Source organism: Castor canadensis, chromosome X (assembly GCF_047511655.1).
Source record: "Castor canadensis chromosome X, mCasCan1.hap1v2, whole genome shotgun sequence".
Taxonomy (NCBI): Eukaryota; Metazoa; Chordata; class Mammalia; order Rodentia; family Castoridae; genus Castor; species Castor canadensis.
Genome location: NC_133405.1, coordinates 5,194,727 through 5,338,905, shown reverse-complemented (window position 1 = coordinate 5,338,905; position 144,179 = coordinate 5,194,727). Strand labels below are relative to the sequence as shown.

The 144,179-nt window shown below is 40.5% G+C and overlaps 2 protein-coding genes, 1 long non-coding RNA gene, 1 other non-coding gene and 1 pseudogene across 6 annotated transcripts; 3 read left to right on the top strand and 2 right to left on the bottom strand.

Annotated features, from left to right (window-relative positions):
* The first annotated feature begins 777 nt into the window (after window positions 1-777).
* LOC109702880 (heat shock transcription factor, X-linked member 3-like) lies at window positions 778-2,583 on the top strand. Its single transcript, XM_074063467.1, has 2 exons — window positions 778-1,471; window positions 1,987-2,583. The coding sequence occupies exons 1-2, from the start codon at window positions 1,004-1,006 to the stop codon at window positions 2,581-2,583; spliced, it is 1,065 nt and encodes a 354-aa protein (XP_073919568.1). The 5' UTR covers window positions 778-1,003.
* A 22,256-nt stretch (window positions 2,584-24,839) lies between these two features.
* On the top strand, window positions 24,840-31,152 carry LOC109675619 (melanoma-associated antigen 10-like). Of its 2 annotated transcripts, none has more exons than XM_074064406.1 (3): window positions 24,840-24,910; window positions 29,088-29,190; window positions 29,633-31,152. In XM_074064406.1, the coding sequence occupies exon 3, from the start codon at window positions 29,696-29,698 to the stop codon at window positions 30,653-30,655; it is 960 nt and encodes a 319-aa protein (XP_073920507.1). In that variant the 5' UTR covers window positions 24,840-24,910; window positions 29,088-29,190; window positions 29,633-29,695; the 3' UTR covers window positions 30,656-31,152. The 2 variants fall into 2 exon arrangements, with proteins under 2 accessions (XP_073920507.1, XP_073920508.1); XM_074064407.1 differs by lacking the exon at window positions 24,840-24,910 and adding an exon at window positions 25,080-25,202.
* Window positions 31,153-45,104: 13,952 nt separating this feature from the next.
* On the top strand, window positions 45,105-102,525 carry LOC141419632 (uncharacterized). 2 transcript variants are annotated; one of them, XR_012444256.1, is made up of 5 exons: window positions 45,105-45,598; window positions 52,689-52,735; window positions 54,660-55,441; window positions 76,425-76,496; window positions 101,234-102,525. It is a non-coding gene; the product is annotated as an uncharacterized lncRNA (long non-coding RNA). The 2 variants fall into 2 exon arrangements; XR_012444257.1 differs by lacking the exon at window positions 76,425-76,496.
* LOC141419784 (GTPase NRas pseudogene) lies at window positions 95,497-96,242 on the bottom strand (annotated as a pseudogene).
* A 5,457-nt stretch (window positions 102,526-107,982) lies between the features above and the next one.
* Window positions 107,983-108,150, bottom strand: LOC141419970 (U1 spliceosomal RNA). Its single transcript, XR_012444696.1, has one exon. It is a non-coding gene; the product is annotated as a U1 spliceosomal RNA (small nuclear RNA).
* Window positions 108,151-144,179: the final 36,029 nt, after the last annotated feature.

Here is a 144,179-nt window from a genome sequence, read left to right as displayed (position 1 = left end):
GGAACTTTCCTTAGGACAGAGTGTGTGAATATCTCGCCTGAAAAATGAACATGAGAATGACATGTATGGGGAAGAAATGGCAACTAATGGCAGTTCTATTGGAAAATGAATAGGAATGAGATTTGACAGCAGGCAGAGGTCAACATGGACATCCACAGCACAATCAAGGATGTGACCATTCTATCATGCAACAGGGCTCAGAGTAACACTACCACTGAGGAACAGTGCCTTACTTGGGCAAAGTCCTACCCTAGGGACAACCTGACCAAGCAGCACGAAAATACATTCCTTATTTGGACCCATCTAAGCAGACCCAAGCTAAAAGCGAAAGTGGATGAAGTTGGCTGGTGGAGTGACTCTTGTGGTAGAGCATCTGCCTAGCAAGAATAGTTGGAAGATTTCAAAGTTGTACAGAGAATGGGGGGAGAAGGAAAAAAGCAGGACTATCAACCAAGGGCAGGTCTCCCTGCTTTGGTGGTACAGTCAACCAGCAGCCCATCTGACCCAGGCAGTCTTGGAAATACCCAAGCTCAGACTCACTAGGAGGTCCTATGAGCAAAGAAGAGATAGCAGTTAAAAGCTTCCCCCATATTTGGGAGTGGGAGTGGCTATGGCATCTTGCTTTCTTAACTCATGCAGGACTGGGACCACATGCCCTGATGTGCTTATCAACAGACAGGAATTTTTTCTGGGACTTAAGAGTCCCATTTCTGTACCCTTTAAGAAAAAAAGAAGAGCTGGTGCCTTGTCACTTGTCTCCCCACCCCCTCTAAACACACTTGGTCAGGCCTCCTCCTCCAAAATGACTGACAGCCACCTTTGTGAGATCACATGACACATAAAGAGGACGATGACTTCAGCAGATGGTTGCCCCACTACTGAGACTCTAGAACTTTGTGGACAGTATTTCTTGGGCATCACCACTGGGACCAAAGGCATTTTTGACTCACTAAGACACTGACTAGCAGTCTTGGGTACAAGCTCCTCATGGTAGTGTAGGACCATGGATACTCAGACTACTGAAGCTGTTGGTGAACTGCCAGCAAGTGAGGTCCCATCTAATTCTTCTGTCAATCTGAATATGGATTCAACAGAGGTGTTGGATGAATGTGGTGACCAAATCATGAGGGAAGATACAGCCTTCCAAGAGAACTCAGAACCAGAAGACCAAAACCAAGGTGTGGCCAATGAGGAAGGCAAGAGCAATCTTCTCAGACTCTCCTTCCCCAGAAAGCTCTGGATGATAGTGGAGAACAAATCATTCAAATCTGTGTGCTGGAATGATGATGGAGACACCGTGATCATCGATGTGGACCTTTTCCAGAAGGAGATTCTTAACAAGAGAGGGGCAGAGAGGATTTTTGAAACAGACAGCTTGAAGACGTTCATTCATCAGCTGAATCTCCATGGGTTCAGGAAGATACGCCCAAACAGCTCTGCCATTAAGTCTCAGGAGAACAGGAGAATGATGGTAAAGTAGACAGTATTTCCGCTTCTATTTTCTCTGTGACAAGAACATCTTCATAGTTCTTCTACCCTGGCCCCAATTTGCAGGAAGTTTAGTTTCCAAGGATAAGCCTTTTAGCTGGAGATATTTACTTAAAGATGAAAGTATAGACCCTGAAAGTATAGGCTTTGATACAATATTAAAGCCCCCTTAGGGATGATCTGTAGGCAAGAATAAAGACACTGAGAAGCCAATTAATGTCATATATATATATGTCATATATATATGACATTAATTTATATATGTGTATCTATATCTATATCTATATCTATATCTATATCTATACCTTTAGCTATCTTAACTTGTGGTCAGTTTTAATTTGGTTTAGTAAGGCCATGCCACAAGATATATGACCCTTGCCAGCAACTTAAAGACTCATTTTTTTCCACCACAAAATAATACTGTTATGATTTTGGGGGGGGTGTTGAAGCAATGCACATTTTGTTCCAGAATAGCTAAGATATTTCATTTTGTTTTAGATTTATTGCAATGCCAATTTTCAGAGAGATAATCCAGGGCTCCTTGAGAATATCTGGAGAAAAGGGGACCTCAGAACCCCTGTTCGGCAAGTGACCTGTATACCAACTACAGATATGAACTCTGCTGAGCACACAACCTGTGCGCCAATTCCAAAGAGAAAGAAGCTGCAATCTATGAGATGCTCTCCAGAGTTCCATCATAAAACCGAGGAAAAAAACAATGAGGAACCCCAGAGGGAAGTCCCCAACAACCCAGGACCCAGAGGCAGTGTCCCTGTATATCTCCTGGAAAACTGGTGCCCTCTGGATTCAAAAGTCCCAGATGGGGAGGTCACCTCTGCAGATGTCATGTTTGTGCCTCCAGTTACTGTTGGAATGGAAGGCACAGGGGAAGTGTCCAGCAGTTCCTCAGTGTTCCCCAATTATGGTTCTGTCACGTATTTGTACAACATTTGCTATTGCATCCTGCTGGTTGCTCTCTCAGCCATATCCCAAAATGAGTTCCTTAACTATGAGGAAGACGATGAGCAGCTGGAGGGAAGCTCAGAATCCACGTGTACACAATGTGATCAGTTTAAGGACAATCTAAATCCATGAACTCACAGGCCACTAAAGACCAATAAAAATCAACAATCTCTAAAGTGCACCTGATTTCAGTCTTAATAAAAGTGGCAAATAAACAATCGAAATGGAGTTTGGAGTTGTGTTCTAGGTAACTTTCCGAAATATTCTGCTATCATTGGCTTACTCTCCCTTTGGTTCCCTTGCCCTCTGTCATTTGTAGCAGCAGCATTTTCATAGTCAGCAAAGGATTCTGATAGGCAATGTGGATGGTAGGCCCAGGAAGTTCTGTTCTCCTGGCACTTGTCTAATGGTCAGTAGACTGAAGACCCCAGATCAGGACCTGGTGGGGGTCACTTCACATTAATCAATCAGGTTTCTTGAAACAGGAGATTTCTTTCTCACAGGTGCACACCAATCAAGGTTGCCAGGAAATCTCTGATTAACCACCCCACATTCAGCAGAAAGTGATGGACAACTAGCATACACTGTATCACAAGAAACAGGCCAATCCCGTCACCACCTGGAACAGGGAAGGTGAGGGTGCAATGATCTTTAGAGATAACATCCACTAGAAACCTTGCTAAAATGACAAAAGATTGCTACAAAATAAACACTACCAGCTCTTCTCACAAGTCTTCCTCCTCTATCAGAACAGTATTCAGGATCCCTTGGTTATGAAGTAGCTGCATGACTCACATGCTTCATGAACTAGGGGCACTTTTACCACAGGGTGAGACAAATGTGAAAGGACAGACAGATGCTTGTTTCTAATCCTGGATGCATGAGGCCATTAGTGACTGCTAACTTTCCCCGCAACATTCAGTGTCTGCTTCCAGTCTGGCCACATGTCCCATAGAGGTTGTTCATCCATTCCATGAGTTTTGACTAGAACAAAGACAGGGGAAGTGCATAAGGGAGCCCCCGACACTAACCAGTTATCATCAACACACTTATTTGTATAGTGGAGAAGGTAGCAGGACCAAAGTCAGCGGCGATACCTTTTCAACAAAGGTAAAAGTATTTAACACATTATCAAGGAGTCTCTAGAGACATGGGAAGGAAAGTCCAGGCTTCCATCCCCTTCATGTGTCTGTAAATAGCACCTAATGAGTAGTGCTCTGCAAGGCAGTGGCAATTCAGAGTGAACCTGATTTTTACAGGTCTGTGCCATGACGGTGAATAGACAGTGCCATGATTTAGTAGGTTTGTTACCTGTGTACCCCCGCAGAACCCACCCCAGTTATGTCTGTGCCCCAGAGGGATCAGGTGCGCTGGGATGTCCACCTCAAATATATCCCTCCCCATTTCATAGGTAAGGGCTCCAGTAACCACCTGGGATTTGAAATCACAGTCAGGTACTTCTGCTCCAGGTTGCTTAGAATAACTTGATTTTTCAGCTCCTCAACTTTGCCAGGAACTAAGTTCTCGGGGCACTGCAGTTTCCCAGATGTCAAGGAGCTCTGTGCACAAAGAGAGAAACACACAGATGGTAAGTGGGCCAAGTTCTTAGGCCAAGCACCCATGATTTAAGAGAAAAAAAATGACACCACCCCACACATGGTCACAGGGCAATATGTGAGGGGCCCAGATCCCATTAGCTGTAATATAATCATCAGTAAACCACATGGCACATGGTGTCATGGGCAACAGAGCTGGGCAACTCACAGTCTGAGTAAAAGTGAGTTCTCAGTCTAAGGGCAGGGTGGGGCCAGCAAGCTTGGAGCAGCACATTCTCTTTCCACTAGCAGACAAGTCTTCAGTACCCACACTTGGGAGAGGGGGTGAAAGGCTGGAAGGGGCAAGCAAGAGCTGGCTCAGACCGGGACTGCAGGAGTTCTAAGCGCCACAGGGAAACCCTACCCAGACGTGCCATCTGCAGTAGGCCTAGTACACAGGCTCTGCCTCAATGGGTTCTGGGTCTGTTCCATCTAACTACCTTCCTACTCAGGAGCACTGGGACAAGTCTGGCCAGTATCCCTATCAGTCCTTGGCCTCCCTGTGTCCCAGTGAGGCCTCCAGCACCAGTATGAATGGATCCCATGCTGAAGGAGGGGTTGACATGGATCATGGAGTGAGGCGGATGCAGGGCCTGCCCAAGGTCAGGACTCTTATCACTCCTTATGTCACCTAGAAGGGCTGCAAGTCACTGATTGGTGCTACTAGGCATTAACACAAGGGCCTTATCAGGGCCTCTGGGGCCCCTTTTAAAAGGGCACAAGCGGGTTGGTGGAGTGGTTCAAGTGTTAGAGTGCCTGCCTAACAAGCTCCAAGCCCTGAGTTAAATCTCAGTACCACCAAAAAATAAAAAAGCCAACGAAGGCGCAAGCTTGTCCACACATCTGCATGCAATTACGTAACCCCACACATGCACAAAGCATAAACATACTCAGCCAATCAGGCTCCTGGATACGAATCACGCACTTACATAATGACGCAGACACGTCCGCACTGCCGCTAGGAGACGCTGTGGGCCCAAGTGGGCCCTGAGGCACGGGGACCAATCAGGCCAGGCCAGGGGTGTGGAGTCTGGCGGCCTGTGGAGTGGAGTGGAGGAGAAGGGGAAAAAGAACCTGGGGAAAAGAGGAAGGGACGGGATGAGGGCGGCCAGCAGGAGTCCTGGGGTGCGGTGTAGGAGGAGGGAGCGCCTAGAAGAGAGCTGGGTGGGGCTATGAGAAAGAAGGATGCGGGGCGGGGCTGTGATAGCCAAAGCACAGTGGGTTAGGGCTACAGGAGTGAGGTGGGGTTGTAAGTGCACAGGTATAGGCAGGGAGAGGGCTACTAAAGGAGTAGCGTAGATTGTGAAAATGCGTTTTATTTATTTTATTGTTGTGCTGGGTGGGGGTACATTGGGGTATTTGCAAAAGTTCTTACAATGTATCAAATATATGATACTTAAATTCACCCCCTCAGCTGCTGTCTTTCAGTCCCCCTTCCCCATTCTCAGAACAGTCTCAACAGGTATCATTTTTGCATTTATTTACATATGTAGACATTATTTGCACACACACATCCCCACCATCCTGGCAGAACCTATTCAGCCCTCTTGTTCTCTGATTTGGTAGAAGATAAAAGATAAAAAAAACATGATGTTTTTGCTAGTTTGAGATAAAGATAGCTATATAGGGAGATTCCTTGTGTTTCCATGCACTTATATATTATAACCCAAATTGGGTCTTCTCTACCAGACCTCTTCATTACTCCCTAGTCCCCTTCCCATAGTGGTCTCTGCCAGTTTAAGATTACTGTATTCACTTCTATACAGTGAGAACATTAACCACATTCAAGTTTTTGGTTTCCTTCCCTTGTCCTATCCCTCCCGTGGGTGGCCTCCCGTTAGTGTGACCTGTGTCCTGTAATATTGCCTCATTTGTTTTAGGTCTATTATCTGCATATGAGGGAGAACATGGGACTTTTGGCCTTCTGAGCCTGACTGATGTCGCTTAAGGTGATGTTTTCCAGTTCCATCCATTTACTTGCGAATGAGAAAATTTCATTCTTTGTGGCTGAATAAAATTCCATTGTGTATAAGTACAACATTTTCTTAATCCATTCATTGGTAGCAGGCATCTTGACTGTATCCATAACTTAGCTAATATGAATAGTGCTGCAATAAACATGGGTGTGCAGGTGCCTTTGTAGTAACCTGAGTCACATTCCTTCAGGTATATCCCTAGGAGTGGATTTGCTGGATCATATGGCAGATCTATGTTTAGTTTTTTAAGAAGTCTCCATATTGTTTTCCATAGTGATTGTACTAGCTTATATTTCCAACAGCAGTGTATGAGGGTTCCTTCTTCCTCACATCCTCATCAATATTTGATGTTGGTGGTGTTTTTGATGGTAGTTATTCTAACAGGAGTGAGGTAAAATATTAGTGGGGTTTTGATTTGCATTTCCTTTATGGCCAGGGATGGTGAGCATTTTTCATGTGTTTTTTGGCCATTTGGACTTCTTCCTTTGAAAAAGTTCTGTTTAGTTCAGTTTCCCATTTCTTTATTTGGTCATTGATTTTTTTGGGAGTTTAGTCTTTTGAGTTCCCTGTATATGCTGGTTATCAGTCCCTTGTCTGATATATAGCTAGCAAAGATTTTCTCCCATTGTGTGGATGGTCTCTTCAATTTAGAGATCATATTTTTTGTTGTGCAGAAGCTTTTTAATTTCATGTAGTCCCATTAATCAATTATTTCTCTTGGTTGCTGAGCCACTTAAGTTCTACTGAGAAAGTCCTTGCCTATGCCTATTGCTTCCAGTGTATTCCCTGCTCTCCCTGTACTAACTTCAAGGTTTTAGGTCTGATATTAAGATCCTTAATCCACTTTGAGTTGATACTTGTACAGGGTGACAAGCACGGATCTAGTTTCAGTTTTCTGCAGGCAGATAACCACTTTTCCCAGCAACATTTATTGAAGAGGCTGTCTTTTCTCCATCATATGTTTTTGGGACCTTTGTCAAAAGTTAGGTGAACACAGTTGTGTGGATTCATATCTGGGTCCTCTATTCTGTTCCACTGGTCTTCATGTCTGTTTTTGTGCCAGTACCATGCTGTTTTTATTGCCATGGCTCTGTAGTATAGTTTGAAATTGGGTATCGTGATACCTCCAGCATTGCTCTTTTTGCTCAGTATTGTCTTGGCTATCCACGGTCTTTTGTGTTTCCAAATGAACTTTAGGGTAGATTTTTCAATCTTTTTGATAAATGTCATTGGGATTTGGATGGGAATTGTGTTCAACAAGTAGATTGCTTTTGGTAGTATAGCAATTTTTACTATGTTGTTTCTGCCAATCCATGATCATGGGAGATCTTTCCACCTTCTGTAGTTTCTTCGATCTCTTTCTTCAATGGTGTATAGTTCTCCTTGTAAAGGTCATTTACATACTTTGTTAAGTTTATATTTGATTTTTTGAGGCTATTGTAAATGGAATTGTCTTCCTATATTCTTTCACAATCTGCTCATTTTTGGTGTATAGAAAGGTTACTGATCTAAGTTGATTTTGTATCCTGATATGAATCTGATTGTGGTGTCTAGGAGTTTTTGGGTGGAGTTTTTTGTCTTTAAGGTATAAGATCATGTCATCTGTGAATAGGGATAGTTTTACTACTTCTTTACCTATTTGTATTCCTTTTAATTCTTCTTCTTGCCTATTGCTCTGGCTAGGAATTCCAGGACTATGTTGAAAATGAGTAGAGAGAGTGGGCACCCTTGTCTCATTTCTGACTTTAGGGGAAATGGTTTCAGTTTTTCCCCATTAAGTATGATGTAGTCTACAGGTTTGTCACATATAGCCTCTATAACATTGAGGTATATTCCTTCTATTCTTAGTTCTCTCAGAGCTTTTATCATGAAATAGTGTTGAATTTTATCAAAGGCTTTTTCTGCATCTCTTGAGATGATCAAGTGTTTTTTGTCTTTGCTTCTGTTAATGTGCTGTATTACATTTAATGATTTGTGTATGTTGAAACATCCCTGGATTTCTGGGATTAAGCTGACTTGGTCATAATGTATGATCTTTTGTATGTTGTTGGATACAGTTTGCCATTATTTTATTGAGTATTTTTGTATCAATGTTCATTAAGGAGATTGGACTGTAGTTCTCCTTTTTGGATGTGTCCTTGTTAGGTTTTGGGATAAGTGTAAAACTGGCTTCATAAACTGAGTTAGGCAGTGTTCCTTCCCTTTCTATTTTGTGGAAAAGTTTAAGGAGTGTTGGTATTAGTTCTTTAAAGTTCTGGTAGAATTCAGCAGAGAATCTGTCAGGTCCTGGACTTTTCCTTTTTGGGAGACTTTTTATTGCTGCTTCAATTTCATTGCATGTTATAGATATGTTCAGGTGATTAATGTATTCTTGGTTCACTTTTGGATGTTCATAAGTGTCTAGAAATTGTCCATTTATTCTAGAATTTCCAATTTATTGGAATATAGGTTCTCAAAGTAGTCCATGATGATTCCCTGGATTTCCTTGGTGTTGTTGTCTTGACTTTTTCATTTCTGATTTTACTAATTTGGGTCTTTTCCCTTCTCATTTGCCAGATGATTGTCAATCTAGTTTACTTCTTCAAAGAAACAGCTTTTTCTTTTGCTGATTTTTTTGTATTTTTTTTTGGTCTCTATTTCATTGATTTCTGCCCTTTTTGAAAATTATTTCTCTCCTTCTGCTTGTTTTGGGTATGACTTGCTTTTATTTTTCTAGGAGTTTGAGAAGTAGCATTAGGTCATGTATTTGAGCTCTTTCTGTCCTTTTAATATATGCACTCATGGCTATAAACTTTCCTCTTAGCACTGCCTTTGCTTTGTTCCATAGATTCTGATAGGTTGTGTTTTCATTATCATTAAATTCCAGGAACTTTTCAATTTCCTCCCTTATTTCTTCTATGATTTTGAGCAATTTGTTGTTCAACCTTCTGTTTGCTTATTTTCTGCTGTTGCATTTGTTGTTGAGTTCTAGTTTTATTGCATTGTGATCAGATAGATAGTACACAGGGGATTATTTCAACTTTCTTATATTTGTTGAGATTTGCTTTGTGCCCTAAGTTACAGTCTATTTTGGAGAAAGTTCCATGGATTGCTGAGAAGAATGTATATTGTGCTGTTGCAGGGTGAAATAGTCTGTAGACATCAGTTAGGTCCATTTGATCTATGGTGTCAGTTAGTTCTAGGATTTCTTTGTTAATTTTTTGTCTGGATGATGCATCTATTGGTGATAGAGGGGTATTAAAGTTTCCCACTACCACTATTTTGGAGTCTACATGTGGTTTTAGGTCCTTTAGTGTATGCTTAATGAAGTTGGCTGCACTGAACTTGGGTGTATATAGGTTGATAATTGTTATTTGCTTTTGATGTATTGCCCCTTTTATTAGTATGAGATGACCTTCTTTGTCTTGTTTGATTAATGTAAGTTTGAACTCAACTTTTCTGACATAAGTATTGCTATTCCTGCCTGTTTTCTGGGGCCGTTAGCTTGGTAAATCTTCTAGCTTTTCACCTTAAGCCAATGTTTATTTATGTCAATAAGGTGGGTCTCTTGTAAACAACAGATTTCAGGTCTTCCTTTTTAATTCAGTTGGCCAAATGATGTCTTTTGATAGAGGTGAGTCCATTGACATTCAGTGTTAATATTGATAGGAATGTGGTGACTCCTGCCATTTAGTTGTTTTTGTTGTTTAAGGATTTGAGTGTGTGCAGCTGAATTGATGCTACTCTGATTACATGTCCTTTCTTCTGTGATTTAATACTTCCCATCCTCTCATGGTTTTGTTTGCTTTCATCTTTTATGTGTAGAATTCCTTGCAGAATCTTCTGTAGTGGTTGCTTGGTGGTCATATATTGTTTTAGTTTCTGTTTATCATGGAAGACTTTTATTCCTCCATCAATTTTGAATGATAGGTTTTTTGGGTAGAGTATCCTAGGGCTGAAATTATTTTCTTGAAGTGCTCAAGATGCCTCATTCCATGCCCTTCTTGCTTTTGAGGTTTCTGTTGAGAAATCTGCTGTTATTTTGATGGGTTTACCTTTATACATTATTTGTTTTTTCTCTCTTACAGGCTTCAATATTCTTTCTCTGTTCTCTGTGCTGGATGTTTTTAACAATAACATGCCATGGAGAGTTCCTGTTTTGGTAAAGTCTGTTTGGTGTCCTGGAGGTTTCCTGTAACTGAATGGGCAGCTCTTTGTTGAGATTTGGGAAAATTTCTGCTATTATTTTGTTGAATATATTGCATATCCCTTTAGCTTGCACCTCTTCTCCTTCTTCAATGCCCATGATTCTCAGGTTTGGTCTTTTGATGGAGTTGCTGAGTTCTTGCACATTCCTTTCACAGCTCTTGATTGTTTGACTAGGAGTCTATTTTTTCTTTAGTATCTATGTTATCTTCGAGACCTGAGATTCTGTCTTCCACTTGTTCTAGTCTGCTGGAGTGGCCTTCCACTGTATTTTTTTTAAAGGGCCCCCAAAGGACCCATTGTCTGGGGTCTCCTTCCTTTGAAAGCTGAAAGCTTTCACTGTATTTTTTATTTGACTAAAGGGACTTTTTATTTCCAGAATTTCTGTTTGATTCTTTTTACTAAGGTTTTTCATATCTTTGTTCAACTCCTCTTTCACATCTTGTGTTGTCTTCTGTATTTCATATATCTCTTTTTTTATAGTCTTTTTTGTTTCACTTTGGTGTTTGTTGAGGACTTCAGCAACTCTCTGAGTTGTGCCTGTGTCTTCTCAAGTTTTTTATTTGTGGTGTCTTGATATTTCTTGAGTGCATCTTGTACTTTCTGGTTAACCATGTCTTGTAACTTCTCCATGAGCTTCTCAGTGATCTCATCCATGATTTCCTTTTTGAGAGATTTTTTTGTGGATGTCATTGAGCTCATTAGTGACATTTATCCTTGTTTTGTTTGAGTCAGGAATCAGATATTCATTTTCTTCATTTCCCACTAAATCTGCCATTGAACTGTTTTTTTGAGGAGGATGCAGTGGGTTTTGGAGCAAGGTGGGTCACAGGAAAGAGCAGAGCTGTCACCATGGAAAAGTAATAGGGGACAATATGCTGTGTAGGAGCAAGCTAGACTTGTGAGAAAGACGTGGGGTGGAGCTGGTGCAGTGCCAGAGTAGGGAGAGGGGTAGAATTATAGGCAGATGAAGAGAGCAGGCAGCACTAGCAGAATTGTTGGTTAGGAGTCAGGAAAGAGCTGGAAGCACTGGTGATCCAACTGGGGCCAGCAGGTCGGACCATTGTGAAAGCTAGGGGAAGAGCGAGTGCTATGCCAGGGAGGGGGCTGGGAGAGGAAACTGGCAGAGAAGTTGAGCAGAACTGGAGCAGGGCTCTTAGGGCTTGGGCACTGCATCCTTAGGCAATAGGCAAAATGGCAAATGCAGGTTCCTCAGTGACCTAACCTGATCCTGAAATGTAACCCAAGGGTACCCCACAGGATATGAAAGCTATAAGAAAGGCAGGAACACTTACCTGGGGTCCAAGGATCCCTGGACTGGGTTTTGAGCTGCAAGACTGAATCCCCCAGTCAGCCTGGCCCACCTCTCTCTTATGGTCACTGTCCCTAATTGCCAGTGGTGTCGGGAGGGACTGTCTTGTTAAGGTCTGTTTTGCAAAGGAGAGGAAAACCCCTACTCTCATGTCTTTCTGCCCCTAAGACCTAAGTTGAAAAAATACAGCCCAAATTTCCCACCAACCTGTTTTTCCTGTCTTCCACTCCACAGCCAAGGACTAAACTCTCCCCCAGAGCCACTGGGATTTGCTCTTCTGTTGTCTTACTGAGTCTCATGCATTCTTTGAAAATCCAAATTCTGGGTCCCTGCCTCTAAAATAGGTGTAAGAAAATAGGCCTCTCCTCCTGTATTCCCAGGACTACTTGTCTAGGTCTTGTCCCATTTGATTCCTGTGTTGTTCCCTGAGCCTCCTGACTTTCCTGAAAGTCTTTCCTCCCTTCAGCACGTCTCCACACATCAGTCACTTTCTGGATGGCAAATCTGCCTCCATCAATCCCTTGTGAATACTTGCCATGTCTCCTCCTCCTCCTCTTGTGGAAGTGGGGTTTGAACTCAGGCTAGGCAGATATTGTATGCCTCCCATGACAGCTCCAGCCCAAGTCTTCTTATGTTTAGGTTCCAACATCTCAGAAGTCAATCCCAGCCCTCTCCAACCTTTTAGACTAACATGCATCACTGTCATGCTGTGCTATGATTTTCTACCTTCACAGTCTCATCCCCAAGTGCTAGGTACTTTTGTCTCTGAGCTCTGGTAGCAATGTGGACCTTGCACCCATGTTCCCTGCATTAGGCTCTTGTAACCTGGAACTGTAGTTAGGTAATTGTTCTCTCAGAGTCTGTGTCCATATGTCTCTGAGTTGCTTGAAAGAAAGGCCTACTTTCACTCATTTCTAGAAGCTAGGTTCCCAGGACAAAGTAACTGCATAGTAAATGCTGGAAGGGCAAAGGACTACTCTCTCTTTTTTTCTAGTGAGATGCACATACTCTGTCTCTGGAGAAGCTCAAGGAAACAGGAGAGCTGGAAGTGAGGTAAGGGGAAGAGAGGACCTGCTTCTTGGAAGGGAGGCCTCAGGGCTGTGGTGGGACATTAATGATTACCAGATCACCACCTCTGATTCCCACTGATGCCTGAGTTCCTTCTGGGATCCTTCACCCTCAGATGTTTGCCAGATCAATACCCCAGTACCCCCTCAGAGTTTCATGAGCAAGGGACCCCTTAGTGTGGGCTTCTGTTGTTCCCTACTGTGCCCTATTGTTAGAACAACTAGAACTTGCCTAAGCAGCCAGATTCTCACAGTACATGGCTTCTAATGGGGAATTCTATGGTGGCAGTACATAAGGACTCCCTTTCCAGACTCTCTGAGCTCCTCTCTTTCATGAGTATGCTGAGAAGCAGAATGTACAGTGCAACACAGTCTCCCTGAAGGTGAGAGGAAACAGCAGAGACCAGACCTGTCATCTGATATGAAGGTCAAACTCAAGGTAGCAGCTTCAAGGTCAGGTTTCCTCTGCAGGGGTGGATAGGCCTTGGAAGAATCATCTTACCAGAGTGCAGGTAGGATTGGGATGGTATTTGGTTACCACTGTGAGAAGGACCAGAATGCTTCTCTATTAATTTTCATTGCAAATAACCATTAAGCACCAATCCTGGTAATGATCTGGTTTCTGACCTCCAGATCATTTTCTGTTCCCCTGCTGCTTCCCTGTCTGCTGTCATTGACCTTGTCCTGGCAGGGACTAACTCCTGCTGTCTTTGGTCATCTCTGGGATGATCAACTTTCACCTCCTTGGACCCATCTCCCTCTTACCTTCAAATGTACAGCCAGTGCATAAGCACTCTGGAGGCTCCAGGAGTTGGGCAGCCCACTATGGACATGATGGTCTCCTCAGGTCCCTTTCTCTGATCCCCCTCAGCCCTTTTGCCTCAGCAGCACTCCACTAGCACAACATCTCATAACTCCTGAGGTTCGGAGTGAGTCTCTTCCATAAAATATGTGTTCTTCTCCAGAGCATCATTGCAGCACAGATTTAGGAAACACTTAACTTTTCAAGTACTACTCTTTGCACCAGGACCTTGCCTCCTTTCCCAAGACCACAGCACCTCCTCAAGATTCCTCCTGTTCTCTCACTAGAGAACAGCCTTACAGCTCATTGCCCATCCCAATAGCATTCAGAGCCTTGAGTTTGTGTTTCATACCCTCTTCTGTCTTCTACAGTGGCTGGCTGGCTTCCCTAGCTGGAGCTGTCCTTCACAGCTCGTTTCCCCTGCACTTCTCTGTGGTCAGCGTACTGCAGGCTCTCTACTTAGTTTGAATCCTCTCCTAAGTGAGCCAACTCTGTAGACTCAGGACGATTTCTATGTGACTCTTCTCTGAGGCTATTGCCTTCTTCTCTTCCCTTGCCTTTCTATGCACCTTCAAGCATGCCACCACCTTACTGCACTTGCTTCTCTGACTCAGAAGCCCAGGGTGAGGGCACTATTCTCTGAGGAGGGTTTGTAGTTGCTCCTGTTCAGTTGTCTGGAGTCTTCCTGTCTTGGACTATTTGACTCAGGTTCATGGCTTCTTTTCACATATTTTTGGTACATCCTTTTCTATTCTGTATCATTCCTTATTGTTTTTGTGGGGTGATAAGAACACTCCAACCTCTGGGTACTTATCCCATGCTGGTTATTTGGGTTTCAGATACGTCATCCCCCTGCTTACCACGGGCTTCTTTCCCTTTGTTTTTGCAGGACTGTTTTTATTATTTTTGGATGGTGCTGGGGTTTGAACTCATGACCTCATGCTTGCTAGGCAGGTACTCTACCACTTGAGCCATGCCTCCAGCCCGCAGGCTGGAATTGTAAGTGCTTGGAATTGTAAGTAACCTGAAGATCATTGAGTATTCCACTGCCTCTCACTTTGGAGGTCATGACCATCATTTCTGATGAGCATTCCTTCAGGGGGAAGCTTTGAGATGTCCAGTGCTGTCTCCTTTAGAGGCACCCTTCTTTGTGCTCTTACATTTGTTCCTTTACCCATTATCTTTTGTTATTTTTGCCCAGATTCACAGAGGGCCACATGACCTCACAGCCCATACCTACTGGAGAAGCTCTGGGCAGCCAAGCCACTGTGTGATGACAGTGAGACTGGATTTCTCCCACCAAGTTTTTATGGTGGTACTGGGGTTGGTATTCAGTGCTTCCACTTGAGCCTTCCCAAGCCCTTTCCATTTTACATATTTTTTGAGTAGGGTCTCATCTTTTTGCCCAGGTGGCCCTGGACCATGCTCCTCCTGTTTATTCCTCCTGCATATCTGGGATGACAGGCACATATCACCATGCCCAACATATTAGCTCAGTTGTGCTCTCCCCAACTTTTTGCCTGGACTGGCCTCAAACTGTGGTGCTTCCAAGTACTTGGTATTACAGATGTGAGACATCCTGCCAGGCCAATCAGCCATTACTTATTTCTTACCCCCCCCCCTCAATCCTATGTGGGCATCTTTCTCAGACTCCCATTTTACTTCTCTTGTATGGGCAGCTTGGGTTTGACTTTGTCCTTCATACAGCCCAGGTCAAGTGGTACCACGTTTTATTACTGTTTTTGTCTTTGTGACACTCTAAATGGATGGGAATAAACCACTCCTTAGCAACCCTGCAGACACGGAAGAGCTACATGGACTCCTTTGGGTAGGTGTGGTGTCTGGGACATGGAAGAACAGAGTTGAACTTTAAGCATTTCTGTGACCTTCTGGCACACAATTGTTATGTTAGCTTTTGATTTGGGGGCTAAAGGCATTGATATCCATGTTTCCATGGCTCTGAACTCTTCAGTCAGCCTGCATTTTCTTCTTTCTTATCTTCTTGTGATAGTTCAGTCTTTATGCAAATATTCCACAATGCATGTGCTAGAGGGAGGCTTTAAATATCTTGCCACAGCTTGGTGACCCTCCGATCCAGCTTTTTTGTTTACTGACTCAAAAGCTTAGGAGGGCACTAGAAGATTACCAGGCCTGAATTGTCACAGTGTTCTATCTGCAGAAGACTTATTCAGCCACTTGTATACATGCATGCTCACTGTGGCAACATTAGAAAATACAAAAAAGCATATGAGAATCAGGAACAAGGGACTGTCATGAGACCATTTCATATTTTTTATGTGGCTATTTTGAGATGTGCTCATCTATTCATTGGGAGTATTAGTCCCCTTAAGTCTTTTCCTTGAATTATTCTCTATGTTCTCACAGGAATAGTTATTGGTTAGGTTATTGTATTGTTTCTGACCACTGGCCTAGCAGTATAAGTTAAGAATAACAAATTAATCAATTTAATACAAAATCAGATATTTACATGAAGAAGAATACCTTTGTTGGTATTATCTACATACCTGATCACATTATATATGAAGGGGATTAGCATTCCTGTATGGTATACAAATGGGTTAGAAAAAGAAATTTTGGTAGTAAAAATAAGGGGAGAAGATAAGGAAGAAGGGAGATATGGAAAAGAGGATTAGGGTGTAGTGTGTGAGGGCTTCATGTATACAAGACCCTAGTGTGAAGAAATATAGTTCAATTATTGTGGAGAATGGTGTTATTCTCAAACATTCCAGAAGGATAGAAAGGTTGAGAGCAATACAAGGAGTTAGAATAAGCCATTATTTGAATGGCTTATAAACAAGAGATAGGAAAACTGAGGGTAAAAAAGAGAACAAAACATTTTTTAAAAAAGAAAAGAAGTACAAAAGTAAGGAGGAAAAGTGGCAATATAAGAAAGATGCCAAATTACCACTTAAATTTTTTAAATACAGTATTTCCCCTTTGTTGAGAAGAGTGGATGTCTTCTATGCTCTATCAAAAGACTGATGCTCCCCTCCAATCTCTGTTCCTCAGGTTTTTGTCTGCAGATCTCCTGTTGTATTTACTCATGTGGTCCCTAGGGCCCTGAATTGCCCAGGTGTAACTTTCAGGGAGCGGGGGGGGGGGGGGGGGGGGGGTTGGGGGGTGGGGGGTGGGGGGTGGGGGTGGGGGGGTGGGGTCCTGGAATATCAGCTGTTGGAGTGAAGTGGGGCAGTTACAAGTGTGTGAGGTAGCCATTGTGGGCTGGTTGTCGGTTCTCTGTGCCAGTGGTTTTGGAGTCCATACTTTTTCCTCTTTAGGGAGTTCAATGGCTCCTTTTTTTTGTCCACAACCAGCTCTTTTTCCCTCTCCTTTCCACATATGCCTCCAGTTTAAAGTTTAATTTGGAGAATGAGGAGTGAATAGCTTCTGTCACTTGTGTATATGTGTATACTGGTTGGTTGGGTGGTAGGTTAAGGGCTCTAGCAAACTGGCCAGCTCACCTTGGCAACCTCCTTGACTTGAGGTAGGGACAAAGATGCTGAGGTCTAGCCAGCTAGCCTGTTCCCCACATCACCTTTGGATAGAGATGCTGTGCTGAGTGGATTCAACCTTTCCCCCCTTGGCCAGAGGTTTTCCTCAGAGGAGTAAGATTCAGACTGGATAGCCACCAGATTTCTGGGGGGTCAGAGGGATTGGCTCCTGGAGGTGAGATGGTCTATGAAGTAGCCTGCTGGCTTCCCACCCCTCCTTTGGATAAAGAGGCTGGGCTGAGTGACTTCTGCCCCCACTAGATCAGTTTTGGATCGTTCAATCAGTCTGCTTAGCTAAAAATTTTCTCAGTGGGCCAGATTCATCCACAAGACTTCTTGGGAGTTGGATAGATTAGTTCCCCAAAAATGAGCTGGACTCTGGTAGGACCGAAAGGGGCTAGTTTATCTGATTGGTTTGTAGACTCATCTATCAGAGGGCTACGCAGGCTGGAAGTTGGCTACTGTCCTCTAGTTCAGCAAAAGCTCTTGGCCCTCTGTGTTTTGCATGTAGAGTGATCCTTGTGAGTGTTAATCAACTCAGTTCTGGGCAGGAGAAAAAAAAATAATCAACAAATTCAAGCAGAGAGACTTAGTTAGAAGTCTAGATATAGTTTGTCCTTTCACTGTCACGCCTTTTCTAGCATACTAACTTGTCCATATATGATTACAACAATGAGTCTGAGGATTTCTTTCAGATTCATGGAGACTAGGGAAGTAGTTCCTGCCAGCAATTCACTATCTTGCCTGTATTGTATTTGTTTTTTTGATAATAGCATTTTAACACAGATGAGATGAAAGCTCATTGTAGTTTTGATTTGCATCTTCCTGATGGCTAATGATATTGAGCAAAAAGTTTTGTTCATATGTTTTTGGCCACTTATATTTCTTCTCTTGAAAAGTATCTATATGCATAACATATCTATGCTACAGTCTGGTGACAGAATTACCCACTCTCTAGAAAACCTCAGATTTTGCTTTGAAATCTTTTTCAATGGTCCACCATACATATGATGTATGTATGTAGGTCCACCTACATCATAGAAAATAATCTGATTTACTCAAAGTCACCTGATTATAACTGTTATCACATTTACAAAATATGTTTTTAGAATACATCTACAAAATACATCTTTAGCAACACTTACACTAGTGTATTGACCTCAAAACACAGTGCCATAGCCTAACCATCACATATGCTTCTCTCTATACAGGGATTATTATCATTATTATTTTATTATTGTTATTATCTTATCATTCTTTTGAGCTTAGAAATTGAGATTTCATCCACGCATTATCATTTAGATCCTTTGTTGTGTGATTGTTGCCCTTTTGAGGAGTCATATTCCTTTTCATATTTCTTGTGCCTCTATTTTGAGATTTGCTCATCTGTCATCACTTGTCCGGGGGTTTTAGTCACCTAAAGTTTTTCCCTTGAATTATTCTCTGTGTTCTCACTAGATTGGTCAGTGGCAGGGTTGATGTGCAGTTCCTGACACTGGCCTGAGGGTATAACCCAGTGATAATAAATTCACCAAGTCAGTATCAAACCAGATATTTACATGAAGTAAAATACCATTGCCAACATTATCAAGGTATTTTAATTTTTTGAGACTATTGTAAATGGGATTGTTTTTCTGATTTCTTTCTCAGTCTGTTCATTGTTGGAATATAGAAAAGCTACTGATTTTTATATATGGATTTTATGTCCTGCTACTTTGCTGAATGTGTACATGATGTCTAAGAGTTTTTTGGTGGAGTTTTTAGGGTCTTTAGGTATAAGATCATTGCAACATTATCTATACAACCAATCACATTATATATGAAGGAGACTAGCATTCTTGTATGGTACAATAGAGGGTTAGAAAAATAAAACTTGTTTGTGTAGGAGTTAAAACTTAGGTAGCAAAAATAAGGGGGGTGAGGGAGGAAATTAGGAAGAAGGAAAGTGGGGAAAGGGGATGAAGTGTGAGAGCTGTAGGTAGACAAAACAGTGTGTAGGGACGTAGATCAATTATTGCGAGAATAGTGCTATTGTCAGGGATTTCAACATGATACGCTGACAGTAATAAAAGAAGGAGGTAGAATAAATTACTAGTAGAATAGTTTATAAACAAGACATAGGAAAAGTTAAAAAATGAAAAGGTAAGGCGAAAAATAGAAATATGAAAGCGATAAACAATTTCAAAATTTAAAAAATCTTTAAAAAGTATTTCTTCCCTGATGAGAAGAATGCATGTCTGCTGGGCTCTGTCAGTACTCTGGATGAACCCCCACAATCTCTGATCCTCAGGTTTTTGTCTGCAGTTCTGTTGTATTTACTCTCATACGCCAGGTGTAACCTGGATTGGGGGAGGCTGTAGATTAGGGCAGCTGATGGGGTGAGGTAGGACATTTTCAGGTGTGTGGCAGGAGTAAGGGGTGGGTGGTGGGTCTCTGAGCTCAGCTAGTGGATCAGAAAGAACATTATCACTTTAAAAGCCTATAGTTTTCCTGGTTCAAGGAGTCTACTGGTTGCACTGGATTGTCCACTACTAGCTTTTCCCCTTTCCACTTAGGTCTCCATTTAATGTTTCACTTGAAGACTGAGGGGTGAATAGCTCCTGTCACTTGTGTATATGCATACCTGTCTTGGTTGGGCTGTAGGTTAAGGATTCTAGCTAGATGGCCAGCCCTTCAAGTAGGGCTCTCTTCAGTGACCTACTTGTCTTGGGATAGAGAACTGAATGTTGAGCCCTCACTAGCTAGCCTACTGGCTTTCTGCCCTTCTTTTGAATAGAGACCCTGGGCTGAGAAGCTTTATCCTGTCCCCACCGGTCCTGGCTTAGTTGTAGGAGCCTTTAAACAGCCCACTTAGCCAGAAGATTTCCCTGAGATCAATGTATTTGCATGCACTGGGCTTGGCTGAGTGGTAGCCTTCATCTCTAACAATGGTTATTGTAAATTTCACAGCTTCACCTCCTGCCCTGCTGGTAAAAGGCCAGGTCTGGGAGCCTTTATCAGCCCCATTAGCCAAATCTTCTACAGGGTCAGATATCTTTCTGTAAGCCTGGCTTGGCTGAGCAGCTTCTCTCCTCCTCTACTTGTCTGGGACCAGGTCTGGGAAACTTTAATCACTCTGCTTAGCTGGAAGCTTTCTCAGCATCAGATTTGTTTGCACCCACAAGCTGAGCTGACCTGTGTGGTGGCCCTCAGGACTGAAGCTGGTTTGTCCAACTGGCTGGATCCATGTCAGCCTTCTGCTCTGGGGAAGGGAGAGGGGAAACAGACAATGGTCAGCTTCTGTCTGGTAGCCCAGGCAAAGCTTGCCAAACTGCTTTTAGCCTCAGTGCAGTTTTTTGTTCACAGGAAGCCCTCACAAGTGGCTCTTGTAGGAAGGAATTCAAGTCCAACAGGAAAAAGCAAAGAAAACCTGGGCCAGGAGTGGTGCAGGATGTAGCAGGTCAAGATCCATGCCCTCACACCCATGGCACCTTTAGAGGTTCAGTTAGAGATTGATATGTCTAGCTACTATTTGTTCTGGTGGCAGAATTACTTATGCTCCAGGAAACCTCAGTTTTTGCTCTTAAGTCTTTTACCTGATTATATGAAGCCCACCCACTTCATGGAAGCTAATTTGCTTTACTTAAAGTCACCTGACTATAAGTTTGATCACTTCTACAAAATACATTTTTGACAACACCCAGTGTATTGATGTCAAAATGGAGTGTTATAGCCTAACCAATTTGACACATAAAATTAACCATCATACATACCTTTCTCCATTTAAAAATGTAACTCAAAATGAATCACAGGCCTAAATGTCACTATTAAATTCTTTCAGTACAAAAGAGAAGAAATATTTTGCTGCATTGAGTTACATCTTAGTCATCTTTATTGCCCTAAAAGATGTCTTAAAATTGTGGTTGAAATAAACACTTATTTTCTCACAGTTCTGGAGTCCAGACATTCCCACTCAAGGTCTGGCAGGATTGGTTTCTGGTGACAGCTTTATTCTGCCTTTTGGGTGGCTACTTCTTGCTATATCTTTTCATGACCTTTCTTCAGTGTGTGTACACAGAGGGGAGTGGGGAAGGAGAGAGAGTGGGGAGGGACAGAGATTGATCTCTTGTGTCCCATTTTATTATAAAGATTCTAAGTGTATCAGCTCAAGGCCCCAGTCTTGTGACCTCATTTAACCTTAACTACTTCTATAGAGGATCTATATCCAAATACCAAACAAATACAGGCTGTAACATATGCATTTGTGAAATAAATATGAAGCCCATACATTCCAACACTAACCCTCCAAATTCACATGCAAAATACATTCATTCCCTCACAACAACCCCAATAGCCTTTACTCATTGTAGTATCAACTCTAAAGTCTAAACCTGAAATCTTATTAAAATACCATCTAAATGAGGTATGTGCATAACTGGCATTATGATTTATCATGAGGCAAAATTCCTCTTCAAATGGGAATCTGTGAAATCAGATAAGTTATGTGCTTCCAAAATACAAAAAAAAACGGGCAAACATTGGATAGACACTCTCATTTCAAACAGGAGAAATTAGAAGGAAGAAAGTGGTACCGAATCCAAAGAAAATCTTTGGATCTTTATCCTCAAAAGTAATCCTCTTTGGTTCCATATTCTGCCCTCCAGGTCCACATGCATGGCAGTGTCACACCTGTGTGTGTATATGGGGGGGGGTTCCATGGCCATAGGGCCTTACACATACACATTTGTGTCTTACCAATCCACGCGCCTCTCATTTCAATCAACTTGTCATTCAAGAATAACCATCCATATATGTGGATATATATAAACATATGTAGGTATGTATGTGCATGTATAATCTACATTTATATTTGGTAGAAACGTAAAATAAAATATTGAGTGTACATGAGAGTTACAAAAAGAAGATCATGCTGGGTGCTGGTGACTCATAATTGTAATGCTAAATACTTGGGAGACTGAGATAGGGAGGATTACAGTTTGAGGTCAGCCCAGACAAGTCTGTGAGATGTCATCTCCAAAATAACAAGACCAAAATGCACTTGAGGTGTGGCTCAAGCAGTAGACTGCATGCCTTCCAAGTGTGAAGCCCTGAGTTCAAACCCCAGTCCCAACAAAACACAAACAGAAAATCACCACATTGGAGTATGAAATGTTTGATAACTTCAAAACAGCAAGACTTGGTGAAATCCTCAGCTGCTCAAGACCTTTTGTGTAAAAATAAATCAAAAGTTCACATGAGGCTGGGGAAGAAACCCTGTGGGAAGGTGTGGTCCTACTCAAACTGACCACTACAATCATGGGCAGTGCATCCCTGCCCTGTAATCATTCCTGGACACAATTGTGAGCCTAACCTCGCCTCTCACCCCCTTGTACTTCAGGACACTCTGAGAGTCTGAAGGCAGCAGACTGAGGTCTATCGAGGAGTGGTGTACAGGCACTACCAGGGGCAGTGTAGAGCATCCTGAATGAGGAATGAAGGGGAACTTTCTATTCAGGAAAGGAGCCCCACAGAGTCCAACTCCATCCTTGTGGTCAGCCCTGGACATCGTGGTCACCCATGATCACCCTGACCACTCCCCTCACCCCTCTGCCACCTCAGAGGACTGACTGTGAGTCTGAGGAGAGTGGCCTGAGGTCCGTACAGGACAGGGGTCCAGGCTCCGCCAGGAACCAAAGCCGGGACCCTAAGAGGGAGGGTGGAGGGTCTTGGGAGAATTCCCTTCCGCCCCTCCTGTCAGCCCTGGGAGACCCCGGGCACCACACCGGATGTGACGTTGCCGGCTTCTAGAAACCTCAGAGGCTGAGGTTGCGCCGCGCTTCAGGTCCGTCCCTCAGAGGCTCAGCTTGTGAAGTGTTGAGGTGAGAGCTAAGGGCGGGCAGAGGAACATCTCACCCAGAGTTAGGGTCCCCAGATAATCTAGCTGCACCCCGGTTGTCAATCTGGCATGCGGGGCGGGGTGGGGAGGGAGGAGTAGAGGAACCTCTAGTCACGGGAGCTCGCTCGCCCCTCCCCCACCCCTCCTCCTGCCCCAGGGAATCCTGGGATTCACAGCTTTGGTGTGAGGAGGAGCGGGTCCGGGCTCTGGGAGGGAAGGAGGGGAGGACTGAAGATGTACGAAGGAAACCCCACCCCCAAATAGAGAGTCCCCAGGTAATCCATCCCTGTCGCGCTTGTCACCCATGTCCCGCATGGGGGTGTCTAGTCACTGGAGCTCGCTCGCCCCTCCCCCACCCCTCCTCCTGCCCCAGGGAATCCTGGGATTCACAGCTTTGGTGTGAGGAGGAGCGGGTCCGGGCTCTGGGAGGGAAGGAGGGGAGGACTGAAGATGTACGAAGGAAACCCCACCCCCGAATAGAGAGTCCCCAGGTAATCCATCCCTGTCCCTCTTGTCACCCTTGCCCCGCATGGGGGTGTCTAGTCACGGGAGCTCGCTCGCCCCTCCCCCACCCCACCTCCTGCCCCAGGGAATCCTGGGAGTCACAGCTTTGGTGTGAGGAGGAGCGGGTCCGGGCTCTGGGAGGGAAGGAGGGGAGGACTGAAGATGTACGAAGGAAACCCCACCCCCGAATAGAGAGTCCCCAGGTAATCCATCCCTGTCCCGCTTGTCACCCATGTCCCGCATGGGGGTGTCTAGTCACGGGAGCTACCTCGCCCCTCCCCCACCCCTCCTCCTGCCCCAGGGAATCCTGGGAGTCACAGCTTTGGTCTGAGGAGGGGGGAGAGAGACCTGTGTTCTGGGAGGGAATGAGGGAAGAGCTGAGGGTGGACAGCAGAGAAACAAAACATCCCTCCCAGAGTTAGGGTCCCCAAATACTCTAGCTGTGCTCTTGTCTCCCTGGCACACGGGGGCGAGGGGAAGCTGGGAGAGCGGTGGTGGGGAGGGGAGGGAGGAGTTGAGGAACCTCTAGTCACGGGAGCTCACTCGCCCCTCCCCCACCACACCGGATGTGACGTTGCCGGCTTCTAGAAACCTCAGAGGCTGAGGTTGCGCCGCGCTTCAGGTCCGTCCCTCAGAGGCTCAGCTTGTGAAGTGTTGAGGTGAGAGCTAAGGGCGGGCAGAGGAACATCTCACCCAGAGTTAGGGTCCCCAGATAATCTAGCTGCACCCCGGTTGTCAATCTGGCATGCGGGGGCGGGGTGGGGAGGGAGGAGTAGAGGAACCTCTAGTCACGGGAGCTCGCTCGCCCCTCCCCCACCCCTCCTCTCGCCCCAGGGAATCCTGGGATTCACAGCTTTGGTGTGAGGAGGAGCGGGTCCGGGCTCTGGGAGGGAAGGAGGGGAGGACTGAAGATGTACGAAGGAAACCCCACCCCCAAATACAGAGTCCCCAGGTAATCCATCCCTGTCCCTCTTGTCACCCAGGTCCCGCATGGGGGTGTCCAGTCACGGGAGCTCGCTCGCCCCTCCCCCACCCCTCCTCTCGCCCCAGGGAATCCTGGGAGTCACAATTTGGTGTGAGGAGGAGTGGGTCCGGGCTCTGGGAGGGAAGGAGGGGAGGACTGAAGGGACACAGAGGAAACCCCACCCCCGAATAGAGAGTCCCCAGGTAATCCATCCCTGTCCCGCTTGTCACCCATGTCCCGCATGGGGGTGTCTAGTCACGGGAGCTCGCTCGCCCCTCCCCCACCCCTCCTCCTGCCCCAGGGAATCCTGGGAGTCACAGCTTTGGTGTGAGGAGGGGAGAGAGAGACCTGTGTTCTGGGAGGGAATGAGGGAAGAGCTGAGGGTGGACAGCAGAGAAACAAAACATCCCTCCCAGAGTTAGGGTCCCCAAATACTCTAGCTGTGCTCTTGTCTCCCTGGCACACGGGGGGGGGGGGGGGGGGAGAGGGGAGGCGGGGAGAGCGGTGTTGGGGAGGGGAGGGAGGAGTTGAACCTCTAGTCACGGGAGCTCACTCGCCCCTCCCCCACCACACCGGATGTGACGTTGCCAGACTTCTAGAAACCTCAGAGGCTGAGGTTGCGCTGCGCTTCAGGTCCGTCCCTCAGAGGCTCAGCTTGTGAAGTGTTGAGGTGAGAGCTAAGGGCGGGCAGAGGAACATCTCACCCAGAGTTAGGGTCCCCAGATAATCTAGCTGCACGCCGGTTGTCAATCTGGCATGCGGGGCGGGGTGGGGAGGGAGGAGTAGAGGAACCTCTAGTCACGGGAGCTCGCTCGTCCCTCCCCCACCCCTCCTCCTGCCCCAGGGAATCCTGGGATTCACAGCTTTGGTGTGAGGAGGAGCGGGTCCGGGCTCTGGGAGGGAACGAGGGGAGGACTGAAGGCACACAGAGGAAACCCCACCCCTGAAGAGAGAGTCCCCAGGTAATCCATCCCTGTCCCGCTTGTCACCCATGTCCCGCATGGGGGTGTCCAGTCACGGGAGCTCGCTCGCCCCTCCCCCACCCCTCCTTCTGCCCCAGGGAATCCTGGGATTCACAGCTTTGGTGTGAGGAGGAGCGGGTCAGGGCTCTGGGAGGGAAGGAGGGGAGGACTGAAGACAGAGGAAACCCCATCCCCGGATAGAGAGTCCCCAGGTAATCCATCCCTGTCCCGCTTGTCACCCATGTCCCGCATGGGTGTGTCCAGTCACGGGAGCTCGCTCACCCCTCCCCCACCCCTCCTGCCCCAGGGAATCCTGGGAGTCACAGCTTTGGTCTGAGGAGGGGGGAGAGAGACCTGTGTTCTGGGAGGGAAGGAGGGAAGAGCTGAGTGTGGACAGCAGAGAAACAAAACATCCCTCCCAGAGTTAGGGTCCCCAAATACTCTAGCTGTGCTCTTGTCTCCCTGGCACATGGGGGAGAGGGGAGGCGGGGAGAGCGGTGGTGGGGAGGGGAGGGAGGAGTTGAGGAACCTCTAGTCACGGAAGCTCACTCGCCCCTCCCCCACCACACCGGATGTGACGTTGCCGGCTTCTAGAAACCTCAGAGGCTGAGGTTGCGCCGCGGTTCAGGTCCGTCCTTCAGAGGCTCAGCTTGTGAAGTGTTGAAGTGAGAGCTAAGGGCGGGCAGAGGAACATCTCACCCAGAGTTAGGGTCCCCAGATAATCTAGCTGCACGCCGGTTGTCAATCTGGCATGCGGGGGCGGGGTGGGGAGGGAGGAGTAGAGGAACCTCTAGTCAGGGGAGCTCGCTCGCCCCTCCCCCACCCCTCCTCTCGCCCCAGGGAATCGTGGGATTCACAGCTTTGGTGTGAGGAGGAGCGGGTCGGGCTCTGGGAGGGAAGGAGGGGAGGACTGAAGACACACAGGAAACCCCACCCCCGAATAGAGAATCCCCAGGTAATCCAACTCTGTCCCTCTTGTCACCCATGTCCCGCATGGGGGTGTCTAGTCACGGGAGCTCGCTCGCCCCTCCCCCACCCCTCCTTCTGCCCTAGGGAATCCTGGGAATCACAGCTTTGGAGTGAGGAGGAGCGGTCCGGGCTCTGGGAGGGAACGAGGGTAGGACTGAAGGTGGACACAGGAAACCCCACCCCCGAATAGAGAGTCCCCAGGAAATCCAACCCTGTCCCTCTTGTCACCCCTGTCCCACATGGGGTGTCTAGTCGCAGGAGCGAGCTCGCTCCTCCCCCACCCCTCCTTCTGCCCCAGGGAATTCTGGGAGTCACAGCTTTGACTGAGGAGGGGCGGTCCGGGCTCTGGGAGGGAACAAGGGGATTAGTGAAAGTGGACAGAGGAAACCCCACCTCCAGATAGAAGGTCCCCAAATAACCCAGCCCTGTCCCTCTTGTCACCCATGTCCCACATGGGGGTGTCTAGTCACAGGAGCTCGCTTGCCCCTCCCCCACCGTCCTCCTGCCCCAGGGAATCCTGGGAGTCACAGCTTTGGTGTGAGGAGGGGAGAGAGAGACCTGGCCTCTGGGAGGGAATGAGGAAAGAACTGAGGGTGGACAGCAGAGAAACAAAATATCTGTCACAGAGTTAGGATCCCCAAATAATCTAGCCGCATCCTAGTTGTCAGTCTGGCACGGGGAAGGGGGGTGGAGGGAGGAAGGAGTTGAGGAACCTCTAGTCACAGGAGTGAGCTCGCCCCTCCCCTACCCCTCCTTCTGCCCCAGGGAATCCTGGGAGTCACAGCTTTGGTCTGAGGAGGGACAGGTCCCGACTCTGGGAGGGAACGATGGGATTAGTGAAGGTGGACAGAGGAAACCCCACCCACAGATAGAGGGTCCCCAAATAATCCAGCCCTGCCTCTGTTGTCACCCCTGTACCACATGGGGTGTCTAGTCACGGAGAGTGCTCACTCCTCCCCAACCTCCACCTTCTGTCCCAGGGAATCCTAGGAGTCACAGCCTTGGTGTGAGGAGGGGAAGGGTAGGCCTGGGGTCTGAGAGGGGACCAGGAGAGAGCTAGCAGTTTATGGAGGAAACCCCTCCTCCAGATTGTGGGTCCCCCAAATAACCCAGCCCTGCCTCATGTCACCTCTGCACCCCAGGGGGTGTCTAGTTATAGGAGTGCACTCACTTAACTCCACCCCTTCTTCTGCCCCAGGGATTCCTGGAAGTCACAGCCTTGGTCTGAAATCTGTGAACAGAATAGGGTCCAGCTCTGTGAGGGCTCCAGATAAGACTTGAAGGTGTACAGAGGAAGCCACACCCTCAGAGAGGTTTCACCAAATAATCTAGTCCTGCCTCTGTTATTTGCCCTCACCTCTCCCACAGGACCCATGAAGAGCTTATAATCAGGGACTGCAGCTACCCTTCGTCCACCCCCTCCTTCTGCCTCAGGGGACAATAGGAATCAGAGTTTTCCTCTGAGGACAGTGGGGAGGAGAGGCCTGGACTCTGTGAGAGTTGGGGGTAAGAACTGGACAGAATAAACTCCCCCGACGTTAAGGATCCCAAATAATTCATCTTGTTAGACATGCACAAGGGGCTCCTCGTCAAGTGCTCACCCCTTCCCCTTCCACATCTCATTTTTCCCTCTCAGGGGACCATGGGAGTCAGAACTCTGGTCTGAGGTTAACAGATGAGGCTAGCAGACGACAATGTTTGGGTTCTAGTAGGAGGCAATGGAAATGCCCTGAAGGAAGATGGATGGGTGTCCAATTCCCATTTTTCCTCTGCTGTTATCCATGGGTGGCTCAGGCACTGTGACTAGGAGTTTTCCTAACTCTTCTTTTGTTGGGTCAGAAATCATTGTGGACCTTGGTCAGAGAGAATTGGGCCTAGGCAGTGAGAGAGAGGACCTTAGACACCAGGACATGGAGAACCCATGGAAGTCCTGCACTGCTGTCAGTCCAGGGAGTCCCCATGAAGGGTAACCAGGAAGGATGTATGACTTTTGCATCTGAGTCTGAGAAATGTTAGGGATTGGGTAGAAAGAACGGAGCCTTAGGTGAGCAGTGAGGAGACAGCCACTGCAGGAAGCCAAGGTGAGGACTTAGGAAGGATTGAGATTACCATAGAAGGGCCCATATTCATACTTCCTAGAAGTGCTGGGAGATCCCATGTACAGTGACTAGACAGATGATTTCTAACTTCTGTGTCTGAGGTTAGGGGCTTGCTAGAAAGAATAGTGCCTCAGCAGAGTGAGGGAGAGGTCCAGGTCCTATCAGGAGTCAAGGTGAGACACAGGGCACTACTGAAGAGTCCAGGACAAAGAAGACAGCTCTGCCCCTGTTTTCAAACTGAGTCATGTCCTGCAATCCAAGCCTGTAACCTGAGGAGGATTCAGGTCATCAGAGAGTGGGGCTTCTGCCTCAAGTCAAGGGGGACTCAAAGGGAAGGATTAAGGGACCTTGCACTCCAGATCTGAGTGGGACTTTTAACCTCTCTTCAGCCATGGGCAGAGAAGCCAGATGCGGGGCACCTTCACTTCTGCCTCTGGGGTGTCAGGGAGGAGTGGGCCTTGGTGTGAGGAGTGTGGCCTCCATTCAGCAGGACCCTGGGAGGACCAAGAAACTCCTAATCCCAGACATGGGAAACCTTCCCTTCCTGGCAGGCCCAGTGGCTCCGGGTTGGACTGTGAGGAAGACATGCCTTCCTGTTCAGGGTTGGGGGTGGAGGTCAGGAAGATGGTGACCTTGGCCTGAAAGATGAATGTGCAGGTCAGCAGAGGAAATGTCCCAGGCCTCATGAGGAGTAAGTATGAATACCACGAAGACAATTAAGACAAAAGAGGACCCTGAACCCTACTACTTTGTCATCCTTGGGAAACCCCTGCAGGAGTGTCCAGATGAGCTGTATCCTCTCTTTTCTCTCTCTCAGGAATCAGGGAGCTGAGGCCTTAGAGTGAGAGGAACCATCTGGACGCAGAGGGAACCAAAAGCAATCAGCTGAGGGAAGTGTGCAGGATCTGCCAGGAGTCAAGGTGAGAAGAGGGGGAACCCCTTTACCCAAACACACTTGACTCTAGTCCTCAACCTGTTCATTCTGTTGGCTATGGTCTAAGGCAGTGTCCTCAGATGACAAAAGCAGATGATGCACAGGCAGAGTCAGGAATCAAGGTGAGGTACACACCCTGAATGTGTACCAGGGACCCACCCACCTCAGAACATGGGTGATAGCACATTGCTTGGTCCTACATGCCCTACTGGAAGCCTCATATCCTCAAGCTCTGTGAACTTCCTGCACCATGAGGAGCCAACTCACTTCCTTCCTCAGATTCTCATGGGAGCTGCCCATCAGACAGAGTGGAGCCTTGGTTGCCATAGAACATCACCCAAAGAGAAGACTTGTAATAGGCCTCTGTGAGAGCTGACAATGGTGCAGTTCTCAGCTGAGGTCATTTACATGCTCCTTTTCTCCCCTAGGCCTGTGAGTCCCCATCAGCAAGCTCCAGTTCATCCTCCTGCCTGCTGTCCCCAAGGAAAGTCATGATGCCTCATGGTCAGAAGAGCCAGCAATCCAAGCCTGTGGAAAGCACTCAGACACAAAGAGAGACACCAGGCCTGATGGGTATGCAGGTCTCCATGGCTGAGGAGGAGGGGGCTACTGTCACCACCTCCTCCTCTTCCACTATTCTGATCCCAGTCACTCCAAGAGAAGTCCCTGGTACTGGGACACTATGTCATCCCCAGAGTCTACAGGGAGCCCCTTCTCTTTCCAATGCCATCATCTCAACTCCACTGAGGCAGTTCAACCAGGGTGCTAGTAGTCAAGTAGGCCAAGGGCTATTCTCCCAGCACAACCTGGTAGGTCCTGCAACCTTGTTGCGAGATACAGTGTCCTTGGTGTCCCTCCTGCTTATGAAATACCAAATGAAAGAGCTGGTCACCAAGGCAGAAATGCTAAGCCATGTTATCAATCACCAGGATTACTTCCCTACTATCTTTAGGAGAGCCTCTGAGCGCATGCAGCTAGTCTTTGGCATTGATCTGAAGGAAGTGGACCCCTCCAACCAGTCCTATGTCCTTGTCACATCCTTGGGGCTCACATATGATGGGATGCTGAGTGATGTCCAGGGAATGCCCAAAACAGGCCTCTTGATAATTGTCCTGGGTGTCATCTTCATGGAGGGCAACCATGCCTCTGAGGAGGTTGTATGGGAAATGCTGAGTATGATGGGGGTATGTGCTGAGAGGGATCACTACATCTATGGGAACTCCAGGAGGCTGGTCACTGAAGATTTTGTGCAGGAACAGTACCTTGAGTACCAGCAGGTACCATATAGTAATCCTGCTCGCTATGAGTTCTTGTGGGGCCCAAGGGCCTATGCTGAAACCAGTAAGATGAAAGTTCTGGAACACTGGGCCAAGGTCAGTGGGGGTAATCCCAGGTCCTTCCCATCCCTTTATGAAGAGGCTCTGAGAGATAGGGAAGGTGCCCAAGAATGAAGCTTAATCAGAACCACTGTGGGACTAGGTAACATTCCATGGCCAGGACCACACCCAGTAGCTTCTCCTGCCCCATATGAAATGATGCCTGTTTTTCACTTTGTGTTTGAATAGATAAGTCAGTCTTCTCAGTAGTGGAACCCCAGAATAGATTCAGAGCAAAATACTATATTATTAATATTTTTGTGTTCCTGATCGATTTGGTGATTTCTAAGTTGACTTGGTTTCCTTTGGAATTTTTCAAATGTCCCTTTCAACAAAGTTCATTCAGCTTCAAAATGGAAGTTTGTGAATGACAGTAGTCACACATTTTTTTGCTGTTAATATAGTTTAGGAGTGAGTTTTGCTAATTTTTCAACCAATTAAGAAACCCATGTTGTTTTGTTAACCTGGAACAGGATAACATGGCAGTGGTATAGATATTTCCTTAGCAATAAAACAGATGGTATAAAGAGAAAAATTAAAAAGTAATTTTTATCTTCCCTTATTTTTTGTCTTCCCTATAACATTATAATATATATATGTATATGTTTATATGCTGATCTACATTTGTTTGGCTATTTGAGTTTGCAAGTGAAACTACATCTTAATAAATAATTCCACAACTCACTGTCTCTTTTATTCTTCAAACCTCCATTGAGCACCAGATCTTTGAAAAGCTTTTGATTAGTGGTGGAGATATTAGTAAGCTAAGGTCAGCTAGGCCTACCCATATCCATAGAATAGTAGGATCTACGAGCATCAACCATTTCAGGAACATGTTGAGATGTCCTCTAAGACATAAATAATTAAAGGAAAACAAAAAAGTAACTAAAGGATGGGTGGGGAAGTTGGGCTTCAGGGGAAAGTGGCTGAGTGTCAATGAGACTTGGATTTAGATATCAAGAGACCAGCCATGATATTGTGTAGTCATGATACTTATGAGATGTGTTCCAGGAAGGAAAGAGCACTTAGATAGCTGAATACTGTATAGTGGTTAATAAAAATGAAGACAAATGGTAGTTGATTAAGCAAAATGCTGATCATTTGTGATTTTCCCTACAGCCATTTTAGACTAATTGTGATAGAACCTTGACTGGAGAGAAAGTGAGGTGAAAAATTAGAGACAGCATTTTGTGTATATCTCACCTATAATCCACCCAGGTAATGTGGCCATATTTAAGTCTCTGGAGATGTGATCATTCTACTTTCTCCCTATAAATGTTTTTAGGCACCGTAAAGACTTCACTTAGCTACCACCAGGGAACATTTACCTCCTACTCCATTTTCCCAGTTTCCATAGAGTTCCCTTTGGTTTTCTGTTTTTAAGGCTGAAATTACTACCTTCATGCTGTTAATACTTCAGCGAATAGATTTGCTTCAGTGGGGTAGCCTAGTCTTGCTTCAGTTGTGGAGATCATGCTTATCTCAGCTGGTGTATTATCCAGGCTTCAGTTTTAACAGTGTAGGAGTTTGGGATGAGGCAGATACTCATGTGTAAGAAGTTGTGCCAGAGGTTTGCATGCAATAAACTATAACCTAAGACTGTTGAGTGCACAGGAGTGGGGTGAGGTGGTTTTTCAGCATTTTACTTGGTATAAAGTGTAATAAGGAAAGAACAGGCCTCCAGATTGGAAAGGTAGTAGCAAAACTGGCTTTAGTCTATGCAGATCCATCTATAAATCTAAAAAATCACTGCTCATAGAGCTAATAATTTAACAAGATTCACAAGACAAAATTTCAGTGTACAAAAATTAGGTCTCTTTTTTTATATACTAACAGTGAACAATTATAAATTGAAATCAAAATCAGTGAAATTTGGAGGATTAAAATGGTGGATTAGATACAGCCTGCATTTTCCTATATCTCCAAAACATGAAACATAGTCAGCAGATTCGTGGAGAGGATGGTGGCCAGGAAAAGCAAGGGGAGGCAACAATAAACAGTAGGAAGACCAGGTAAAATACAGAAACATTAAACTTTGGATTTATAAAGGAAACAAACTATAATATAGAGTGCAGAGCAAAATGCTAAAGAAGGGGAAGAATCCCCACTAGCTAGGCTACAAGCAAAACACAAAAGCAAGCCCCTGGAAATTCCATAGGTACACTCCAGTGGGCAAACTGAACAATAAAATCCAAGACAGGAAATCTGCATACTTCATTGTATGTGGGCATAAGGGAAAGATCCCTGCCTCAATGGGAGGCAGAGGCCAAAACAGTCCAAATCCCTGCTGAGATGGGAACTTTCCTCCTGCTGTTGTGCACACACGTGCTCACCCTTTGCTAGACCTGGCCTCAGTCTGCCCAGTTTGGAGCATCAGCCTTTCTATCTCTCTATTGACACTCACTCAGCCCTTGACTGGACCTGGTGCTGATGTTAACATGAAAATATCTTGGGGGTGGAGCAGTGCAGGGGAGTAAACCCTATGCCTCACATGTGCAAGGCTAGCACTCTGAACTATATCCCTAAACCAGCATGAAAATATTATTTGAAATTCTCTAATAAGAATCTCCGTCTTTTTAAAATTTATTTTATTAACATATAATAGATGTACAAGAACCTACATGGTAATATTTATGTATGTGCTTACAATGTATCTTAGTTAAGTTTACCCCTCCATCATTCTCATCATCCTACCCCCTTCTTAGAAACACAGCTTTCATAATTCTGTTTTCCAATATGAGTACAAAATACATCCACCATCTTCACCCTCATTCCCCCTTTTCTTATGACCACCCCCCTTCTACTGGCACCCACCCCTAAAAAGACATATTTTACTTTCCTGCCCTTCATATTTTTAAAGTGTATATCGGTAGTCCAAGGGGGGCTTTCACTTTGGTACATTCAGGCCTATATACAGGCCTATATCATGTTTTAATCAAATTAAGCCCCTTCTTACTTATTCTTTCTCTATCACCATGCTCCCCTAATATCCAATAGCTAACAGTGCATTAGGTTATATTATATATTATATTCATATACAGATAAGTTGTTTCAATATTTTTCATTCTCTAACATTTTCTTTCCTTCTCCTACCTCTTGTAGTCCCCTCAGACTGACTCACTAATACAATCTTACTCTCTCTCTCACTACATTTATGTATGTATATTTATACGATCATGTATGTATTTATATATACATTTAACTTATAGGTCTAGTTTTCACATGAGGAAAAACATATGACCTTTGGCTTTTTGAGCCTGTCTCACTTTGTTTAACATGATGTTCTCTAGTTCCATCCATTTACCCGCAAATAACAATTTCATTCTTTCATTCTTCTTTACGGCTGAATAAAATTATTGTATTCATGAACTGTGGGGCATCTGGGCTGTTTCCAAAGCTTGGCTGTTGTGAATAGTGCTACAGTAAACATGCTTGTGCAAGTGGCTCTATCGTAACCTGGAGGACATTCCTTCAGATATATGCCCATGAGTAGTACCAGTGGATCATACAGTAGTTCTATTTTTAGTTTTTTGAGGGACCTCCATATTGCTTTCCATAGTGGTTGCACTAATTTACATTCCTACCAATAGTGTAGAAGTATACCAGCTGGGCGCTGGTGACTCATGCTTGTAATCCTATCTACTTGGGAGGAAGAGATCAGGAGGATTGAGGTTTGAGGCTAGTCTAGGCAAATAGTTTGTGAGACCCTGTCTTCAAAATACTCAACACAATAAAAAGGGCTGGCGGAGTGGCTCAAGTGCTAGAGTGCCTAACAAGCAAGGATGAGCCTCTGAGTTCAAACCTCACTATTGCCAAAAAAGAAGTGTTCCTTTTGTCCCCACATCCTCCCCAGCATTTGTTGTTGTTTGTATTATTGATGATAAGTAATTTTGACTGGGGTGAGGTGGAATCTCAATGTCGTTTCGATTTGCATTTTCTTTATGGTCAAAGATGTTGAGCATTTCTTCATAGGTTTATTGGCCATTTGTACTTCTTTTGAGAACTGTCTGTTTAGTTCATTTCCCCATCTATTCAGTGTGTTGTTGATTCTTTGAGAGGTTAACTTTTTGAGCTCTCTGTATATTGTATATTCTGGTTATCAATCCCTTGTCAGATGTATAGCTGGCAAAGATTTTCTCCCATTTTGTAGACTATCTCTTCAGTCTGGTGACCATCTCCTTCGCTGTGCAGAAGCTTTTTAGTTTCATGCAGTCCTATTTGTCAGTCCTTTGTCTTAATTGCTGAGCTTCTAGAGTTCTATTCATAAAGTTATTACATATGCCTATGTGGTCCAGTGTGTTCCCTATTTTTTCCTGGAATAATTTTACCGTTTCAGATCTTACATTAATATCTTTTTTTGGTGGTACTGGGATTTGAACTCGGGCCTCATGCTTGCTAGGCACGTGCTCTACCACTTGAGCCATTCTTTCAGTCCTATTAAGATCTTTAATGCACTTTGAATTGATGATAGTACAAGGTGAGAGACTGGGATCTAGTTTCAGTCTTCTGCAGGTATATATCCAGTTTTTCCAGTACCATTTGTTGAAGACGCTATTTTTTTCTCCAACTCATGTTTTGGGCTCCTTTGTCAAAAATCAGATGGCTGTAGCTGTGTGGGTTTATGCCAGGGTCTTCTATTCTATTACACTGGTCTTCATGTCTGTTTTTGTGCCACTACCATGCTGGTTTTATTACTATGACTCTATAGTATAGTATAGCATAGTATAGTTGTGGTCTAGGCAGTAGATGAGGTGTAGCCTTTTGGTGAATCTCTTAGTGGTTGGTAAATAATAATCCTTATGTGAATGAGTGAAAAATTACTGCTATTATGCACTAGTATACAAATGAATCCTTATGCCCAGCGTTTGAGGAACTGACCACCTTAATTGAATGACCATGACGTTTTGCTTTCTGAGGTTTATCCAGAGAGGTGGGGCAGGGATATCCTGTCAGCCAGGTAGGAGTGTGGTGTCCCCAGACAGAAAGTTTGAATAGACTAAAAACTGTAGCAGATGATGGGGGTGGTGGTCACTAGGGCAATCCCCAGCCACCAGAACTGAACTAGACCAAATTTGGGATTTGGAAAGGAGCTGGATGGGAGAGGGTTTTGAAGATCTGGGATGACTGCAAGGAGGAGACCCTTCCAGATCTGTGTCAAGTTTCCCTGGGCTGGGTTCTGAAGTGAGGTTGAACACTAGACCTGGTGATCATGGAAAATACCAGGGTTTACTCTTGTTTGACACTCCAAGATGGAAGCAAGTATCCTGCTGGAAACAGGGACACTACATGATAGTTCTTGGGAGGTTAGAGACACAGGTCTGGAACAGACAATATGTCCAAATTGCCCCACCACCTTTTATGGAGACATTTCCAGCATTAGTGTAGTGTAGGACCTTGGGTCCTAACTTCCACCACCCAAGTTCAAATGGAAGCAGTGTAATACCCAGTATTGCTAAGGTTTTCTACCAGTCTGGCTTATTTTTTTTGTTCTGTTCACAGTGGCTTTTTTCTTCCTACCAACCACAAGTTCTGATTGTACAAGAATGATGTCTAAGTTATCAATTTTTACTTTTGCAGATCATGCTTTTGGTGTTATACCTAAAAACTTATCACTAAACCCAAGGTCACTAAGATTTTTCTCCTACGTTATTTCCTAAGAATTTCATAGTTTGGCTTTTACTCCTAGGTCTTTGAACATCTCGGGTTAATTTTTGTGCAAGATAATTAAGTTTGTGCAAAATTTGTTCATTTTTTATAAGGTCTAGATTCTGAGGTTTGTTTGCTTGTTTTTGCTCATGCATGCCCAGTTGTTTACCCCATCTGCTGAAAAAAGACTATCTTTTCTCCATTGAATTGTCTTTGCATTTACCTTTCTGTCAAAAATTATTTTAGGATACTTGCATGGGTCCATTTCTGAGTTCTCTATTTGGTTCCATTGCTCCCTTAATCTCTTCTTCTCCAGTATTACATAATGTAGATAACTGCAACCCTTTAGAGTAATTTTTTGATGTTTTAGCAAGGATTTATTTTAGTACAGCAGGATAAAGTGGAGAGAAATGGAGAAAAAGAGAGAAACATTTCCCGCTCCCCTGTGAAGAAAATGGGAGTAGACTCCTAGAATTAGTCTTAAAGTTAGGTAATGTCGATCCTCTTTTTCTTCAACATTGTGTTAGCTATTATGGGCTTTTACTTTCAAATATAAATTTTACAATCAAATGTAAATTTTACAATCAATTTGTTATTATCTACACAATAAATTGCTGTAATATAATCTGTAGACAAAGTTGGGAAAAACTTGGTATCTTCATAATATTGAGTCTTGTTATGCAGGTTCTTTTGCTTTAAATGTCTCCATTTGTTTTAATATTTATGAATTGGTATATCTCTTATGATCTATATTTATATTAATTGGTATGATTTTCTTTTCCCCCTGAAAATCCGTTGTCATGCAGTCCATCTTATGTTTTGGAGAACAGACGTGGTATAACTTGTTCCTTGCCTCAGGTGGAGTGATGCTGAGGGCTCCTCAACTGCAGCAGGGATCTTTGGGAGTTGTCACTGGGGTGGCTTCCATGATGTGCTCCAGGTCCATCTCCCTGCACTCAACTAACAAGCCAAAACTCCTCTCCAGTGAATCCTCCCCAGGGAACATGATGAGCGCCAAGGAAATGTCATGTACCATATCTGCTCCTAGTCCCCCAGGTTCAAGATTCTCAGTAATGTTTGAAGGACAGTCCAAGTTCTCCTTGCACACTTGTGTTATGGTTTGCACATGAAGGATCTCCCTAAAACTTTCATGTATTGAAGGCTTAGGGATATAAAAACAGTACAGCTGCTGGGGAAAATATTTGACAGTTTCTCAAAAATTCAGACATAGGGTGTTATTATATGACCCATCAATTTCATGGCCAGGAATTTATCCAAGAGAATGAAAATATGTATTTACACAAAAACCAACACAGGTGTTCATAGCAACACTCAATGTCTGTGATACTAATATCAGGAAACAGTTCAAATGCCCATCAGTTCATTAATGCATAAGTAGATATGGCATATACATAAAATGGAACATTATTTGGTAGTAAAAATAAAGCAGTGCTGTATATGATACAGAATTTAGGAACCGTGAATATGCTATGCTTAAGATGAGAAGCCTGACACAAAAGACCTAACATTTTATGATTCCATTCATAGAAAAAGTCAAGAATAGGTAAATCTATAGAGAACAAAAGGTGATGAAGTGATGACAGCAATAACATCTTCTCTTGGACCCCTCTAGGAACACTTGGACTGAGACAACAGTCAACCAGAACACATATGTGACTGAACTGTTTAACTATGCATACCTTTGCCCCTGCCTCCAGTTCTTTTGTCTACTTAAACCTATAACTTGTGTCTGTACCCAGAAGATGGATGAAGATGAGCTGAGTGCTTACTCTGCTTCTATCCATGGCATGTCTCCAGCCATGTAATAAATCTCCTTTCTTTGCCTTCACCATGCCTCTTTGACATTTCGGGACTGATAGCCAGATATGGCATATGGAATCTCAGGAGTTTGGGCCTTGGGTCCAAAACTTTAGTTTCAATGCCACAGACTAGATGAACACTCAGCACTGTGGTGGCTGAGTGAAGAAAGGGTGCGTACCCTTTCTTCATAAGAACTTTTCTCATTGCTGTCATCGTGTAAAGCCATTCTCAAGGATGCCAGAAATCTCCTGGCTCCAAGTGAGAGAGAACTGTCTTCACTTCATAATGTACACACTGGGGTCAGGTTTAACTATGTCTCAGCTGCCCTCAGGGACCTCCTAGTCCAGAGGAATAACAGATCAGTGACACACTGGACCTCCCAGAAGCCCAAGAGTAGTCAGATTGGCCATGCTATATTAGAAATCACCATTTCCTTAGTAATTTCTTACATATAAAATATATGAGAAAAAACTTTTGATTGTGTCAATAATTTAGGAAAATCTTTTAGAAAGCAATTTACCATGAGTTCATGGTAAAGACAGTTAGTCAACTAATATTAAAGGAAACTTCCATTTCCTGAAATCCACTTCAAATGTACTTAAATGTGAAACGTTACAAGACTTATCATTAAAGTCTGGAACAAGACATAGATGTATGCTTTTGTCTGAATTATAAAGTCAGACCTATGAATATCAAAATAAATAAAAGGTAAGAACATTGGAAAACATATTTAGTGACATTATCTATCTTGAAAATTTATAGGAACAGGCATGTGGAATATTCAAGGGAATGAGACTTCAGAGACAGGTGTACACCTGATTGCTATACTAAAATAAAAATCTTTTCCACACAAAAGCACTCACTAGAACAACTAATAGCCAATGTGTCATTTAGACCAGCAACAAAATCCAGGAATTACCTAAAAAGAAGTCTAACAAAAAAGTTTTTTATAGAAACAGCTATAGAATATTATTGACAGATTCAGATAAAAGGATTCTGAAATGAATAGAGCAGTGCACCATATTCATTGATGGAGACAGAATAATGTAAACCCCACAATTTTCCTTAAATTGCTTCTAATTTATTGCCTGATCTGCAGCTGCCCAAACGACAAGTAGGGTTATGGTCATATGTTTAGTTAGATTTTTCTGATGCTGTGACAAAATACTCAGAAAATCAACCTAATGAAGGAAAGATTTATTTTGGCTCACAGTCTGAGAGGTTTCAGTCTATGCTGGCTGACTGTGTTATTTCTGGGCCTGTGGTGAGGCAATACATGATGGTGGAAGGGAATGATAGAGCATAGGTTCCTATCATGGCAGATAGGAAGCAGAGTTGCACACCCCATGTGACTCACTTCCTCCACTTAGGCCACACCTTCCAAGGTTTCTACCACTACTCAAAATAGTGCCACCAACAGTGATGAAGCTGTCAATATATAAGCCTATGTGTTACATTGTGTGTTTAACCATGATATTCTGCCCTGGCCCCCAAATTTTCATGGTTATCTCATAATGCAAAGTATATTAATCCATCTCCATGAGTCATCAAAGTCTTAGCATTCCAACATTGTTCAAAAGTCCAAATCCACACTAAGTTCAATCCCTAGTAGTGCAAAAAAAAAAAAAAAGTCCAAATTCCAAGTCTCTTCTGGATGGTGATGGTACACTTCTGGGTGCTGTTCAGTAGGGGTCGCCAACATGTGCCTAGGGTCTTGACTCAGTTTAAGAAGAAACTGAAAGGCTGCCAGGACAGGCTGCCAGACTTCATCTTCCTCAAGATCCCTTGGCCTAAATACAGATGCACATTACCACCCCAGCACTTCAGGCTCAAAGCTAGTGGGCATGACCTTCCCCAGACATCTAAATGCACTGAAATCCCTGTGACGTTGGCAGTTTGCTGCTTCTACCTGTCACCATGTGGTCACTAATGCCTTGTTCCATGACAGGTTCAACACAAGGGGCTGGGATGACTTAGGTCCGTGGGATGTAGTCTTTGAGATGCTCACGGAGTAGGATGGGGACAGCTAGAGAAAGACAGGACAATGTGTGATGAGTGGTATGGTAGAGGCCACTGAGCCCTAGGGAAGGTAGAGGAGGGAGGACTCCCCTGTGCCAAGTCAGGGCTTTATGGCCAAGTGGGCTGGCTTTAGTACAGCTGGACAGTCTTGGGTCTGCTATTTTTCCTGCCTGTGCACATCACCACCACCAGCTCCCTCATTCTGCCACCCCAAATGCTATAGGCCAAGATCTGCTTAGCTTCTGCTGTAGGGCTGCTGAGTATACATCTTCAGTATCTAACTGCAACTCATCTGTCAGAATCCCCACGATTTCAGGTGGCCTTGTCAATGTCTCTTCACGATGCCTTTGTGTGTTACCACCTTAAGCCCCTTGCCCTGCGCCCACAGACTTGAACCAAGGAAAGGATTGATGAGAATAAGAACACCGGCCTTCATGCTTACATGTCATCTATTTGCCAGGCCCTGAGACAGTCAGGGTTTTTGAATGACTGAATTGAATCCTCAAAAGATCCAGCAAGGTCCTTCATAGTGGAGGAGAGTGAGGTGGCTAAGCAATGAAGAGATGGCTTAGAGTGACAAACTCTGATTTCATGTACCTCCTGCCCTAGTTCTTGCCTCTTTTCTTTGTCCCTTGGGAGAGAGTGCTTTTCTCCCCTACCTGTACTATGCAATGGAAAGATCACAGTCTTCCACAAGGAGAGCCATGGGCATGAAGCCAGAACCTCAACCCAGTCTTAGTATGTTGCACAGCTAGATAGGAGATGAATACCCAGCCAGTACCTGGTAGGATACTCCCAAATTATGGTTACTTTTCTTCACAGCGTTGAGTGTGGGGTCCCATCCCTGGATCTGTAGGTGTGGTCATCACCTACAGCTGCCCCAGTCACAGCAGCTCTGTTTCTTCCACCCATGACCTATGCCACATGGCACTATCTCTAAAACCTTCCATCGTCTCAATGACCAGCATCCCAGTACCAGACCATGCATCTGCTGTCTCTCAAGTAGAATCCTAGCTGTCCCTAATGCTTCCCAGGCCTGATAGTACTTGCCTACTGCAAACTAGTTTCCATGTTGCAGCCAGAATGGCCCTGGGACTGGGAGAGCCAGATCATGTCATTCCCCCACTAAAACCTCCCAAGGCCTCCTGACTCAACCAGGACAGAATTGACACATCTCACCAATGTCCATGAGGTCCCTCATGATCTGTTCCCTGATCTGTCCATCTGATCTCCTCCCCATTCATTCACCACTTTGCAGCCACACAGACTTTCCTTCCACCCCAAGAACATGCACAATTAGTTCCTGCCTCTTGGTCTTGTAGTGTGCTAAGTGTTTCACTGAATTCCCTTAAAATTGACATTCCAGCACCTCACAGTGCCATCTTACATATAATGCCAGAGTCTTTATGAAGGCAATCAAGTGAAAATAGACTCATTATTGTGGCCCACACCCAGAGTGGCTCAAATACTTATAAAAAAGGCGAATTTAGTGAGACACTTGCACACAGCAAAACAACCATGAGAAGATGAAGGCTGCAATTGGGGCAACACTTCTCCAAGTCAAGCAATGCCAATTCTTGTCCAGCAACCAGCAGATGTTAGGAGAGAGGGACAGGGTAGATTTTTTTCCCATCACCCCACACAAAAAAATGGACCCCAACAATGCCTTGGTTTAGACTACCAGCCTTCAGAAATGTGGGATAATAAATTTTTCTTTTTTTTTTAATTTGGTGGAAGAAAAGATGTTTATTCTAGTTCAGTGAGACAATATGTTTCTGTTATTTAAGCCACTGGCATAAGCTTTTTTTTTCCACAAATCTCTACAAGACAGGCCCTGATTTTTCCACTGAACAGCACATTAAGTGCATTCCTTCTCTCTGTGCCTCTTCATCTGCCTTATATTTTCACTACCTTTATGATATTCTAGTATTGGTTGTCCCATAAGTGACCTGCCATTGCTCTACTGACTGTTACACGCTGTTTCCTATTTCTGCCATTAGAAATGATATTGCCACTAACACCCTGCCACTAACATTGTGAGGATGCCCAGGTCAGATGGCATGCTGATGTAAGAGGTGGACACACACCAGCAAATGGCCTTCCAAAGAACCTCACTTATGTACACTTTATAGGTCAGCACTGCATTTCTTTACACTTCTGGGCTTTGAGCATCATCATTCTGCTGATGGGTGACAAGGTCTCACCCCACTGGGAGAAGTGACCAGAATAAGATTTGCCTAATTTCTGCCACTAAGCTTCTTACCTAACTCTTTTCTCATCAACACTACGAAATCACAAGGACTAAACGTGACCCACCTGGGTGGAACCCCTAGTGAGAACTGACTTAACTGCAAAGGCAAGAACGGGGCTGTGCCCCTCCTGCCTGGTGCAGACAGTACCTGCCTTGTGGCCTGAGGAGGAAACAGCTGCTTGTCTCTGCTTCTTCAGCTACACACCAGAAAGAGGATATGGAGCAGAGGTCAAGTAAAGACAGCGATACTAATAGCAACAGGAGGGTCTTCTCAGCAAGTACCAAGGACCAAGAAAACCTGGGAGGGCGGGGCGGGACACGTGGGCAACACACATGTGCACCTCACTTGGGGCATGGCTTCTTCTCGGGGCAGTGGGGAACCTCAGTCCCTGTCTGGGTCAGGGACCAAATGATGCACTACCCAGTTGTCTGCATTCTGAGGCCAAGCATGCACCTTCCATCAGGATAAAAACGGCACATCCCCTCACATGGTCACAGGGCAAATTTTGGAGAGCCTAAAAACATTGCCTTCAATGTAATCCTCCGCAGATCCCATGGAGCTGTGAACCACAGGACTGGGCAACCTACACTCTGGAGTCACAGTGAGTTCCCAGCCCATATGCACGCTGTCTTTCCCCTGTCAGAGAAGAACACCTGTACCCACACTTAGAAGGAGAGGGGGTGAAAGGTTGGCAGAGGCTGGCTGGAGCAGGCCCTGCAGGAGTTCTAAGCCTCATAGTCAGGGAAACCCAGGCTCTCAGGTGCCATCTGCCCCAACAGGTCCGGGTTCCCTTCCATCTCCAGACTTTCTGACTGACAAGCACTCTGGCAGCAATCATGGGACAGGTTAGCACTCGGGAGGGCCTCTGGTGCCAGTCTGAACCGCTCCGATGCCCCAGCAGGGGTTATTATGGATGTGGAGTGGAGGATGCTTGGCTGGGCTCAGGACTGTGACGCTGCTGATGTCACCAAGGAAAACTGCAGGTCTCTGGTGTTCTCAGGCATTGACTCCAGAGCCTTGATGGGGCCAACCGGGTCCCTTTTGAAATGCGTGTTTGCAGACAGACGCTTGTATGCAGGCCTGCTTGTAATTGCGTACCCCCGTGCACGCACGAAGCATAAACATACCCAGCCAATCAGGCAGATGGCCACCAGTTTTGCTCCTGGATACGAATCACGCACTTACGTAATGACGCAGACACGTACGTAGTGACGCAGATACGTCCGCACTGCCGCTAGGAGACGCTGTGGGCCCAAGTGGGCCCTGAGGCACGGGGGCCAACCAGGCCAGGCCAGTGGTGTGGAGTCTGGCGGCCTGTGGAGTGGAGTGGAGGAGAAGGGGAAAAAGAACCTGGGGAAAAGAGGAAGGGACGGGATGAGGGCGGCCAGCAGGAGTCCTGGGGTGCGGTGCAGGAGGAGGGAGCGCCTAGAAGAGAGCTGGGTAGGGCTGCGGGTTGAGCAGAGAAGGGTCATGGGGGGGAAATGAGGTAACTCGGGGGTGGGACTTGCAGAAGAGCAGGGAGGGGCTATGGTTGCAGAGTAGGGCTGATCTGGGGGAGGAGCAATGTGGGGCTATGAATGCTAGGACCACCCCCCGTGAGTGGCGGGGCCTCGGTTGGAGTTGGGCGGGGCTTAGAGGGAAGACGCAATTGCAGGGCGGGGCATTGAAGGAGGCGGAGGGCGGGGCAGCGGGCGGAGCAGGGCGGGCATGTGAGCGTTGAGGTAATGGTGGGGGCGGGCGGCGAGTGGAGCGGGGCGGGACTCAGATATGAAGCACGGCACATGGGAGGAGTCTCGGGGGTTGGGCGGGGCTTTAAGGGACGAGGGAAATTGGGGCAAGGCCTTAAGCAGCATTGAGGGAAGAAGTAGGTGGGGCTGTGGAGGCAGAGCGAGATTGAAGTTGGAGACGCGGGCGGGGCTGCGAGTGCTGTGGTAGGAGTTGGGGGAGGGCTGTGAGGGACAGGTCTGCTATTTAAAGGTTGTAGGACAGTAGGGGAGGGGCTATGAGCATAGAGGTCAGCCTTGGGGGCGGGGCTCTGATTGCTGAGCACGGCTGGGGGCGTGTCTGAGTGGAGCTTGATCGGGCTTTGGGGGATGAGGTAGTTGGCGGCGGGGCTCCGAGTACTGAGGCCGACTGGTGACTTGCAGATGAGTGGAGCTGGGTGGGGCTTTCAAGGAAGAGTTAATTGGGGGCGGAGCCTTAAGGGTTGAGGAAAGTAGCAGGCTGATTTCTGGTAGGAGTAGGGCAGGATGGAGGTGAAGTTCATTGGGCGGGGCTGCGGGTAGGAGGAGCAGGGCTTGTCTGTGAGGCAGGATGGGGTTTTGAGGGATGAGGCAGTTGAGAGAGGGGCTTCTGGAAGAGTAGGGCGGGTCAGGAAGAGGGCTGAGGCAGGATGGGGGCGTGGCTATGAGTGGAGTGGGATGGGGCTTTGATGGATGCAGCAACTTGGTCCTTAGGAAAAATTGGGGGAGCGCCTGCGAGTTGAGCAATTTGGGGACTGCGATTGCTAGGTAGAGGTGGGACATCGGTTGGAGCAGGAAGGGGCTTTGAGGCGTGAGGCAGATGGAGGGTGGGGCAGCGGCTCAGCAGCGCGAGGATGTGACTGCTGAGGACAGGGTGAGGACACACCTGCTAGAGGGGCAGGGCGGGGCTTTGGGTGCTGAGGAAGTAGGGCTGTGAGTCCTCGGTAGGGACGGGGGCGGGGCTTTGAGGGATGCAGCAACTTGGGGCGTGTCTACGGGTGGCTGGGCGGGGCTTTGAGAATGACTCGACTGAGGGGCGGGGCTTCAGGGATGCGAGGAGATAGGGGCGGGGCCTTAAAGGTGCGGGAAGTTGAAGGCAGGGCTGCAGAAGGAGTAGGGCAGAATTGGCTGAGGTAGGAGTTATGGGCAGGGCTGAAGTAGGACGAGCAGGACGTGGTAGGAGTTGGGAGGGGGTGAGGGACAAGTCTGTTAGTCGCAGAGGGTTGTTGGATTAGGGCTGAGCTAAGAGGACAGAGGTGCAAATTGGGGGTGGGACCTTAAGTGCTCAGATGGAAGGCGTGGCTTCGAGTGGAGAAGGAAGGAGTTTTGAGGGACCAGGAGTTGTGGGTGTGACTTCTGGAGGAGCAAGGCGGGGCTCTTGAGTTCTGCACACCTGGGGCGTGGCTGCGATGTTGTTGGGTGGGGTTTTGAGGGAGGAGGCAACTTGGGCAGGGTTTTAGGGGTTGAGGGAGGCAGCAGGCGGGGCTGCGTTAGTAGAGCAGGATTGAGGTGAAACAGGAGATGTGAGCGAGGCTAAGGTAGGAGGATCAGCAGGTGGCAGTGAGTGCGGTGGTCGGAGTTGGGAGAGGGCTGCGAGGGGCAGTGCTGGTATTTAGAGGTTGTAGGAGGTAGAGGAGGGGCTGTTGCAGGAGTCGGGAAGAGCTATGAGCACAGAGGTAGGATATGGGGTGGGGCTCTGAGTGAGGGGGCAGGCTGGGGGCGTGTCTGTGATTGCAGTAGGATGTGGCTTTGAGGGACAAGGTGGTTGAGGGCGGGTTTCCAGAAGAATGGGGCGCTGCTTGAGTGCCGACGCTTCTGGGGGTGAGCGTGCTAGTGGATCTGGGTGGGATTTCACAGAATGAGGTAATTTCTGGTGGGGCTTCAGTAGGAACAGGGAGGGCTCTGAATGCTGAGGGGACCCGAGGGCGTGGAGACCTAAGGAACCACATGGGGCTTTCAAGGATTTGGTACTTGAGGCGGGGCTTTGGTAAGCATAGGGCGGGCTCTGAGTTTTGAGTCAGGCAGGGGCGTGGTTACGAGTGGAGCTGGGTGGGGCTTTGCAGGATGAGGTAGTTGGGGGCGGGGCTTTGGGACTGCTTGCTGTAGTAGAGGTAGGGAGGGGGCTTTGGAAGGGACTGAGATGCTATCTAAGTGTTGAGGTACAGTGAGGGACACGATGAAATGAACATGTCAAGGTCGAGAGGGCTGTGGGCTCTGAGCCATAGGGGGAGGTCAGCGGGGCCATGGGTGCTCAGGTATGTGTGTGGGAGGGAAGGTGAAAATGTGCTGACAGTGAAGCAGTGGATCTTAGAGAGAGCGAGGTGGGTCACAGGAAAGAGTGAGTTGTCACTCTTACCTTGGGTAAGTGCTAAGGGACTAGGATCTGTGCAGGAGCAGACTTGACTTGTGAGAAAGACATGGGGTGGAGCTAGCTCAGAGCTCTGGAAGGATGAGCTGGGGTGGAGTTAAGGACAGAGCAGGTCTGATGTTTGTGAATCTGGGTAAGAGCTCATGCTGAGCTATGGTGTGGTTGTGGGGGTGCAGGGCTGGGAGTAGACCTCTAGGAATCCGTGAGGAGGAAGTGCAGGAGGAGCAGGGCAGAACTGGAGGAGTGTGCTTATGACTGTGTACCACATCCTTAGGCAAGAGGCAAAATGGTAAATCCAGGTACATAGCGACCTAACATTGGGAGGGTGTACTTCATGGGACAACCCAGAGGCTAAATCTAGATCCCTGCCTCTGAAATACCTCTAGAAAATATGCTCTTCCTCCTGCCTTCTTGCCTAGGTCAGGTCTCATCTTCTGGTGCTTGGCATATTCCATGAGCCTCCTAACTTTCCTCCCTCCAGCAGGTCCTGTACACATTGGTCACTTTCTAAATGATAAATTTGCCCCCATCAATCCCCTACTGAAAACCAGCAAAGTCTTATAAATATACATTTTTTTTGGCATCACTGGGGTTAGAACTCAGGGCCTCATGCTTGCTATACTGGTGCTCTTACAGCTTGAACCACTCCTCCAGCCCCCTACAAAGGCCTATGTGTAGGTCCCAACACCTCAGTTGTCTATCCCAGTCCTTTCTACCCTTGTGGCCTAACATGGATCCTGGCATAGCAGGCTCCATCTGGATTCATTCCTTTGACACTGCAGTTCCCACAGCCTGGAATGCCTACCCCCATCTTGTCCTGAAAATCCCTATCATTCAAGGCACAACATTGAAGTCACCTTCACTGTCTCGTCCCCAAGTGTTAGGTACTTTTGTCTCTGAGCTCTGGTAGCAAAGTGGACCTTGCCCCCATGTTCCCTGCATTAGGCTCTTGTATCCTGGGGCTGTAGTTATTTAATAGTTTTCTTGGAGTTTGTGTCCATAAGGTCTCTGAGTTGCTTGAAGGTAAGTCCTTCTTTCACTCATTTTTAGATACTATGTTCCCAGGATAAAGTAGCTACAGAGTAAACCTTGGAAGAGCAAAGGACTGCTCTCCTTTTCTAATAAGATGCACATATGCTCTCCCTGAAGAAGAAAGGAAACAGGAAACCTGGAGGTGAGGTGAAGGGAAGAAAATACCTGCTTCTTGGAAGGGAGGACTCAGGGCCTCAGGAAGAGTTATTGAGACTGCTGCCAGGCCCTGACCAGGGTGAAGTCCCAGCATAGCACAAATCCCCTCCAAAAAAATAAAATAAAATTTAGCTTTCAAAGCTGCTAAATTTGGGTTACAAAGCTCACTATTTGAAAAGAGTTTCACTTTGGTTGTAGGAAAACCTGAATCATGAGGAGGTCTAATTATGAGAGTTAATGATCTTTTTACGAAGGGAGTTTCTGGGAGAAGTAAGTTCTCTCTGTAGTTATTTAATAGTTTTCTTGGAGTTTGTGTCCATAAGGTCTCTGAGTTGCTTGAAGGTAAGTCCTTCTTTCACTCATTTTTAGATACTATGTTCCCAGGATAAAGTAGCTACAGAGTAAACCTTGGAAGAGCAAAGGACTGCTCTCCTTTTCTAATAAGATGCACATATGCTCTCCCTGAAGAAGAAAGGAAACAGGAAACCTGGAGGTGAGGTGAAGGGAAGAAAATACCTGCTTCTTGGAAGGGAGGACTCAGGGCCTCAGGAAGAGTTATTGAGACTGCTGCCAGGCCCTGACCAGGGTGAAGTCCCAGCATAGCACAAATCCCCTCCAAAAAAATAAAATTTAGCTTTCAAAGCTGCTAAATTTGGGTTACAAAGCTCACTATTTGAAAAGAGTTTCACTTTGGTTGTAGGAAAACCTGAATCATGAGGAGGTCTAATTATGAGAGTTAATGATCTTTTTACGAAGGGAGTTTCTGGGAGAAGTAAGTTCTTTACTGCTTTCTGACACTGGATAACATCTGTCTCTATATACTACATCTTAGTAAATGTCTAGAATTGTGGGTAGCTGTCAGTGTACTTTCTTGATTGCTGTATGATATTGGAGCTAGAACAAAGCCTCATGTAGAGGCCTTTGTCCTTTCTGTTTCTGACTTGAGTGCTGAAGTTCATGTTCGTAAAATGTTTTTGTCTTCTGTATTCTCTTTGCTGGAACTTTTACTGTAAATGTCCAGAAGCCCCACTGTTAACTTTGGGAGAGCACGGGTCTTTGCTAGACCATTTTTCTTTCAGTCAGTAATGTCATGGCTCAATTGGGGGCCCATTTTAGCAAAGGGACAGCGAACCCAACTGCTGGCATGGCCAATAGGTTTAAGTTGTCACTTGCCCTGTGTAGAATATGACAGAAAAGCAGAGTGCTTGTGGCTTTGCCTTGACCCTTTCTTTGTTCAGAAGGGCAAGTCCTTTTCCACAGGAGTAGTGTTGGCATGTGTACCATGTGTGGGAACACAGAAAGTGTGATTGTGCCCAAATTATCCCAATTTAACAACTTAAAGGAGAAAAGATTTATTTTAGCTCATGGTTTCAGTCCATAGTTGTTTAACCCCACGCTCTTGGTCACAATATCATGGTACTAGGAACATGTGTCTGAGTATAGCTCTTCATTTCACAATGGACAGGAAGCAGAGAGATTGGAAGGGGCTGGTACCCAGGTATAACCTTTACAACGTGCCCTCAGTGACCTACTTCCTTCATCTAGGCCCTACTTCCTAAAGATTCTACCACCTCCTAAAATAATGTCACTAGCTAGGGACAGCATAAGAGCTTGCTGGGGACATGTCATATTCAAATCATAACAACTTATAAGGATAGAGAGGACAAAGAACCTTCTTGCAGGCTACAAATAGGTAGCAAGAATGATGAGCCTAAAAAGGCATAGCTCAAGGGTTCTGGAATCTCCGTGTTGGGAGACACAATTGCTAGCTGGGAATGGTCATGGATCCCAGCATGTTAGAGGCCCAGTCCAGAGTATATATTCCTGTCACTTCCCCAGATTATTGACTTTTCTATAGTTGTGTCTGGAGGGCTTGTATCTGAAAGTGAGCCTTTCCTGGACACCTTTCACAAAGCACAAGAATCTCCTTTTCTCACCTACCATCTCCGTTTCCTAATCCCTAGTACAAAACCAGTGGTGAGAAATAGAGGGACAGTAGATAGAATTCTCAAGGAAAGGAAGTCTCTGGAAGAATATCTTGTTTGCTGTTTTCTGAGCCTTCTTGAAGCTGATGCCTTTGGTCACACAATGAAAGCCTATCTGTAACCCTGGCCTCCCCTGGACTATAACCATGCTTCTAAAAACCCAGCTTTATCCAAGTGTTTCCTCACCTCCCAGTGCTTGGCATTCAAATGTCTGAAATTTCTGGCCTCAGTTTGTCCATGTGTCAGATAGGAAAATAAAAATGGTCCTCAATTCATGAAGTTACTGTGAGCACTGAATGGGCTTGAGTTCAGCCAGCACATGGTAAGCTTCGTAAAGCTATACTCAGTCACCACTTGGCCTTGCTCAGGGCAGGTCTTCCCTACCTCCTTGGTCATGGCCAACTCCTCCACTCTAACAGCCTCTACTCTTTCTGGGTTCCCAACACTTGGTACCTCTGCCTTCCACACTGCTCTCTCATGGTAGGTTCACTCCCTCCTCAGTTCCTGAGTCCTCATGAGGCAACCCATAACTCTGTTGTCCTGGCTTCAGGAAATGCTCCCTTTTCCTGACAGCCTTCTAGCACCTGTATGTAGTACTCCTTCTATGCAAGTTACCTTGGGCAGTTTCCATTGTGTGTGTGTGTGTGTGTGTGCCATGTTACCTCAACTGGACTGGAATCTCTATGACAAGGACCTTGTCCAGTTTACCTTTGTACTGCCCCTAGAGTCTGCCTCTTCAGAGGACATGTTGACTGATGATGACAATAAGCTGTTCCATTTCAGTCATCCAACATTCCTTGAGTCTCTGCCATGACAAGGTACTATACCACGAGGGACTTGGTAGATGAGTGAGACAGGCTGTGCCTGGAATAATTTGTGTGCTGCTTTAGGTAGGAAAGGTAATATGTCGTAACTCCTATTTGAGCCATGACCAGACACCATCCTCAGATATAATTATGTGTGACGTGCTATGAGGCGTCAGGAGAGGCCAGGATGCATCTCACATGGAGATCAGGAGAACTTCAAAGGGAAGCTGGCACTCAGCAGTGCACTTGAGAATGGAGAAGGTTTTGAAGGGGATTGTAGAGAATTGAGATCTGATTGCTAAACAAAAGTTGTTTCCTGTCAGGAATATACCTAGCATGCAGTATATGCAACTAGAAATACACCATGCATTCATTTTAACATTTAACTGGAGGTTGTTTAAAAAGGCATTTTTCAGAATTCTTGTTGTAGTGGTAGGAACATTGAATAATGTACAGAAAAGAGTCAGTGTAGTAGATCTGAGACTGCTATCTTTAGAAAGTTCTGCTTATAAGTTTGATAGTCGGTTGGCATCCAGGAACTTGGTCTCAGAATGTCCCCAGTCAATAGTTAACTGATAAGAGCAGCTCACCATGCTTATGCTGTTTATACAAACAATGAAACAATAAACAATGTAGTTTATACTGAATGCCTGCTTTCCTTCTTGAAGTCTGGGATATTAGCACCCAGTTGGCAGAGGGTACCTATATGACCAGACCCCATATAAACTGTGGGCAGTAATCTAGGCTGCCCTGTACAGAAATATCACATATTGGTCACTGTATTTTGTTGCTGAGAGAAACGTGTGCTGTAGCCCCTTAAGTGAGGGAGGGAGCATGGTTCCTCCACTCTGCCTGTCTTTTTCCCTTGTGATCCTGCTGTGTTCCTATTTTGCTGTCATAAATCTCACCTGGGAGTAGAATGATATGCGGAGACCTGTGCATTTCCAACTATAATGGGTAAGAATAGGAAAACATTAAAGAAAATTATCAGGTAGTTAATAATGGTATGCTGTTATTCTTTATGTTATTTTCTAAATTTTGAGATGTTTCTAACATTTGCTAACTTTTAAAAATGTTTATATTTGTTTTCTTATTTTCAATAAATATTTCCTTTTTTCTAATTTTATTTGCTGAATTTCATATTCTTATTCTTAAAGATGGTTCCAATGTTGTAAGTTTAAGGCCCAATAAAACCTGTCTCTGCTTCTGTCTTCCATGTAAGACCTCTTACCTCACTGGTTTTGTTAGTATTGACTCATATTGTAAAGGTGAGGAAACTAAAAATCTGAATGGGGAAATCAAGCTTACTTGGCAAAACTGGGATAGGATCATGTTGTTCCAAGTTCTAATTTAATGTTCTTTTTCCTTTCATTCCATAAAGTTTTAGATGATTTTTGTGTAAGTGATGGTCATGGTGCATTGTCCACTGGATGGTGCTCAAAATACTGAAGGTCTAGTCCTTTCTGTTTCAACAGATGGCTAATCTTAAAATAATTCATTTCTGTCCTGGGTCAGATTCTCTCCCTTTTGTAAAAGAAAAGGGCTCAGACTGGCATGGTGACACAGGCCTGTAATCCCAGCACTGGGCAGGATGAGGCAGTAAGTTCCAGGCCATTGTGGACTATATAGGGAGACCCTGACCAAAAAATAGCAAACAAATAAATAAACAATGAGATTTGACTATGTGCTGTATAAAAACCTTACTCACATTCATGTTCCCTGAGTTTTTCACTCTAGATGTGATGGAATCAAAGAATCATAGTTGAAAGCCGTCATCTTGTCCTACAGTCTCCCTCATCTGTAAAATATAGTTTTTGTGAAACCTTAGGAGTCATTCACAATGAAAAAGATGATCAAAGTTTCTTCCATCCTTTTGTATAACCAGAAACATTAGTTTTCATGTATAATTCTCACTCTTCCCCCTGGAATCAGAGAATCTTATCAGCAAACCTAAGTGTTGAAAGGGAAAGAAAATGAAGTATAAATACACTACTTTTAAAACATTTTAAGGGACTTATAATTTGCAAATGGACAGGAAATGTACAAATATTCACAAAGTTAACACAATAATGTAACTAGCTCATAAATCTATAAAATACTGCTTTGACATCACCTCCTTGTGAACCCTTCCAGTTCACTACTTCTGCCCAAAAGTAATAATCACTAATTTGCTTGGACATCTTTGATGACTTTGAATTAATGAAATTCTACATTACATATTCTTATTATTGTCTGGATTATTATATTTGATACCATTTGTGAGATTCATGTCTGTTTTCAGGTAAGCAGCACTTCCTTTATTCTCATTACCATACAGCATTCTACTTGGTGAGTATACCATATCTATTCCAATGTTTGTGGACATCAGAATTGTTTACATGTTTTGTTATCATAAAGAAAACTGCTATGAACATCCTTGTATTTACCTTCTTTGGTAAATATATGTGTCTGTTGTGTATGTGAGTAATATGGAGTTGAAGATTTATAGCATGTGCATTTATTTGACTTTAGCAGATATTGCCAATTTCCAAAGTGGGTGTAGCAATTTTACCACCACCATCCTTTATAGCCCAGACTTCACTGAGGTAGGTGGGTGTGCCAAGATGTCCTATTTTTTGTGCATTTGCTTATTTATTTACATAGAGCAACCTTCTCTAGTATACAATTTTATGAATTTTGACTAATGCATATATCCATGTATCTATCACCAAAATCAAAATACAGAACAGTTTCATCACTCTGTCCCTCCTACCAAATTATCTTGTGCTGCCTCTTTGTAATCTGTCCCTCCCTCATTCCCAAACCCTGGTAGCCACTCTTATCTCCATCCCCATAGTATTCCTCTTTTGAGATTATCAAATAAATGGAATCATATTGTTTGTAATATTTTGGATCTGACATCTTTTGCTTAGCAAAATGCATTTGAGATCTACCCATGTTGTTCTGTGTATTAGTCGTTCATTCCTTTTTATTTTTAGGTAGGATTCCATTGCATGAATGTACTACATTTTCCTTATGAGTTCCTCAGTTGAGAGATATTTTTTCCTTCCATTTTTTCTGTGTGATGAATAAATATTGTTATAAAATTTGTACACAAATATATACATAAATATGTGCTGAGTGTCTCCAATCATCCACCTTCCCAAATTCTTTCCAACAATTTTTGAAAGATACTTTTGCTGGATATAAAATTCAAGTTTGACAGTTACTTAGTTTTCTGCATAATGGAGTTTCCAAATTCAGTGTTTACATTGAGGATAGAACAGGTAGACTATTGAGCTAAGTTCTATTTCCTTTCACTTTTCACCAGAATCCTGACTGGCTCCTCAAATATTTTAGTTCCATCTTCAAGAAACTGGAGACACTTTACATCCCACACTGGCCTCAAATTGTGATCCTCCTACAGCAGCCTCCCTAGTGCTATGATTACATGTATGCACAACTATGACTGCCTAGTTCTGGGAACTTAAGTTATTTAATCATATTACACAAGACAGAAAAATGTGTGTAGTTTATTTCATATTAGTTATTTTCACCTGATGTTACCAAGTTATACCTTCTTAACATCAGGCCTACAGAAAATTAGCAAAGTACTTTTGCTGTTTGCAAAAAGATACAACACGTGAACCTACAGGTTTTATCTGGCTCTAAGATAGGTCTTCAATTCTTGGGTTCTGTCATAGTCTGCTGGGCTATTATAATAAAGTAACAGAAACTGGATGGAATATTGTCTCAGTACATTTTTGTATGGCCGTAACAGAAAACCACAGACTGAGTGTTTTGTAAAAAAAAAAAGAAGTTTATTTGGCCTACAATTTTGGTATCTGAGAGCGCCGAATACTAACCACTAGACCACCAGGGAGCGTCAATTTTGGTATCTGAGAAGTCAAAGGATGTGGTGATAGCATCTGGCATGCTGTGTCATAACATGGGAGAAGGTAAAAGGGTGAGAACAAACTGGAAAAAGAGAGCATTAAGGAAGCTGTGCATTTGTAGTGACAAACATTTGCAAGAATTATCTCATGTCTGTGAGAATAGCAATAAACCATTTATTAATGTATAGTCTTCATGATTTTCATCCTCCATTAGCCCCACCTTCCCACACTGGTGCATTAAGTTTCCAACACATGAACTTTTGAGGTACACATTAAGAAATAGCACTTATAAACAATAGAATTTCTGGAGGTTGGAAATCTGGGATCAGGATACCAACATGATCTTGTTCTGATAACAGTTCTCTTTGTGTTTACAGTCTGCTGTCTTCTTGCTGTCTTCTCATATGGCAGTAAGGATGAGCTATCTCTGTGGCCTCTTCATAACACCATTAAATCACCTGCATGAGAGCATGACCCTCATTCCTTGTCCTGATGACTCCAGCCCCTGATACCATCACATTGGGGGATAGAATTTTGATCCATGAATTTTCTTTGGTTGGGAGACCGAAACATTCAGTCCATTACAGATTACTTCCTGTGAATGTTCTTAGAAGGATTTAGACTCTTTCCCAGTCCACATGGTTTGGTCTTCTTTTTCATCATGGAGAGAAAGCAGTAGCCTTGATGGTCTGTCAAGCTGCCCTTTGGTCTGGTACTCTGGTGACTGGTAGAACTCTTATTTATAGTAGGAGCTACAGACTAATGCTCCCATTACTCAAATATTCCTGCTTGGAGAAGTTCATCATAGAGAGACAGTTGCAATAAAAGAATTCTGTCAAAAAGAACTCACTGAATTGTGATTGCAAGTAAGATAGCTTTGTGGAGACAAAACGTTTTGATAAAGGAGCCTTATGTTTCTTTTCCAGTCTCTTCTCCCAGTGCTTCCCTTCTAATCATTCTGTAGAAAGAAACATTTCAAGCAAGAACCAAGGAGAAATTATGACAAATTACCTTCTCAAAGTCCTGAACTCCCATCCCTTCCTCAGAAGGGACTCGTTTGTTCACAGAGACTCCAGGCAGTCTCCAGTCAGTTCCTTCCTAAGGGCAATTATTACTGGATATGGGATCTATACTTTCCTAAGCAGTGTGATTTTCAAAGGTAAGTTCAGTAATGTAAATGTCATTCTGCAGTGTGTTTGAAAGCATTTTATATCTCTGCGTTACCAATTAATGTGATTGTATCTCATATTTTGTTGGTAATGTTTATGATGTTTACCAGCACAACGAAATTTCAGCACTATAGTTAAATTTTTTTGTTTGGATTGTATGGCCCTTTATTCTGGAGAAAGCAAAATATCTTATATACACCATGTGTTCTCATAGTATCTAGCCAGGAATAAGTCCCATTTTGAATTTGGTTATGATAGAGGATGGAGAGAAAAATGTACTACCCAAGATTGATTTTTAACTTCTTTCAGACATTCCAGAATGACTCACAAGATTTTGAAATATTCCCCAAATTGCTGGAAACTTCTCATAGTCAAATTCATTGTAATTAATGTTACTATTTTTTGAAAAAAATACATTTAGGGGGTGGGTTGAGTTAATTTTCCAAAACCAGTTATTTTGAATAGAAGCAGTGAAGTATAAACTCTCTAGAAATATTAAGGAAGTAGTTGACTAGTCAGTGTCAGAACAATCATTAAAATAATCCAGAATGGGTGCTGAGAGATATAAATTCCTGACTCATCCTCCATGGATCTGTATGTCCAAAGGAAGTGTGTTGTGTGATCACATATCTGTGGATATTTCTCTTCTGGACAAGGTTTTTAAACCATATGAGAATGTTTTTAATGACCTTTAGGGGTGACCTATTTTTTTACTGCTACAGATGTGACAATATATATGTACTTAGCAGTGAGAAATTTAATTTGGGTGAAACAAAAGCTCATGATGATAGATTTATAACAAATTTGTTTGGAAAGGAGTTGGCGTCCAGTTTTTGAGGGCTGTGAATGCTGTATTGAAGTGTTCAGCATTTTAGGGAGGTAATATAAAGGCATTGGAGGTTCTGGGGTAGGTGTTAGAGCAGAACTATGAAATACAGTTAGACATTAAGACTATTAGTATGACTAGAATGTGTAGGATTAGCTAAATCTGGATAAGCAAAGACAAAGAGGTCAGTCAGAAACTTGCAACAAACAGGTTGGATGAAAGGTGCTGTGGGAATTATCCAACTCTATTTTGAGCTCTCTTATTGCATTGTGTATAAAATCACACAGTGTCTTTAGTTATGCTGGTTAGGGTCTCCCCTGTCTCAGCAATAATGAAAACAAATCTCTTGTTCAGAATGGGATTCTCTAGCCCTGTGTCAAGCCTTTGTCATCATCAAGTATATGTGGCTCCACAGTGACAAACTTCCAGTATATCACGTGGACATCCAGTCAAACAGACCAAGTTGGAGGTATACACCCCACACATGCTTTCAGACCTGCTATGTGCAAGGCTGAGCCATGGGACCATATTCCATTCTGATATTAGAAGAAAGAAGGGATTTTCTTGCACTCAGGTCAACAACCACTATCTGCCTTATGTTTGAAGAGGGAAAAGATAAGGACTGCAATATTGACTTGAGTTTTTCTGTCATTAGGAGCTTTCTTCTAAGAACATTAGCCAGTGAATTGGGAAACCCTGAAAATATTTAATGAATTAGCTTCTTTTCAAGAAAAGTGTTGTTTTCCTACCTTTCATTATATGAACTCATAGCGAAGGAGCTTTCTCCGTTATACTTTTCTTATGACTGATAACTTTCATCATCTGCATACTAAGGAAAATAGTGCTGAAAGTGGTAGACCAATTTTATAGTTGTGGATTACAATAACATACACAGGAACCTGGAGTAAGTACTGTGAACCCTCAGAGTTCATTTGTAAGCCCTTCATAATGAGATGGCATGTGTTCTTTTAGTTTGGAACAAGGAAACCTATTACATCACATGTAAGTTTATATGTTCATGCCATATGACCTCATTGCGACCATATCCTTACACAGACAGTTTTTTGGGGCCATACCATTTCACTTATTATGATTTCTCGTATATATTTTATTCCAAAGATCCATTTGGACCAGTTGTAATTTTTTTATCTGCTTTCTTCACTGCTTGTGTCCACCCTATTCCACTAGGGGGCATCCTTACCCATGAGACTCCTGCACCCATGCACACTTCAGGAAGTGACCAAGCTGAGGGCTGGGTTGTGCTTTCCTAAGAGGTCAAAATGCTTCTGATTTGTTGGTATCCATGTCCCTCTACTCCCAAGTCAGACTCTGGCACCAAAATGCTGTTTCATACCTGCCTGTTTTTCAGAGTCTCATAAATGTCCCTTGAATATCACCATCTGAGTTAAACCACAGGCCCTATCCTCCAGGAGGTCACAGTCTAGTGGCAGGGAAGCAGATGGCATAAGAGCTAGAGGACAGGGTCATGGCAAGGAATAGCATATGCTTCTGAGTAGAGGCTCTGGATGACTGGAGGCTCTGAAAGTTTAGGGATCCCCAGTCCTGATTTGTGGGGTATTGGCATAGGACGAAGGGCACCCTGGCATGTAGTGAATGGAGAGTCATGCTTATTAACATCATTGCTATATTTCCCCTGATGGTTAGCCTTGGAGATCTGGGGAAGAACACAGTTGCCATGAATGCTTCTGTCCCAGGAGCTGACTGGGATCTCCCACCATCTCTAGCACAAAATATCAAATGTGCCTTCACTGCTCCCATAGCAGGGAGTAGAAATATTTATAGCCCTTTCATTTGACTTTTGTGGGGAAAATAATGAAATATGTTTAAAATTACCCCCATGAAATAATCTTCACCCATAATCCTGTCAGTAAGAGTTAACCATTCTTAACCTCATGTTATGTTTGTTTACAGATTTTTCTGTTTTTTACACAAAAAAACATTAATATGTTGTCCCTTTTCTGATCTGTGTTAATTTGTGGTCTTCTTTTAGTACAGGACCAATTCTTGGATTCTGAACATCTTTTTAAGTACATTATTCTTTTATATCCTCACTGTTTGCATATCATTTCATTTTATGAAAGTACCAAATTTATTTGACCAATCTGCTTCTATTGGACATTTAGGGGGACAGGGGGGAGAAATGACCCAAACATTGTACGCACAATGTATGCACATGTGAATAAATGAATAATGAAAAAAGAAATTTCAAAATATCAATTTCTTGTTGTTTGTGCAATTTTCTCCTTTGACTAATTGTTGTGAAGAACTATGCATCTGTATTTCCTAATATTAAATTGTACTCCTAGAATAATTCTTCTTTGCTTAGAGTATCTTTCTGGATTAGCATGCTAACATTTTATTTCGGATTTTTGCATCTATATTTGTAAGTGACATTAGTCTTATGTTTCTTTCTGAGTGTGTTTATGTGTGTGTTTGTCAGATTTTGTGGTTAGGATACTTTAGTTCTATTAATTAGTAGGGCTTATTTCCTTCTTTTCTATACTGGGAACCACTTTTAGAGCATGGAAATTATCTGTTCTTTGTAAATTAGAAAGAAGTTGCTCTACCTAAACATTTGAACAAATCTTTGGAAGAAATGTGCTTTAATAGCCCATTTTTTCCATGTTTTCTTCTTATTTGTGATTCTAGTTTGCTCATTTTCCAGAAAGTGTCCAGTTTTTGAGATTTTTCAAATTTGTTAGTATTTTACTATGCTATTGATACACATATCACACAAATCACCCATTTAAGTCATCTTAATATATTAATAGAACACTATAACCATCAACACAATAAATTTTACAACACTTCAAAACCCCAGAAAGAAATCCCACAACCATTAGCAATCACCCTGCATTTCTACTTAATTCCCTCCAGCCATAGGGAACTACTTTGTTTCCATAAATTTGCATATTTTGGATACTTCACAAAAATGAAGTCTTACACTATATGAACTTTTATGACTGGCTTCTTTAACTTAGTGTAATGTATTTAAGGTTTATCTATGTTGTAGCATGTATTAATACTTCATTCTCTCTTTTCATAGTTTTTAATTTTAATTAATATACACTTTTTTCAAAGTTTATAAAAATGTCAGCAAATAGTACAGAAGTACAGAGAGTTTACAGAAATTTCAGCAAATAGTGCAGAGAGTTCACTCTCACTCTTGACCATAGTTTTCCTCACTAACTTCCTGCATTGGTATGGTAAGTTTGCAGTTGATGAGCCAATGTTGATATACAATTATTATTTTTTTTTTCATTTTTTTTTTCGGTGCTGGGGACCAAACTCAGGGCCTTGCACTTACCAGGCAAGCACTCTTCCACTAAGCTAAATCCCCAACTCCGATATACAATTATTAACTAAAGTTCCTGGTTTACAGTAGAGCTGACTATGTTATATAGTTGTATGGGTTTTGACATTTGACAAATGCCTAGTGTCATGAATCCACCATTACAATATCAGACAGAATAGTTTTGTTGGATAGTTGAAGCACAGAGGATTTTAGGGCAGTCTTTCCTTCCCCTTAAAAACAACTTATCTATTTATTGTCCCTTTAGTTTTGCCTTTTCTAGAATGTTGTGTAATCAAAAATCATACATTATGTGGACTTTTTAGGAAGCTTTCTTTCATTAGGTAATATTCATACAAGATTCCTCCATGCCTTTCTGTAATTTGATACTTCATTTTTCTTTCTATAGTTGAAGAATTTCTTTATATGAATGTGCCACAGTTTCTGTGTCCATTCAACCTTTGAAGGACATCTTGATTGCTTCAAATCTGAATAGTTATGAATAAAGTTTCTATAACTATTCATGAACAAGTTTTTGTGTACACAAAGTTTTCAACTAATTTAGGTGAATATCAGGGACCATGATTTTGGATCATACGTTAAAAGTATGTTTAGCTTTGTAAGACACAGTCAAACTCTTTTAAAGTAGCTGCACCATTTTGTATCCCCACCAGCAGTGAGTGAAATTTCTTCTTGTTTCACATCTCCATCAACATTTGACATTGTCAGTTACTTGGGTTTTTGCCTCTCTGATGGGGTATAGTGGTTATTCATTGTTTTAATTTGAAATCCCATAATCACATATGATACTGAGCATCTCGTTTTATGCTTACTTGCCATCTGTGTATTTTTTAAACATTTTGGTAGTATATATTAGTTGTATGGGGGGGTTTCATTGTGTCATTTTCATAAATTCTTACAACATAACTTGGCTAGGTTCTTCCTAGTCTCCTCAAACAGTACTACTAATACAATTATGATTATATGTGTGTGTGTGTGTGTGTGTGTGTGTGTGTGTATTTAGGTACACTTTTATCTTTTAGACCTATCTTCCACATGTGACGTTTGTCCTTCTGAGCCTGGCTTATTTTGATTAACATGATTTCTAGTTCCACTATTTACCTACAAATGACATAATTTCATTCTTCTTTATGGCTGAATAATACTCAGTGTGTGTATATACCGCATTTTCTTGATTCATTCATCAGTTGTAGGGCATCTGGATGTTTCTATAGCTTTGCTATTGTGAATAATACTGCAATAAACATGGCTGTGCAAGTGTTTGTATTATATTCTGACTTACATTCTTTCAGATATATGCCCAGGAGCGGTATTTCTTGATGGTATGGTAATTCTAGTTTTAGTTTTTTTGAGGAGCTTCCATGCAGCTTTCCATAATGATTGCACTAATTTATGATCCCACTAACAGTGTATAAGGGTTCCCTTTCCCCCACATTCTCACCAGCATTTTTGTTTGGGTTCCGGAGTATAGCCATTCTGATTTGACTGAGATGAAATCTCAATGTTGTTTTGATTTGCATTTCCTTTATGGCCACGGATATTGAGCATTTCTTTATGTATTTATTGGCTATTAGTACATCTTCTTTTGAGAATTGTTTGTTCAGTTCATATGCATGGGTTGTTGATTCTTTAGGAGTTTAAATTTTTGAGCTCCCTGTAAATTCTGGTTATTAACTTCTTCTCAGATGTATAGCTGGCAAAGCTTTTCTTCCCTTTCTGTATGTTGTCTCTTCAGTCTAGTGACTGTTTCATTTTCTGTGCAGTAGTCTTTTAGTTTGATGCAGTGGTATTTGTCAGTTGTTTCTCTTAATTGATGAGCTGTTAGAGTTCTATTCAGGAAGTTGTTGCTTAGCCTGAGTTCCGGTGTTTTCACTATTCTTTTCTGTAATAGTTTCACAGTTTCAGGTCTTATGTTAAGATTTTTTGATCCACTTTGAATTGATAATAATACAGGGTGAGAGACTGGGATCTAGTTTCAGTCTTCTATATGTGGATATCTAGTTTTTTGAGCATCATTTCTTTTTTTTTCCCTTTTTCTTTTATTATTCATATGTGCATACAAGGCTCGGTTCATTTCTCCCCCCTGCCCCCACCCCCTCCCTTACCACCCACTCCACCCCCTCCCTCTCCCCCCCCCTCAATACCCATTGAGCATCATTTCTTAAAGAGGCTGTCTTCTACAGTGTATGTTTTGGACTCCCTTGTCAAAAATCAAATGACAGTAGCTGTGCAGATTTGTGTCTGGATCTTCTATTCTGCCCCACTGGTCTTTGTGTCAGTTTTTGTGCCATTACCACGTGGTTTATAACACTATGGCTCTGTAGTATTGTTTGAAGTCAAGTATCGTGATATCTACACCACTGCTGATTTTGCTAAGGATTGCTTTGGCTGTTTGAAATCTTTTGTACTTCCATGTGAACTTTAGAATTGAATTTTCTATCTCTGTAAAGAATGTCATTGGAATTTTGATGGGGATTGCATTGAGCGTATAGATTGCTTTCAGTAGTCTTGACATTTTTACAAAATTGATTCTTCCAGTCCATGAACATGGGGGGAGGGGTCCTTCCATCTTCTGGTATCTTCTTTTATTTATTTCTTCACTGATTTATATTTTTTGTTGTATAGGTCTTTCATTTCCTTAAGTGAAGTAATTTTTGATGCTATCATGAATGCGATATTTTCCTGATTTCTTTCTCAGACTGTTCATTGTTGGTATATAGAAAAGTTACTGATTTTGAATGTTGATTTTGTATCCTGCTACTTTACTGAAAGTGTTTTTGAGATCTAAGAGATTTTCTACTATAGTTTTTAGGGTCCTTTATTTGTAAGATCATAGTATCTGAAAAATAGGGATAATTTGACTTTTTCCTTCCCTGTTTGAATCCTTTTTATTTCTTTCTCCTGTCTTATTTCTCTGGTCAGGAATTCTGGTACTATATTGAATAAGAGTGGGGATAGTGGACACACTTGTGTCATTCCTGACTATCAGAGGAAATGATTTTGGGTTTTCCCTGTTTAGTATGATTTTGGCTGTAGGTTTGCCATATATAGTTTTTATAATGCTGAGAAGTGTTCCTTCTATTCCTAATTTCTTCAGAGGTTTTATCATGATAGGATGCTGAATTTTGTTGAAGTCTTTGAGATTTCATGATGATGTGTCTTTTGTCTTGATTCTGATTATATGCTGTATTACATTTATTAATTTGCATATATTGTACCATCCTTGCATGCCTGGATTGAAGCCCACTTGATCATGGTGTTTGATGTTTGTAATGTGTTGTTGGATTCTGTTTGCAAGTATTTCATTGAGGATTTTTGTGTCTATGCTTATCAGGCAAATAGGCCTATAACTTTCTTTTTTATGTGTCTACCTGGTTTTGGTATTAGGATAGTACTGGCTCCTTAGAATGAGTTTGGTAGTACTTCGTCCTTTTGTATTTTTTTGAATAGTTTTGAGGAGCATTGGTGTTAGTTCTTTGAAGGTCTGATAGAATTCAGCAATGAATTCATCTGGGCCTAGATTTTTCTTTGTTGGGAGGTTCATTATAACTGTCTCAATCTCATTACTCATTATAGATCTTTTAAGTTGTTTATGTCCTCTTGATCCTATTTTGTTGGGTCATATGTGTCAAAAAATTTGTCAATTTATTCTAGATTTTCTAGTTTGCTGGAGTATAACTTTTCAAATATATTCCCATATGATCTTCTGAATTTCACTGGTTTTGGCTTTAATATCCTCTTTTCCATCTCTGATTTTTATTAATTTATGTCTTTTCCTTTCTACTTTTGGTTGGTTTGGCTAAAGGTTTGTTCATCTTGTTTATCTTTTTAAAGAACCAACTTTTCATTTCATTAACTTGTATCAATCTTTTGGTCTCCATTTAATTAATTTCTGTCCTGCTTTTTATAATTTCTTTTTATTTACTACTTTTGGGATTGACTTGTTTTTATTTTTCTAAGAGTTTGAAGTACATAATAAGTTTGAGATACTGATTTTCTGATATGGGTGCTCATTGCTATAAGCTTCCCTTTTATGATTGCCTTTACTATGTCCCACATATTCTGATAAGTTATGTCTGTCCTCATTTTCATTTGGATGTAGGAATTTCCTAAGTTCTTCAATGCCCTATTGATCTTTCAAAAGTGAGTTGTTCAATCTCCATGTGTTTGAATGGTTTTTGTAGTTTTCCTTGCCATTGATTTCCAGCTTTATTCCATCATGGTCTGTTACAAGGGATTATTTTGATTTTTTGCTATTCATTGGGATTTGCTTTATGGCCTAGGATTTGAAATATTTTGGAGAAAATTCTGTGGACTGCTGATAAAAATGTGCAATCTGCTGCTGTAGGATGGAATACTCTAGAGATGTTTGTTAAGTCCATTTCGTCCGTGGCATTGTTTGATTCTAGGATAGCTTTGTTAATTTTTTGTCTGGGTGTCCTGTCTATTCATGAGAGTGGAGTGTTGAGATCATCTGCTACTCTTGTGTCTGGACCTATCTGTTCTTTATGCTCAGAAGCATTCGTTTTGTGAACTTGGGCTCACTAATATTCAGTGCACATATATTTAGATTCTTTATATCTTCCTGCTGGATCCTTTCCTTTATTAGTATGTAGCAATCTTTTTTATCTCTTCTGATTGACTTTTGTTTAGAATGTCTTTCCAATATGAGAATAGTTACTTGTGCTTGTATTCAAGTTCCTCATGCTTGACATATCTTTTTCTATCCTTTCACTTTTAGTTTGTGTGTGTCTTTGATTATGAGGTATGTTTCTGTAAACAACAGATTGTTGAATCCTGCTTTTTGATCCAATCAAACAATCCATGTCTTTTGATTAGAGAGTTAAGTCTGTTTACATTTAGGGTTATGATTGAAAGGTATTTACTGATTCCTCCATTTTTGTTGGTTTTTGTCCGGGTCTACTGTTGCTTGTTCTTTACTTTTGCCATTGTTCATCTTTGGGTTTTGCTAATTTACTGAGTTGAATATGCTTGATATGTTCCTTGCTGTCGTGGATTCATCAATTCCCCTTTTGAATTTTGTTTATTCCTTCCCTCTCATGTTTGTGATTGTTTTTGTTCCTCTTCTGTGTGAATATTCCCTTCTGCAATGCAGGCTAGGTGGGCATGAACTGCTTCAGCTTATCCTTACCCTGGGAGGTTATTTTTATTATTATTGTTGTTTATTATTATTGTTGTGACCTTTTCAAAGGTTCTTACAATATATCCATTGTTGAATTTACCCCCTCCATCATTCTCCTTTATCCCCCTCCCCCATTCCTAGAATAGTTTCAACAGTTCTCATTGTTCCATATGTGTATATATACATTTTTATGTACATGAATACACAATATTTTCACCATTTTTATCTTCCTATACCCTCTCCCCACATTCTCCCCCATCCCACTGGTACCAACCCCTAGCAGGACCTGTTCTGCCCTCCCGTTCTCTGTTCTTGTAAAAAAAAAAAGACATTTTTGTTTATTTAACATAGCTATACATTGGTTTCTTTGTGGCATTTTCATATGTATTATAACCCAAATTGGTTCATCTCCTTTATTTTTCTCTTTTCTACCTTAGTCCCCCTTTTATGGCGATTTTAACAGGTTTGAGGCTCAGCAACTAAGAGAAAGATTTGACAAATGGGACTACATGAAATTAAAAAGCTCTGTACAACAAAAGAAATGGTCACCGTATTGAAGAGGCAGACCACAGAATGGGAGAAAATCTTTGCCAGCTATACATCTGATAAGTGATTAATAACCAGAATATATAGGGAGCTGAAAAAACTAAACTTCCCCCAAATCAATGACAAAATGAAGAAACGGACAAATGAACTGAATAGAACTTTTTCAAGGGAAGAAGTCCAAATGACCCTGGAAGGTTTTTATTTTTCCATCAACATAGAAGGCTAGCTTTACTGGGTAGAATTTTCATGGTTGGTAGTCATTTTCTCTCAGAGCTTGAATTATATTGCCTCATGCTTTCCTGGCTTTTAAGGTTTGTGCTGAGATGTCTCAGGTGATTTTTATGTGTTCACCTTTGTATGTGAGCTGGCATTTTTCTACTGCAGCTTTCAGTATCCTTTTTGTTCCCTAATCTTGCCATTTTAATTATGGTATGATGTGTAGTTGTGTTTTTCTTATCATGTCTAGTTGGAGTTCAGAATGCCTCCTATACATTGATGTCTATACCAGCACCTAGATTTGAGAAATTTTGTGCTATGATTTTATTGAGTAGGTTTCCTATGCCTTTAGTCTGTATTTCAGCTCCTTCTTCTACTTGAAGAATTCTTAGATTTGGTCTTTTGATTGTGTCTCAGAGTTCTTTTATGTTGTAATCATCACTATTCATTTTTCTTTATGATTGTCTAAATACAAAATCTCCTCAATATTGTCTTCCATCCCTGATATTCTTTTTTTTTATTCATATGTGCATACAAGGCTTGGGTCATTTCTCCCCCCTGCCTCCACCCCCTCCCTTACCACCCACTCCGCCCCCTCCCTCTCCCCCCCACCCCCTCAATACCCAGCAGAAACTATTTTGCCCTTATTTCTAATTTTGTTGTAGAGAGAGTATAAGCAATAATAGGAAGGGACAAGGGTTTTTGCTGGTTGAGATAAGGATAGCTATACAGGGCGTTGACTCACATTGATTTCCTGTGCGTGTGTGTTACCTTCTATGTTAATTCTTTTTGATCTAACCTTTTCTCTAGTTCCTGGTCCCCTTTTCCTATTGGCCTCAGTTGCTTTTAAGGTATCTGCTTTAGTTTCTCTGCGTTAAGGGCAACAAATGCTAGCTAATTTTTTAGGTGTCTTACCTATCCTCACCCCTCCCTTGTGTGCTCTCACTTTTATCATGTGCTCAAAGTCCAATCCCATTGTTGTGTTTGCCCTTGATCTAATGTCCACATATGAGGGAGAACATATGATTTTTGGTCTTTTGGGCCAGGCTAACCTCACTCAGAATGATGTTCTCCAATTCCATCCATATACCAGTGAATGATAACATTTCATTCTTCTTCATGGCTGCATAAAATTCCATTGTGTATAGATACTATATTTTCTTAATCCATTCGTCAGTGGTGGGGCATCTTGGCTGTTTCCATAACTTGGCTATTGTGAACCTTGTTCTGCTTTCTCCCTCTTGTCTTTGTATTTGTTTTCCCCTTTTCTTTAACTTCTTGCTTTCCATCTCAGCTCACCCTTCCATTCTGATATTCTTTTTCTGCTTGATCTTATCTACTGACAATACTATCCACAGTGGTTTTTATTTGATTTATTGAGGTTTTCATTTTGAACATTTTTACTTTCTTTTTTAAATATACATTTCCTTGCTTAACTGCTCACCCATGTTGCTCACCTTCTGATCTAGGTCTTGATTTCCTAACATTGTTTATCTATTTATTTGAATCCTCTTTGTGATCTTTGACTATTTTTATCAGGAGGTTTCTGTTTTAAATGGTCAATAAGCACATAAAGAAATGCTCAACATCCTGGGCCATAAAGTAAATGCAAATCAAAACCACAGTAAGATTTCACCTCACTCCAGTCAGAAAACAAACAACAACAAATATTCACAAAGATATGGAGAAAAAGGAACTCTTGTACACTGTTGATGGGAATTTAAATTAGTACAACCACTATGAAAAGTACAGTATGGGGCTTCCTCAAAAACCTAAAAATGGGACTATCATGTGATCCAGAGATACCACTCCTGGGCATATATTTGAAGGAATTTAAGTCAGGACACAATAAAGACACTCACAAACCCATGTTATTGTAGCGCACAATTCATAATAGCCAAACTACAGAAACAACACAGATGTCCTATAAATAATGTGATATATACATTATTCAGCCATAAAGAATAATGAAATTATGCCATTTGCAGGTAAATGGATGGAACCTGGGGATCATGTTAAGTGAAGTAAGCCAGATTCAGAAAGACATAGGTCACATGTTTTCTCTAATATGTGGAAGATAGATCCAAAAGATAAATATATATACAAATACAAACATGACTCTCTCTCTCTCTCTCTCTCTGGATATATATGTGTATATATAAACACAAATGTTTTCAATAATGGGACTGTCTGGGGGAACTAGAGGGAGGAATGAGAAGGAAAGAGAATGACAGAGGGTGAATAACAAAATACATTGCATTTGTGTAGGAAGAAGGCACATCAAAACACACTGAAAGCTGTTGAATAATACAGGGTAGGGGGAAAAGTGTAAGGAAGAGTAGTAGAGGGGTTGGACTGGTTAAAGTACAATATTTTTGCTGGTGAAGCACCATGGAGAAACTCTTTAAATAACAAAAGGCAGGAATATAAAACAAGTCCTGTTAGGGGAAGGGTACTAGTGGGAGGGGGAGGGAGAATGGAGAGGGTAAAGCAGAGTGAATATGGCCAATGTACTTTAGATACTTGTATGAAGATGGAACATTGAAACCTGTCAAAATCATTTTAAGTAGAGGGAAGGTGATGAGTGACAATGATGGTAGGTATGAACCTTACCAAGGTACATTGTAAGCATATATGGAAATGTCACGATTAAATCCTCTGCACAATTAATATATGCTAATAAAAACAGTAGGCTTTTTTATTCTCTGATGGTTCAGTAACATCATTATCTTTTTTGGGTAGTCCTAGGGTTTAAACTCAGGGCCTTATGCTTGCTAGGCAGGTGCTCTACCATTTGAGCCACTCCGCCAGCCATTTTTTGTATTGGGTATTTTCCAGATAGGTCCTCATGAACTATTTCCCTGGGCTGACTTTGAACCATGATCCTCCTGATCTCTGCCTCCTAAGTAACTAGGATTACAAGCATGAGCCATCAGCATCTAGCTCAAATCATTACCTTTGTTGTTGAGTTGTTGCGAAGTTTTGGAGAGGTAGAAATGCCTTGGTTTTTCAATTTAAATTCCTACCCTATGATTTATGCATTTGTTGGGATGAGTTTCTCTGTTACTTCCTTACATATGTGGGAGAACCTACTATAGTAACATGGTCAACAATTCAGCAATAAACTAAATATGTGAATAATTAAGAAACAATTGGAACCCTTATCTGCCTTCCCAATAATGTTATATAAGAACAAAACTCTGGTTTCTAAGGGGATGGTCTGGGTGCTTAACACTGGTTGGGTACATAAGAATTGGAAACTGAGTAATATGGGGGTAGGTAAGGGAGGAGGGAAGTAGGAAGCTAGGGAGAGTGGGAAGTAGGTGTAAGAAATGATAGTATGAGAGAGCACTGTATCGTTATAACAAAGAAATTGAGAATAGTTTGGGAAATAAGGAGAAAAAACCAAAAAGTAAAAATAAAACAAATTAAGACAAAGAGAAAGCAAATTTTAAAAAAACTACCAAAATAAAACAATTTTTAAAAAATATATTTCTCACTGAAGAGCAATATTGATAATGGCTGGGCTTTGTCCAAGTGTTCAGTGTTCTTCTTCAATTTTTTGTCCACAGAGATCTGCCTGTGTGTTACAGTTGTTGTTAGTGTTCATTTTTCCTTGGTAGTGACTTGCCCTCTCTAGTGTGTTTTGCTAATGTTGTTAAAGGAACATTTTTAGGGGGGTCAGGGTTTCACCTCTGGAGATTTTTGGCCTGCCAGGCTGTTTTTTTTTTTTTAATGAAGAAGGTTTTCACAACAGGAGGAAGCTCCCTGCTTTGGGTACAAGCCTGGTCGCATGACTTCTGTAGATAGTGGGGGCAATACTTCCTGGTGTATTAAAATTGAGGTGTGGCTGCCCTCTGCAAGTGGAGTTGTCCTCAAGGGTTAGACACACTTCAGGCTCATCCTCTTAAAGCACTTTGCAGGCTATGTTGTTTTGAGACCACACAGTCTGTATATATATGGGGAGTGGGACTTCCTGTTGAGTTGCTGAGAGATCTGAGTTGGTGAGGATGTCCTCATAAGGGGGGTTGCACCCAGCAGGCAGAAACTCTGAACTGAATGACACACTCACCTAAGACTTGTGCTGCCCACTGTTCCCAGTTTTGCTGCTCAAGCCGTTTTAGTGTGTGGAGTGCATAGCTATCACCCTGAACTCAGATAAATCACTATCTGTGAAGAGACTAAATCCCTACCAGCTTGCTGTGTTCACATTGTGTCTCATTTGGTCTCTGTCTCACCAGGTCCCTATGTGAATTTAAGGCTTGTGGATAATATGGACTTTCTCAACAGCTGGTGATGCAGATTTGCCCCCAGAGCTCTTTAGTTCCCCTAGTCTTTAGTCAGGTGTGGGGTTTTATGCTATTTTTCTCTGATGCACATAATTCTTGCTTCTCTTTAAGCTACTTGGGAGGCTCAGATCAGGAGGATCAAGGTTTGAGGCCAGCCTTGGCAAACAGTTCACAAGATCCCATCTCCAAAATAACCAGAGCATAATGGGCTGGAGGTATGAATCAAGTGGAAGAGCACCTGATTTGTAAACATGAAGCCCTGAGTTCAAACCCCAATCCCACAAAAATAAAAAGATATACAGATATAGATATTAGGGAAGGTGGTGATTTGATGTATTCACTGTTTTGACTCTGGAATGAAAGGAGTCAGATAACTGAGGAGAAACTATATTCTGAAGAAAGAAAGGGAGGAAGAGCTTTGGGACCCAAGAAAGAGGTGGCAGGCGAGCAGAAAAGCTCTTGGCATAACTTCTGGTAGCTCCTATGCTCAATGAGCCACTTCTGGACAAATGAGAGATCACCCCCAAGAATGAGCAACTCAATAGCATAGAATGGGAACCTAGAGTGAACCTAAGAACCCCTAGATCAAGGACTTTGGGGAGTTTCTGGTCCCTTTGGGCTACAGGATACAAGCCTTCAGAGATCAGCGTAATTTGGTAGAGAATAGTCTACAGCTACTGTAGGCTCAAATTCCCCAGGGATAGCAAATCAATTTATTTTTCCATGGTTCTGTGAGACTGGCATTTAATACTGCTTGCTGCCACTGGGAATAACCTCCCCAGGAAAATCTCAGGGGACTTACTAGCTACCTGAGGAGAAAGGCTCAGGAGATCTATATGAGCTTTAGGAAGTCATGATCTTGAGCCCAGTTTAGACTGTCCTACCAGGCTCCATGTCCTTAACTACAAAAACGTGAGCATAGATTGAGGCAGAAGTCAGTGGGAAAGGACTGCAGTTCAGGGACAATTAGTAGTGCTCATCTATGAAGCATATGTTCTTGGTAAATTAGTATTGCCCCTGACTAAGTGAGCTTTCACTATGCTATGTTTTCCTACAATGCACTTTCAATCTTTGTTAGGCCACTGCCCTTCCCTTGAACTAAATTGCTGTCTTACTCTGATACCTTGGTGAGCCTATTGAAGACTAAGGCTTTGTAAACCTTGGTTTATTGGAATGAAATTGTTCTTTCTGGTTCAGAAAGACTAAGCAGAATCTAAAATTGCAGAAATACCTTTGTAATACAGTGTAACCATTTGCAAAAACTCTCACATACATTAATTGGTCATTCAATCTTCATACAACCCAGGGCCTGTCCCTTAGTAAACATTCATATGTTTGATGTATGAGTGAACATGGGGATTTATTGTACCTATTTTACAGATTGAGCAAATGAAGCCCAAGCAGGTGAAATAAATTTCCTCAAATTCAAATCTGTAGTTGGTCAAGTGTACAGCCTGCACTTGAAATCAGGTTAATTTCAGGTCAACATTCAAGAAAACCTATTACGTGACAGGAATTTGAAAGTGATGAATAACATATTCATTATTTTTGACAGTTTTGCATATGTCAGAGTCAGACACAAAGCATATTTTGAACAACATACCAATGACATAACATAGAACAATATACAATGATATAGGTCACAGAGGAGGGGTGCCTAATTCAGTCTGATGTGGTTAAAAAAACTTCCTGAAGAAGTTAACACCTAGGATAAATTGTGAAGGTTCAGTGAAGATTGGTCAAAGGTAGAGAGAACATTCTAGGCTGAGAGGTCAGCCCTAGTTGGGGGCACAGAAGTGTGAGCCAGCATGGTATTCTATACTATTGCTATAGTATTCCTTGCCAAGGTGAAAATGTCAGGAACAATGACTAGAGAGGCTCATTGAGGATATTAAAATTTTCCTTATATACCCTTAGTTTCCCCAAATTTCTGAATAATTCAAATCATCTTAGGAACTTAAACATTTTCGTTGTTGTTGATGTTGTTTTGAGACAAGATCTCAATCCTAGAACTTGCAATCCTTCTTCCTTGGTCTTTCAAGTACTGTTAAACATTTTCTTGATCAGCTAAGTCTGAGAATCACCTCTGGAGACACCAGGAAACTGTTGGAAGGTTGGTAGGAGAGAAGGGATACTATAGTGGTAATCTATATGGAGGCTGGTAGAGAGGTATGCTGCTGGAGGCAGAGAGACAATTTACCAGGTAGTTGAATTTGTCTAATAAAATATGGTAGACTCGATTAGGCATTATCAGTGAGGATGGAGAGTAAAAGGAAGATTGAAAGATATTTTAAAGTGGTGAGAGCTGGTGGAGTGCCTCAAGTGGTAGAGTGCCTGCCTAGCAAGCATGAGGCCCTGAGTTCACACCACAGTACCACCAAAAAATAATAAAAATAAGTGATATATCACTTTTAGTTAGGCACCAGTGGTTTATACCTGTAATCCTAGCTACTCAGGAGGCAAAGATCATGAGGATTGAAGTTCGAAGCCAGCCCAGGCAAATAGTTTGCAAGAATCCATCCTGGAAAGAAACCCATCACAAAAATGGGCTGGTGGAGTTACTCAAGGTATAGGCCCTGAGTTCAAACCCAAGTACAGCATAAATAAATAAATAAACAAACAAAGTGGTGAAATTCTTATGATGGTTTGAGGAGGGTCTGTGAAGGAGAAGTATGTTGATACTTCTCTAGGTTTCTGGCATGCATACCTGAGTAGAGGGTGGTATTTCTGACCAAGGTCAGGAGTGGAAATTAGAGAGAGAATAGAAAACAACGGATAAATTCAGCTTGGGACCTGATGAATTTAAGGTACTGTGAGACTTCAAGATTAGACGGTGCCTCTTTGCTTGCTCCTCTTCTTTGATGCCTATGATTCACAGGTTTGGTTTTTTGATGGAGTCACAGAGTTCTTACAAATTCCTTTCACAACTCTTCAGTCTTTTCTCTAAGAATTCTTCTATTTTTTAATTTAATTTTGTCTTCAAGCATGAAATTCTATCCTCTACTTATTCCAGTTTGTTGGAATAGCTTTCAACTCTATTTTTTATTTAACTTAAGAAACTTTTTGTTTCCAGGGTTTCTGTTTGATTGTTTTTGTTGTTGTTGAGACTTTCCATATCCTTGTTAAGCTCTTCTTTCACATCTTCTATTGCCTTCTTTAATCATTTATTTCTTTTTTCATATAATTTCTTTGATTTCATTTGTTTGTTGAAATCCCCTTTGAGTTCATGTAGTAGTTTCTGTGTCTTCTCAAGTTTTTTTTTTATCTATATTGTCTTGGGATTCATTGAGTTGTTTTTGTAGGTCCTCTTTAATCTCCTTAAACATTCTTGTAATCTTTCTTCTGGCCTTAGCAAATGAGTCATCCCCTTCACTGTCCACCACATTCTCTATTATGTAATTGTTAACCTTTTGAGGAGTCATATTCCCCTTACTCTTTTTATTTTCTGTTTCTACTTTGAGATTTGCTCATATGTTGTTGATTAGGAGTGGGTTAGGCGTTTTAATCACCTGTTATCTTTCTCTTGACTTAATTTCTATGCACTGGCTAGCTTAGTTGTTAGCTAGGTGTTGTAACATTTCTGTTCACTGACCTGGAGGTATAACTTAGCAATAATATATTCACAGATTCAATGCAGAACCAATTATTTATATAATACATAAAACCCTTGGTAGTGTTATCTACAAACAGTGAGTACTGGGGAAATAATAGTTGTTTGTCTATACATACATAGACCAACAACTGTTTTATAACTATATGTATTTATAACTATAATACATAGTTATAAAAATTATGGAGATAGAAAATGGAATGGGAGGGGGAAAGGGGGCAAAGGGAGAAGAAGTATGAGGTACGGGGGCTATAGGGTAATAGGCCCTATTATCTGTAAAGGTATAGTTCAGTAATTGTGTAGGAGGGTGTTATTGTCAGGGATTGTAGAGGGATAGGAAAGATGGGAGTAATGTATAAAGTTGGTATTATAGACTACCTGGTGAGAGTTTAGTGTGGAGGAGATAGGGACAGTGGGTGGAAAAGGAAGGGGAAGAGAGAAAGATAAGGAAAAGGGAGGAACAAAAAAGAAGAGAAAGAAAAAAGGGGAGAGAAAAGAAAGTGGAAAAAGAGGGCTAAGCAAATTAAAATTTCAACAGAATGGAAAAAGAAGATAAATAACAAAAATAATTTTTAAAAATTTAAAAAATTAAAAAAATATGTATACATTTGGTGTTGTCCAAATTTCTTCCTTGTTATGGAGAGGAGTTGGTTTCCTCTGAGTTTAATAAGTCTACTGGGCACTTCCCTCTGATTTCTAATCCAGATGCTATCCCCTCTTAGGGTTGATATACTGGGTGGTGTGGCAATCTCAATGGTACTCCTTTCTATCATATAGGTTTGGGGGGTTCCCCTCAAGATGTTTAAGCCCAGCTCTTCTTGGGGGTTGAGCAGTTGGGGCAGCTTGTTCGAGTAAGTGGGTTCTCTGAAGTGGTCCTGTGAAGAGCTGATGAATGAGTAGTAGCCATACCCTTATGTCCTCTGGGAAAGCTTGGGAGCTGGTGTTGGGCTGTTTGGTCAAACATTCTACTCTGGAAAGGCTGTTAGGTTCAGCCCGCTACCAGATTCTCCAAGGTGGTCAAATGTATTGTTATTTTCCCCAGACTGCTCAGGCTGAGGTGTCCTTCCCCCAGAGAGGCTGAATTGCCCAGCACTTTATAGAGGGTTGCTCCTCCTCCACTAGGCTGGGCTGGAGATTTCCCTTTTGTTATTAGGTCAACAGCTTTGTCCAAGATGGGTGCAATCTGCCTGCAAGCTGCACTGGACTATTTGGTTTCCTCCACAGCAGATGGTGTGGCACACTCTCCTGAATAGGTTGTTCTATAGGTGGAATCAGGGTTGGTGGCCTGGGTTGCAGGGGGCAGTCAGAGGTTCTGCATCCACAAATCTTTGTGGGTTCAGGAGAACCCAGGTCCTTTCAGAACTCATTTTTCAGTTCTCTGCATTGAGTCTTTGCTCTTCAGAGAGATAAGAAAAGAAAAAAGAGAAATTGCTTGCTGGCAGTCTGGTGTGGCAGTCGGCAGGCTAGTGCCTGGGCTTCTGGGGCTGTTTTGTGTTATAAAGAGCTAATTTAAAGGTCATTCATTGTACATTGAATTGCCTGTGTATTGGCAGTATCTTACTTGGCAAAGAAGGTTTCCCAGCCCTTGCTACCATAAGCCTGGAGTTTTCTTTCAGACTTGTGAGAGCTCAGAGTTCCAAGGTCTATCAGTTATCTGCCATCTTGGTCTTTCCTGAATTGATTTTTATACAGGGAGATAGGGACCTAGTTTTGTTCTTCTACAGGGATTATCAAGTTTTCCAACACCATTTGTTGAAGAGGCTGCCTTTTCTCCAACATATGTTTTTAGCTCCTTTGTCAGAAATTTGGTGGCTGTAGCTGTATGGGTTTACTAATGGATTTTCTATTCTATTCCATTTGTCTACATGTCAGTTTTTGTGTTTGTACCATGCTGCTTTGTTAATATGGCTCTGTAGTATAATTTAAAGTCCAGTATTGTGATACCTCCAGCATTGCTCTTTTTGTTCAGAATTACTTTGCTATTCTGGGTATTTTATGATTCCACATAAATTTTAGGACTGATTTTCTATGCCTATGAAGAATGATATTATGATTTTGATGGGAATTACATTGTATATGCAGATTGATTTCAGTAGTGTAGCCATTTTCCTAATATCAATTATGTAGATACATGAAAATGGGGAATCTTCCCATCTTTTAGTGTCTTCTTCAATTTCTTTCTTGAAGATTTTATAGTTTTAGTTGTAGAGCTCTTTCATAGGTCTTTGACTTTGTTCATTAAGTTTAGATATTTCTTTTTGCTTGAGGCTATTGTGAATGGGATTGTTTTCTGACTTCTTTCTTAACCTGGTCATTAGGAAAGCTACTGATTTTTTTAATTGTTGTGCTGGGTGGGGGTACATTGTGGCATTTATAAAAGTTCTTATAATATATCAAATATATCAAATTCATCCCCTCCACCATTCTTCTTTATCCTCCTCTTCCCACATTCCTGGAATAGCTTCAACAGGTTTCATTTTGTATGTTGATTTTGTATCCTCCTTTGCTAAAAGTGTTTATCAGATCTAGGATTTTTTTGGTTGAGTCTTTTGGATTTTTAAAGTATAGATTCTTGTCAACTGAAAGTGGGGATATGTTGACTTATTCCTTTTTTATTTGTATACTTTTATTTCTTTCTCTCACCTTATTACTGTAGCTAGGAATTGAAGTAACTTATTAAATAAGAGTGTGGAGAGTAGTCACCCTTGTTTTGATCCTGACTTTAGAGAAAATGTTTTCAGTTTTTCCCAATTTAATATGATGTTGGCTATAGATTTGTTATATACATACCTGTTGCCCTTTATCGACTGGAGTCGTAAAAGATGAGGGGACTACTGAGTCTTGCTCAATAGCCACTTTAATGAAGAACACTTCTGCTTTTGATAAACTCCTTTTTTCACAGAGAGCATTTGGTCAGAAAAAGCATGCTAAGTATTATGTGTCAAGGTTACATTAGTACAAGGAAGCACAGTTAAAATTAACCCTTTGTTATATCTCTTTTAAAACAAGAACAGAAAAGCAGGAGAAGCACATGGTCAGCGTAACCTTCTTATTTACATCTGAAGGACATGAAGCCATCTGGTGAGCCTTTTTTTTTTCATTTTTCTTTTATTATTCATATGTGCATACAAGGCTTGGTTCATTTCTCCCCCCTGCCCCCACCCCCTCCCTTACCACCCACTCCGCCCCCTCCCTCTCCCCCCCTCAATACCCAGCAGAAACTATTTTGCCCTTATTTCTAATTTTGTTGTAGAGAGAGTATAAGCAATAATAGGAAGGGACAAGGGTTTTTGCTGGTTGAGATAAAGATAGCTATACAGGGCATTGACTCACATTGATTTCCTGTGCATGGGTGTTACCTTCTAGCTTAATTCTTTTTGATCTAACCTTTTCTCTAGTACCTGTTCCCCTTTTCCTATTGGCCTCAGTTGCTTTAAGGTATCTGCTTTAGTTTCTCTGCGTTAAGGGCAACAAATGCTAGCTAATTTTTTAGGTGTCTTACCTATCCTCACCCCTCCCTTGTGTGCTCTCGCTTTTATCATGCGCTCATAGTCCAATCTCCTTGTTGTGTTTGCCCTTGATCTAATGTCCACATATGAGGGAGAACATACGATTTTTGGTTTTTTGAGCCAGGCTAACCTCACTCAGAATGATGTTCTCCAATTCCATCCATTTACCAGCGAATGATAACATTTCGTTCTTCTTCATGGCTGCATAAAATTCCATTGTGTATAGATAATCTGGTGAGCCTTGAGCACTGTTATATTTTTGGACGTCTGCTTCTGAGGCCTTTGCCTCAGTTCCTTGGAGTTTTCTCACAAGGCCAGATACCAAATCACACATGCAAGATCTGGTCCTGAGACGTTTGCCTCAGTTCCTTGGAGCTTTCTCACAAGGCCAGATACCAACTCACACAGGCAAGGTCCCACTGCTGGCTCTGACACATACCCTGTATTATATATAGGTATGTTTTATTTTTAGTTTCTTCAGAGCTGTTATTAAAAGAATTTGAATTATGTCAAGGGCTTTTTTCTGCATCTATTGAGATGATCATGTGGTTTTAGTCATTGGTTCTGTTTATGTACTATCTTATGTTTATTGATTTGTGTATATTGAACTATCCTTGCATCCTTGGAATGAAACTAACTTCATAATGGTGTATGATCTTTTAAATGTGTTTTTAATTCAATATCCAAGTATTTTTATTGAGTTTTTTAAACATCTATATTCATCATGGAAATTGTTCTATAATTTTCTTTGTTTGTTTTGTCTTCAGCTGGTTTGTTATCAGCAGAGTAATGGCTCCATGGAATGCATTTGGTAGTATTCCTTCACTTTATGTTTTATGGAATAGTTTGAGAAGCATTGATGTTAGTTCTTTTGTAGAGGTCTGGAAGAATTCTGCAGATGCAGTGACTCCATCTGGTCATGGACTTTTCTTTGTTGTGAGACTCTTTATTACTGCTTCAATCTCATGGCCTTTTATAGATCTGTTTAAGTGGTTTATATCCTGTTTGTTCAATTTTGGCAGATCATTTTCATCTAGAAATGTATACATTTAACCTAGATTTTCCAGTTTGTTAGAATATAAGTTTTTGAAGTATTCACCAATGTTCCTGTGAATTTCATTTATGTTTGTTGTGATATTCCATTTTTTCAACTCTAATTTTGTTAATGCAGTTCTTCTTCCCACTTCTTTTTGTGAGTTTGGCTAAGGGGTTGTTGATCTTGCTTATCATTTCCAAGAACCAACTTTTTGCTTCATTGATTTTTTGCATTATTTTTTAGTCTCCATTTAATTAGTTTTTACCCCAATCTCTATTATTCCCCCCCCTACTAATTTTGTGTTTGGTTTGTTCTTGTCTTTCTAAGATTGTGGGGTGCATCATTATTTTGTTTATTTGCGATCTCTCTGTTTATTTTTATTGTAATTGCTCATACCTACAAACTTCCTCTTGGCACTGCCTTTGCTGTATCCAAAGGGTTCTGGTAAGTTGTGTTTTCATTTTTGTTTGATCCAAGGATTTTTTAAATTTCCCCTTTATTTCTTTGATGGCCCAACAAAGTATATTGTTCATCTAAGTAAGTAGATTGCTCAATCTCTGTGTGTCTGAATATTTTCTGTATTTGTAGTTTTCTTCCACTATGATCTGATAGAATGCAGGGTGTTATTTCAGTTTTATTGTATTTGTTAAGACTTGCTTTATGTCCTAAAATATGATCTGCCTTGGAGAAATTTCCATAGGCTGCTGAGACTAATGTGTATTGTGCAGATAAAATATTCTGTTCTTGTCTGTTAAGTCCATTTGGTCATTTAGTTGTGAACTTTCTTAGTTGATTTTTTTTTCTGTATGACCTATTTGTGAGAGTAGGTTATTGAAGCCACTCACTATCATTGTGTTGAGTCCTAGTTATGCTTTTATGTCCATTAGTGTTTGTTTTATGAAATTGGATATGCCAATGTTTTGTGTGTATATGTTTAAAATTATTATCTCCTCTTGATGGATTATTACCTTTAACAAATATGAAATGACCTTCTTTGTCTCTTCTGACTAATTTTGGCTTGAAGCCTGCTTTGTCAGATATGAATATAACAACTTCTGCTTGCTTTCAGACTCCATTTTCTTGAAAAGTCTTTTTCCATCCATTTACCCTAAGCCAATATTTGTCTTTGTCAGTGATATTCATTTCTTGTAGGGAATAAATAGTCAAGTCTTATTATTTTATCCAACCCACCAGTCTATATCTTTTGTAGAATTGAGCCCATTAACATTCACCATGATTATTGAAAGTATGTAATATTTCCTGTCATTTCGTTATTTTGTGAATCCTAGTCCTCATTTGCTTATCTTCTCATGTAGTGGGTTGGAAAAAGGGAAAAGGAAAAAGAAAGACTAAAAATAAAGAAAGAAAAATACAAAAATGAGAAAGAAAAAGAGAAGACATAAAGTTCCAGTTAAAAAATAAAAATTAAGTAAATAAAATTAGGTAAATGTAAGAACAAAGTAATGATCAGGAAAAAGTGAAAATTCCTCTTAGTCAAATTACTTAGATTGGATAAACTTCTTGCTGGGTGGGCTGGACAGTTTCTCACATGCTCCAGAGACCCTCCATTTATGTACCTGGAGGAGTGGCAAATGTCTAAGGATGGTATATCCTTGAATGTCTCAGTAAGTGGGGGAAGCAAACTGATTACTGAGTTCTGCACTGGAGACGGTATGTGTAGGGAACTTTCAGGAACTCGGCAATACACTAGCCTCAGTCTCTGCACTCTTAAGCCCAGCCCAACACTAAACCACACACAGGGGTCTTACTCCTCACCACAGAAGGTGGTATCATTGACCACTGTGTCCTTCACAGCTCATGCTCCCTACTGATTAAACTTCTCAGAGGGTTTGTGACAGACCCTCCTACCCCCCCACAGCTATCCCTCATTTCTTTCACCTAGTCACTAGGGACCCTGAATTGAGATTGTTTCATGTTTTCTGATTTCCCGAGTAGTTTAGCCCCTAACAATAGGTCCTTCTGAAGATGACTTCTGGTTATAGTCTGCTGAGAGACGGCAAGTGAAGTAATACATTTCTTCTCCAAACTTAGCTTACAATGCAGGAGGAGTCACGTTGAGAAATTCCTGTACTAGATTTAAACCTTGTAATAACTGTGAATTTCTTCTGCAGCTAGGACTGTAGGCCTTCTGTTAAACATTGGGGATGTTGTTAGCATCTGGCTTACTTGGAACTTGCAGCATCATCCCCCCCCATCCATCCCCAAGCTGGGGTTGGAGTTGGCTTCATACTTTTCTCTGAGTTGTCTTTCTGCTTCTCCATTCTTTTTAGCCTCCATATCACCTCTTTCTCGCTTTCTGGAGCTCCCCCCCCATCCCTCTTTCTCTCTCTACCCTCAGAGTACAGTTTCTCCTTTTTTGTCTTGACTCCTCTCTCCTGACTCTTCTCACTTGTCATGAGAAGGCTAGATCTATTCCACCATATTACCCCAGAAGTCCGTTTTGTTTTTTATTTTTAAGCAGAAATGCTATTATAAATAGTTAACAAAATATTGCTAAGTAGAGGGCTTGATTAATGCCCCAATGAATAAGTAAAGATCATTTGAAATTCACACACTAATTATTTATATGCAAATGAATGCTAGAGAGCTTGGAAAATTTGTTCTCTGAACTGAATTAAACATCTAAGAATTCACATTTATACTCTTAATTTACTCAGAAACTTGTTGCTATTTTTTAAATAGATGTAGGAAAGGGGAAATACTCTAGTCTGTGATTGGATTATCACAGATTTTAAAGTGGTAGGAGTTGTTGCATTATGTTTTTTATATTTATTTTACTGCCAATCACTGGTGTAACACTTATTTGCTAAAGGAGGCCATATTTTCTTACAGAAGTTGTATTCATCCATGCCATTATTTTTTTGCACTAGTGCGGTTTGAACTCAGGGCCTTGACCTTGAGCCACTCCACCAGCCCTATTTTTGTGATTTTTTTTTTTGAGATAGGGTCTCATGAACTATTTGCCTGGGCTGGCTTTGAATCATGGTCTTCCTGATCTCTGCCTCCTGAGTAGCTAGGATTACAGGTGTGAGCCACCAGTGCCTGGCGATAAGGGATTATTTTTGATTGTCAAGATGATTTCCTGCTTCTTTTAAAACATCTCTAAAACAATTGTCCATAGTAATGGTAATTTCAAACCTAGAACATATTCTACTAGGAAAATATTCTGTAAGGAAAAACCATATAAACTGAACAATTTTGCAAAGCAAAGATTTAAGAAAATACATTCAGTCCTAATTATGAAGCACATTTCATTTTCCTGCTGATTCAGCAGACCCTTCAATATCTCTGTAAGACCTCTGGTCAATTTTTAATTATATGTTTCATTGCACTGTAGTTAGGACAAGGGATGCTTAATAAAAACTTCTATTTGGTAGTTTTCTTTTTCTTTTCAGTTACTGGGGTTTGAAATCAAGGCTTCATGCTTTCTAGTCAGATGCTCTACCACTTGAGCCACTCTGTCATCCCCTATTTGGTATTGTGAGAAACTAAAAATATTGCCATACTCTTAACTCCGTTTATCCTTGGTCCTCATTCACAGGAACTAGAAAGGGAGTTCTCTGGCTATAGTGGCCTGGAGTTTGAATCCTGGGATGAAGGGAGCAGGGAGGGGCAGAAGTAGGGTGGAAGTTTTAAAGACAGGGAATATGGGGGATGGAATTTGGAAAGTTGGAATCAAGATCAAGAATCTATAGGTGAAACCAAAGGGAAAATTTAGGAGTTTTAGGTCTTGACCCAAATTACAGGCAGTTGGGTCAGGGTCAGGAATGACAGATACAAGGAATAATGGGGCATAGTTCAAGTCTAAACCAGCCAAACCCTATTTAGGCCATGGTATCCAATCTCTTTTGGGGCCCCTCAGTGTCTCTCTTAATGCAGCACATTGTTAAGCATTTTTCTGACCACAAGGAGGCTAAGAAGCTCAATAAATAGTCTGTTCCATAAGAGATTTGATCATTTACAACCCCATGGATCTCTCTTTATATCAGCAAATTACTCCAAACAACTCCCTCTGGACATTTTGTAGCAGCCTGACTTTGGAGGGTGATATAGTATACTGGAAAGCGCCCTGCCTGATGGTGAGGGGGACAGAAAGCAAGGGTTTTAGACATTGCTCTGCTAAAAATTGCCCACGAAATTGCCTTAATTTCCCTATATGTAAAATGATGCTCAAAGGGACAGAGATATATAATATACCTATTAGTTGTGAGTTCTAATGTACAGAAAAGAATTCTGTGGTCTCAGGCATGTGACTTTTTAACCTGAGAAAACATGAAAGCACCCTAGGTGTTTTGGTGTGCTAAATCTATGAGAACACCAAATATCAAAATGAACTACAGATGGGCATAGTACTTGGGAGGTAGAGACAGGAGGATTGCAAGTTTGAGGCTAGCTTGGGCACCTTAGCAAGGTCTTTGTCTCAAAATAAACATTTTTAAAAGGGCTGGGGATGTAGCTCAGTGGAAGAGGACTTGCCTAATATGTGCAAGGTCCTGGGCAATCCCCAATGCTACAATAAAAAAACAAACACAAATAATCAAATCCTTTCCTTCATTTGTTTGTCAGAACCAAGGGTATTAAAGACAGTCAACTTTTTAGCATTTATTAAAATGGCAGGATGCAAGCTAAATAGGGCTGAACAGTTGTGCTCCTCAGCTTCTTCAGATGCAATAGCTTACATCCTGGTATTAGTCCAGAGGCTTGTTGTGTTCCATGGAGTCCAATGAAGCTGATAGACCCCTAGTAATGCACATACCACCAGCAAGCTAGAGACCTTTTGTCCTTTGTTGAAACCACACGTGGCTGATTTGTTGATGGCTACAGTAAGACTTAGTACCTCTTTTGAACAACCCATTCTGTCAGTTTTGCCACTGTGGGACAAAAGACAGGAGGATGTCAGTGGACTTTAAATTGTTCATTTTAAAAATAGCCCTTAATTATAAAAAATAGCCTTAATTATAACTTACCACAAGAACACATTTCTGAATGTGTCTTACAAACAAGGGAATAAGCAAATAGTTGGTAAGTGCTGGTGGATTCATTTGTATGCTGTCCCATCCCCGATTTGTAATACTGCAACACCACAATTTTCAACCAAATTACATGCATAACAAATTAACATGATTTGTTAATTTCCCCTTTAATTGTACTACAAACACTAATATTTCTCTCTTTTGACTTTTTTGACATAGAGGTTTTATCTTAAAAAGCAGAAAGGCCTTAATGTAGCTAAATCTATATCTATAACAAATAAAGCTTGTTTTCATTTTCCTTACCCAGCCAACTAAGGTTTACACATTAATTATTCAAGTGATGCATGTTAAACATCCTAGTTAAAAAACACACTGCTGGCCAGAAATTGTTCAACGCCCAGCATACTTTTGTTTGCATATAAGGAATAAATATTTAGCATTGTAAATGGGTAAACTCAATCTTTTCATGCAGCGAGGTCAAAAGAACTCATGGTGAACATACAAAACATAGAGGACTAATTATTACTGAGATTCAGGTAAGTGAATTTTTAGGCATTTTAGCTGTCATGCTGTGGAATAATTGTAAACCCACCAGGAATGAATTGCAAAACACAACCTACTTATCCTTTCCCCAATGGCTACATAGATTTTTTTCTGTCCTACAGTTTGTGCCAACTCTCTGTTTAATCATTAAAAGAAATGTTATTTTAAGTGTTGCTTCCTTAATAACAGTGTTTGACTGAAACTCTACAGAATGGTAACTTTGCCCAGAGTGAGGCTTCAATATACTGGTGTGATTTGAGGCAATCAGAGTTATTAGAAATGGAATGCAGAGTTCTGTAGCAATTTTATTTCAAGTTCTGCTTAAGTTAATATTACATCTGACTAATGTAACCATCTGTATCTAGCCCTATCAGTGACAACATAAAATTGTTAAACACCATTTCATAGGCATCAAGTGCTTTGGCATAATTTTATGTTCTAGCCTTATTGTAGTACTTTATTACTATCATTTAAATATCACTAAGCACATCATCAAATATTCTAAGCATATCATAGAAAGGAAGGTAATAGGTCTCCAGCGTTGTGAAGAAATTCTTCCTGTTTCTAGGGTTTCACAAAGTCTGATCTCTTGTCTAGCCATTACCTTCAAATCTGTATTTAAAGGTCTTTTAATAGAAATTACCCTTTCTTCCTCTAGTATTCTTTGTTTGGTTGATATTTTTGTTTTTGTTTTGTTATTTAAAAATTATACTTTTTAATGGGACTGGGGTTTGAACTCAGGGCTTCGAGCTTGCAAAGCAGATGTTCTCCTGCTTGAGCCACACTTCCAGTCCTTTTCTAGTATTCTTGGTCATTGTACCCATTTGTTTTCTTCATAGTATTTACCAAAATTTAAAACCATATCTGTACCTTTTGTTTTTGTTAATCATCTCCCCTGCTATAAGCTATAAAAAGGCAGAGACATATCTATTTTTATTCATTATTTATTAATTTTTATTTTAATTGTTAATTAAAAATAATAGTTGTATACGTTTAGGGTATTAAAAAGTGATAATTTCCATGATTTGGAATATGATATGATATGGAAAAATTAAATCAACTAATTAACATCTATCACTTCATTCACTCATGTATCCGTTTGCTTGGCAAAGTTAAGTAGGGACTCTAAATATTTTGGTAAGTGAAGGGGACTCTAAATATTTTAATGAATATAAATGAATATAAATGAGGCATAATTACAAGGAGACAAGGTTTCTATATGCTGAAGTCTTCTAAATTAATCTCTTGGTTTGCATTTGACCCTGCCTAGGCCTATGTGACGTTATACCAGTGTAACCCAAATGCTGGCTGAACATTTCTACGTGACAACTCACAGATATCTCACCATCAGCATTCAGACTTATAATTTACCATGTTGCCTCTCAAATCTTTCTTACCTCCTCAGAGTCACAGCTTGGATAATGCCACCAAAATGCATACCATCACTCAACTAAGAAACTTAACATTCACTCTCTTCCCTCCTCCTGAACTCCAGCACACAATTCTGTCAGTGTGTCATTCTGAGTGTCTCTTGGGTCTGTCCTTTCCTTTCTGCCTCCATTGACATGGCCTTGGATGAGGTAATCATCATCTCTTATCTAAAGCGTGTCCTCCTCCTCCCTGATCTTATTCCCAAAAGTCCACCTCTCTCCCCTTAAACAGGAAAATGCTATTCTCTCTCCCTTGATCCAGAAGTTAGTAAGGATTGGCATTGTGCATAAGTAGCTGGAACCTTACTGAGAAAGAGATATTCAAAGATTGTAGACATATGATTTCTTCAAGATTAATTTCCTTTTTATTTTCCGGCTACAAATCCAACGGAATAAATTATTAAAATGGTCTGGGCTTCTGAACGAAAGTACAGAATCATGCCAGCAGGAACAACATAAAGGTTTCCTTTTTTATTTTCCTCTAGCATCTATCTGTGATGGATGGTGTGACCATGAATCTTCACTTAAATATGGAATCCTAAAATACAAAATCCCAGAATGTTAGAGTTGGATAGTCTGTCTGCATCCTATATCTGAGATGGAAAGAAGTGAAGGACTTTAACATCACAGAGTGAGTTACCTACAGAATTAAGACTCAGACCCTGTTCTCTGTATTCCTTAAGTGATCATGAGACTTCATTTAGATGTATTATTAAATCATTTGGCAGTTTTATGACCCACTCCCAGGCCACTGTGGTATGACTTCTTTCCTTCATCTGATCATTTTTTTGTTTCTTTTGTGCCTGAGTGCTAATCAGTGAGATTAGGGAGAAAGTCAGACCTTAATAAAGTTATATTTGATTCAGTGGTGATTTTCAAATGAGGAACCTTGAAGCACCAGAGGTTTCTTGGAACTGCCTTGGGGATCACTTGTATATATAAATCATAGGACCTTGAGCTGCCAACCCTCATTTTAACCAGACAGCTGTATTTTTATGGTCTGTGTGGGCTTGTGCTACCACTGGATTTAAATAAACAATTCCATTTTGCAAAAGTTTTGAGAACTACCATTCCTCAGGAATGCATTTGCTGCTTGCTTCCCAAGCTTAACATTCCAATTAAACAATATTTCTGTGATTTTATGTTTATTTTTGCCCTTCTCTTTATAATGATAAAAAGACATGAAAAAATTCAGGCTTGTCATGTGAGTTTGGTAATTGAAATACAGATTGTTTATAACTAACTGTGAACTAATACTGCCTAAGGCAAAAGTTTTGTAGATTTTTGGCTATGTGTTAATGTGGGTAAGTTGGGTCCACTTAAAAGGTCCCACCCTCACTAAGGCCAGGAACTACAAGAGATGGCTTGGTGGGAGGTGTATTATCACTAGGAATATAGATCTTTCCAGCCTACTTGAATTCTAAGTCTTTCAAACTTTGATGCCAACTACTGGTGACCAAGGTGGGATGCATGATTTCTGATGGACAAATATTGTAGCAGGGAAGTAAAACAGCAAGTGAAAGTCCATGTAAAGAGGTAACTGATATTAAAAATTGATGATACATCATTGCGAAGTGTCTAGGGGGTAGTGTTCCAGTTTCTGGCATGGAGGGTGATGATGGGAGAGAGGTAGGGACTTTGAAGCAGGGACAAATGATATCTCCCACTTGACTGTTTTTCTTTGTTGCCCAGAGGTTGTTGGCATACTTTTGATTCTTCTTTTGGGCCTGATAAAAAGACAAGGCCACCCCTAAATCTGATGACTTGGGGAAAGGGTGCAAAATATAGGTTCACTGCAAATTCTCCCTTCTTTTCAAACTTCTGGTTCTGTCTTTTATCCTAAGGCTCTTCTGCGTCTGCCTGTAGACACCAGACATGCTTCTCAAAGTGTGGACCCCAGTTCAGAGCACCAGCATTACCTATAAACTTGCAAGAATTGTAGACTCTCAGGCTCAATTCTAGGCCAGCTGATCTGGATTCTAAGATGCTATGTAATTGACATACTAAAAAAGTATAAGAAGCACTGCTGTAAGCCCATATGTTCCAGATCTGTCACCACTGTCCAGTGGAGTAACAGCTGCCCTGTGGCTGCCCTTCCATCACCCCTCAGGCCAAGGGTTTATTCCATTGTTAAGAAGGCAGAAAAAGGAAGAGGATCACACAGGCCCCAAGTACAAACTTGGGGCACATGGGCAGGACATTTCCAGTCCTGGGTAGTACAAGAGTTGCCTAGAAGAGAGAAGCATGGATTTGGGGTCAGGAATTCTCCTTGACATTGCAGGCTTCTTCCCCTGTGGGAAGCCATGTGGCTGGAGTAGGGCCAGAGCACACCCTTTAAACTGGGGTGATCAAGGCAGCAACCTCGATGTCCCAGTCTGTGTGTGACACTGTTCAAAGATCTCCTAAATATCCATGGAGATGGGGTTTAGGTGAGAGTTGTTAAGTTCCTTGAGATACTGACTGTCGGTCTGTGCCTTTGTGTCCCTTTGGGATACGGGGAAGTTGTGGTGGTGGGACCATTGCTGCTTTAAAAGGAATAAAAGTGAACTGTTATAATCGAACTCTTTACTAGCTAGAGAGACACATGTATTGACTTATCTATAGAAGGTATACTGTGAAAGTGCTTCTTATATTGCCTAATAACAATTCAATTAGATTAGTTGCTAGCTTCCATCAGGAGACAGGTGGATATGGGTATGCAGGGCTTTGAACAAATTCCTTTAAACCCAGAATACAAGCAGTTTTCCTTGATGAATTGAAGTCAGTGTCTGGTGTGGTTGGAGTGGGATGCCCATTGAAGGGGCAGTAAGCCATTTTCTGTTGACCACCATCACATGGTCAGAAGCAGGTCTGAAATGAAGCCCTATTGATTGATGTCTAAGCTGTTATATCTCAGTTTCTTTATCTGTAAATGAGTTTAACAGTCCTTTCCCTGACTTCCTGGAAGAAATGTTGGGTGACTCTAATAAGATAACAGATAGAAGAGTGCTTTATAACTTGTCAAGTGGGACACATATGAACAAATGATGATCATTTCACCATTTGCTGCTTTTTTGTGAGTGTGCCTTTATCTGTGCTTTAGTTTTAGATTGAAGTTGTCCTCTCCTTAGCATTGCAGCTCTCATGTTGCAGCAACGTACAGTGCTCTCTGTGCAAAGCTATCTCTGCCCCCTGCCTTATACCTTCTAGCTCCTTCCATGCAGATGCATTGCTGTGATTCCCATTTTTGAGTTCCATGGGCGATGGGAAGATGTGGAAGTTTATATCAGAAACCTTTCTAAAGAGAAAAATAATTGCCTCTAGAAAGAGACTTCTGTTTTCTTCCAAAAATTCATATTTGCTAGTTTAAATTGATGTGACTTTATTTTTGGCTGGAAGTCTGTACTACTCCACTGAGCAGTAATTATTCCTTTGGTGTTGCAAGAGTTTACTGGGAGAAGGAAACTAAATCTAAGTGAGTGAATCCTTTTTGTATATATGCTGAAACTCTCTGTGAGGCCACTGACAACTGAAATGTTAATGCTAGATTTTATCTTTTGGTATCATTTATATATTGATATAATGTGAGTTAGTGAACCAAAGGCTGAATTCTATTTCCTTATATGACCCTGGATGCCCTATGCAGTGGATTGATGACCTTTGCAGAGCGCAATAGTGAGATAGACCCTGAATTCTAGTCCTGTCACCTAAATTGTCAGACCCAGAATGATCAAAAAAAAAGTTCAGCAGCTGGAAGACCCAGCATCTTCCAGTATCTGAAGCATCAGGAACTAAGTTGAAAAGATAATAGAAGACCCCTCCCTCCAGTAGGCAGTTAAATCTAACTTAGTCTGAAACCTCAAATATTAAGTGCCCCTGGAGAAAGAGCCCCAGGGAGGGTCACTAATTTGCAACTTCTCTTTTAAAATTATGATGAATCCAGGATGCACTCCAGGACCCCTGAAGTGTTATCTTGCTTGGTTGGGGTTCTGGTGACCAGTCTAATCTTTGCTAGGCCTTTCTCTAGGGCACTAAACTCTGTTTCTGTACCTAGCTGCTAGCTAGGATTCAATCCAAATAAAACCTTTTGGAAACACAGTGCTGCAAACTGCCTAATGATTAGTATTGACACTGCTGTCAGGTCTTTCCTAAACATACACCTGAAATAGCCAGCTTGCATTTGTCATGGTTTTTTGATCTTTGCAACTTGGATGGCCAGTAAGGCCCCTTAGGGACAACTCAAAGTTCTGACTCTGATTGATCTGTACATATTCTCCTTTTTTTCCTCTATCTGCATTGAAGTCTTGGGAATTCCCACTATTGCTCTACAAGTTTTGCTGCAAAACATAAGAATTGCTTACTTGTCTCATAGTCCAATTGCACATTCATAGGAAACTCTAGATATCTCATTTTTCACTTGAGGTTGAACCCAAAGTTCTTGCTGTCCCTCTCCTGGAAGTCCTAACAAAAGAAGACATAAAGGGATTTTCCAGTCTCCTATGAAATAAAATGCTATGAGATACTAAACAGCTAACTGTCTAGATTTATTAGCAAAATATGGCTGCTTTTAGCTTTTTGACATTTTCTTTCTTTTTCCTCTGTAGTTTAATATGAAAGAGACTCTCCAGGGCAAATTGCCATTGGGAGGAATTCAGAGCTGCCATATGTTATTGGTTCATGGCAGAAAAGAAGTCAACAAAAGGATTACTACCATTTTCTTAAAAAGCTACTGAGGAAGGTTATTGATTATTTTCCAAATAACTTTCACCTCCATCACAGAGATGTTGTGATTGCTAAAGAGGCACTGTTATCTACCTTTCAAAAATATTTTCCCTTTTTGTTTTCTTAATATTCACTGTGCCAAGGTCCTTTTTTGGAGCCCCAAAATGATGCTTCTTTCTTTACCCATAAGCTTTATCCTTACCCTTCTGGCGAATGAACTTAAACTGCTACTGCTTCAGTTAGCTGGCAGCATTTGCTTCAAAGACTTTGGGTAAGCCACACAAGTCCTAGTGTACAAATCATTGTTGACATCTGTCAACCTGTTTACCCTCCTTCCCATACTTCTTTTCAACCCCTACCTCCCATTGATTTCCATATAGAGTTGGAGGTGTTTTTTGTTTATTTGTTTGTTTTATTTTTCTTTCTTAACTCCGGGCTTTTGGGTAAACAAAATCTTTGCTTTGCTTTTTTTTTGTTGTTCTTTAGCTCACATGGTGGTATATAAGCTTTGACACTGGCTACTTGAAGTATGCCCAAATGTACATGTAATGTGAGTGTTAGCAGACTTCCTAGTGGCATTTAAGGTAGAGAGGCATTTGATAGGTATAGTAACCAACTTTCCATCATATGTAGATTACCCACAGTATGTCTAATTTTAAAGATCTTAGTGGCATCTATTATGCTTAAGACCTCAAATCAATTCATAGGGGTGTAGGAGTTCTGTAGCTTTACTGCCCTGTGAATGTCAGAAGTATTGGCATTTGGTCTTTTGGTTGGCTTCTGGACCATCCCTTGGTGGAACTTTCTACATTTTGTGTTGATGGATGAAGATATGTTTTGTTTCCTCTTATTCTGTATTCATTTCAACACAATGAGCATCAGGGGCTCTTAGTTAAGAACAGTTTGCCACATTGTCCTGCGACATTTCTGATTTCTAAATGCCCAGTTGAGGTTCGGAAATAGAATCCTATCTAAAGCAGAGACATTTGGTCCAGGTCCAGAACTCATTGAGCATCTAGAATTGTATGTAGCACTTTTTTTAGAGTTGAAAAATGTCTATGGGTACCTCAAGTCTTCTGGACACACTAAAGTGAAGTTTTCCTCATTTTTTGACATGGGATCTAAGATTATCTCGGTTTAATTTTTTTTATTTGTTTTTGCTTTGCTTTTTTTAGTTCTTTAGCTCTTGTAGGGGTATATAAGCCTTCACATTGGCTATTTGAGGCATCAAGTGTAATAATGGTTTGCTGCAATTGGATATTTGTTACTTTGGAAATCAGAAAATAGTTTGTGATACCATTAATGTGTCTGTCTCTCCCACTATACTGTGAGATAACCCTAAAGCAGGGACGGTGTCATTCATTTCTATGTATGCCCAACATCCATGCAGCACAGCACTTAGCTCATAGGAGAAATGTAATAAATATGTGCTAAATAATCCTAAAGGCACCACAAACCATTTTCTGATTTCTTACAGAACCAGTGGTGGCTCTCAACACTTCTGCTCAGAAGTGGCACACATTACTTCTGTTTATATTTTATTGTAAAATAAAGTCCCTGGCCAAGACTGATGTCTATCAGCATGGAAAATAATCCTCCTATAGGTGAAAAAATATAATTTATTGTAGAAAATAGTTGTGCTATATTTAAAATTATACATGAATTTTTTTCAGGAAATTCGAAGGCATTGCTTCATTTCTTCCTAGATTTCAGTGTTGTTATTCAAAACTCTGATGACAACCTGACCTCTATTCCTTGATATATTGTTTTTTAAATATTGCTTTTTTTTTACTCTAAAGCTTTTTTGGGATCTTCTTCTAACCCTTGCTATTCAGATATTTTATGATGGCATGACTTGATATAGACCCATCCTTGGAAGCTTTAGAGTAGAAATTTATGTCATTATTTTCTTATTGTATTTTTTGATAATTTTTGATAATAGAAAATTGATTATTTCTACCCTGTTTTTCTTTCCAAAATTTTAACTATTTGAATGTTAGACATCTTAGATTATTCCTATCTTTTTGTCTTGATTTTTATGTTCTGCCTTTTGAGAAATTTCCTTGTTTTAATCTTTCTTCTTCTTCTTTTTTTTTTTTTTTGTTTTAGTTCTTGGGATCGAACTCAGGACCTTGCACTTACAAGGCAGGTGCTCTATCATTTGAGTCATGCCCCCACCCCTCCTTGTTTTAATATTTCTCCTCTACATTTTGATTATCATATTTTCAATGCCTATCAATTTCTTTATGTCTCTTCCTTTTCCACAGTGTCCTGTTCATGAATATATATGTATAGAATTTTTTTCACTTATCTCTTCAAATATATTAGCTATAGTTTTGTTTTAAAATTTCTCTTCTGAGCTGGGAGCATGGCTCAAATGATAGAGCACTTCCCTAGCAAGCACAAAACTCTGAGTTCAAACCCCACTTACTCTCCCCCCATTTTTTTCTTCTCATATCATCTCTACTTTTTATGGGTCCCATTTTCCAATTTACATATTTTGGTTTCTCTCATACTGAAGGCTTCCTTCAAACATCTTACAATCCTTGGCTGCCTATTCATATTTAAGAAAGGGGCCCTCAAAAGTTAATTGAGTATTAGATATGAAAGCAGAGCTTGTCAACTAGTGGGCTTCACTATGGAGTGATTGGGCATAGCTTACTTTTTGTTGGAGGACTTCCAAATGCTAGTATATGAAGGACTGTCCTCTTTTGACTTTCATTTATTCAAGAATAGACTCTTCTAATCTATACATACTTTGAGATCTGGGTAGGCTGGCTGGGCTCCATATGTAGAAGCTCACTTAATCCCTCCATTTCCTGTCATTTGCCTCACTCCATCTTCTACTATACTTGATGTTTCTGGAAACCTGGGTGTGGTCTGATCAAATTTTGTCAGAGGATATCTCTTGTTTCCTGGGAGCAAAGGTGGTAGATAAAATAATTACCAGGTTAGCTGTATGAAGTCAAGGAAACATGGGAGTCTGTTGCTCAAAATGCAGACTTTCAATTTCTGTTTTCCTGTGCCTTGCCTCTAACTTCTGTGGTACCTATGTTTCTGAGTCCTAAGTCTTCTCAAGATTCTTTGGGAGCTAATTGGTTCACTTTTCATTAGCATATCCTTCTATAGGCACTCATGTTATAGCTTCTACTCGCCTAGATCAATGTCTATCCTCAAACTGTTTCTCATCTTCAAAACATCTATCAACAATACTAATACACTAAAGACTCCTTTCTTATTCTCTTAATCCATATGGACTCATACTCCTTCCTCTCACAAACAGGCACACACACGTGTGTGTGTGTGTTGTTTTAATTCCTTTAAAGGGGCTTCATGAGGGAGAGAGGTAATTGCATAAGGTTATTGTACTATACTTAGCCAAGAGTCAAGCTGTGGTAGAACTTTGTAAGGGTAGTTTTCTTTATCTCATGTTGAACTGAACAGAGTTTTCAAATCTACTCTTGATTTTCTAAATAAAAATAGCATTATACCTGGATAGATGACTTATTTTAAGACCAAATTTTAAACATGATACTTGAGTATTAATGGAAACAAAGTGTGTTTAGGAGGGAGAATGTAGTGAAACTATTATGTACTAATGTATATAAATGGAAAGATGAGACCTGTTGAAACTATTCCAGGAATGGAGAGAGGGGGGTAAAGGAGAACAATAAAGGGAGTGAATCAACAATGATATATTGTAAGAACTTTTGTAAATGTCACAATGTACCCTCAGTATAATAATAATATGCTAATAAAAAATTTAAAAATGTGTTTAGCACTTTTTGACAATGAGCATGGTAGATGAATAAATGAATAAATTAGTGAAAAAAGGAAATACATTCTAGTGGATTTTCTGAATTTACCACTCCAGCTCCACTCTCTATCCTCTATCTTTCTCTGGGCTCCTGGACACTAGCTTCTATGGACTACATTACCCGGGCTCCTTTGTCCTCTGTCTTCCAGTTCACTTTGACTATGAAAGGTATCAGTTCGGGAGGGAACAGATCAGAGGGTTGCAAAGAAAGAGAGATGTGGGTATTTATTTCCCCAGTTCCATCTTGGCTAGGTCAAATTTAGCAGTTGCTGTGTTCCTCTGCTTATACCACATTTTCTGTTGGGTTATTCCTTTCTGACAACCTCAGCTTTCATCAAATTTGGTATCCACTGCTTTCCTTCCCACTTCAGGCCTAAGGATAGTAGCTGCTTCTTCCTGCTGCTGGTCTACAACATACTTTGTTGGTCCCCTTCACCATGCCCATACCTTCAGTTACACCTTTTGAATACGCTGTTTCCTGCCATGAACTTGATGAAAATTCTATAGTAGTGCCTTCTCATTATCATTGCTATACTTTTAGACGAAGTGCTTTACTTCATAGGTTTCAGTTGCATGTGAAAAGTTCTGAGGTGGCATGAGTGGTCTGATATTTCATCTGATAACCTTGTCTAGTGCTGGCATCTGCAGTTCTATATGTTCAGCAGGGATCGATAGCCAGTTCTTGCTCTAGTTCTGTCATTTTGACTCTGTGGACCATTGGGGATGATGCTGAGTGTGGATGATCATGAAACAATTGCTTTCTGCCATGGGGATGCAGTTTGCTGAAGTGAAGTCATACCAAGATTCAAATTCAGGACCTGCTACTTTCTTACTGTGTGACCATTTTTACATCTCTGTAAAAATGTGACATCTCTGTAACATCTCTGTTCTTCATCTTAAGAGGAGGGTATGTGACAGATACTGTTAGCTACCTTCTATCTAATAGCTGTTTCTTTTTTGCTAAAAGAATGCTGATTTCTATTAGATATGGAGATAAACATTTAGTTGGGTGTTTTGATACCTGCAGTTTGTAGTAGACATTACTGTTTACCACCTGGTTCTATTCTTCTGGAATCATGAAAGACTAACTTTTGAGGTCCCTAAAGTGGAGTCATATGATTAGATATGGCTAATGAGCTATGAGGATAAATGTCTTGAGTCATATCTGGGTTAAAACAGAGAAGAGCAAATGTGTGGGAACCATGTGCTCTTTTACCTCTGCTAGCCCAGGTAGCATCGATCTCCATGGTAGAGCTTCCATCAGGCAGGGTTCCCTAAGTGACTTTATGGACTCATTTACAACAAATGTGTAATATGAGTGAGAAATAAACAGTTGTTATAGTAAGCTAATGAGGCTTTGGGCTGATTTGTGAGCTATCTCCAGCTGGAAGCATCCCTACAAGTATAGGACATTATCTCTCTTTTTGTTATTGCTATGAAAGTTTAGATTTAATTTCATGAAAGCCAAGAAGACTATGATAGACTCAAAAGTCAGTATTCACTTTTGTACTTATGAATTCAGAGCAGATGCCTGTTTATATAATATAACTGATTATATTACAAACAAACCAATCAGCAACATTAATTATATTCTTGGCAAAATAATAATTTATGACATTTCTCCAAAGGCTAACATAGGCCCAAGCTCAATAGTAAAAAGAAAAAAAATCACCAGCCATTGCTACCTTAGAACTCAGGAAACTATTTACAACATAATATCATATCTAGGGCTGGGGTCATAACTCAAGTGGTAGAGAGCTTATCTAATAGTGCAAGACCCTGGGTTCAAATCCCAGTGCTGAAAAAAATGTCATGTCTACAGTTTATTTTCTGTTTTAGAGTACGAATTGCCTTTCATATGTAAAACTTGGCTGGTATGGTTCATTTGTTTCTAGGTTAGAGAATCCAGGGCAGAAAACTACTGGGGAATAACAAACAACCAAGTGAGGAGGTAGTTATTCTGAGTTCTCAAGTAGAGATTGTTGTACTCATCTGGAGAGTGCAATAACAGTAGCAGTAGCTTCTCTGAGATGAATAAAGCAACAGGGAAGTCAGCACCAGGGTATTAGTACACCTTGAAAGTGGCTCTTTACTGATGATAGAACTTTGTAAGCATGATTCCTAAGTGGTGATTCCAACATCACCACACATAGCGACCCCATATAACTTTGAGTCCTATCATCACTGATGTTGAAATTCTTTTCATTCAGTACTGGTATAGTTCTCTTACTCGTATATAAAATCCATCTTTGACACCCTGTCTCATTTTGGCTAAGGTTTCAATGAATACAATGTCATAACTCTTAGCCACTTATGAGCTTGTTTTGTGTCAACTGTTCTTGTTAGAAAATCACACTTTTTTCCTACCAGAACCATAGGTATACCATCTGAGTCTTTTACTTGCTTAATCTGCTCTGTCTATGGTAGGATCATAGTTATCCACAATGTGGCTGTAGATTAGCTAGATTGTCAGTACACTTTTCCCATTACCACCCACTCTGACCACCACTAGTTTGTACTCACACCAACAAGAACCCCAAACTCTACTACCCCCACTTCAGACAGACTTTGGACCTCAACTGGAAAAAATGTTGGAAACCTTGGAAATGGCATGAACAGCCTACACCAGGAGTGGCACTTTAAGAATCTTTCTTGCAGTGTTGTATAGATCAGAATATCTAGATTTTATTTCTATCTGTTTTATTTACAAACTTGTATGACCTTAGTCAAGTTGCTTAACTTCCTGTACCTTGGTATCCTCATTTGTAGCATGAGGTTAATAATACCTTTTCTCCATTGGGGTCAAATTGATCATTGAAGAAATTAATATACAGGAAGCACTTAGAACAGGGCCTGGCAGTGGCAAGTGCTACGTAGTGTTTCCTGTCAGAGAGAGTAACCAGTATGGGGTCTAGCTGTCATATTGTTTTATTACCTTTCTTGTTATTGTAACAGAATGATCCATGTGAAGTCTTTGTGCATACTGAATATTTAACATGAGATCACTATTATTTGGAGATTATGCTTTTGTACTTAATTATGGATATGTACCCTTCATCTATAAGTTCTCTTAGAATGATATAAGCATTGCCTTCTAAGATTTCCTTCACAACATGGGAGGATTTCTAAGGATGTGTAGATTGGAAGCGTGAATTTCCAAGATTGTATCTAAACACAAAGTAGATACTGCAATGGCAGCAAAACCTTCATTAAGCAGGGAAGACACCAGTCAGAAGTGGTGCTATATATAAGTTTGAAGGTAAAGCAACTCACAGAGAAGCTACACTCATACAGATTAGCCTTGGAAAAGAAGTTATTGTGTTTGACATTTAAATCCTTAAATACTATTTCCCATTTCCTTCATTTCAGATGAGGAAACATAAGCCCAGAGAAGGAAAGGGGCTGGTCTAGAATAACATAGTCACTTAATAGCATAAGCAGAATTAGAGTTCAGGTTTCCTGACTACACATTCACTGCTTTATTTGTATCTGCATTTTGCATATGTAAAACTATACATCATTGCTTTCAAGTGCTTGAACAAGAAAAGCAATTGCTTTCTTGTTTCAAAACTCTCAAAAGCTAAGCAGAAACTCAACTAGCAAAAACGCTTTGTCTTCCTTATTATGCGTGTGTCTTTTCTTCAACAAAATGACTGATAAGGGCAGAACAGGACCTTTTTGGAACTGGGGGGGGGCAGGGGGGAGAAATGACCCAAACAATGTATGCACATGTGAATAAATGAATAAAATAAATAAAACTAAACATACAACTAACATAACCTCAAAAAAATTTTAAAAATTAAAAAAAAAAGAAATGTGCTTTGGGAGGAATCAAAGAATCCAGATGAGCACTGTAAGATAGCAAACATCAGGTATGATCTGTTAGTGTTTATGCCATTTGTAAACCAACACTGAGCAACCAAAACCCTGGACTTGGTGAAAAAAATTATAGTAAATGTGCTTTTATGCTCTATCGTTTGCATAACTTATCATCCATTTTGTTAGTGCTTGTTAGCTCATGTCTTTGAATCCCTCCAAAGTGGTTTGATTTTCCTTTGTCTTTTCATTGGCTGGAAGGGCATCCTGTCCATTCCATTTTGAATGGACTGCCCAGAATCGTATGGACTTTGCTTCTTAGCCAACTAAAAGAAGGCAAAAATAAAAGGCCTGCCAATGTATTCCTTTGGGTGAGTTTCCTTGGACACAAACATAGGAGCAAAGTTTCTATAGAGTAGCTGGTCTCCCCGTTTGGATTTGCTGAAGCAAGTAGTTGACCTCTTTGAGAAAGTCTGGGTTTTCTCTGTCTCAGGAAATTACTGATAGCATCAGAGCCAGAAGTAGGTGAATAAAATGGAAAAGGAAATTCATAACAGCCATGCCAAGACTCAGATTTCCAACCCTACCCAATTCTTCACCAGCTCTCCTTTTAGCTGTGACTTGCTTCCCAGGAAGCAGAAAACAATAGGCTACTGATTGAATTTAGGTCTAAAAGTCAGGCAATTAAAGATAAAGGAAAACATAGTTACATTTAGAATCTAAGTCCATACATTTTCATCAGGAAGCATAGTCTGTGTGTCTCATACATTATGAGATGGCTCTGGGTCTAGAGCCAAATTTGGAACCATTAGTTTGGGTAATTATTCACTTATTCAAAGTTTCTAGCTAAACTTTTTTTGGAATCAATTTCTTCCAAGAATGTGCAAACATCTTACAGTCAAGAGAAGGAAAGGTGTGTTAAATCTAACAGACTCAGTCTATACCATAAGAGCTGGAAAAAGCTGAGATCTTGGGATTAAGTTAAAACCATTGGACAGCTGGACTTTATGCTAGGGAACAGCATAAAAATTCAGTTGTTTCTTTCTGAATGCCTCCAAGAGAATTGAAGTGAAGTGTCTGCCTAGTGAGCCACCCAGAATTGGTACAATATTTTAGAAAGTTCTACTCATTTATCTGAAGTTGTCTCACATACAACAACTACCACTTGATACTCTTTCCTTGTCTTTCTCTCTAGCACTCATTCCTTTGGTCATCAGAATTTGTACTGGAAGTAAACTAAGTGCCATACATAGCACGACCAGCATCACTGGTATTGTGGTGATTAGAGCAGTGTTTTGAATGTTTATTGTACTCAAAACTTAGTGGCTCAATGCAACAACCATTTTACTGGCTACCATAATTCAGGAATTCAGGCAGTGCTCAGCAGGGTGATTCTTTTGATCAATACAGATCACTCAATAGTATACAGCTGACTAATGGGCTGGTGCAGAGGGCTGCCACAGATTCACTCACACACCTGGTACCTTGGCAAGGATGCTGGAAGGCTAAGCTCAGCTAGCCCTGTTAACCAGAACACCTACACATGGCCTCACCAGCATGGCAATCTCAAGGTGGTTGAACTTCTTTTTAAATATATTTTTATTTTTAATTGACACAAAGTACGTTTCCATATTTATGGAGATATGGTGTGACATTTCAATACATATTTATAATGTATAATGATCTTATCAGGGTAATTGACATATTTATTACTTCACACATCATCTCTTTGTTTTGGGAACATTCAAAACCATGGTTGATTTTCTTATATGACAGCTCAGGGTTCCAAGAGCTAATTTTCCAGTTACCCAGGTGGAAAATTCCTAGTATTTTGTGACCCAGTCTCTTAAGTCCCAGAATGTAACTTCTCCTGCATTCTCCTAGTCAAGCAAGTCACTGAAAGACAACCCAGAATCAAAAGGAGGGCAATAAAATTATGTCTTTCAATGAAGGAAGCATCAAAGACTTTGTGGCAACCTTAACATATTACAGACAGACAGAGCTGCTGTCATTGAGATTATATACTGATTTGGCAAGAAACAGGACTGGTCAACAAATGATGTGGAAACCCAGGCCATCTTAAATAAATGACTGGAAAGCCTATTAAGTAGTATAGTGAATAACCTTTTATGACTAAGTCACAAAAGACATGGGGTTGTTTCCTTGTGGTCTCTTGGAAGGTTCCTGTGACACCTTCTACCTCTTGCTCAACATTCCATGACACAACTGAAAATAGCCAATACTGATGGCAAACACATATACACAGGGCACAGTGCAGTCTTATGTCTTCACACAGCTTCTTCCATCAGACTGGTTAAATCTAACTGTATGATTGAACTGAGGGGTTGCTAAGTGATTAATAATTATTTAAGCTAGTTCAGTCAATACTAGAAATTGGAATTGCTGTTCCATCTGCTGGTGTTGTTCTCCCTCTTCTTCAGTTTGTTAACTCTTACTCATTCTTTTTAATTCAGTGTGAAGAGCCCCTTCTTTTTGGAAAACTTTTCTTGGCCACCTGCATTCCTGTTAGATTTAGATGACTTCCCAAAATTTACATAACTCTCTCTCCTCATAGCCAATCTCTATCATTTCTACATGTTCATATTTTATTGTAATCTTTGATTTACTAAACTTTCCAATTGCCTCCCTCAAAGTATATATTGTTAACCCAACAGACATGTATGCACTGGGAATGTCAGTTAACTACCAAGACTTCTCTGAGGGTACAACACATACTGGGGCAATTCAAACCAATACAGTCACTATATACATGTGGATCTCCCATCCTAGTAGCAAAGGTAGATATTGAATTGTTACAGATGCACTGAGTATTCAAAAAATGCCTGACTCTAAGCCGCATGGGTAGTGACAGGTACTGTGCCATCTTCCTTGTTGTTGTTATAGTTCCTGGCATATAGTAGTGTGTCAATAAATGTTTAAATAGATATAAAGACCAGTGGAACAGAATAGAAGACCCAGATAGGAATCCATGCAGCTACACCCACCTGATTTTTGACAAAGGTACCAAGAACATACGATAGAGAAAAGGAAGCCTCTTCAACAAATGTTGCTGGGAAAACTGGATATCTGCATGCAGAAAACTGAAACCAGATCCATTTCTCTCACCCTGTATAAGTATCAACTCAAAGTGGATTAAGGATCTTAATATAAGACCTGAAACTTTGAAGCTTGTACAGGAAAGAGTAGGGGATACATTGGAATTAATAGGCATAAGCAATGACTTCCTAAATAGAACTCAAATGGCTCAGCAACTAAGAGAAAGGATTGACAAATCAGACTACATGAAATAAAAAGCTTCTGCAAAACAAAATTGAAGAGACTGCCCACAGACTGTAAGAAAATCTTTGCCAGCTATACATCTGAGAAGGGATTAATAACCAGAACATACAGGGAGCTCAAAAACTAAACTTCCCAAAAATCAATGACCCGATGAAGAAATGGGCAAATGAACTGAACAGAGCTTTTTCAAAGGAAGAAGTTGAAATGTCTAAAAAACACCTGAAGAAATTCTCAACATCTCTGTCCATAAAGGAAATTCAAATCAAAACCACTTTAAGATTCCACTTTACTCCTGTTAGAATGGCTATCATCATGAAAAAAACAACAAATGTTGGTAAGGATGTGGTGAAAAAGGAACCCTCATATATTGCTGGTGGGAATGTAAATTAGTACAACCACTATGGAAAACAGTATGGAGGCTCCTCAAAAACTAAAGTAGAACTGCCATATGAGTCAGCAATTCCACTCCTAGGGATATACCCAAAGAAATGTAAATCAGGTTATAATAAAGGCACCTGCAATCCATGTTTATTGCAGCCTTATTCACAATAGCAAAGCTATGGAAACAGCCAAGATGCCCCCCTACTGATGAATGGATTAAGAAAATGTGGTATTTATATACAATGGAATTTTATTCAACCACAAAAAAGAATGAAATTTTGTCTTTTGCAGATAAATGCATGGAACCGAAGAGCATCATCTTAATGAAGTTAGCCAGGTGCAGAAGGCCAAAAGCTGCATGTTTTCTCTCATATGTGTAATATGGACCTAATACAAATACAGCAGTATTATGGAAAACAGGTCATGTTAAGGGGAGGTCACATATGAGAGGGGGAGTGTAAAAGAAGGAAGTGAAGAAGGTGAACATGTTTAATGTACTCTTTATACAAGAATGAATATAGAATTTTTAAACCTGTTGAAGCCACCATAAAAAGGGGATTAAGGTAGAAAGAAGAAAAATAGAGCATATGAACCAATTTGGGTTGTATTATATATATACATGGAAATGTCAAAGGAAATTCCTTGTGTAGCTATCTTAAATTTTAAAAAATGTCATTTTTTTTAACAAAATCAGAGAATAAGAGGATGGAGCAGGTATTGCCTAAAAGGGTTCATACCAGTGGGAGGGGTGAGGAGGTGGGGAAAGGGCATGGAAGGGTGAATATGGTGCAAATGCTGTGTACACATGTATGTAAATGGAAAAATGTTACTTGTTGAAACTATTCCAGGAATGAGGGGAATAAAGAAGAATGATGAAGACCGTGAATTCAAGTATGATACATCTTACAATATATTGTAAGAACATTTATAAATGCCACAATGTATCCCCACCCAGCACAACAATAAAAAAAAGAAAAAAGAAATGTTTAAATGCAGGAGCAAATGGTGGTAGTCCTTTGTTAAATGTATGCATACTTATGTCAGAAGAATGTCATTTGTCTTGTTAGAGTCTCCCTAAAATTCTACTAGACTGGGCCATGATGTCTTCTAGCACAGAGTAGTGTTTAGAACTAGTCTATCCCCTTTGCTGCCAACCAGATTATACTTACCTCTGCTCATCCCTGTGGATTGTTTTATTTTGTATTATTATGGTATTCTGTCTCTGCATTTAATGTCTGGGAACTTCAAAGTGGTGCCTCTCACATAAATATTTGATCTTTTCCCCTGTTAACTTTTGACTCCAACTATCATGACCCTGTTGATGAACTACAGCTTCTTACTGGCCATTATGTCCAATTCTTTGGAATAATTTGTGGCAACATGTGACTTGTGAGCTAGACCTGTCCTGGGTAGACAAACCTTGACCTCTACCATGTTATGGTGGGTCTCACAGGCAGCTGCATTGATCCTTCTAGTACTGGCTTTCTTTGAATATGATTTCTAAAGTCCAAGTTATTGGAACAAGAAAGTCTGGAATCAGACATAATTGATTTTGAAGTGATGCCTCTACTTACTACTTTTATCACTCTGATCCTAATTTTCTCATCTGTGAAAATGGGGATAATAATCACAATCTTTTAGGGTTGTGATTAAGTGTAGTATCTACCAAGTAATTGCTGAGAAAATGTTGCTTCCTTCCCATATTCCATCACAGTGTATTGACTTTTGAATTTAAAGCAAAAATTATTTATTGTGCTCCCTCCAGTACATAATTTACTTTAGGGTGTTTTCTAGGTGGAGTTGATAATTTAATTCCAGGACTGGTTTTGACTATACCATTGTCAGAGTTTCTGGGCTCTGGTCACATGACTACCTGGCTCCTTCACCTGGAGAACCTGGCCCAATGACCTCTGGCATAATGGCTTTACTGTAACAGCAATCCTATTTTCTTGTAACTCTGCCTTGGTGCCAGGATAAAAGGAAACAAAAGGGGACGAGGTTATATTTCAGAGGGGAGACTTTTAGTGGAAGCCATAGCTTTACTGACCTGGGTAGTACTATTGAAAGCACTTTCTCTTACACTTCTCTGGATCTTATCTTCATCCACCCTCATTCTTGGTTCTTTGATCTAGATGTTAGAGCAGTATATTTTGGTGTCTTATGACATGACAACATCTCAGTCTTTGACCTGTCATAGCTTTTAAGCATTTATTGCAAGCAGATTGATTTATTTTGTATTATTATGTTATACTGGCTGTGCATTTCATGTATGATTCAAGTTTATCAGTCATAAGTCACTCAAAATAAGACTAAGCTCTTTTGTTGGATATAAATGAATAGCCCCATGCCTGGATATCTTGAGAACTGCTGACTTAGGGAGTAGTATGAGAAGATAAGTCAATGAAGAAAACTGAAGAGAAGTGAGAGGAGTAAAGGCAGAAAATGGAATATTAGAGAACTCTAGTGATAATGTTCAGTAGACTTCACAATCCTAGGCCTCATTCTTAGAAATCCTGTTTCAATATGTAGGACTATGTACTCTTCATTTTAATAAGCACCACAAGTGAGGGTGATGCTGCTGGTCCCAAAAGAAACCCTGGGGTTTCCTGCTCACATAATGGTTCAAGGTTGTATTGGTGGTTTGAAAGCCCTGAGCAATGCAAGAGTGGAGCATCCTTGGTTTCTATTAACTACAATCCAATAGTACTTTTCATTCATTCTAGTGTCCATAAAAACCCATACCTAATATATTTCTTCATGTATCCTAGTGGGAATCATCATCCTAATTAAGAATCCCCATAACCCTTTTATTTTAAGTGAGAGGGAAATGGAGTCCAGAGTTGGAAAGGGAATTCTCCAAAGTTTCTCAGTGGGCTCTTCTTGAAGTAATACACTCTAAGTCAGATCTTCTTCATCATATATTTCTGTAACTGAGTTTGGGAACCTAACTGAAGGCTTCCTCCATAGTCAGATGATCATCTTTATTAGAAAGGACAGAGACCATCTTACTAGGTCCCTGTTGTCTCTGACAACATCAAGTAGAGTGCTGGCTACACAACAGGTATGTGCAAGATAGTCAATGAACTGAATTGAACCATAAAATTTTCTTTGTGTGGCTCCTTGGATGTGAAAAGATTTCAGAACCTGTCCTAAGCAGTAAGCCTTCTTTTAAAAGTGATTTTATTGTTTATACATTAGCATATTCTTAGAACATCAAAAACATTCTTCTGTACTGTGAGCCTTAATGGAGCACAAATGCCAGAAGGACAGGGAATTTTGCCTCTGTTAATTACTCTTCAGCTGTTAGAATGGTACCTAGCAGAGTTCATAGGTTGACACTCAAATATTTATGGATTAAGGAATGACTCCATCTTATAAATAAAAGGTTGTTTACTTTCTTTAGACAAGAGTAAAAGAGGTAAAAGTTTGCAAAGATTCCATTCCCTTGGATAAGAGTAATAAGTAAATGTGAGGTTAAAAAGAATATCTTGTATTTGCAAAGAATATTTCTAAAGCTCAAAGGATTTTGCCCTCCATTAATGGAGTAGTAGATAATCATGTTCTTTTTAAACCTACTGTGACAGATGCTACTGGGTAGACTAAAGTTTTTAGACAGAGGCTTCTGGTGCTATTGCTCTGGCGCTGTCATGTCATGTCATGTCATGGAGCTGGAAGTATAGCTCAAGTGTTAGAATACCTGCCTAGTAAATATGAGACCCTGAGTTCAAACCATCAATTCACCAAAAATAAAAAAGAGTGACATGGAGAGACCACCAATGGTCTACAATAAGATTCATAGATGGCAGGGAACTAGGCAGCAAAGTGAAGGCATCAGCTCACAGAGTTCTTGGATCTCAGACAACAATGGGAGACCAAGTATAAGATGAAATGTAATAGGAAAAGAATCATGGGCTCCAATCCTCAATGAACCACACAAGGATGAACTGCTTTGGAAGCAGCAGGTGGGAAAAAGCCTTCAGATTTTGTTTGTTATTCCAAAGGACTGAAGTGGTCCCAAACTGTCACCTTATTGAAGGCAGTGCTCCATATCTGCATATCTGTTCTGTTTATATCTTACTTATGTGCACATCATACCTTAAAAGTCAACCTAGACAAATCAGAGCCCATTCAGAAAATGACCTGGATATGAAGATTTTGTAACTGAGTAACTATGGAACAGTGAAAATAACTGGAGATAATTCACTTGGGTAAGAAAGGAGTCTGAGCTCTACTATGATCATTTGCAAATATCTGAGGGGCTAACATATAGGGCAAAGAACAACTTGGTTCTGTATAAGGACAGAAAAAATACCAGTGGATGGAAATGCCTGCAAGTCAGATTATTGACTCAACACAAGGTAAAACTTTCCAGCATTAGGAGAAGCTGGTTCATTAGGTACTGAGTTATTGGCATAGTTCAAGTAATAAGTGATTGACTACTTGGCAAGGAATCCATAGATGATATTTAAACACCTGATGAAATTGAATATGACTTTAAAGGTATCACTCAAGCCTTAACACAAGTTTGTGGATTTTGGATTTTAAGGTAATGAGTCAGATTCAATATCTATGTGTATGTATATGTTACAAGATGAGGTTAAGTTATCATTTAGGGCATAAGTGGTCATTGCTATTTATATACCCACTGTTGCATAGATTTTTAGATAATTCATCAAAGCTTTTACAAGAACACATGCTTATGTGAACTAAAGAACAGTCCCTCTGCCAGAAAACCCCAGGTGCTCCCTGACTCACCTTTTGCCCAGATAGGTATTCTCAGTTATATTTGGATACCTCCAGATCAAGCTTGTTTGGGATTAGTTCAAAACTAGTTGGGAAGGGAAGAAATACAGGTACCTGTGATTTGAGTAGCACTGCTCCTAGGGGCGGGGTCAAGATCAGGGACCTTAACTTAATTTCTGGTCTGCCTTGTTTGCTTAAGTCAGGGCAGCATCTTGTGCTGATCCTTTAACATTTTCAATAGTCAGAGTTGCTAATTTATCTTTCTTATATGCTCATTTTTTGGTAAGGTAAGGTATACACATGATAAAAATGCAAATAAAACAAGTTGTATTCAGTGAAATATAAGCCCTTCTTTCTTAGCTGATCCTATGTTCTCTAACGTCCTCCTCCAGAGGCAATTGCTATGACCACCTTCCTGTGAATCCTTCCAGAGTGAGTTTGTGCTCAAATTAAGCACAAATGTAGAATTTTGCATGGTCTCAGGCCTCCCATAGGGCTCTAACCACCAGTTTATGAGTTATTTTCCTTATCCTCAGTTCCTACAATAGTTCATTTATGTAGAGCCACCCTTCTCTGCTACCCTGTCCTAGCTTTACCATTTTATGCCTCTCACTTGCTCTTAATTTGCTACCCTGACCCAGTTTGAGCTTAATCTGAGACAGAAAGAAGTAGAATTCATCATTTAGAAAAAGAAAAGAATTTCTCATTTCTATTTACATTCTATATTTTCTAGCCCTGCAAAATTATGCCTGTTCATCTGCTCCTGACTCATTGTATTCAAAGAGCAAGCCATTTGCATTTTTTCTTCACAACAACATCTTTCTCCTTAGGATACTGTAGCAACTAATGTTTTAAGATTCTCAGAAAAAGTCATAATAATTAAAACCTTTCCATCTTAATCAACTAAAAATTGAAATGAGACCAAAGGATAAAGTACTATTATTAAAGAAGTAAACAGTTTACAAACTCAGCAATGCCATGTTGAAGATTAAATTCATTTAGAGCATTTTGCATTTTGTTGTTTCTAGATATGACCACATGCACATTCATCTAATACACTGCCACAGAATATGATGTGTCTAGGTATTTAGGAAATCTGTGTGATATCTAGGAAGGTGATAAAAGGGAATTGGGGGGGAAATAAACCTACAGAATTTTAGAGTTGGAAGGTGCCTCAATGATCAGCTAGCCTAGGCCTAAGTATCTTTGGCTGCATCCTCTGCTTTGGATACCTCCACTGACAGAATGCTCATTATATCTCAAAGCTGCTTATTCCATCATCAGGCTGCTATTCTGTCTTAGACAGCTCTACTTTAGGCTGTACCAAAATCCATCAACTAGTGTCTTCTACTACTTGATCCTAGATTAAGTTCTTTGGGCCACACAAGCCACACCAAATCATTTGCCAGTGTGAAAGCTGTTTATGTACTTCAAAGCAGTTCTCATGTATTGCCACATCTTCTCTTATGTAGTAAGAATTCCAATTTCCTTCAGTGGTCATCAAATGATGTTGGTTCCCACCCACTCATCATTTGTGAGGGCACAAAAACCATCTGAAGGAGTAAAATGTGTCAGTTTCTTCTTTTGTATCTTTTGGTTGGTCCAGATAAGTTCATCGAGGTATATGAAAGGGACCTCAAATTAAAAGCAACCTGGGCAGGAATCAAATATGGATGTATATGAGAGTAATACAATAAAGGCCAGTCTGGTAAAACCATTTTAGAAACTTAAGCCTTGAATCAGTTAGGTTGAGAGTGATGTCCAGAAGCATGGATATTAGAAAACTGGAGATGACCTTGTAATGATTTTCAAAATGAAAACATTAGGAAACTGTATTACTTATCTTTCTGGATGCTTTTACTAAATGCCTGATATAAACAACTTAAAGGAGGACTGTGTTACTTTGGCTCAGGGTTTCAGAGATGCTAGTCTACTATGGTGGAGAGGGTGTGTGATAAAGCAGACATATTCACATAATGGAGGCCAAGAAGAAGAGGGAGGGAATACAGCAAGGGGCCAGGGAAAAATATAGCCACAGAATATGCCCCCTGACCTAATTCCTTTAACTAGGCCCTACCTCCTACCTTTTACCACCTCCCACTCATGCCATCATATTATGAATCCATTCATTAGGTTAGAGCTCTCATGATCTAATTTTCTCTGGAAACACTATCACAGATACCCCAGAGGTATGCTTTATTAATCTCTTAGGAGTTTCTTAATGTAATCAATCTGACAAGATTAACCATCAAAGAAACCATGGAATTGGAATAGGAGAGGACTTTATCATTTTTTTGTAGGGGAGAGCATAAATGCAGTACACCCCGCCCCCGACACAAATTATGCAATCGAGTTTCCCGCATATGGGGAAATCTCAGGGTTGGTACATCCGGAATGCAATGGATAAGTCTTGCCCTGAGAAAACCACCTTTGTGATTATGGTATCTCCCCTGCCGGGAGAGGCGAGGACTTTAGAGATCAGCTAGTATAAGTCTATTATTTTACAGTTGTGCAGATTGAGGTTTGAAGAGGCAAGGGACATGACCAATGTCCCAAAGCTAGTAAGTGGCAGAGAAAAGACTAATCCACATCTTTTGACTCACAATTCAGTGCTTTCCTACATGTGTTTCCTTAACTTAGGACACAAGCAAGAGTCAGCTAATAATGGCTAGCCATTTACCACCTTCTGTCTAGTCACTGTCAACAAATTATACTTAACCTGTAAAATGTATTTGAAAGTTATAGAATTATATGACAAAGTTCTTAGGATTCTTAAATTGATCTCCAAAACACCCTTATCACATTCATAGGGGTAAAGACTTAGTAGTTCCTGTCTTTTTGAGTTTTAAATTGAAGTGAACATCAGAGAGACTATCCATTATTGCAAGGAATTTACACACTGAGTGTCTTAATAACATGGATACAACATGGGAATGTTGATATACTAGTTAGAAATAAGAATGGAAATATTGGTAAATAATGAATGTTATTTTGTGATTAAACACAATGTAATATAATATTGAAACATCTGTCTAAATAGAAACTCAAAATGGCTGGATTCATGTACATTCGCAATGTACGTGATTTTTCAAGGGTTGGCAATGGGGAGCTATTGCTGAGATTTCAGGGTATCAGAGATATGGTGCATCCTCTGTAGATTCTCAGTGGACATTTTTATTAGCATAAATTAATTGTACAAAGTGATTTTATTGTTATATGTATAGCATGTATGTAATGTATTTTGATTAAATTTTTTCCACCTATATTGCTCTTTCTTAACCATTCTTCCTTCTTGTCCCTCCTTTTTAACAGTTTTTAGTGAGTTTCACTGTTCTATTTTCATACATATTTATAATGTACTTCTATAGTAGCCACCCCCTATCACACTCTCCCTTCCCCTTCCTCCGAGTTGCTGGTTCCCCTCCCAAACAGTCCCCCTTTTACAGTCTAGACCTATTATCTCAGGTCTAGATTACACATGAGTGGAAGTATGCAAGACATATATCTTTCTGGGCTTGGCTTACCTCACTTAAACATGATGATCTCTAGTTCCATACATTTTCCTGCAGGTGACATAATTTCATTCTTCTTTATGGTTGAATAATAATCCATTGTATGTATATACCACATTTTCTTTATCAGATCACTGGTTGTTGGGCACCTATGATGGTTCCATATCTTGGTTATGATAAATAGTGCTGCTATAAACATGAATGTGCAAACATCTCTCTTGTATATTGATTTACGTTCCTTAGGATATATGCCCAAGAATGGCATAGCAGAATTATGGGTAGTTCTAGTTTTAGTTTCATGAGGAACCTAAATACTAATTTCCGTACTGGTTGGACTAATTTACATCCCACCAATAGTGTATAAAGGTTCTATTCCGCTGCACTCTTGCCAGCATTTATTGTTTTCTTGATGATAGTAATTCTGACTGGGGTAAGGAGGAATTTCAGTGTTGTTTTAATTTGCCTTTCCTTTATGGATAAAGATACTGGACATGTCTTTATGCATTTATTAGCCAGTTTTACTTTTTCTTTGTGGATGATGGGTTAAATTCATTTGCTCATTTGTTAATTAGATTATTTGTTTTTTTGTTGTTTAATTTTTTGAGTTCTTTATATGTTCCAGATATTAATACTTTGTCCAATGAAAAATTTGCAAAGACTTTCTTCCATTCTGTGATTGTCTCTTGATTCTGGATACTATTTCCTTTGATGTGCAGAAGCTTTTTAATTTGATGCAATCCCATATGTCAATTCTTGTGTTTATATCCTGTGCAAATGGAGTCCTATGTAGAAAGTAATTGCCCATGCCTACATCTTCACATGTCTTCCCTGTTTCCCTGTAGTAGTTTCAAAATTTCAGAAATAACAGATCTTTGATCCATTTTGAATTTATTTTTGTATAGGGTGAGACATAGGGATCTAGTAAGTCTTTTACATGACACGTGGGTATCCAGTTTTCCCAACACCATTTGTTGAAGAGATTGTCTTTTCTCCAACATATGTTTTTGGGTTTATTTTTATATCTTTGATTCTATTCCATTGGTCCATGTGCCTATTTTTGTGCAAGAACCATGCTGTTTTTGATAGTATGGCTCTATAGTACCTCCAGCATTACTCTTTTTGTTCAGGATTGATTTGGCTATTCAGGGTTTTTATGCTTCCAGATGAATTTTCAGGTTACTTTTTTTCTGTGAAGAATGACATTGGGATTTTGATGCATATTTCATTGAATCTGTAGATTGCTTTCAGTAGTATAGCCATTTTCACAATATTAATTTTGCCAGTCCATGAACATTGGAGGTCTTTCCATATATGCCCTAAAATTTGCTGCATATATGTTTATAATTGTTATCTACTCTTTTTAAAAATATTATCAGAAAGCTTATTCACAGTATACTCAGATGTACAGAGAAGACTTGGTTCTTCATTGCTGTCTATATGTATGGCTTCTATTTAATAAGTTCTTACTACAGGAAATGAGGAAAAAATATATAGGCTTACCCAATTTAAAATGAACCAAGTATAACAATGGAAATAATCCCTTTTAGGTGATATTCAATCTCATCATGAAAAATGCTAACATATATTTCACATATATGGTATGCTACCATATATTTGCACATTTTCAGTAACTCCCTTTCATTTTTCTCTCTCCACAGCTTGAGCCTCACTTTGAGGGACAGTATCTCAGAGAAACTTTTCCATGTGTACACTAGTGAAGAGGCACAAGAATATTTATAGAAACATTGTAGACATAAATCCTTTAATGATAATTAACCTGACAAAAGTATGAATACATTGTTTACATGCTTATATAAATGCATACTATCTTTGAGAGAAAATAATGGAACATAGATACATTTATCCATGAGGTTTTTTTAAATTAATTTATTCACATGTGTGTACATTGTTTGGGTCATTTCTCCCTTCTGCCTCCCTCCCCCACCTGTTCCCCCCTCCCCCCTCACTTCCAGGCAGAACCTGTTCTGCCCTTATCTCTAATTTTGTTGAAGAGAAGGCATAAGCATAATAAGAAAGACAAAGTGTTTTTGCTAGTTGAGTTAATGATAGCTATACAGAGAGCTTCCTAGCATTAGCTTTCATGTACAAATGTGTTACAACCCAAGTTGATTCATCTCTAACTGATCTTTACACTGGTTCCTGATCCCCTTCTCATGCTAATCTCTGTCGCTTTAAGGTTTCTGTATTAGTTCCTCTGGAGTGGGGGCATCAAACACTCAGAACTTTCTCAAAAGACGACATTAAAATGTCCAAAAAACACATGAAAAAATGCTCACCATCTCTAGGCATAAAGGAAATGCAAATCAAAACCACACTAAGAATTTACCTCACCCTTGTTAGAATAGCCATCATCAAAAACACCACCAACAACAAGTGTTGGTGAGGATATGGGGAAAAAGGAACTCTTGTACACTGCTGGTAGGAATGTAAACTAGTGCAACCACTCTGGAAAAAATATGGAGGCTTCTTAAAAATCTAAACATAGACCTGCCATATGATCCAGTAATCCCAGTCCTGGGGATATACCCAAAGGAATGCAACACAGGTTACTCCAAAGGCATCTGCACACCCATGTTTATTGCAGCACTATTCACAATAGCCAAGTTATGGAAACAACCAAGATGCCCCACTATTGACAAATGGATCATGAAAATGTGGTATTTATACACAATGGAATTTTACTCAGCCATGAAGAAGAATGAAATCTTATCATTTCCAAGTAAATGGATGGAAATGGAGATCATTCTGAGTGAGGTCAGCCAGGCTCAGAAGACCAAAAATCATATGTTCTCCCTCATATGTGGACTTTAGATCTAGGGCAAATACAGCAATGTTGTTGGACTTGGGTCACATGACAAGGGAAGAGCACATATGGGAGGTATGGGGATAGGTAGAAAACCCAAAACATGAAAGCATTTGATGTCCCCACTCCAGAGGAACTAATGCAGAAACCCTAAATTTATCTACTCTTAATGGATTACTCTCTTTATCAATATGAAGTGACCTTCTTTTCCTCTTCTGACTAATTTTGTTATAAAATATGTTTTGTCGGACATGAGTATAGCTACTTCTGCTCACTTTTGGGCTTCATTTGCTTGGAAAATCTTTTTCAGTCCTTTCATTCTAAACCAGCCTATGTTTGTTTTTATCAATGAGAAGGGTTTCCTGTGGGCAACAAAAGGTTGGATCTTGTGTTTTAATTCAACCTACCAGTCTGACTCTTTTGAGTGAGAATTTAGACTATTAACGTTTAGCGTTATCATTGGAAGATATATAGTAATTCCTGTCATTTTATTGTTTTTGTAATGTTTGGTTCTTTCCTAACCCTCATTTGCTTATTGACTCTTCTAGTGACATTTATTCTTTCCTATATTTTCTAGTTGTGTTTATCTTACTCTTCTGTGTATAGGATTTGTTTAAATATTATCTGCAGTGCTGGTTTAGTGGCCACGAATTCCTTTAGTTTTTGTTTATTGAGTAAGGTTTTCATTTCTCCTTGAATTACAAAGGATAGCTTTATTGGATGCAGTAATTTAGGTTGGCAATTATTTTCCTTCAGGACTTTCCATGCACTCCTTGCTCTGAGAGTTTCTGTTGCAAAATCTGCTGTTATACTGTAGGTTTGCCTTTATATGTAACTTGGCACTTTTCTCTCTCAGTTTTCAATATTCTTTCCTTGTTCTGTATAGTGTTTTAACCAGAATATGTCTTGGAATGTTCTTTACTGGTTTTGCTGTTGGGTGTTTTAATAGCCTTCTGTACCTATATGGATGTATCTTTCTCAAGATTTTCAATTTTTCTACTTTAATTTATTGAATGTGTTTTCTATCACTTTAGTTTGCACCTCTTCTCTTTCTTCTATGCCCATGATTCATATGTTTGGCCTTTTAATTGTGTCTGATATGCCTTGCATGTTCAATTCATGCACCTTATTTTTCCTTTCTTTATCTGACTGTTCTAATCTATCTACCTTGATTCAAGCATATTCTGTTTTCAATTTGATCCAGTCTACTGGGGAGAGCTTTTAACTGAGCTTATTTGACTTCTTGAGCTTTTTGTTTCTAGAATTTCGTTTTGATTTTTTCAGGATTTCTGAATCTTTATTGAAGTCCTCTTATATAGCCTGCATTGTCTTATTTCATCTAGCTGTTTATTTATATTCTCTTGTAATTCATTAAGGTGTTTATACATGTTGATCATTTTGAATTCTTTGAGTTTTCTTCCCCTTCACTATTCTTAGCTTTTGTCTTTGTGGGGTTTTTGACTTTGGGAGGTATCATGGTACATTGTATTTTTTCCATAATCCTTGTGGTTTATCTGCATTGGGATTTGTGCATCTGAGGTCAAGTTATTGGTTGGAAGTTTTAATCACCTGTAGTCTTACAGTTGGAATGTTCTCAGTGTTCAGGCAGGACAGAGTTGCAGTATAGTTTCTCATAGCTGGACTGGGGAATAGCTCTGTAACTAAATTTTTTTGTGTGCTCAGGGCACCAGGCCCAATCACCAGCACCATTCAGATAGAAGAAAACAAGCTGGAATCCTTTGTGGTTCCTCATATATGGGTTGGTGTAATATGTGGATTGAGGACAGTGTTGGTTTAGGGTCAGCTGTCTACTTCTGAGATACTTTCACCTTAGAAGCCTTCCTTCTTTGTGTATTGGATGCCACTGCTGGATGCATAGAGCACTGTAGTCTGTAGGCCAGGTTCCCACTTGCTGCACTGGCCCCAAGTTTATGCCCCCAATGCAGCATATATACAATAATTGGGGTGTCCCCCAGATGTGTCTGATAATGGGTTGAACAAACAAAGCACTGAGTTCTACACTGATGATGGAGAACTAAGAGACTGGAGTGCTCTGCTATAGGTCTTAGTTCTTTCATATGCCACCAAGCAGTCCATTGCCTTGTGGGAGGAAAGATGCTGGAGAATATCATGTGATTTCTGGGCCCTGTGCTCAGAGCTCCATGGCAGCAAGCCCTCTTAGCCAGCAGATAGCTGCTAAGCACTCTGACAGCTACGGGTGTGGTGCCATTTGTGCAGTGATCCTTAGGCAATAGAATTTTCTCTTGCTAGGGAGGTTAGGGCCACCAATCACCACTCCCTTTATTCCTTGAGCTCCCAGCTGCTTAGACTTCTCACTGGGTCCACGTCAGACCCTTTCTCTCTCTACAAGTCCCTCTTATAGTTGTTTACCACTCCCACACTGTGGTTGGTTATCCAAAGACTCCCTGAGGTATGGCTGTTCTTCGGTTTTCAATTCCCTAAATAGCTTAGTCTCAAACCATACCTGGCAGCAAAACTCCACTGCCAGCAGGCAGATCTTGGAATCAGAGCACTCCACCAGCTGTGGGCTCAGTGCTCTGTTTTCCCAGTGATCCTCAGGCACTGGAACTTGTTTTCACCGGGGAGGGTGGGACCACTGATCACTAGGCCCTTCACTGTTTGAGCTCCTGGCTGCTTAAACTTCTCCATAGGTCCACGTCAGATTCTCTTTCTCCCCAACCATCTCTCACACTGTCTCCCTCCCAGACACTGTGGCCAGGTGTCCCAGGACTCCCTGAACTGTAATTGTTGTTTTCAGGTCCCCAGGGTAGCTCAGTCTCAAGCCCTGCTGGCTGGCAGCTCCTGGAACCTAAGCATTCTTCCAGCTGCAGGCTCGATGTTCTACATCTGAAATGATCCTCAGGAAATGGAATTTGCTCTGGCCAGGTTGGACAGGGGCTACCAATCACTGTACCCTTTACTTCCTAGCTGCTTTAGCTTCTCAGCTCACCCATATCAGATCCTCATCCCCTCCATGACCACCCCATGTGGCCATCTACCTCTGTATACTGATATGTGAGTGTCCCAAGACTCAGTGATCTGGGATTGTTCTTGTTTTTAAGTCCCCTGAGTAAGCTCAGTCTCAACAGTAGGCTTTCTCTCAAGATGGTACCTCACCACAACTCTCCAAGATATGGGGAACAAAAAATTGTCTTATGTAGCCTGACATGCTAGGAAGAGTCACTGTCCCACAAAATCCCCATACTGGATTTAAGGATTGCAGGAGGTGTGGGCTTGTCCCACAGCTAGGTCTGTCAGTCTGCCAAAGCCACCTGACTTACCTTGTGGTGGAGTCTTCAGCTTCTCCTCCACACAAAAGATATAGGGGTAAAGCTGCAAACTGTTTCCTAATTTACTCTGTTGCCTTCCTGCCTTTCCATTTCTCTGTTTTTCAGTTGTTCTGTCTTGCTTTCATGGTTCTTGGTGGTCCTCCTCTCTTCCAAATATAGTCTGTCCTTTGTTACCCTGACCCTTCATGGAGTCAGACAGAGAAAACTTCTATTTTGCCATCTTTCTGTAAGCCCCACTCCACCTCCCCCGAATTTTATCAGTGGACTGTTTTAATTTAAGAAAAGGACAGTGCCAATCTCTAGTTTTCACATTTATACAGCCCTCCCCCAAAGTGACAGTAACAAATTTCCTATGTGGCCGGATCCCTCTTAAACTGAGGGCTTCCAAGTAGAAACTATACTTTCTGAGATTAGCCAGTGGCCTTGTGTGAAAATGACCCAAGCCTGGTGTGTCCCTGCAAAGGACATGCAGCAGTCCTCAGCAGTGTGACCAAATGAAAATCTTCAGGCTTATAGGCAGAGCCAATTGTTGTAGTTGTGTCTCACAGCTCAGACTGAATATAACACCGTGCATAAGAACTAAAGTCACTTTACTATAACAGTGCATATTGGTCAGTCAGTGGTATATTACATTGCAAAACAGGTCAGAGAAACCATAGACCATTTGGAAAATATGATTCTGTTAGTGGTGTGTAATAGTATACCCTCACAGCTTCTTTCCATAAAAGTGTCCTTTACCATTTTGTGTACATATGAATTGAACAACCTTGGTAGGTGTGTATGAACAATTTTTGAATAGTACATTTAAACTCAAACATAGATCTTGTTTTCCATAAAACATGTACCCATAAAATTGGAAATTTTAAGAGAGAAAATTAACATTTATTCATAGAAAACCTGCTAAAACCCCTTTTAAAAAATGGGCCCAGCTCTACTTTTCAATCCTATAAGATAACATGCCATTTCAATCCATGCCATAATTTATACTATATTGATTTTATTGTCACAAGTTTGGAAATGTCCTGTCATGTATATTTATGATGGCCCATAAATGCTCAGAATAACATTTCACAAGCAAGTTACTATTCAGAGACAAGGAAATAGAGGGCCATGTAGAGAGCCCATTAATGGGCTCAATGCATGTACCTAAGAAATATATGCCTAAACTTCTCTTGGAAATCGAGTAAAAGAAGCCCTTATATAACAGCAGTTTAAGATGGAAACTCAAACATGGAGAGTTGTGTGGCCCAAAGAAATGACTTCATTTAAAAGCCCTTAATTTTTCCTATCCAGGAATCCTCAATGACATGTTTGTAAAAGGTATTGACAGACAAGCATGCAGCTACAAGGCCTCAGGATTCTCTGGGGTGAGCAGATCACAGCCTGGCCATGTTGCAATGCCCTGAATACATAACTCCCAGTTATAGATCTTGATTTACTCACATCAAGTCAATAGCTTAGTAGTCAGGGATATACTTGTATTGGTGCCAGATGTGGAGTCTGCCTACCCCAGACTTAGTTAAGGGGCTTTGTTCACGAAAGTGGATGGGAGAGATATGATTGTTTTCTCATCCTGCACTAAAAACAAAGCACAAAATAGGCTGGAATCAGTGTTAGCATTGCCTATAACTGCTGAACTCTTGACTTAATCAGATGCCATAGCTATAGCAATGGGGAAATATAGGAATTTTGAGATTAACATACTACTGAAAGTTGTTAAATATGGCACACTTTGTAGTGGGGTGTGTATTGTTGGTATTCCCTTTATTTTTTTAAGTGACAAAGTAAATCAGGCATTGGAAAGAAAATTAGTTTATTATATATGGTGACTGCTAAACTTAATTTATTATATATGGTGACCCCTTGATCTATATCTGTAAATATGCATTTTGAACCCAAATAAAATTAATCAGCTTGATTGCCCAAGGCATGGATGGAAATTGGGCTGTCCTAAAGCAATCTCCAGATTTGTGTGGGTGTTGGAATATCCATTTTTGGAATTTAATAGAAAGAACCTTGGGCTGGGAGTCAAGAAACCTAAATCCCAGCCTGTATGATTAAATCATTATGTGATCTTAGGCAGAACTCAGGTTCCTGCCCTCCTTTTTTGGTGCTGGAATTTGAACTCTTCAGCTCTCCCATTCTAGGATTCTGAGATAGTTAGGATTATGTTTTCTCCCATTGTGGCTATGACTTATTGACACCCTGTGGAATAAGAAAGAGATCCATATCTCAGGATGCCTGGATCAAAGTGGTGATCTCTCCACTCCACCAGAACTATAAAGGGCATTTTGGCTTCACATTCCCTAAATCCTCACCTCCCCACAGCTGGGCCTATGGATCCTCCAAATTGGGCCCAGCTCTCACATCACACCCCACCAAGTAAGGCTCTGAGCCCAATCCTATCTCTAGTCAAAAGAGATTTTAGCCAGGTGTAGTGGCTCACACCTATAATCCCAGCTGAGGCAGAAGCAGAAGGATCATGAGTTCAAGGCCAGCCAGAGCTACAGGCCAAGACATTTGAGAAAGAGCGAGAGAGAGAGAGAGAAAGAGAGTGAGAGAGAGAAAGAACAGGGTCATGGTGGGATCGTTGATGTAGTGTAGCTGCAAGTTCTCAGATTCTTTGCTTCAGTCTTAGTAAATTCTAACCACCATTCTGTGATCAACCTCTTGCCTTCTCTTCAACATCCAGGAGCTCATTTTTAATGTTTTTATTCATATACAATATTTGTATGGGGGGGTTCGTTGTGACATTTCCATATATGCATATGATATACCCTGGTTTGGTTTATCCCCTCCATTATTCTCCCTCCTCTTTCTTAAAATGGCTTTGACAAGTTTCAGTGTTCCATATTTATAGATATATAAAAAATATCAACCATATTCATCTTCTTTACAGGAGCTCGTTTTTAAAAATCTGTTGCCCACTCTCTTTTACCAGAGATCCTGAGTCTGGGTACCTGTTTTGATCATATTTAGTGTCTTTGTTCCTTGGGCACTGAAGTTTTGCTACTCTTTTCAGTCTTTGGATTTGGGCTCAACCATTGCCAGAATTCTCTGAGTTTGCCCATCTATCTATTTACAGAGGCATCTGTGTGTGGCTTGTGTCAGACTCCGGGATGCCTCATAATCTACTGACTAGCACAGCCCTTAGCTGTTTACTGCTGGACCTCACTAGAACTACTGCCTGCCTTTCCTGAACCTGCTTACTAATGATTGTTACCAGACCCCTTTAAACTATGCTCTTTCTTTTCTGTGGGGACATTGTCCTCTCACTGATGTCTTGGTCTTTCTGACATAGACTGTCAGCCTCTACTTCTCTCCTCTCATTGGAGACCCTCACATCAAAGCCATCATATACTGACCTGGTTTCTAAATTTTGAAGCTCCCTAGTCTGGTCTATTCCAACTCCATCCAGGTTCCAAGTATAAACTACCTGGGCTCAGCTCTGTGAGCCCATACCTCAGGATGAAATCTACTATGTCCAGACTCTGACTCACTATGCACCACTTAAGAGCCTTGCAAAAATTTTGCAGTCATTGACTTTGTAGACTAAATTTAAAATTATGAGATGGATTATGAGGGAGAATTTTTGCTTCTCTATAGCCTAAAGTAGGGAAAGGGATTCTTTTGGGAATTTTTGAGCCAGCAAGAGATAATTATGTGTAAAGTGTGAAATGGCATTGGCATCTTTTTAAAAGCAAAGTTATATATGAATCCAAGGTATTAATGGTATAGTAGTAGTAGAAGTAGTGGTAGTAACAGCAGTAGTAGTGGTAAGCCCCATAGTGTTCAACTTCTCTCAAAGATGCTTCTGGGTTGATAAAATAACTCAGAGTCCTATCCTCATATCAAGAGAATGTGTGCCAGTTGGCTATGTGTCCCTATACTGAGGGATTATTCTTCCTTTTTTTCCTTTCTTCCTTCTTTTATTTTTCTGCCCTCCCTCCCACCCTCCTTCTGTCCCTCCTTTCCTTCCTTGCTTCCTTCCTCCCTTATTTCCTTCTTTCCTTCCTTCCTTCCTGGTGTTTTTGAGACAGGGTCTAGATATGTAGCTGAGTATGCTTTTGAATTTACAATTCTCCTGCCTCAGCATCCCAACTGCTGGGATTACAGGAGTCTACCACCATACCTGGAAGCAGTTACTCTTTCTAAGCCTCAATTTCCTCATTTGCCAAATGAGGCTTTGTGAAGATGATGTTGTTGTTTGTCTATAAACTCTCAGGTGGTTTTAAGGAAACCCAGTTAGTAGTGGATGTGAGAGAGTTTTAAGAAATATAACACATTACACAGGCTATCTAGTCATCCTCCCCAGATGGGTGGGGCTCACAGACATCAAACCTCTTGCTAGTGTTGACTGACAACAAAAATTGAGATCAACATCATGAGGGAAAAGCAAGTCAGAATAAAGGTAAATGCCTGACATGGAGCTAGATAAGACTTGGAGACAGTACAAGAAGCCAGTGCTTTGGGGAGCAAGCAGAGCTGTTGTATGAGGAAGTTGGAAGGAGAGGAATTTCCTGAGTAGAGAGGAATTTCCTGAGCTAGAGTATAAGGCCACTGACTTCTTTTTGTTTTGGTGCCTGCTATTGCTGGCCTAACAGCTTAGATTTAAACTATTCTGGAAACAGTTAAAAGGTAGTAAAAGAGCAGACCAAATGTGAGGGGCCATTCTTATAAGATCTGGCAGGATTTTGAGATGAAACAAATGGTATGAAACCAGTGTCAGTTAGTCCAAGGCATATCAGTCCATATGAGAATGGTAAGTGGCCTAAAATGAGCAACAAAGGCAGGCCATATTTGGACACTGTGATGATTAATTTTATGTGTCAACTTGGCTATGGTGCCTAGTCATTTGGTCAAATACTAGTTTAGGTGTTACCATGAGGTATTCTTTAGATGAAATTATATTTAATCAGGCTGGTCATCTTGGCACATGGCTGTAATCCTAATACTTAGGAGGCTAAGGCAGAAGGATTATGGGTTCAAGGCTAGTCTGGGAGACTAGCATCAGAACAACAATCCCCACCACACACATTTATATCAGCAGACTTTGAGTAAAGCAGATTACCTGCCATAATGTGAGTGGGCCTTGTACAATCAGTGGAAAGCCTTAAGATCAAAAACTAAGATTTTTCTAAAGAAGAAGTAATTCAGCCTCATGACTATAATGTCAACTCTATTTGAATTTCCAGGAAGCTGGACCTGTCTTGTGGATTTAGGACTCCAGACTATAACATCAATAACATCAATTTTTACCTGAGTTTCTAGCCTGTCACTCTGTGTATATGGGTGTGTGTGTGTGTATGTGTGTGTGTGTGTGTGTGTGTTTCCTATTGGTTCTGTTGCTCTGTGGCTCTGAATAGGGACAATTTCATGATCACAGAGAGACTTGAGTGGAGTGTCATTATGAATTCTTTAACCAAAGTTGTCAGTCAGTTACAAAGTATTAAAAAGTAATTCTCAAGTGATAATAATTCCTTATTAATGATTATGTCTACCAAGTGAGTATATATTGTACCATAGCAATTGGCTGGCACAATTTCTATTGACTCAGATTCCTGAAATGTCAATCCAGAGCCTGAGTGGAAGGCCCTCACTTTCCCGTCCCTGAGGAGAGCAGTAAATACTTGACATAACCATTATTTGGTGGGATCTGACTAGAGAGGGCCTCCTGCTCTTTCAGGTTGGTAAGGGGATCAAGAACTTCTGAGTGTCCTTATATTCAGACTTAATGCCACTAAAAGTGTGCTCTCATTTCACCCAACCCCTATATGGGGAGAGTAAACTTAAGTCAGGAAGAGCCAGTTCCAAGGCCACACAAGTTGGTGCAGTCAGGCCTAGCACTCCAATTTCCTGTCAACAACCAATGAAGAGAAGAAAGGGAAAGGAAAGAAGTAAAGGTTGCTTGACAAAGAGCCATTTAGTGAAACATAGGCCATTTAGTGAGTAATTGTCCCAAAGTTGAGGGCCCCTAACTACAAAATCTCAAAATTGAAAATGATCAGTATAGATAGGTTTTGTTGTCAAGTAAATTAGCTATCCTATGGATTTCTCTACAGAAAGCCACCTTGTTTGTCTTTGTTAAAATAAAGAACACTGTGCTTGCTACAGGATCCCTATTTCTCCCCCATATTTGTTAAGGTGTTTGGTTATCTCCCGCAAGCATACTAAATTGATCAATGAAAATGAGAAAATGGCATGTGTTCCTTTGTTCTAACTTGACTGATAGCTTTATCCATTAGGCTTTTAGAGAAGTTGTGATTTTGCCTAAAAAATATAAATTGAAAAACATGTTGGCAATTCGTAATTACCTTGGAATATGTCAAGATGAATCAGTAAAGGTGACTCTCTTTCCTTTGCATTCAATATTGATTCTTTGTGCCTGTTGTTTTCCATTTAGGATTTATTAGTGTAAATCCCCCTTATACATCATTGAAAGTGTTAAGATTTATATGGAATTAAGTCCAATCTAGGAAAGACAAGATGAACTGATGGAGTTTTCAAACTTTGCTTTCTTTTACTTTTTGTAGAAAAGCATTTCATAACAAGCTAGCATATTTGGGGAAGCAGTGTCCTGCAAACTGTGTCTATTATGACTAATGTGGGTTCTTTCACTGTATAACTTTTCATGGAGTCCCTGTGCTCCTCACCGAGATGCATCCTCATGGCAAATCATCTCTCATAGCCAAGAGGAGGGGGTTAACCTCTGCTCTGCTCCTTAGCACAGTTCTGGTGAGTTCTTTTAAAGAACCTTCTTCTGTTTACACCCTTTTATAGACTTGCAGACCATATTTGCAAAGCACATTGGAATCTTTGTCAGAAGGCAATCTTGAGGTGGGAAAGTACTTGTCAGCTTTGTCCTTTAGAGACTTTCTTTGTATTTTTTCTGTTAGAAGAGAGTAAAAACTGCTCCAAGTTGCTTTTGAGAACTCACTCTTTTCCCCTTTTATTTGTTTTCTTTTTATATCCTTTTTCCCTTCCCATATACCAACTGAATGAGTGACTTTTGTTTATTCATTTAAGTATTTACTGACTTCTACTTTGGGCAAAGCACTTTGCAATGTACTGAGTTTTTAGAGTTACTCTTTCCTGCTGTTATTGTACACTTTAAAGTTATAGAAGTGATGCATATACATGGTACAAATGCAAGCAGTTCAAAATGTATAAAATGAAAAGAAGATCCCCTCCCACTTTAAGTCCCTATTCTGACTCCTTAGGTACAATATCAGTAACAATTTCTTGTGTATCATTCTAGAAATTGTCTATGTATATATAAATATGTATGTATGTAAGTGTACACATATGCATAGGTACATATGCACATTTACTTATATATACTTTGGGGGGAATAGATTGGAGTTTTGCACATCTACTTTCACGTATATCCTGGTATGCCTTCCACGTCGGCACATATAGTCCTGCTGATGCCCTTAAAGACTGAATGGCTGAACTGTAACTTTAGTGAAACCTAGAGGTTTGGGTAGGTTTTCTACAGACAGTACTAAAGATGGCTTATTTTGAATATATAAGCCAAGTATTCATCCCTAGCCTCAGGTTCCTTTAAAATTTTCTTTATATTGAGGGTACTGTCCACTTACGCATTTTTACACTTAAAGAATTCCAGTGGAGATGCTCCAGGGAGATCAAAATTAGCCTCGTTGCTTTCCCTCTCTGAACACTATGTGTCCACTCTGGCCTTAGATCACTCCCAAGAAAACTCCCAAACCAGTCTCTAGAACTTGTCCCAACAAGGTTTAATGGTAGTTTTTCCCTTATTTTTATGAGTTTTCTACTGGGGCTTTAGCTTATATTTTATGGTTTTTCCTCACCAGCCTAACAGTTCTTATTTAAACATGTTCAGTCTTCACTACTTTTTATTTTGATCACATGCAGCGTGACTACTCCCTCAAAGAACTACAAATTCCAGCTCATCTTTATTTGGGCACTTACTATCCACCACACTGTGTGCATCATTTCCTTTAATCCTCACAACAAACCCATGAAGTAGTTGTGATAAATATCTCCAAATGAAAGATGAAGCATAGAAAGGATAAGGACATTGTCCAAGATCACAAAGCTAATAGACATAATAGACAGAAGAACTGGAACTTGAACCCTAGGGTATCTGACCCTAAAAGCTGGGTGTTTAACCAGTAATTACTGTCTTCTCTAAATCAGTATGTGTTTATTGTTCAATCATGCAGAATAGCTCTAGCTTTCTGTGAGCCTATGAATTTCCTATGGCAAGCTACTATAGCCATTCCCTGAACATACACTCAAGCCAGACTCTGTGCTAGAGGGTGGGACTGAGTTCACTCATACTGAAATCACATTTTCTTACAAGCTAATTCATGAGAGGGATCTTGGGTGGGAAAAAGCACTTCCTGCTATAATTCAAGTTGAAAGAGGACTTCCACATTATGGAGCTCACAGTCTTTCCTATGTAATGCTGTTATGAAGACCTCAGGCTGAATTATCAGCTATGGGACATAATTGTTTAAAACTTTCATGCTCAAAATTAGTTAGAACTGTAGACCTGAAAACTCCACTTTGACCACAAAACACCAATAAGTATGAGAGAAAAGGTCTTTCATTTTATTTTCATGATTTTTCCTGTTTCCAAATCAGTGCTGCCCAGTCTAAGTATTGCTTCTGAATTCAGTTGTCTGGATGAGGCATATAAGCAAAGGTATATAATAACTTGAAGACAATTTTTATCTCTGTCTTTTTCTGGTGGCCTCTAGACCTAGATCTGCTGAGGCTTTGTGTTCATGCTTTGGGGATTCAGAATTAAGATGTGACCATGGCCCAGTCACTGATTTGGGCATTTCCAAGTCCCTCAGTATCCAAAGGGAGGTCATTTCAGATGTCAGGTATATACCTTTTATTTCTTCTCTGTGTGGTAGAAATTGAACAGCTGTAAGAGTGTTTGTTTGTTTTTAAGTCTTCTGTTATATTCTGTTTTTTTCTTTATTCATTTATTCATATGTGCATACATTGTTTGAGCCACTTCTCCCCCCTGCCCCCTGCCCCCTGCCTTTCCCCCTGACCCCCCTCACATCCAGGCAGAACCTGTTCTGCCTTTTTCTCCAATTTTGTTGAAGAGAAGACATAAGCAATAATAAGAAAGACATAACGTTTTTGCTAGTTGAGATAAGGATAGCTATACAGAGAGATTCCTAGCATTGGTTCCATGCACAAGTGTATTACAACCCGAATTGATTCATCTCTACCTGACCTTTTTCACTACTTCCCAGTCACTTTCCCATATTGACCTCCGTCGCTTTAAGGTTACTGTATTAGCTCCTCTGCAGTAGGGACATCAAACACTTTCAAGTTTTGGGTTTCTTACCTATCCCCATTCCTCCTGAGTGTGCTCTCCCTTTAGTGTGTGACCCAAGTTCAACAACATTGCTCCCTTTGCCCTAGATCTAAAGTCCACTTATGAGGGAGAACATACCATTTTTGGTCTTCTGAGCCTGGCTAACCTCGCTCAGGATGATGTTCTCCAGTTCCATCCATTTACTTGTGAATGATAAGATTTCATTCTTCTTCATGCCGAGTAAAACTCCATTGTATATAAATACCACGTTTTCTTAATCCATTCATCAGTAGTGTGGCATCTTGGCTGTTTCCATAACTTGGCTATTGTGAATAGTGCTGCAATAAACATGGGTGGGCAGGTGCCTCTGGAGTAACTTGAGTCACATTCCTTTGGGTATATCCCTAGGAGTAGGATTGCTGGATCATATGGCAGAGCTATGTTTAATTTTTAAGAAGCCTCCATATTGTTTTCCAGAGTGGTTGTACCAGCTTGCATTCCCACCAGCAGTGTATGAGGGTTCCTTTTTCCCCACATCCTCGCCAACACCTGTTGTTGGTGGTGTTTTTGATGATAGCTATTTTAACAGAGGAGAGGTGGAATCTTAGTGTGGTTTTGATTTGCATTTCCTTTATGGCCAAAGATGGTGAGCATTTTTTCATGTGTTTTTTGGCCATTTGAACTTTTTCTTTTGAAAAAAACTGAACTGTTTAGTTCAGTTGCCCAGTTCTTTATTGGTTTGTTGGTTTTGGGGGAGTTTAGTTTTTTGAGCTCCCTGTATATTCTGGTTATCAGTCCTTTATCTGATGTATAGCTGGCAAATAGTTTCTCCCACTCTGTGGGTAGTCTCTTCAGTTTAGAGACCATTTCTTTTGTTGTGCAGAAGCTTTTTAATTTTATGTAGTCCCATTTGTCCATCCTTTCTCTTAGTTGCAGAGCTGCTGGGGTTCTATTGAGGAAGTCCTTGCCTATACTTATTGCTTCCACAGTATTCCCTGCTCATTCCTGTATTAACTTCAGAGTTTCAGGTCTGATATTAAGGTCCTTGATCCATTTTGAATTGATAGTAGTACAGGGTGATAAACATGGATCTAGTTTAATTTTTTGCAGGCAGATAACCACTTTTCCCAGCAACATTTGTTGAAGAAGCTGTCTTTTCTCCATCATATGTTGTTGGTGCTTTTATCAGAAATAAGGTGGGCATAGCTGTGTGGATTCATATCTGGGTCCTCTATTCTGTTCCACTGGTCTTCACGTCTTTTTTTGTGCCAGTACCATGCTGATTTTATTGCTATTGCTTTGTAATATAGTTTGAAGTTGGGTATCATGATACCTCCAGCATTGCTCTTTTTGCAGAATATTGCCTTGGCTGTTCACAGTCTCTTGTGTTTCCAAATGAACTTTAGGGTAGATTTTTCAATCTCTGTGATAAATGTTATTGGGATTTTGATGGGAATTGCATTAAACATGTAGATTGCTTGTGGTAGTATATCCATTTTTACTATGCTGATCCTACCAATCCATGAGCATGGGAGATCTTTCCACCTTCTGTAGTCTTCCTTGATATCTGTATTCAGGAGTTTGTAGTTCTCCTTGTAGAGGTCATTCACATCCTTTGTTAAGTTTACTCCTAAGCATTTGAGTTTTTTTAGGCTATTGTAAATGAAATTATTTCCATATATTCTTTCTCAATTTGTTTGTTGTTGGTGAATAGAAAAGCTAATGATTTTTGTAAGTTGATTTTGTATCCTGCCACCTTGCTGTAGCTGTTTATGGTATCTAGGAGTTTTGGGGTAGAGTTTTTTTGGGTCTTTAAGATATAGGATCATGTCATCTGCAAATAGGGATATTTTGACAATTTCTTTATTTATATTCCTTTTATTGCTTCTTCTTGCCTAATTGGCTAAGAATTCCAGGACTATTTTGAATAGGATTGGGGATAGTGGGCACCCTTGTCTTGTTCCTGATTTTAGTGGAAATGGTTTCAGTTTAAGTTTCATCATTAAGTATGATGTTGACTATAAGTTTGTCATATGTAGCCTTTACAATGTTGAGGTACATTCCTTCTATTCCTAGTTTTCTTAGAGCTTTTATCATGAAGTGGTGTTGGATTTTATCAAAGGCTTTTTCTGCATCTACTGAGATGACAAGCAGTTTTTGTCTTTGCTTCTATTAATGTGCTGGGTTACATTTATAGATTTGCATATGTTAAACCACGTCTGCATCCCTGGGATGAAGCTGACTTGATCATGGTGTATGATCTTTCTGATGTGTTGTTGGATTCAGTTTGCCATTATTTTATTGAGGATTTTTGCATCAATGTTCATTAAGGAGATTGGCCTGTAGTTCTCCTTTTTGGTGTTATGTTTTATTTTATTTCCAGAACTGCAAAATAAGCTTGGAAATCTGGAATGAGAATGGCTAAGCCAATAGCAGGTGCCCTGGAATTGTGGGGCATGCCCAATAATAAATGCTTAGATGGTGTTTTGGTTCCAGTTCTAATCCAATTCAATTCAATGAATATTTGTTGAGTGCTTACTGTGAAAAAGATAAAGAATGAATAAGACCTGGCTCTCACCCCGTAGGAGTGCACAACCTAGTAGGAAATCGACTTATATATTGTTAATTCTCAATAAGAAAGAAAATAATAAAAGTTTTTAAATAAGAAAGATACCATGGGAGTATTTGAGGAGCAAAAATTAATACTAATTAGGGAATCTGGAAAGATGGTGTTGGAAAGAAGAGGCTTTTGAGCTTGGTCTTAAAGGATTGATGAGATTATTACAGGATGTCATTGAAGTAAAAGGCAGTGTAGCATTAGGAGCCACACTAATCCTGGTATACAAGCACAGAATAAAGATTGGTCTGGTAGGGTGGAGAACAGTGACTTACTTTATGAAGAGTCTTGAATGCTGGGCTAAGTGTTTGGACTTGGTTCTGTAGACTAAGGTGAATCTTAGAATCTATTTTCTATCATCTTGGCCCTTGGTTATGTCTCTCTCAATTGTCTTTTTGTGCAGACACATTCTTTCCTGTTATATTTGTACTCATTTGGTAAAGATTTTCTATATGAGAAATATTTGACATTGAAGAGCACACTGTATGAGGTTGATTGAAACATCTCCAATATATCAATAATAAATTTATTTCTTTCCCCAGTAGTGTATATAACTGCACATTGTATAATCACTGACTAAGTTTATAATCAATGTTGATACAACCCAAGTGCTTATTCATGATCTAGGTGGTTTTGCATCTGGAATTTATCCTACTCTGTCATTTGTTCCACACACTTTGAACTTCCACCAAACCAGTTTTAGCTATTCCATCAGGTTTCATTTTACTAACTCTACTTATTGTCTTTCTCTGATATTCATAAGAATGTCAGATTAAATTATTTCACATGCTTCTCTAAGATAGGTTAACTTTGCTTCATCCTCTTTTACCATTTGATTTGTCATCCTAAAAAGAATGTATGAAAACAATTCCATTTACAATAGCCTCAAAAAAATCAAATACCTAGGTGTAAACCTAACAAAAGATGTGAAAGACCTCTACAAGGAAAACTATACACTTCTGAAGAAAGAGATTGAGGAAGACTATAGAAAGTGGAGAGATCTCCCATGCTCAGGGATTGGTAGAATCAACATAGTAAAAATGTCGATACTCCCCAAAGTAATCTACATGTTTAATGCAATTCCCATCAAAATTCCAATGACATTCATTAAAGAGATTGAAAAATCTACTGTTAAATTTATATGGAAACACAAGAGGCCACGAATAGCCAAGGCAATACTCAGTCAAAAGAACAATGCAGGAGGTATCACAATACCTGACTTCAAACTATATTGCAAAGCAATAACAATAAAAACAGCATGGTACTGGCACAAAAACAGACATGAAGACCAGTGGAACAGAATAGAGGACCCAGATATGAAGCCACACAACTATAAGCAACTTATCTTTGACAAAGGAGCTAAAAATATACGATGGAGAAATAGCAGCCTCTTCAACAAAAACTGCTGGGAAAACTGGTTAGCAGTCTGCAAAAAACTGAAACTAGATCCATGAATATCACCCTATACCAAGATTAACCCAAAATGGATCAAGGTTCTTAATATCAAACCCCAAACTCTTAAGTTGATACAAGAAAGAGTAGGAAATACTCTGGAGTTAGTAGGTATAGGTAAGAACTTTCTCAATGAAACCCCAGCAGCACAGCAACTAAGAGATAGCATAGATAAATGGGACCTCATAAAACTAAAAAGCTTTTGTTCATCAAAAGAAATGGTCTCTAAACTGAAGAGAACACCCACAGAGTGGGAGAAAATATTTGCCAACTATACATCAGACAAAGGACTGATAACCAGAATATACAGGGAACTTAAAAAACTAAATTCTCCCAAAACTAATGAACCAATAAAGAAATGGGCATGTGAACTAAACAGAACTTTCTCAAAAGAAGAAATTCAAATGGCCAGAAAACACATGAAAAAATGCTCACCATCTCTAGCAATAAAGGAAATGCAAATTAGAACCACGCTAAGATTCCACCTCACCCCTGTTAGAATAGCCATCATCAGCAACACCACCAACAACAGGTGTTGGCGAGGATGCGGGGAAAAAGGAACCCTCTTACACTGTTGGTGGGAATGTAGACTAGTACAACCACTCTGGAAAAAAATTTGGAGGCTACTTAAAAAGCTGGACATCGATCTACCATTTGATCCAGCAATACCACTCTTGGGGATATACCCAAAAGACTGTTACTCCAGAGGCACCTGCACATCTATGTTTATTGCGGCACTATTCACAATAGCCAAGTTATGGAAACAGCCAAGATGCCCCACCACTGACGAATGGATTAAGAAAATGTGGTATCTATACACAATGGAATTTTATGCAGCCATGAAGAACGAAATGTTATCATTCGCTGGTAAATGGATGGAATTGGAGAACATCATTCTGAGTGAGGTTAGCCTGGCCCAAAAGACCAAAAATCCTATGTTCTCCCTCATATGTGGACATTAGATCAAGGGCAAACACAACAAGGGGATTGGACTATGAGCACATGATAAAAGCGAGAGCACACAAGGGAGGGGTGAGGATAGGTAAGACACCTAAAAAACTAGCTAGCATTTGTTGCCCTTAACGCAGAGAAACTAAAGCAGATACCTTAAAGCAACTGAGGCCAATAGGAAAAGGGGACCAGGAACTAGAGAAAAGGTTAGATCAAAAAGAATTAACCTAGAAGGTAACACCAACACACAGGAAATCAATGTGAGTCAATGCCCTGTATAGCTATCCTTATCTCAACCAGCAAAAACCCTTGTTCCTTCCTATTATTGCTTATACTCTCTCTACAACAAAATTAGAAATAAGGGCAAAATATTTTCTGCTGGGTATTGAGGGGGGGGGAAGGGAGGGGGCGGAGTGGGTGGTAAGGGAGGGGGTGGGGGCAGGGGGGAGAAATGAACCAGGCCTTGTATGCACATATGAATAATAAAAGAAAAATGAAAAAAAAATATGATTTGTCATCCTATCATGAACAGGAATTATCTTTGGCATGATTTGTATTTGAAGAATCTGTATTGACTACTGTTTATCACTAAGGTTTCCCCTAGATGCCCATAAATGGTTGCCTTAATAATTGTCCTCACAGCTTACCAGGTATTGAAATTAAATTTATGAGTTTAATTCCTTGAGTTCCCTGGGGAATTTTTTTTAAAAGGAAAATGGGAAAAGGTAGTTTCATGACTCACAGCAACTCTTCCATAGTCGTCAGTGTGATATAAAGAAAAATATTTTTTGGGAAAATGATTTTCCATTTTAGCCTTCCAAATGACTATTACAAAAATTAACAAATACATTTTTTGAAATACTAATTTTGATATAAATTTTTAAAGGACATTCCATATCCCTTAAAACTATTTATTGCACTCAGACATAAAGATGCCTAGAAAATGTTAACGCACTAGTTTATAGTCTTTAGTTTGTGCTGGCAAATGGAAATTTGGTCTTTTTATATTCAAATTGTTACACACGTGAAAAATAACACAATATTACTTTTTAAAAGGTTATTTCATAAGTACTGTTGGTCAGACATATGCTAAAATACTGCTTCAAGTTGCTGAGGCAACCTGCCTGTCACAATTGTGGTTAACTATTTACAGCTTACTGATAATGCACTGACCTGAGTCTTGAGTCTTACCATCACTGAATTCAATGCTGGTGCATAATAAGTAGGTTGTTGGTGAATCACTACAACTCTAATTTTGCAAATGACTGGCAAGAGATTGATGAACATTTGATAGCAAATAGTAGGGGGATGGGTACACAGAACATTGAACAACACCAAGAGCTTTACTGGGGTTTAGGTTTCTATAGCTGCTCAGACAAGACTTTGTTACTGAAGCTAAGAATGTGTGGAATGAGCAGTTTACATGAGCCATGGTAAAGAATTAACCTATTTTTCTTGACAGAAGCAGTTTGGATATAGTGAACAACATGCTGATGCTGCATTCCCTGTTCTTAAGGTTTTATTGGAAAGGATAAGACTTTGTTTCCTTTCTGAACTAATGTCAGCCCATTTCCAATGCCATGGTCTAAAGGCAAATAATGTTTAAGAGATCTTTTGTCATTTAATCTTCTTCTAGAGATTATGGGTATTTTGTAAGCTATTCCATGTTGCCTTTTGCTTTGCTGCATGTCATCATTAAAATGCATAGCTTGTGTGAATAAATGTTTTTGTTCCAAAGGTTGTCATCCAGACCATGAAGCAACCAAGCAATCTTCACTTGGTAATCCTAGACTGGGATGATATTCAGGATGATAGAACATTCATTAGTTCCCTACCAACTTGACAATAATGGATTCAAAATCTGACATATCATGGCCTCACTTTTCATCAGTGTGCTCCTCAAACAGTGAGCCCATGGTGACCTCCTTAGAGTTGGTTAGTGGAAGGGAAACTATGGGTTTCAGAAGTATTTGGATAGCATTTTAAGAAACCATTCCACTTTCAGTGAGTAGAAAACTCTGCTTTTGAGTCTGTGGTATGTTCTATTCTGTGGGTGAACACAGTGACTGTCTCGCCCACATTTTCCTGATATTTGTTCTGCAAATCAGCTGCATGAGCCCCTACTACTCTTCTGGATAAGCTTCCAGGCATTACATGCATGCTGTGATCCTGTAGAAGGATGGCAGTAATCTCTGATAAGATAAATAGGAACTTCTGTGGATAAAAAGTAAATGCATGTAGTGTGTGTGACTATAAGATTTAATGCCTCTATAGGTAAATTTTTGGAGGGGAAAGCTGACATTTAATCAAATCTAGAATCATTGTTAAATTTAACCACATTGCAACACACTAGTAATTTTATTATCGCCTTTTCATTTGACACAAGTTGATACAACTTAGATACAAGTTGAGCTTGGAATTTCATAGAACTAATCAGTGCTGATTAGAGGCATATTAAGAAAAATGTATGTGGAAATGACATAAAACCTTTCTTCTTGCTATTGGTTGTCATTCTTATATGTGTACAGGTGTCCAACAAAGGGTTTTAGGATAAATTGTGCTTGCCCAAAGTTTTTCACCTTTCTTAAAGTCCTGGTGAATTACACAGAGCTTGTTTGGGTTTGACTATAGTAAATCCACTCCTGTCAAATGGAAATCTTTACACTGAGTAAGATATGGTTCACATTCTTCTTAGCATAGGAGCCTTTATAGTTATGTGGCCCAACCTCTGGTCACAAGAATGCTGTCTAAGTTTGGATTATTTACACTATAAGGTTTACTTAAAACTGAAGACAGTATTTCTATTCTTCAACACCAGTTTTGGTGGGTGCTTGAAAGGTGCAATGACAATGATCCTGAATAGTCCAATTATCCAAATTATCAATCACCACATTACTATTCACCTTATGAGGTTGAGGAAGTAAAAAACCTAGTCAAGTCAGATTTCCCTAAAGGCATATGGGCTTTTTGACCCAATGATTCACACTAATGAGCATGTCTTAAGGAAGGCAGTAAAACTAAATACTTTATCTATGATTTAAAGAGTAAAATTGGAAAGGAGAGAAGGAGGAAGACATGATACCATGTTGAACTGACCTTGATAAGGCAGAAGAAATGGCATTTTTGATAACTTTTCTTTTCTCCAATTCTCTGCTTTACTTCCCTCACTTTTCCTTACCTCTTACTTTGAAGGAAACTCTTGAAGTATCTTTTCTCTTGCAAAGACTCCACAGGAGCTCCTTCATCCATGCTTGGAACATGGAGGCCCCTGGTCAAACAGGAAGTCTTTCCTTTAATCAGCTGATATATCATCTACTTTTGTATCTTGCAGAAATGGAATCCTTAATTCAGGCTCAACTCAGATGACTGTGCTTTCCCTACACAGAGGACTGCTTATTTCAGGAAAAACTTTTCTTTACAAAACTCTTGATAACTCTGTCTTATAACATAGCTTCCTTATAGAAAATTTAAATGATATAATCTGGAATTAAAAATGAAGTGCCTTACTATCTAGTTTCCCATTGAGCTTAGTATCTGTTCTTTGTTTACCACTGGTGCCTCAGTTTTATTATCCTAAAATTGAGGTAATAATCACTACCTACCTCTAAGTGTTGGTGTAAGGATTCAGTGAGATGTTGGACATGAAAATACACAGCACTAGATCTGGTACAGAGCACATGCTCAGTGAGGGCAACTTGAATCTGAGTGATTTTGTGTGGGCTAAATAGACATAATCCAGGGTTAGAGTGCAATCCCAACAGTGGGGCTAACTTGACTGGGGTCTCAGTCAAATTAGGACAATTGGGTTATGGCTTGGGTGTCTCCTTTTGTGGGCAACAGTGACTAAAGTACAGTAATTTCTCCTTTATCATAGCATCATATAGATGCAAGCATTAAAACATACACATGAGCACATGATGGGGGTGAGAGACTTTGTCAAAAAACAATGACAGTGGAGAAATAATTAGAATTACTAATTTAGCTAAAATGTGTTACTACAGGTAAAGGTCTCTCTACCTATTTGTAAAGCTGTTTATCCATTCATTCTTCTAATCATCATCTGTTTATTCATTCAAAGAACACTAATGAAATATGTCTGTCATCATGGTGGGTACTGGAGGCATAAAGAAGATATAACACTTTGCATCTTCTTAAAGAGCTTATGTGGTAGTTGAGGCAATGGACAGATAAACATTTAATTATAAGACACTGTTTTAAACCAGGTGTGGTGCTATGTGCGAATCCTAGTACTTGGGAGGCGGAGGCAGGAGGATTGAGAATTTGGGACAGCCTGAACTCATAACAAGACCCTGTCCCCCCAAACAATAAATAATAATAATAATAATAATAATAATAACAAATAGAACACTTTAAATGCATTTGGGCTCCTACAAAAATACCCTAGACTGGGTAATTTATAAACAGAAATTTATTGCTCACAGTTCTAAAAAGTCCAAGAGATTAACAAGCTCCCTCAGGCCTCTTTTATAAATGCTCATTTACTTATTTTTATTAGCATCCATTAGCTGTACAAAGGAGTTTCATTGTGATATTTCCACACATGCATATAATGTACTTTGATAAAATGCATCTCCTCTATTACTCTGGCTTATCTCCCCTACCCTTTGTAAAAAAATTTTTTAATAGATTTCATTGTCCTATTTTCATAAATGCATATAAAGTACTTCAATCATATTCATCTACCCATCATCATCTTCTTTCCTCCTCTCCTCTCCTGCTTATTCCTACCCTCAAAAAGTCCCCACTCTGGACTACTGTCATTCATTTTTTATGACTGTATCTTCATATGAGAGAGAACATGTGTTATTTGTCTTTCTCATTCTGGCTTATTTTGCTTAACATGATCATCTGCAGTTCCATTTTCTTGCAAATCACATAATTTCATTCTTCTTTATTGCTGAATAACACTCTGTTTTGTATATATACAACATTTTCTTTATTCATTCAATTAGTAAATAGGCAAACACATGGAACAGTTATCAAAAGAAGAAGTACAAATGGCTAATAAATACATAAAGAAATGTTTGACAGCCGTAGCTATAAAGGAAATGCAAAGCAAAATGACACTGAGATTCCATCTCATCCTGGTCAGAATGGCAATCATAAAAAAAAGAAACAAAAAATGCTGGCAAAGATGCAGGGGGCAAAAAAGAACCCTATTCGCTGTTGGTGGTAATATAAATTAGTTCTTCCACTATAGAAATCAGTATGGAGGTTCCTCAAGAAACGAAAAGTAGACCTACTGTATGATCCTACTACTTTTTGGTATTCATCCAAAGGATTGTAAGTCAGCATACAGTAGATGGTCCTTCACATCTGTGCTTATAGTAGCACTATTTACAGCCCTGCTATGCAATCAGCCTAGGTGCCCAACCAGTGATTATTGGATAAAAAAATATTGGTACATTTGTACAGTGGAGTATTATTCAGTAATAAATAAAAATCAAATAATGTCATTTTCAGCAAAATGGATGGAACTGTAGATAATCATGCTAAGCAAGATAAGCCAAGCTCAGAAAGACAAATATGGCATGTTTTAACTCATGTGCAGAATCTAGACTTAAAATAATAATAATAGTAGGACATGATTGTAAAAGGGGGACTATTTGGGTATTGAGCCAGTGGGAGGGGGAATGGTGAAAAGAGAGGATGATGGGGATCGAATATGATCATGGTTACATTATGTATATGTATGAAAATAGCATAATGATACCCACTGAAAACCGTTGGAAAGGAGTGGAGAGGAGAGTGAGGTTAAAGTGTCAAGTTGCGAATATCGAGTGATTGTTTGCTATGTGTCAAGTATAGCTGTTGATAGAGACTAATTGGTTCTGAAAAGAGTCAAGACTGACAAAGGAAAGAAGCCATTTGAAAAGCTGTTATTATGCTGGGGACTAGAGAAGAGAGGGTTGGTGCACCCTGGCACTGGAATTTGGTTAAAGAGTACTGGACCCAGAACCCAAATGGCAGCCTAGAGCCGCCTGAGGTCTTTGCTAAGAGCCTGACGAATTTGCTGGTAGGTAAAGCACAATACAGAGTGGAGGAAAAAGAGTAAGGAAGAGTAATAGAAGGGAGTTAGACTGATTAAAGTACAATATATTCACAGATAAAATACCAAGGCAAAACCCTGCTGAACAGGGAACAGACATTTAAACAATGAAGAACAAGAATGTAAAACAGGTCATATTAAGGAGAGTGATAGTGTTAGAGGAAGGGGCAATTGAAGAGGGCAAAGGAGGCTGAATATGGTTTAGGTACTTTCTATACATGTATGAATATAGAATACTGAAAACTGTTAAAGTCATTTGAAGAAGTGGAGTGGAAAAAAGAGGGAGATTAATGGAATGGATGACCAAACTGGGGTATGATATAGGTATATGTAGAAATGTCACAACAAAACTCCATGAAAACTATCATATACCAATAAAAATGTTTTTTATACTCTGGTTTCTCTTCAGATCGTATAAATCTTTCGCCTTTTACCAATAAAAATGTTTTAAAAAAAAAACAGATGAGAGTAGAAGAAGCATGGCTTAGTTGACGCTTGCAGTTTGTTTAGATGTGCATAATCTGTGTCTTACATTCCCTCACATTGGGCAAGCCAGGCCAGCATGCAAACTATAGGACTGAAACAGGACTGTGGACTTCCATAAAGGACAAAATGAGAGATTTCATTTAAAACTGAAAGCTTGACCTCGCTGCTTCTGGTTTGTTACTGTGATCTCTATAATGCTGCAACCTTGGGCAGTGACACCTAGTCTGAAGACTTCCTTTTAGTTACTCTTGGGTCATTATCTCCATGCATGGTTTTATGTGGGAACTCTGGCAGCCTGGATGGTTATTTGAGTAAAACCAGACTGGTCACCAACTTATACAGTATTGCAGCCAGTAGTTCTTAACACCAATTTCCTTTATCCCTTCTCCCATGCTCTTCCTTTCTTTCTGTAAAATTGAATATGTGATCTCTATTATTTTCTTCCCCCTAAAGAACTTCTTTTAATATTTTTATAGGGAAAGTTTATTTCCATTTCCCTCAGCTTTTGTTTTTCTGAGAAAGACTTTGTTTCACTTTCACTTCTGAAGGACAATTTTGCTAGATATAGAATTCTGCATTGGTCAGTTTTTTTCTTTCAAAATGAAATGTTTCACTCCACTCTCTTCCCGTTTGAATGACTTCTGAGTAGAATGCTGATGCACTTTTTATGCAATACTGGGAGTTAAGCTGAGGGCAAGTACTCTACCACTTGAGTCACATCCCCAGTCCCTGATTTATTTTTTATCTTTGTTCCTTTATAAGGTATTCCCCTGCCATCTTTTTTCAAGACTTTTTTCTTTGTCTTTGATTTTCTAGCTTTGCTAGATTGGGCTGGAGTAAGAAGAAAGCCTTTCTCCAACTATGATGATCTGACAAAGTATTTTACCCTGTTCTCCTTTATTATGGTCAAGTTCTCATGGTAAGATCCTCTTGTGGATCTGGAAGGGAGAGTGAAGAGGGCTCCCTATGTCTGTAATTCTCATAAATTTCTCACTATCATAGTAATCATAACTCAGCCTCTAGCAATTTGTTACAATAACCAGTTTTGGTATTTCTGTCAGTTTATGACTCCAGTAACCTGTGCTCTGGGCAAGCAAATTGCAGTTGTGTCTCTCTAGATAATGATCCTGACTCCCCAGGTTTTTAAATGATAGTTTGCTCTATAACCTCAATTAGAGTCTGATAGGTCAAAGAAAAATCATTGATCTTCATTTTGTTTAGTTTCTTCTTATTGTAAGAATGGGAGTGGTGATTTCAAGCTTATGTGAGAACTGAAATCATAAGACCATTCCAAATTTAAATGAAAAGGTACAAGTTCCAGAGTAGCTAAAACAATATTAAAAACTGGTAACAAGTTTGAGGAATCACTGTATGTAACAGTAAGTTTAACTATATAGCTAAAGTAATTGAGACCACATGATATTGGCCTAGTGACAAATGAAACATAATAGAGAACACAAAAATAGACCCACTCAAAAGTGCCCAACTGATTATTTTAACCCAGGTGCAAAAGCAATTCAATGAGTAAAGGATAGACTTTTCAACAAATGTTACTGATACCAAAAACATGATTCATAAAAAGGAAAAATAATAAATTGGAACTCATCAGAGTCAAGATTTGTTGCTGTTAAAAAGACAAAAAGATAAACTACAAAGTAAGTAGTTTTTCATTGACACTGTGTTGAATGAAAAAAGACAATCTTATAAGGTAATTGGTTGACTTCATTTGTATAATCTTGAAAATGATGAAAGAGATAAAGAACAGATTGATGGCTTCTAGAGATTAAGGATGTTGGGAGGTGGTTGTAATTATAAAGAAGGAACATGAGGAAGATCTTTGGATGACAGACTAGTTCTGTTTCTGGATCATAGTGGAGATTATAGTAAAATGCACATGTGATCAATTGGCACAGAATTACACACACTTTGTACCATTGTCAGTTTTCTGATTTTGGTATTGTACTATAGTTACACAAGATGTCGTCACTGGGGAAAACTGAGTGGAGAATGCACGGGAGCTCTCATTGTATTCACAACTTCATGTGAATTGATAGTTATAACCATATGATAGCTATTAAAAATCAGTAGCTTTGCAGAAGAGAAACTTGTTAGAAATAACATTAACCAAGTGATGAAGGCAAATTGGGCTGGGGGTGTAGCTCCATGCCAGAGTGCTGGCTTAACATGCTCAAGGCCCTACTTTCTGTCTCCAGCACTTTAAAAAAAGAGTAACGTCACGAGCCTGTCATTCCTATATTGAAGTCCTTATGCAGTGTGAAAGAAAGGCAATTCACCCCCATGCTATCCTCCTCCAAAATATATAATCCCAGTGAGCCATCAGAAAACACCAGATAAACCCAAATTGAGAGACATGATGAGTAAATGCAGTCTGGTCTCCGGAATTTGACATTAACAGAAAAACTGGTGAAATAAAAATAAAATCTCTAGTTTAGTTAATAGTATTGTCCCAAGGTTCATGTCTTAGTGTTTTTTTGTTGTTGTTCTTGTACTTGGTATGGAACCCAGGGCCTTGTGCATGCTGAGTACTCTACCTGTTAGCTGTATCCCCAGCTCATGTCTTAGTTTTGATGACTCTACCATGGTTATGCAAGATGCTGGCATGAGGAATTCTGGATGAGGTTTGTGTGGTTCCTGTCTGCTGGGTACTTTTTTGCAACTTTTCTATAATTTTTAAACTATTTAAAAATAAACTTTAAAAAAGCCCCCCTCCCGAGATTCTTATGTACAGCCAGAGCTCATCAATTGACCCTGCTCATCAATTTAGCACTGCCCTATGGATTTCCACTATACTCTTCTACTTCTTCTATCCTTTCCCCCTCAAAATTTCCCTTTTCTGCCAGCCTCAGCTACATAGTGAGATCCTGTCTCCAAAAAGAAAAAAAATTTTCAAAATGATTGCCAGGCATGGTAGTGCATGCCTATAATCCAGCAATAGGAGGATCTTGAGTTTGAGGACAGCCTGGGCCATACAGCAAGACCCTTTCTCAAAAAAAATTTGGCCCTTCTCTGAAGGGACTTGTTCTCAACTGACTGCTGAGCTAAGTAAGATGAGGAGGGAAAGTTTCTTCTACTATCGGAGTAGAAAATGGATTCCAAAGTTAATAGCACATGGGCACTATCCTATTTGCTTCAGCCAGATGCCATTATACAGCAAGAATTTCTACCTCAGAGACTTGTTCCTTTTTGTAAAGCATCATTACATAATCATTTTTCAAGCAGCACTTGTGGATGTCTGAACATGCACTCAATGAGAATTATGAGTCATGTGAACTCATATGTCAGGGCTTTTTTTTTGCAATACCACAAAACACTGGACCTCTGTGGAAGAGAGGGCTAAACTTGTGTAGAATTTCCAACAGTGTTTAAACTCTCTAGATGGGGTAGGCCAGCCTTGATTGGAGGCAGAAGGCCAGCATTATGGATAGAATTTAGGAGCTTAAAGACTATAGTGAGCAGCAAGAATGGCCTCCGAGGTGATGCTCTGGTCCCAGAGAGCTGTCTTAAGTAGAGATAGTCCACACCTTGGAAAGCAAACTCCTGTTGCTATGAAAGATTCCAAGAGCACCCTTGTCTCATCGGTGCCTGAGACCCATTCATTTGGCTCCACCCTCTTCCTGGAGTACTCCATCTATTAAAAGGGCCCTACCTTTTATGTTGTTAGGATTAGTCATTATGAGTTGGTGAACTACCCTTTTCCCCCTCCTCTCCAACTTTTCATCTGCAACATAGAAGGGAGGGCTGTGTCTTTGGGCCTGCTGAGAGTGCTTCAAGAGAGCTGATCTGAGAGAAAATTAAGAACAGTTGGGGGTAGACACAATGACATCATATGCCTGTAGCTCAAAAGGCAGTGCAGAAACTCCAATTTAAGAAAGAGAGGGAGAAAATGGGAGTTGAAGAAAGAGAGTGAAGCTTGGGAACTATGCAAAGGCTGATTATAGGAGATTAGGTTGGAGGTACAAGTGCTCACTGATATATTATAACTCTTAGTTAGACCTATTAATTTATTATTTACCACATGAAATCTAGAGTTTTAATAGCTAAAAATAAACTGGAACAGACTGGTGAAAGCTGTGAAAATGCCCTGAGGCAGCCTATTGTTGAAAGTAGGATTAACAAAGCAAATGGTTAGAGACTGATTGGGTCTTTTATATATACACTTTCTTTTCTTTCCCCAATTATTGTGCAGGATTGCATGCTTTATATAGAAGAGTAAATTCATTTATTTTGGAGGGTTGTTTATTCTAAAGAAATAGAATCCTATACATAAAACATGGGTGTTTGTTTGAAATGGTATGTCCTTATGAAACTAAATGATAAACTTGTAGAGTTTAAGGGGATGGTACAGCTGAGGCAGCTCAATCCTGATTATACAAATGAGGAAACTGGATCTGAATGAGTTAGGTGATGTGTCCAAGATCACATAGCTATTATGTGAGAGCTGTAGTTGGAGCTTGTATCTACTAATTCCAAGTCAGGTGCTGTTTTTCCCCCACACTTGTTTTGCTTTGTTTAGCCATGGCCAAAGAGAATTCAAACTTTTATCCCTTTATTACCAGTAGTGATTGTCAGTGGCCATCATGTGTAAAAGGCAGACTATCTGGATGAAATCTTGATGAATCAAACTGCATATACAATATTTTCTCAGAATCCAAAACATTATTAATCATCATTTGGAAATGGCACAGTCACAGTGAATAGCAAATGCCAAGAGACACTTTGGCATTTATTTCATTAAATCTTTTTTCTCTGTGTGCATCCTTAAATATAGCAATGCTTCTCTGTTTATCAGTTTTTAAACATTATGTTTAAGAACATATGTTCAAGCAACCTCACAGAGAACTGATACTAATACTTCAAGCTGTACAATCACAGCACTTAACTACCACCTGGTCATCCTTTGTCTTATTTGCAAATTTGTCTCCAATGGGTGAATATACTTCTGGAAGGGTGACTGTACAACTTAAACCTGACAGAATAAGAGTAGAGCCACTAAAATTAGTATGAGAAATCAGATTAGAAATTGTAACCAAAACAGTCTGTTCTGTCAAAAAACGACAGTGGTAACCTTGGAAGCTATGGAGAAATATTCATTTTAAAGACCAAACTTAACAGACTTTACCAGATAAAGCATAATCAATGAATTAGTAAAAACAATAATTGAAAACAAACCAGAATATCATTGCAAAGCTAAGGGGAGATGTTGGTAACATGAGGCAGAAACAAACAGTGACAAAGAAGACCATTGAGGAATATCAACTATGAAAAATATGAGTTGAAATAAAGAACTTGATGGGGGTTAATAAAAGAATGGATATAGAAGAAGAATTAATTAATGAGGTGGAAGACGAGGTAGAATGACTTTCACAGAAGGCCTCAGAAATAGATAAATAATAGTTGGAAAATATGGAAGAAACTTTTAGAAACATAGAAGGTGGAAGAAGTGTCAAGTCTGTATAGTAAGAGTCACAGAAGAAGGGAAAAATGTAATATAAGAAATAATGACTAAGAATTCTCCAATTTTAGGGAAGAATGGATAACATCACTTTAAAAGGATGCAGAATTTGTCATATAGGTCCTATAAGACAAAGCATATATCTATATACTTAATATTAAAATTTTAAATATCAAAAACAGAGAGAAAACTTTCCAACAAGAAAAAAACAGATTACATGCAAAGGAACAAAACTGTATTAACATCTTACTATTCAAAAGCAACCCAGATATAAGGAAAGAGTGGAGGCATATTTTTCAAAATGTTGAAGAGAAAAACTTGGAACCTATTATTATATCCAGCTAAATATTTTTATGTAAGAATGTCATAATTTCAGGTGTATAAGACCTCGGAAAGTTTATCATACAAAGATTCTATTTTAAATAAATCCAATAAAGCAGAACTTACAGTAAATATGAATGGCTTGACTTCCTCAGAAGCCTCTCACAAACATTCCTCTAATTTCTCAGATCTGTTAACCTTCCTCTTACTTTGGTGGCACCTCTAGAGTAAGGTTCTTTGGAAAAAGCTCACAACTGGCGTTTGTGTTATATTTTGTAGGAACCTCAACTGGCTCATTTCTGTTCTTGTTCATAGTCTTATCTTTCTTGTTAAGCCTCTGAACTAACTGAAGACACAGTATTATTCATTTCTGTGTTCTCAGTAGGACCTGTCTCAGAGGTCCGTACATCTTACTTAATCATTAAATTGTCCATGCCAGAAAGGGAGAAAGAGAAGGAGGGAGTGAGTATTAGGATGGAATAAAAAGTTAGGGTTGTTTCCATTCAAGAGAATAGTTTATCTCTGTCATTTCTGTAAACAGAGGAATTCTAATATGTGTTAATGTTTTGTATTGCAGCAGACCACATTTCCAATTGTTAAAGTCTATGAGTGACTCAAAGATAATTGAACATTGTTTATTTTGCCACCAAAAAATTAAATGAAACTTGACTCATTTTAATCATTTACTTGTTTCTCCACAACCCTCAAACTCCCTCTGAGTCATTCATGAAGGAAAGTGATAGGCATGAATGCCAGTAACATAAGTAAGAAATAAGAAGGGAAAGTAACCCAGAAGAGTTTTGTTTTGTCTGAAATTTGTCAACACATCTCCACAGAACTGGTGAAAAATCTCTCTTCCTCCTTTTTCAGCAAGGCAGTTCTGTGTGCTCAACTGTGACTGTATAACAAGTGCCCACTAAGGCAATAAGGGCTAATATTGTGTTAGTCCATTTTCCATTGATATAGCAAAATACCTCAGGATGACTAGCTTACAAAGAAAATAATTTAATTTAGCTCTCAGTTTCTGGAGGCAGAAAGTCCAAGCAGCATGACACTAGCACTGGTGAGGGCTCCCTTGGCAGTGCTACATCTTGGCAGATGGCATTACAGTTGGAGTGTGAGAGGGAGAGATCACATGGTGATACAGGAAGCCAGAGAGCAGGGAGGGCCTGCTCTTGCTCTTTTATAACAACACACTCTTGAACTAACTAACTCAAGGTCCTACTAAGACAAACTTAATTCCTTCTGTGGGAAGTGCCCCCAATGACCCAATCACCTCCCACTATGCTCTACCCCTTAAAAGTTCTGTCACTTCCCAACACCACCACACTGAGGACCAAGCTTTGAACACATGAACATTTGAAGGACACACTAAACCTATACCATCTATACACACCTGTCAGTATCCAAACCCAAAGAACTCAGCCTTGACTCAGACACTATTGTTTTGCAGGGAAGAGACAGGTGGGCCAGTAGGGTTCCACACTTATTTTTCCTTGGAATTACCTATTGATGTTTGGAAGCAGATAGAGCAGTAGCCACTGAGGTTGAGAGGAGCATCAGAGTTATCTCTTTATGCCTTTCCTTAGGCAAATGCAACATTTTCTATCCATCTGAAAAATATGTTTAAGATATTTGCCTATGAACTATTTTCAAACTTTCCATAGCTATCCTTTTGGAAAATTCCAAAGAGACAGGCTAGGTAGAACAGAAAACTGTGGAAGACTCCCAAAACACATATAGGACACATGTGCGTCCCAGAGGCAGCATTATCAGTAGAGTTCCTCCTTGTCATCCTCTGATCCCAATTCAGTTCCTGGTCATGTGTTTTTAACATTGAGTTGAGATTGTTAGCAGAAACTCTGGCATATGGAATTAATTGAGTTATTGCTAAGGTACTTGGAATTCTTGCTAAGAATTCCAGGAAAAAAATGTAACACTTGGGCATCGTGTGGATTTAATTCAGTCAGTAGACATAGAGTACCTGCTCACTGCAGGCTCAGCACTGAGAAATGCCGAAGTACATGTATAAGGAGGTGCCAGGGGAGGAGTACAAGTGAATGGAGGTTCAAAGCAGTGATAGAATAACCCAGTAAAACAAAAAGAAAGACTTCTTGAAAAGGTGACCCTGGGAGTTAACTTAAACAATAGA

What these genes read in the sequence shown, in the direction of transcription:
- LOC109702880 (XM_074063467.1), top strand. Translation starts at nt 1,004, where the DNA reads ATGGATACTCAGACTACTGAAGCTGTTGGTGAACTGCCAGCAAGTGAG. An exon ending in AGGAGAACAGGAGAATGATG is followed by an intron (nt 1,472 to 1,986) that starts GTAAAGTAGACA and finishes ATTTTGTTTTAG; the next exon opens with ATTTATTGCAATGCCAATTT.
- LOC109675619 (XM_074064406.1), top strand. Translation starts at nt 29,696, where the DNA reads ATGATGCCTCATGGTCAGAAGAGCCAGCAATCCAAGCCTGTGGAAAGC.